This window comes from Misgurnus anguillicaudatus, chromosome 22, assembly GCF_027580225.2.
Source record: "Misgurnus anguillicaudatus chromosome 22, ASM2758022v2, whole genome shotgun sequence".
NCBI lineage: Eukaryota > Metazoa > Chordata > Actinopteri > Cypriniformes > Cobitidae > Misgurnus > Misgurnus anguillicaudatus.
Window position 1 is genome coordinate 511,536 of NC_073358.2, and position 144,179 is coordinate 655,714.

General features: G+C 38.7%; 5 protein-coding genes across 8 annotated transcripts; 1 reads left to right on the forward strand and 4 right to left on the reverse strand.

Annotated features, from left to right (window-relative positions):
• Positions 1–23,195: 23,195 nt before the first annotated feature.
• LOC129440765 (inactive phospholipid phosphatase 7) lies at positions 23,196–26,499 on the reverse strand. Its single transcript, XM_055200262.2, has 3 exons — positions 26,291–26,499; positions 24,961–25,458; positions 23,196–24,886 (listed from the first exon to the last, which is right to left on the reverse strand). Exons 2-3 carry the CDS (start codon positions 25,421–25,423, stop codon positions 24,498–24,500), a joined length of 852 nt encoding a protein of 283 aa, XP_055056237.2. The 5' UTR covers positions 25,424–25,458; positions 26,291–26,499; the 3' UTR covers positions 23,196–24,497.
• A 458-nt stretch (positions 26,500–26,957) lies between these two features.
• Positions 26,958–34,261, forward strand: fam78ab (family with sequence similarity 78 member Ab). The gene is made up of 2 exons (XM_055200263.2): positions 26,958–28,020; positions 32,002–34,261. The coding sequence occupies exons 1-2, from the start codon at positions 27,728–27,730 to the stop codon at positions 32,525–32,527; spliced, it is 819 nt and encodes a 272-aa protein (XP_055056238.1). The 5' UTR covers positions 26,958–27,727; the 3' UTR covers positions 32,528–34,261.
• A 3,311-nt stretch (positions 34,262–37,572) lies between these two features.
• Positions 37,573–65,286, reverse strand: nup214 (nucleoporin 214). Of its 3 annotated transcripts, XM_055200267.2 has the most exons (37): positions 65,092–65,285; positions 64,306–64,501; positions 64,079–64,230; positions 63,801–63,999; positions 63,577–63,647; positions 62,674–62,737; positions 62,491–62,594; positions 62,278–62,384; positions 62,121–62,187; positions 61,915–62,041; positions 61,464–61,622; positions 60,770–61,274; positions 60,268–60,395; positions 59,100–59,194; positions 58,666–58,746; positions 58,446–58,595; positions 57,919–58,077; positions 57,724–57,827; positions 57,470–57,652; positions 56,236–56,321; positions 54,919–55,002; positions 54,556–54,828; positions 53,957–54,118; positions 53,360–53,462; positions 50,553–50,619; positions 50,382–50,463; positions 48,652–48,742; positions 47,999–48,054; positions 46,323–47,900; positions 44,166–44,239; positions 43,493–43,652; positions 43,266–43,412; positions 42,093–42,267; positions 39,111–39,277; positions 38,470–38,503; positions 38,168–38,209; positions 37,573–37,797 (listed from the first exon to the last, which is right to left on the reverse strand). In XM_055200267.2, exons 1-36 carry the CDS (start codon positions 65,131–65,133, stop codon positions 38,200–38,202), a joined length of 6,042 nt encoding a protein of 2,013 aa, XP_055056242.2. In that variant the 5' UTR covers positions 65,134–65,285; the 3' UTR covers positions 37,573–37,797; positions 38,168–38,199. The 3 variants fall into 3 exon arrangements, with proteins under 3 accessions (XP_055056242.2, XP_055056241.2, XP_055056239.2); XM_055200266.2 differs by lacking the exon at positions 38,168–38,209 and having other exon boundaries at positions 42,093–42,264; positions 65,092–65,286; XM_055200264.2 differs by lacking the exon at positions 38,168–38,209.
• Positions 65,287–67,517: 2,231 nt separating this feature from the next.
• nacc2 (NACC family member 2) lies at positions 67,518–114,011 on the reverse strand. 2 transcript variants are annotated; one of them, XM_055200268.2, is made up of 6 exons: positions 113,851–114,011; positions 75,685–76,502; positions 75,362–75,538; positions 74,958–75,063; positions 74,720–74,817; positions 67,518–72,615 (listed from the first exon to the last, which is right to left on the reverse strand). In XM_055200268.2, exons 2-6 carry the CDS (start codon positions 76,466–76,468, stop codon positions 72,116–72,118), a joined length of 1,665 nt encoding a protein of 554 aa, XP_055056243.2. In that variant the 5' UTR covers positions 76,469–76,502; positions 113,851–114,011; the 3' UTR covers positions 67,518–72,115. The 2 variants fall into 2 exon arrangements, with proteins under 2 accessions (XP_055056243.2, XP_055056244.2); XM_055200269.2 differs by having other exon boundaries at positions 75,685–76,493; positions 113,851–114,004.
• A 2,933-nt stretch (positions 114,012–116,944) lies between these two features.
• Positions 116,945–119,529, reverse strand: tmem250 (transmembrane protein 250). Its single transcript, XM_055200270.2, has 2 exons — positions 119,374–119,529; positions 116,945–118,307 (listed from the first exon to the last, which is right to left on the reverse strand). Exon 2 carries the CDS (start codon positions 118,135–118,137, stop codon positions 117,718–117,720), a length of 420 nt encoding a protein of 139 aa, XP_055056245.1. The 5' UTR covers positions 118,138–118,307; positions 119,374–119,529; the 3' UTR covers positions 116,945–117,717.
• Between the last annotated feature and the right edge of the window lie 24,650 nt (positions 119,530–144,179).

Sequence of the window (144,179 nt, forward strand, 5' to 3'; positions counted from 1 at the left end):
CCTGAAGAAAATGTGAAGTGGTGCTTGCCGTGGCAAAATTCTGGGGGCAATGTATGATTATAATCCGAGTCACGAATCAAACGGTCCAACCCCTGTGTCTCTACGATGTTCTGATGTGGAGATATAAGGCTTTGTTTATTGAAGGTAGTATGATTACCATGAAGCTAGCATGATGTTAGCATAAATAACGTGAAGGTAGTATGATGTTAACATGATTAGCATGAAGCTAGCATAAAGCGAACATCATTAGCATGAAGCTAACATGATGTTAATATGATTAGCATGAAGTTAGCATGATGTTAGCATGATTATCAGGAAGTTGGCATGATGTTAGCATGATTAGCATGAAGCTAGCATGATGTTAACATGATTAGCATGAAGCTAACATGATTAGTATGAAGTAAGCATGAAGCTAGCATTAAGCTAGCATGATTAGCATGAAGCTAGCATGATTAGCATGATGTTAGCATGATTAGCATGAAGTTAGCATGAAGCTAGCATGAAGCTAGCATGATTAGCATGAAGCTAGCATGAAGCTAACATGATTAGCATGAAGCTAGCATGATTAGCATGAAGCTAGCATGATTAGCATGAAGCTAGCATGATTAGCATGAAGCTAGCATGATGTTAGCATGATTAGCATGAAGCTAGCATGAAGCTAGCATGAAGCTAACATGAAGCTAGCATGATTAGCATGAAGCTAGCATAAAGCTAACATGATTAGCATGAAGCTAGCATGATTAGCATGAAGCTAGCATGATTAGCATCAAGCTAGCATGATGTTAGCATGATGTTAGCATGATTAGCATGAAGCTAACATGATTAGCATGAAGCTAGCATGATTAGCATGAAGCTAGCATGATGTTAGCATGAAGCTAACATGATTAGCATGATGATAGCATGAAGCTAGCATGATGTTAGCATGATGTTAGCATGAAGTTAGCATGAAGTTAGCATGATGTTAGCATGATAAGCATGATGTTATCATGATTAGCATTATGTTAGCATGATTAGCATGAAGTTAGCCTGATGTTAGCATGATTAGCATGATGTTAGCATGATTAGCATGAAGTTAGCATGATGTTAGAATGATTAGCATAAAGATAGCATGATGTTAGCATGATTAGCATGAAGCTAGCATGATGTTAACATGATTAGCAAGAAGTTAACATGAAGTTAGCATGAAGCTAGCATGATTTAACGTGAAGTTAGCAAGGTTTATTATGAAATTAGCATTAAGCTAGCATGAAGCTAGTATGACTTAGCATTAAGCTAGCATGAAGCTAACATGACTCAAAGACCCAACCCCCATGTCTCTATGATGTTCGGATCCAGAGATATGAGGCTTTGTTTATTATGTTGCTAAGGTGCTCATATTTGGTTGTTAGGGGCGTGGCTTGGGAGTGGCCAACAATGTGGCCAGTTACTACACTCAGAGTCACAAGTAAAATGGTCCAACCCCCGTGTCTCTACGATGTTCTGATGCAGAGATATGGCTTTGTTTATTCGGTTGCTATGGTGCTCATATTTGGTTGCTAGGGGCGTGGCTTGGGCGTGGCCAATGATGGGGCCAGTTAGTACACTCCGAGTCACAAGTAAAACGGTCCAACCCCCGTGTCTCTACGATGTTCTGATGTCGAGATATAACTGTTTAAATGTTATGTTGCTAGGGTGCTCAAAAGTGGTTGCTAGGGGCGTGGCTTAATACCTCAATAAGGATCCTGAGAGACTGATTGGATGTCTGGGTAAAATGAGCCCACCCCCAAGGCTCTATGACACTGTGCTGCAAAGATATCCATCCTGGCATTTTATAATGGCAGTCTATGGGAGATGTTGCTAGGGTGCCCAAAATTGTTGCTAGGGGCGTGGCTTAATAGCTCTGGGATGATTCTGAGAGACTGATTGGATGCCCGAGTAAAATGAGCCCACCCACGTATCTCTACGACACTGTAAAGCAAAGATATCCCATCTGGAACGGTTTTATTCCCTTATATGGGCGTGTTTCCTGCCCCATTATAAGTCAATGGGGCACTTTTGGGCACCTCTTACACCCCAGGGGTACAACTTACACCCCATTGTGATCCATGTTCTTACAGAGCCTAACACCCTCTTCAAATGTTGTAACCCACATGTTTCTACAAAATTCTCGAGCGGAGCTATGACTCGTCAAAGTTGGGCGCAATGTTAAGTCAATGGGATTTTTCGGGTGGTTTTTCGCCCCCCTTTCGGAAATCCTGCACCCGATCGCTTATAAAAGTCATAGCACACCTCTCCTCAATAAACTGGTCAATTTGAGCCCTCATTCATGGGACTACGGCAAACCGTGCGGGACGAGTTAGGTGCCGAAAAAGTGTCCAGATATAAGAAGAATAATAATAACCGAAAGCAATAACAATAGTGATGCTTTGCATAAATGCAAGCACCACTAACTAGATAGGTACATTTCCTGAAGAAAATGTGAAGTGGTGCTTGCCGTGGCAAAATTCTGGGGGCAATGTATGATTATAATCCGAGTCACGAATCAAACGGTCCAACCCCTGTGTCTCTACGATGTTCTGATGTGGAGATATAAGGCTTTGTTTATTGAAGGTAGTATGATTACCATGAAGCTAGCATGATGTTAGCATAAATAACGTGAAGGTAGTATGATGTTAACATGATTAGCATGAAGCTAGCATAAAGCGAACATCATTAGCATGAAGCTAACATGATGTTAATATGATTAGCATGAAGTTAGCATGATGTTAGCATGATTATCAGGAAGTTGGCATGATGTTAGCATGATTAGCATGAAGCTAGCATGATGTTAACATGATTAGCATGAAGCTAACATGATTAGTATGAAGTAAGCATGAAGCTAGCATTAAGCTAGCATGATTAGCATGAAGCTAGCATGATTAGCATGATGTTAGCATGATTAGCATGAAGTTAGCATGAAGCTAGCATGAAGCTAGCATGATTAGCATGAAGCTAGCATGAAGCTAACATGATTAGCATGAAGCTAGCATGATTAGCATGAAGCTAGCATGATTAGCATGAAGCTAGCATGATTAGCATGAAGCTAGCATGATGTTAGCATGATTAGCATGAAGCTAGCATGAAGCTAGCATGAAGCTAACATGAAGCTAGCATGATTAGCATGAAGCTAGCATAAAGCTAACATGATTAGCATGAAGCTAGCATGATTAGCATGAAGCTAGCATGATTAGCATCAAGCTAGCATGATGTTAGCATGATGTTAGCATGATTAGCATGAAGCTAACATGATTAGCATGAAGCTAGCATGATTAGCATGAAGCTAGCATGATGTTAGCATGAAGCTAACATGATTAGCATGATGATAGCATGAAGCTAGCATGATGTTAGCATGATGTTAGCATGAAGTTAGCATGAAGTTAGCATGATGTTAGCATGATAAGCATGATGTTATCATGATTAGCATTATGTTAGCATGATTAGCATGAAGTTAGCCTGATGTTAGCATGATTAGCATGATGTTAGCATGATTAGCATGAAGTTAGCATGATGTTAGAATGATTAGCATAAAGATAGCATGATGTTAGCATGATTAGCATGAAGCTAGCATGATGTTAACATGATTAGCAAGAAGTTAACATGAAGTTAGCATGAAGCTAGCATGATTTAACGTGAAGTTAGCAAGGTTTATTATGAAATTAGCATTAAGCTAGCATGAAGCTAGTATGACTTAGCATTAAGCTAGCATGAAGCTAACATGACTCAAAGACCCAACCCCCATGTCTCTATGATGTTCGGATCCAGAGATATGACGCTTTGTTTATTATGTTGCTAAGGTGCTCATATTTGGTTGTTAGGGGTGTGGCTTGGGAGTGGCCAACAATGTGGCCAGTTACTACACTCTGAGTCACAAGTAAAATGGTCCAACCCCCGTGTCTCTACGATGTTCTGATGCAGAGATATAAGGCTTTGTTTATTCGGTTGCTAGGGTGCTCATATTTGGTTGCTAGGGGCGTGGCTTGGGCGTGGCCAATGATGTGGCCAGTTATTACACTCCGAGTCACAAGTAAAACGGTCCAACCCCCGTGTCTCTACGATGTTCTGATGTCGAGATATAACTGTTTAAATGTTATGTTGCTAGGGTGCTCAAAAGTGGTTGCTAGGGGCGTGGCTTAATACCTCAATAAGGATCCTGAGAGACTGATTGGATGTCTGGGTAAAATGAGCCCACCCCCAAGGCTCTATGACACTGTGCTGCAAAGATATCCATCCTGGCATTTTATAATGGCAGTCTATGGGAGATGTTGCTAGGGTGCCCAAAATTGTTGCTAGGGGCGTGGCTTAATAGCTCTGGGATGATTCTGAGAGACTGATTGGATGCCCGAGTAAAATGAGCCCACCCACGTATCTCTACGACACTGTAAAGCAAAGATATCCCATCTGGAACGGTTTTATTCCCTTATATGGGCGTGTTTCCTGCCCCATTATAAGTCAATGGGGCACTTTTGGGCACCTCTTACACCCCAGGGGTACAACTTACACCCCATTGTGATCCATGTTCTTACAGAGCCTAACACCCTCTTCAAATGTTGTAACCCACATGTTTCTACAAAATTCTCGAGCGGAGCTATGACTCGTCAAAGTTGGGCGCAATGTTAAGTCAATGGGATTTTTCGGGTGGTTTTTCGCCCCCCTTTCGGAAATCCTGCACCCGATCGCTTATAAAAGTCATAGCACACCTCTCCTCAATAAACTGGTCAATTTGAGCCCTCATTCATGGGACTACGGCAAACCGTGCGGGACGAGTTAGGTGCCGAAAAAGTGTCCAGATATAAGAAGAATAATAATAACCGAAAGCAATAACAATAGTGATGCTTTGCATAAATGCAAGCACCACTAATAATATCCCTGAGCAATACTAATAGTGATGCTTTGCATAAATGCAAGCACCACTAATTATAAATAACTAGATAGGTACATTTCCTGAAGAAAATGTGAAGTGGTGCTTGCCGTGGCAAATTTCTGGGGGCAATGTATGATTATACTCAGAGTCACGAGTCAAACGGTCCAACCCCCGTGTCTCTACGATGTTCTATTGTGGAGATATAAGGCTTTGTTTATTGAAGGTAGTATGATTACCATGAAGCTAGCATGATGTTAGCATAATTAACGTGAAGGTAGCATGATGTTAACATGATTAGCATGAAGCTAGCATAAAGCGAACATCATTAGCATGAAGCTAACATGATGTTAATATGATTAGCATGAAGTTAGCATGATGTTAGCATGATTATCAGGAAGTTGGCATGATGTTAGCATGATTAGCATGAAGTTAGCATGAAGTTAGCATGAAGTTAGCATGAAGTTAGCATGAAGTTAGCATGAAGTTAGCATGAAGTTAACATGAAGCTAGCATGAAGCTAGCATGAAGCTAGCATGAAGCTAACATGATTAGCATGAAGCTAACATGATAAGCATGAAGCTAGCATGATTAGCATGATGTTAGCATGATTAGCATTATGTTAGCATGAAGTTAGCATGAAGCTAGCATGAAGCTAACATGATTAGCATGAAGCTAGCATGATTAGCATGAAGCTAGCATGAAGCTAACATGATTAGCATGAAGCTAGCATGAAGCTAGCATGAAGCTAACATGATTAGCATTATGTTAGCATGAAGTTAGCATGAAGCTAGCATGAAGCTAACATGATTAGCATGAAGCTAGCATGATTAGCATGAAGCTAGCATGAAGCTAACATGATTAGCATGAAGCTAGCATGAAGCTAGCATGAAGCTATTATGACTTAGCATTAAGCTAGCATGAAGCTAACATGACCCAAAGACCCAACCCCCATGTCTCTATGATGTTCGGATCCAGAGATATAAGGCTTTGTTTATTCGGTTGCTAGGGTGCTCATATTTGGTTGCTAGGGGCGTGGCTTGGGAGTGGCCAATGATGTGGCCAGTTATTACACTCCGAGTCACAAGTAAAACGGTCCAACCCCCGTGTCTCTACGATGTTCTGATGTCGAGATATAACTGTTTAAATGTTATGTTGCTAGGGTGCTCAAAAGTGGTTGCTAGGGGCGTGGCTTAATACCTCAATAAGGATCCTGAGAGACTGATTGGATGTCTGGGTAAAATGAGCCCACCCCCAAGGCTCTATGACACTGTGCTGCAAAGATATCCATCCTGGCATTTTATAATGGCAGTCTATGGGAGATGTTGCTAGGGTGCCAAAAATTGTTGCTAGGGGCGTGGCTTAATAGCTCTGGGATGATTCTGAGAGACTGATTGGATGCCCGAGTAAAATGAGCCCACCCACTTATCTCTACGACACTGTAAAGCAAAGATATCCCATCTGGAACGGTTTTATTCCCTTATATGGGCGTGTTTCCTGCCCCATTATAAGTCAATGGGGCACTTTTGGGCACCTCTTACACCCCAGGGGTACAACTTACACCCCATTGTGATCCATGTTCTTACAGAGCCTAACACCCTCTTCAAATGTTGTAACCCACATGTTTCTACAAAATTCTCGAGTGGAGCTATGACTCGTCAAAGTTGGGCGCAATGTTAAGTCAATGGGATTTTTCGGGTGGTTTTTCGCCCCCCTTTCGGAAATCCTGCACCCGATCGCTTATAAAAGTCATAGCACACCTCTCCTCAATAAGCCGGTCGATTTGAGCCCTATTTCATGGGTCTACGACAAAGCGTGCGGGACGAGTTACGCGCCGAAAAAAGTGTCCAGAAAAAGAAGAATAATAACTAGATAGGTACATTTCCTGAAGAAAATGTGAAGTGGTGCTTGCCGTGGCAAATTTCTGGGGTCAGTATATGATTATACTTCCAGTCACGAGTAAAACGATCCAAACCCCGTGTCTCTACGATGTTCTGATGCGCAGATATAAGGCTTTGTTTATTCGGTTGCTAGGGTACTATATTTGGTTGCTAGGGAAAAATGTGACATCCAATAGTGATTACACTCCGGGTCACGAGTCAAACGGTCCAAACCCCATGTCTCTACGATGTTCTGATGCGGAGATATAAGGCTTTGTTTATTCGGTTGCTAGGGTAGTGTATTTGGTTGCTAGGGAGAAAATTGCCATCCAGTAGTGATTACACTCCGGGTCATGAGTCAAATGGTCAAACCCCCATGTCTCTACGATGTTCTGATGGGGAGATATAAGGCTTTGTTTATTTGGTTGCTAGGGTACTGTATTTGGTTGCTAGGGAAAAATTTGACATCCAATAGTGATTACACTCCGGGTCACGAGTCAAACGGTCCAAACCCCATGTCTCTACGATGTTCTGATGCGGAGATATAAGGCTTTGTTTATTCGGTTGCTAGGGTAGTGTATTTGGTTGCTAGGGAGAAAATTGCCATCCAGTAGTGATTACACTCCGGGTCATGAGTCAAATGGTCAAACCCCCATGTCTCTACGATGTTCTGATGGGGAGATATAAGGCTTTGTTTATTTGGTTGCTAGGGTACTGTATTTGGTTGCTAGGGAAAAATTTGACATCCAATAGTGATTACACTCCGGGTCATGAGTCAAACGGTCCAATCCCCATGTCTCTACGATGTTCTGATGCGGAGATATAAGGCTTTGTTTACTCCGTTGCTAGGGTACTGTATTTGGTTGCTAGGGAAAAAATTGGCATCCCATAATGATTACACTCTGAGTCACGAGTCAAACGGTCCAACCCCCATGTCTCTACGATGTTCTGAGGCGGAGATATAAGGCTTTGTTTACTCTGTTGCTAGGGTACTGTATTTGGTTGCTAGGGAAAACATTGGCATCCCATAATGATTACACTCCGAGTCACGAGTCAAACGGTCCAGCCCCTGTGTCTCTACGATGTTCTGATGCGGAGATATAAGGCTTTGTTTACTCTGTTGCTAGGGTACTGTATTTGGTTGCTAGGGAAAAAATCGGCATCCCATAATGATTACACGCTGAGTCAAGAATCAAACGGTCCAACCCCCGTGTCTCTACGATGTTCTGATGCGGAGATATAAGGCTTTGTTTACTCTGTTGCTAGGGTACTGTATTTGGTTGCTAGGGAAAAAATTGGCATCCCATAATGATTACACGCTGAGTCACGAATCAAACGGTCCAACCCCCGTGTCTCTACGATGTTCTGATGCGGAGATATAAGGCTTTGTTTACTCTGTTGCTAGGGTACTGTATTTGGTTGCTAGGGAAAAAATTGGCATCCCATAATGATTACACTCTGACTCACGAGTCAAACGGTCCAGCCCCCGTGTCTCTACGATGTTCTGATGCGGAGATATAAAGCTTTGTTTATTCTGTTGCTAGGGTACTGTATTTGGTTGCTAGGGAAAAAATTGGCATCCCATAATGATTACACTCCAAGTCACAAGTAAACCGGTACAATCCCCGTGTCTCTATGATGTTCTGATGCAGAGATATAACTGTTTGAATTTTATGTTGCTAGGGTGCTCAAAAGTGGTTGCTAGGGGCGTGGCTTAAAAGCTTTGGGACTATACTGATAGACTGATTGGATGTCTGAGTAAAATGAGCCCACCCCCTTGTCTCTACAACATTGTAAAGCAAAGATATCCCATCTGGAACTTTTTTATTCCCCTATATGGGCATGTTTCCTGCCCCATTATAAGTCAATAGGAAATTTGGGGTGCCTCTTACACCCCAGGGGTACAACTTACACCCCATTGTGATCCATGTTCTTACAGAGTCTACCACCCTCTTCAAATAATGTAACCCACATGTTTTTACAAAATCCTTGAGCGGAGGTATGACCCATCAAAGTTCGGCCCAATGTTAAGTCAATGGGATTTTTTCGGGTGGTTTTTCGCCCCCCTTTCGGAAATCCTGCACCCGATCCCTTATAAAAGTCATAGCACACCTCTCCTCAATAAACCGGTCAATTTGAGCCCTCATTCGTGTGTCTATGACAAACCGTGCGGGACGAGTTACGCGCCGAAAAAGTGTGCAGACATAAGAATAATAAGATATAACTAGATAGGTACATTTCCTGAAGAAAATGTGAGTGGTGCTTGCCGTGGCAAAATTCTGGGGACCATATATGATTATACTCCAAGCCAAAAGTAAAACGGTCCAACCCCCGTGTCTGTACGATGTTCTGATGTGGAGATATAAGGCTGTGTTTATCCGGTTGCTAGGGTACTGTATTTGGTTGCTAGGGAAAAATGTGGCATCCCATAATGATTACACTCTGAGTCACGAGTCATACGGTCCAACCCCCGTGTCTCTACGATGTTCTGATGCAGAGATATAAGGCTTTGTTTACTCTGTTGCTAGGGTACTGTATTTGGTTGCTGAGGAAAAATTTGACATCCCATAGTGATTACCCGCCGAGTCACGAGTCAAACGGTCCAACCCCCGTGTCTCTACGATGTTCTGATGCGGAGATATAAGGCTTTGTTTACTCTGTTGCTAGGGTACTGTATTTGGTTGCTAGGGAAAAAATTGGCATCCCATAATGATTACACTCCGAGTCACGAGTCATACGGTCCAACCTCCGTGTCTCTACGATGTTCTGATGCGGAGATATAAGGCTTTGTTTACTCTGTTGCTAGGGTACTGTATTTGGTTGCTAGGGGAAAAATTGGCATCCCATAGTGATTACACTCTGAGTCACGAGTCATACGGTCCAACCCCCGTGTCTCTACGATGTTCTGATGCGGAGATATAAGGCTTTGTTTACTCTGTTGCTAGGGTACTGTATTTGGTTGCTAGGGAAAAAATTGACATCCCATAATGATTACCCGCCGAGTCACGAGTCAAACGGTCCAACCCCCGTGTCTCTACGATGTTCTGATGCGGAGATATAAGGCTTTGTTTACTCTGTTGCTAGGGTACTGTATTTGGTTGCTAGGGAAAAAATTGGCATCCCATAATGATTACACTCAGAGTCACGAGTCAAACGGTCCAACCCCCGTATCTCTACGATGTTCTGATGCGGAGATATAAGGCTTTGTTTACTCTGTTGCTATGGTACTGTATTTGGTTGCTAGGGAAAAAAATTGGCATCCCATAATGATTACACTCCGAGTCACGAGTCAAACGGTCCAACTCCCGTGTCTCTACGATGTTCTGATGCGGAGATATAAGGCTTTGTTTACTCTGTTGCTAGGGTACTGTATTTGGTTGCTAGGGAAAAATTTGACATCCCATAGTGATTACCCTCCGAGTCACGAGTCAAACGGTCCAACCCCCGTGTCTCTACGATGTTCGGATGCGGAGATATAACTGTTTGAATTTTATGTTGCTAGGGTGTTCAAAAGTGGTTGCTAGGGGCGTGGCTTAATACCTATGTAAGGATTCTGAGAGACTGATTGGATGCCTGAGTAAAATGAGCCCACCCCCATGTCTCTATGACACTGTGGTGCAAAGATATCCATCTGGGCATTTTATAATGGCAGTCTATGGGAGATGTTGCTAGGGTGCCCAAAATTGTTGCTAGGGGTGTGGCTTAATAGCTCTGGGATGATCCTGAGGGACTGATTGGATGCCCGAGTGAAATGAGCCCACCCACTTATCTCTACGACACTGTAAAGCAAAGATATCCCATCTGGAACTGTTTTATTCCCTTATATGGGCATGTTTCCTGCCCCATTATAAGTCAATGGGAATTTTCGGGTGCCTCTTACACCCCAGGGGTACAACTTACACCCCATTGTGATATATGTTCTTACAGAGCCTACCACCCTCTTCAAATGTTGTAACCCACATGTTTCTACAAAATCCTTGAGCGGAGCTATGACTCATCAAAGTTGGGCGCAATGTTAAGTCAATGGGATTTTTTGGGTGGTTTTTCGCCCCCCTTTCGAAAATCTTGCACCCGATCGCTTATAAAAGTCATAGCAGACGTGTCCTCAATAAGCCGGTCGTTTTGAGCCCTGTTTCATTGGTCTACAACAAACCGTGCGGGACGAGTTACGCGCCGAAAAAGTGTCCAGATATAAGAATAAATAAATTATAATAAGTATGAGCAATAGTAATAGTGATGCCTTGCATAAATGCTAGCACCACTAATAATAACTAGATAGGTACATTTCCTGAAGAAAATGTGAGTGGTGCTTGCCGTGGCAAAATTCTGGGGACCATATATGATTATACTCCAAGCCAAAAGTAAAACGATCCAACCCCCGTGTCTCTACGATGTTCTGATGCGGAGATATAAGGCTGTGTTTTTCCGGTTGCTAGGGTACTGTATTTGGTTGCTAGGGAAAAAATTGCCATCCACTAGTGATTACCCTCCGAGTCACGAGTCAAACGGTCCAACCCCCATGTCTCTACGATGTTCTGATGCGGAGATATAAGGCTTTGTTTACTCTGTTGCTAGGGTACTGTATTTGGTTGCTAGGGAAAGAAATGGCATACACTAGTGATTACCCGCCGAGTCACGAGTCAAACGGTCCAACCCCCGTGTCTCTACAATGTTCTGATACGGAGATATAAGGCTTTGTTTACTCTGTTGCTAGGGTACTGCATTTGGCTGCTAGGGAAAAAATGGCATCCACTAGTGATTACCCTCCGAGTCACGAGTCAAACGGTCCAACCCCCGTGTCTCTACGATGTTCTGATGCGGAGATGTAAGGCTTTGTTTACTCTGTTGCTAGGGTACTGTATTTGGTTGCTAGGGGGAAAAATGGCATCCACAACTGACTACCCTCCGAGTCACGAGTCAAACGGTCCAACCCCCGTGTCTCTACGATGTTCTGATGCAGAGATATAAGGCTTTGTTTACTCTGTTGCTAGGGTACTGTATTTGGTTGCTAGGGAAAAAATTGGGATCCACTAGTTATTACCCTCCGAGTCACGAGTCAAACGGTCCAACCCCCGTGTCTCTACGATGTTCTGATGCGGAGATATAAGGCTTTGTTTACTCTGTTGCTAGGGTACTGTATTTGGTTGCTAGGGAAAAAATTGGCATCCATTAGTGATTACCCGCCGAGTCACAAGTCAAACGGTCCAATCCCCGTGTCTCTACGATGTTCTGATGCGAAGATATAAGGCTTTGTTTACTCTGTTGCTAGGGTACTGTATTTGGTTGCTAGGGAAAAAAATTGCATCCACTAGTGATTACCCGCCGAGTCACAAGTCAAACGGTCCAACCCCCGTGTCTTTACGATGTTCTGATGCGGATATATAAGGCTTTGTTTACTCTGTTGCTAGGGTACTGTATTTGGTTGCTAGGGGAAAAAATGGCATCCACTAGTGATTACCCTCCGAGTCACGAGTCAAACGGTCCAACCCCCGTGTCTCTATGATGTTCTGATGCGGAGATATAAGGCTTTGTTTACTCTGTTGCTAGGGTACTGCATTTGGTTGCTAGGGAAAAAAATGGCATCCACTAGTGATTACCCGCCGAGTCACAAGTCAAACGGTCCAACCCCCGTGTCTCTACGATGTTCTGATGCGGCGATATAAGGCTTTGTTTACTCTGTTGCTAGGGTACTGCATTTGGTTGCTAGGGAAAAAATTGGCATCCACTACTGATTACCCTCCAAGTCATGAGTCAAACGGTCCAACCCCCGTGTCTCTACGATGTTCTGATGCGGAGATATAAGGCTTAGTTTATTCGGTTGCTAGGGTGCTCAAATCTGGTTGCTAGGGGCGTGGCTTGGGAGTGGCCAATTATGTGCCCAATTGTTACACCCCTAGTCACAAGTAAACCGGTCCAACCCCCGTGTCTCTACGATGTTCTGATGCCGAGATATAACTATTTGAATTTTATGTTGCTAGGGTGCTCAAAAGTGGTTGCTAGGGGCGTGGCTTAGTAAGTCTTTAAGGATCCTGAGAGACTGATTGGATGCCTGAGTAAAATGAGCCCACCCCCATGTCTCTATGACACTGTGGTGCAAAGATATCCATCTGGGCATTTTATAATGGCAGTCTATGGGATAGGTTGCTAGGGTGCCCAAAATGGTTGCTAGGGTAACCTTACACCCCATTGTGGGGGACGTCCTGAAAAAGTCTAGCACCCTCTTCAAATGTTGTGACCCACATGGTTCTACGAAATCCTCGCTCGGACCTATGACCCGTCAAAGTTTTTCGCAATGTTAAGTCTATGGGATTTTCGCCCATTGACTTTGAAAGGGAAATTTCGGGTGACTCTTACACCCCAGGGGTACAACTTACACCCCAATGTGATGTATGTTCTTAAATAGCCTACCACCCTTTTTAAATTTAGTAACCCACATGTTTCTACAAAAATCTCGCTCGTACCTATGACCCGTCAAAGTTTTTGCAATGTTAAGTCTATGGGATTTTCCCCCATTGACTTTTCATTGGGGCACTTTTGGGCGCCTCTTACACCCCAGGGGTACAACTTACACCCCAATGTGATGTATGTTCTTACAGAGCCTACCACCCTCTTCAAATGTTGTAACCCACATGTTTCTACAAAATCCTCGAGCGGAGCTATGACTCGTCAAAGTTGGGCGCAATGTTAAGTCAATGGGATTTTTCGGGTGGTTTTTCGCCCCCCTTTCAGAAATCCTGCACCCGATCGCTTATAAAAGTCATAGCACACCTCTCCTCAATAAGCCGGTCGATTTGAGCCCTCTTTCATGGGTCTACGACAAACCGTGCGGGACGAGTTAGGTGCCGAAAAAACGTGCAGATGTAAGAATAAAATATAACTAGATAGGTACATTTCCTGAAGAAAATGTGAAGTGGTGCTTGCCGTGGCAAAAGTCTGGGTAACATATATGATTATACTCCAAGCCAAAAGTAAAACAATCCAACTCCCGTGTCTCTACGATGTTCTGATGCGGAGATATAAGGCTATGTTTATCCGGTTGCTAGGGTACTGTATTTGGTTGCTAGGGAAAAAATTGCCATCTACTAATGATTACCCTCCGAGTCACGAGTCAAACGGTCCAACCCCCGTGTCTGTACAATGTTCTGATGCGGAGATATAAGGCTTTTTTTACTCTGTTGCTAGGGTACTGTATTTGGTTGCTAGGGAAAAAATTGGTATCCCATAATGATTACACTCTGAGTCACGAGTCAAATGGTCCAACCCCCGTGTCTCTACGATGTTCTGATGCGGAGATATAAGGCTTTGTTTACTCTGTTGCTAGGGTACTGTATTTGGTTGCTAGGGAAAAAATTGGCATCCCATAATGATTACACTCCGAGTCACGAGTCAAACGGTCCAACCCCCGTGTCTCTACGATTTTCTGATGCGGAGATATAAGGCTTTGTTTACTCTGTTGCTAGGGTACTGTATTTGGTTGCTAGGGAAAAAATTGGCATCCCATAATGATTACACTCCGAGTCACGAATCAAACGGTCCAACCCCCGTGTCTCTACGATGTTCTGATGCGGAGATATAAGGCTTTGTTTACTTTGTTGCTAGGGTACTGTATTTGGTTGCTAGGGAAAAAAATGGCATCCCATAATGATTACACTCCGAGTCACGAGTCAAACGGTCCAACCCCCGTGTCTCTACGATGTTCGGATGCCGAGATATAACTGTTTGAATTTTATGTTGCTAGGGTGCTCAAAAGTGGTTGCTAGGGGCGTGGCTTATACCTATGTAAGTATCCTGAGAGACTGATTGGATGCCTGAGTAAAATGAGCCCACCCCCATGTCTCTATGACACTGTGGTGCAAAGATATCCATCTGGGCATTTTATAATGGCAGTCTATGGGAGATGTTGCTAGGGTGCCCAAAATTGTTGCTAGGGGCGTGGCTTAATAGCTCTGGGATGATCCTGAGAGACTGATTGGATGCCCGAGTAAAATGAGCCCACCCACTTATCTCTACGACACTGTAAAGCAAAGATATCCCATCTGGAACTGTTTTATTCCCTTATATGGGCATGTTTCCTGCCCCATTAAAAGTCAATGGGAATTTTCGGGTGCCTCTTACACCCCAGGGGTACAACTTACACCCCATTGTGATCTATGTTCTTACAGAGTCTACCACCCTCTTCAAATGTTGTAACCCACATGTTTCTACAAAATCCTCGAGTGGAGCTATGACCCGTCAAAGTTGGGCGCAATGTTAAGTCAATGGGATTTTTCGGGTGGTTTTTCGCCCCCCTTTCGAAAATCCTGCACCCGATCCCTTATAAAAGTCATAGCAGACGTGTCCTTAATAAGCCGGTCATTTTGAGCCCTGTTTCATTGGTCTACGACAAACCGTGTGGGACGAGTTACGCGCCGAAAAAGTGTCCAGATATAAGAATAAATAAAGATATAAATAATAAGTATGAGCAATAGTAATAGTGATGCCTTGCATAAATGCAAGCACCACTAATAACTAGATATTAAAGTTTGAAGACAAACTTTATGTTGGCTTGAAAAAGCGTAGCCTGAACATTTAAAACGTTTGACAGAAGTTTAGTATCTGGCTGTTAGTTTAAGTATGAAGGTAGCATGATTTAGCATGATGTTAACATAAAAAGCATGAAGCTAACATGATTAGCATGAAGCTAACATGATTAGCATGATGCTAGCATGATTAGCATGATGCTAGCATGATTAGCATGAAGCTGTCATGAAGCTAGCATGATTAGCATGAAGCTAGCATGAAGCTAGCATGATTAGCATGAAGCTAGCATGATAAGCATGAAGCTAGCATGAAGCTAGCATGATTAGCATGAAGTTAGCATGAAGCTAGCATGAAGCTAACATTATTAGCCTGAAGCTAGCATGTTTAACATTAAGCTAGCATGATGTTAGCATGATTAGCATGAAGCTAGCATGATTAGCATGAAGCTAGCATGATGCAAGCATGATTAACGTGAAGCTAGCATGAAGCTACCATGATTAGCATGAAGCTAGCATGATTAGCATGAAGTTAGCATGAAGCTAGCATGATTAGCATGAAGCTAGCATGAAGCTAACATGATTAGCATAAAGCTAGCATGTTTAGCATTAAGCTAGCATGATGCTAGCATGATTAGCATGAAGCTAGCATGAAGCTAGCATGATTAGCATGAAGTTAGCATGATGCAAGTATGATTAGCATGAAGCTAACATGATTAGCATGAAGCTAGCATGATTAGCATGAAGCTAGCATGAAGCTAACATGATTAGCATGGAGCTAACATGATTAGCATGAAGCTAGCATGAAGCTAGCATGATTAGCATGAAGCTAGCATGATGCTAGCATGATTAGCATGAAGCTAGCATGATGCTAGCATGATTAGCATGAAGCTAGCATGATTAGCATGAAGCTAGCATGAAGCTAACATGATTAGCATGAAGCTAGCATGATTAGCACGAAGCTAGCATGATGTTAGCATGATTAGCATGAAGCTAGCATGATGTTAGCATGATTAACATGAAGCTAGCATGAGGCTAGCATAATTAACATGAAGTAAGCATAAGGTTAGCATGATTAGCATGAAGCTAACATGATTTAATGTGAAGTTAGCATGATTAGCATGATGTTAGCATGATTAGCATGAAGCTAGCACTATTTAATGTGAAGCTAACAAGATTTAACATGAAGTTAGCATGATTTAGCATGAAGTTAGCAAGATTTATTATGAAATTAGCATAAAGCTAGCATGAAACTAGCATGAAGCTAATATGACTTAGCATGGAGCTAGCATGACGCTAACATGACCCAAAGACCCAACCCCCATGTCTCTATGATGTTCAGATCCAGAGATATAAGGCTTCGTTTATTATGTTGCTAGGGTGTTCATATTTGGTTGCTAGGGGCGTGGCTTAATACCTCAATAAGAATCCTAAGAGACTGATTGGATGCCTGAGTAAAATGAGCCAACCCCTATGTCTCTATGACACACTGGTGCAAAGATATCCATCAGGGCTTTTTATAATGGTAGTCTAAGGGAGATGTTGCTCGGGTACCCAAAAATGGTTGCTAGGGGAGTGGCTTAATAGCTCTGTGGTGATCCTAAGAGACTGATTGGTTGCCTGAGTAAAATGAGCCCACCCCCATGTCTCTACGACACTCTAAAGTGAAGATATTCCATCTGGGACGTTTTTATTCCCTTTTATGGGCATGTTTCCTGCCCCATTAGAAGTCAATGGGAAATTTTGGGGGCCTCTTACACCCCAGGGGTACAGCTTACACCCCATTGTGAGGTATGTTCTTACACAGCCTGTCAGCCTCCTTAAATGTGGTAAGCCACAAGTTTCTACAAGTTTCTCACTCGCAGCTATGACCCGTCAAAGTTTGTCTCCATGTTAAGTCAATGGAAATTTTGGGGTGTTCGAGCCCCCCGTTTAGGAATTCGGAAGGTCCTATCAGTTAGAAAAGATATAGCACACTAAGTCAGACCAGTCTGAAGGTCTGTGGAAAATTTGGTGCATGTAGCTTGAAAGCCCTAGGACGAGTTAGTGTCAGAAATTTTGGGGGGATAAGAAAGAATAATAATAACTAGATATTAAAGTTTGAAGACAAACTTTATGTTGGCTTGAAAAAGCGTAGCTTGAACGTTTAAAACGGTTTGACAGAAGTTTAGTTTAGTAGGCTATCTGGCTGTTAGTATGTTTAAGTATGAAGGTAGCATGATTTAGCATGATGCTAACATGATAAACATGAAGCTGGCATGATGCTAGCATGATAAGCATGAAGCTAGCATGATGCTAGCATGATTAGCATGAAGCCAGCATGATGCAAGCATGATCAGCACGAAGCTAGCACGATGCTCGCATGATTAGCATGAAGCTAGCATGATGCTAACATGATTAGCATGAGGCCAGCATGATGCTAGCATGATTAGCATGAAGCCAGCATGAAGCCAGCATGATTAGCATGAAGCTAGCATGATGCTAGCATGATTAGCATGAAGCTAGCATGATGTTAGCATGATTAGCATGAAGTTAGCATGATGCTAGCATGATTAGCATGAAGCTAGCATGATGCTAGCATGATTAGCATGAAGCTAGCATGATGCTAGCATGATTAGCATGAAGCTAGCATGATGCTAGCATGATTAGCATGAAGCTAGCATGATGCTAGCATGATTAGCATGAAGCTAGCATGATGCTAGCATGATTAGCATTAAGCTAGCATGATGTTAGCATGATTAACATTAAGCTAGCATCATGCTGCTAGCATGATTAGAATGAATCTAGCATGATGCTAGCATGATTAGCATGAAGCTAGCATGATTAGCATGATGCTAGCATGATTAGCATGAAGCTAGCATGAAGCTAACAGGATAAGCATGAAGCTAACATGAAGTTAGCATTATTAGCATGAAGCTAGCATGATGCTAGCATGATTAGCATGAAGCTAACATGAAGTTAGCATGATTAGCATGAAGCTAGCATGATGCTAGCATGATTAGCATGAAGCTAGTATGATGCTAGCATGATTAGCATGAAGCTAGCATGAAGCTAGCATGATTAGCATGAAGCAAACATGAGGTTAGCATGAAGCTAGCATGATTTAACGTGAAGTTAGCATGATTAGCATGATGCTAGCATGATTAGCATGAAGTAAACATGATGTTAGCATGAAGCTAACAAGATTTAACATGAAGTTAACAAGATATATTATGAAATTAGCATAAAGCTAGCATGAAACTAGCATGATGCTAGTATGACTTAGCATGAAGCTAGCAGGAAGCTAACATGACCCAAAGACCCAACCCCCATGTCTCTATGATGTTCAGATCCAAAGATATAAGGCTTTGTTTATTATGTTGCTAGGGTGCTCTTATTTGGTTGCTAGGGGCGTGGCTTAACACCTCAATAAGAATCCTATTAAGACTGATTGGATGCCTGAGTAAAATGAGCCCACCCCTATGTCTCTATGACACTCTGGTCTAAAGATATCCATCTGGGCTTTTTATAATGGTAGTCTATGGGAGATGTTGCTAGGGTACCCAAAATTGTTGCTAGGGGCGTGGCTTAATAGCTCTAGTGCAATCCTAAGAGACCTATTGGATGACTGAGTAAAATGAGCCCACCCCCATGTCTCTACGACACTCTAAAGTGAAGATATTCCATCTGGGACGCTTTTATTCCCTTATATGGGCATGTTTCCTGCCCCATTATAAGTCAATGGGAAATTTTGGGGGCCTCTTACACCCCAGGGGTACAGCTTACACCCCATTGTGATGTATGTTCTTACACAGCCTGTCAGCCTCCTTAAATGTGGTAAGCCACAAGTTTCTACAAGTTTCTCACTCGCAGCTATGACCCGTCAAAGTTTGTCTCCATGTTAAGTCAATGGAAATTTTGGGGTGTTCGAGCCCCCCGTTTAGGAATTCGGAAGGTCCTATCAGTTAGAAAAGATATAGCACACTAAGTCAGACCAGTCTGGAGGTCCGTGGAAAATTTGGTGCATGTAGCTTGAAAGCTCTAGGACGAGTTAGTGTTTAAAATTTAGTCTCAGAAGAAAGCGGAATAATAATAATAAGATATAAGTTTAATAGCAATAACAATATATTGGCTTTTTCAAAGCCAACATAATAATAAGTTTAAAAGCAATAACAGTATGTTGGCTTTTTCAAAGCCAACATAATTATTATAATAAGTATGAGCAATAATAATAGTGATGCCTTGCATAAATGCAAGCACCACTAATAATAATAATAATAATAATATCCCTGAGCAATAGTAATAGTGATGCTTTGCATAAATGCAAGCACCACTAATAATAAGTATGACGAATAGTAATAGTGATGCCTTGCATAAATGCAAGCACCACTAATAATAATAATAATAATAATATCCCTGAGGAATAGTAATAGTGATGCCTTGCATAAATGCAAGCACCACTAATAATATCCCTGAGCAATAATAATAGTGATGCTTTGCATAAATGCAAGCACCACTAATAATAAGTATGACGAATAGTAATAGTGATGCCTTGCATAAATGCAAGCACCACTAATAATAATAATAATAATAATATCCCTGAGGAATAGTAATAGTGATGCCTTGCATAAATGCAAGCACCACTAATAATATCCCTGAGCAATAATAATAGTGATGCTTTGCATAAATGCAAGCACCACTAATAATAAGTATGACGAATAGTAATAGTGATGCCTTGCATAAATGCAAGCACCACTAATAATAATAATAATAATAATATCCCTGAGGAATAGTAATAGTGATGCCTTGCATAAATGCAAGCACCACTAATAATAAGTATGACGAATAGTAATAGTGATGCCTTGCATAAATGCAAGCACCACTAATAATAATAATAATAATAATATCCCTGAGGAATAGTAATAGTGATGCCTTGCATAAATGCAAGCACCACTAATAATATCCCTGAGCAATAATAATAGTGATGCTTTGCATAAATGCAAGCACCACTAATAATAAGTATGACGAATAGTAATAGTGATGCCTTGCATAAATGCAAGCACCACTAATAATAAAAAGCCCAGTAACAACAGTACAGCGCATTTTCAATGCACTGTAATGATACAAAGTAGTGCTGTTGGTTAGTAGCCTTATTTTTTTTAAGGTTTAATTACACAGAATTCATGATAAATTTATGTATTTTGTAAAATGTCATAAAACTGGGGCCCCCCTGGAACCATCTCGCGGCCCCCCTGGGGGCCCCGGACCCCAGTTTGAGAACCACTGATCTAACACATTCATTTCCCTTCAGCAACTTATCAATTCAGTTCACATTTACAAACGTCTGCAGATTATGACACAAAGGTCAACCAATATAATGTATTTTGATGATAACTTCATAAGCAATTGAAAATGTAGCAAACAGCAGACAAACATAATCATCTGTATGATTGTATCAATTTGTCAAAGACAACAAGAATTTGCTTAAATGTTGACTTGATGATGTGGAGGAGGTTGAACAGTGTTTTGACAAATTTATATCTGATCTGAGAAATGCTCCAAAGCGACTGAGAAGATAAAAGACAAACTAAATATAAACAATTCTGAAATGTATGCTGCAAGAAAGGAGAAATAAACACAATATAAACACTTGGAAGTTAAACTTTAATAATGTTTGATAAACTTTTACAGCTTTTGCTTTAGTTTTTTTGCTCTAAATTGTTGTGGGGGCCTGTTTGTACCCTAAACCACCATATTAAAGGGGTCATATCATGAAAAATGTTCCATGTTTAAGTGCCATTGTTGGGTCCCCAGTGCTTCTATAAACCTAGAAAATGTGAAAAAGATCAACACAGTAACTGAGTTTTGGTAAAGCATTCTCTGCAAGCATGTAAAAAAGCTAATTGAAATTTGGCTCCACTTGTGATGTCAGAAGGGGATCTCATTATAATAATACCGCCCCTTATTCTGCACTATCCAACCACCAATTTAGTGCAGAGATTTGCTCATTTGCATTTAAAAGGGCACATTTTTGCTCACACCTACAAAAGTGACATTTTTAACAATGCTATAATAAATGATGTATATGATATTTGAAGCTAAAACTTTACATACGTACACTGTAAAACTATTCAGTAGAAATTACAGAGTTACTTGTTATTTACCGTAGATTTAAATGTATGTTATTTACGGCAAGAGTTTGTTCAAAGTTAAATAAATGTTAAATATTAACAAGTCTTTATCTTTACAGAATAAAACTATACAATAACAGCCTCATGCAAAGCATTCTGGGAACCAGAAATCATCATCAACCTTTTTCTGTTTTTTGCTTCAGGTTTTATTTCCCAGAATGCTTTGCTTGATGCTGTTAATTTTTTACTCTGTAAAGACAAATACTTGTAAATGTTTAATGTTCATTTAACTTTGAACAAAATGTTGCCAGTAAATAACATACATTTAAATCTACGGTAAAATGCCGGCAACCAGTTGCAATGACACTGTAATTTCTACAGATTTTTTTACAGTGCATGTTTAAGTGCTATAATTGGGTCCCCAGTGCTTCAATCAACCTAGAAAATGTTAAAAAGATCAACACAGTAACCATTCTCTGCAAGCATGTGGAAAAAAAACTCATTGAAATTTGGCTCCCCCTGTGATGTCAGAAGGGGATCCTGCCCCTTAATCTGCACTATCCAACCACCAATTTAGTGCAGAGATCAGCTCATTTGCATTTAAAATGGCACATTTTTTGCTCATACCTACAAAGTGACAATTTTAACATGCAATAATAAATTATCTAGGCTATATGATATTTTAGGCAAAAACTTCACATACATCTGTTTGTGTGTGTGTGTGTGTGTGTGTTCATTCGAGTTCAACACTAGAGGTCGCTCTTATCCACAGTAATCATTTCACTGTTTGTGCTGAGCCTTTAATCTGTGGCACATGTTATTTTTGTTCATAGCACTGGAAAATGTCTCTAACATGACCCGTGAAGACACTCCTGAAACCTCAGATTATTCCTGGCACAGTTTAAACTTTGGCTTTGTATTTTATTGTGGTTGTTTTCCTCACAGTAAGCAATGGAGTGTGTATCAGTTTCATCTGGACCGCTGTCTGTTTGGACTGAATGAGACTGTCACAAACATTCATTCCCTGTATGAGCACCTGACTGATTTTATTATCAGAGCCCAGCGTGTGTGAACCCTCTCTTCAGACCCATCACAAACAGCAGTTCATCACAGATCTGAGATCAGTAGGATTTCATTCTCAGCTCAGTGCTGTAAATGTCTTCATGATGTGTAATGGTCTTTGTAAGGCTTTGAGCAATGGTAAAGTAAATAGTACAACTGAGGACAGTTTAACAGAAGTATTTCTTGAAACACAATCTTTCATTTCTGCAAAAGTTGATCAGTTAGACCGAGAGTTTGCTCAATTCCTTTCTTAGCGGAAATCAGCAGACTTCCTTAATCAAGAGCAATGCAGGCTTGACCTTATTTTTTATTACTCATAGTCATCGTCATTCACAGTACCAAACCAAACCTAAACTACTCTGTCTAAATAAAGTGGTCAACAAACAACATGAACATCCAATTGTCTGCCACTTTAGAAAGTAGTTTCATTTAATATTGAAATTAAAAAAGTTGTGAAAGACTGTAACTAAGGGTTTGGTTTCTGGGATAACATCACTATTTTGGGAAGAAGACTTTGTAAGACGTACGATCTGTCTGGTTTCCACCCATGAAGCAGTGGTGTGAAGATTAAAGCAGTCAAGTTCTGTAGAAGCGTATGTCTTCTGCTGATAGTCTTTATCTCTATAGACACAAATATTACGAGTACAGTCTTGTGATGTGTGTACTGGCACAAGGCAATACATATCTATATACACACACATCTAAATAAAATTAATCCATACACACACACATTTGACATTTATACCACAGGTCTGTTGAATGCTTTATTTTGATTGGTTGAGAAATGTTTCACAGGTGTTGATTATCTTTCAGCAAACACACACAAGCTGTCAAATGTGAAAAAATAAGCACCAGAGCAATGTCTGTGGTATAAGAGGAATAATTGACTCAGTTTCTTTGAATTATTTGAAAATAATGCACACCCGCGGTGTAACTCAGCTTTTTGTTGAGCCACATTACCACCTTGGGTAGGCACTACTTTCACATAATTCAATGACCCATCCTCAATTATTCCTTAAGTAAAATATCATGCTTCAATTAAATGCATCATTACTTAAATCACAAAGGAAAAAAAAATCATGTTTCACATACAGAATAATATTTGAGAATATTCCAGAGGTACTTGTGCATCACATTAGTAAATTTAAGTTGTCATAAATACACAGTGACATTCAACCAGGTCAGTCTCATAGAATAAGTGTAAAATAAAAGGTCAAAGGTTATCATTCGTAGGGTGATGAACAGCGAATGGCTTTGAAAGATCTGTTGACTGTATTGGACACCGTGCATCCAGATTTTCATCTGAAAAACTTACATACAGTCATCAAAAGCTCCAGGTCAAGGGAACGTTCGCAGCATTTTATTTTACAACAAAATAAACAACATTTAGAAAACAAGATAAAGCTGCTGATAGCTTTACGTTATGTAGACAACAACACTTTCAAAACTGAAAGTTCAGCTGAATTAAAGAAGTAAAACTGGGACATAAAAGAAGAGAAACCTGAAGTGTGTGATGAAATGTCCAAATGGATCATACTGACGGTCACTGTGATATCTATAAACAAATCCCACAAATCTCTTTTTTGTTTCAAATAAAAGTTTGGAAAGTTGTGCAATTGTGGGTTTTGTATGAATTACTGTATGGATTTTTTACTGTAACATGCATAAAAAAGGCCCAAACATCTTTACTGAAGAAATATCAAATAAATTAGCTCCATCATATTCTTTAAAAGGTCATTAAACAGTTATTATAGTAGTGCTATCTGATTTACTAGCTACTGTATAAACACATTTCAACACTTCAGTATGCTGTGTACTGACTGAAGAATGTGCAGGGTAGAAATTCAACTGAAATTGCATTAAATCTTGTTGTTTTAAACTAAATTGTGCTGCAAGATTTTTTTAACTAAATTAAGTTCCCTGTTATAGGCAACTCTGTGATTTTTTCCCAGTTAATTCCCATTAAAAGTTCGCAGCCTTGAAAATTCCCAGATTTTTTCAACCCTAGACCTCAATGAATGTATCTACAGATGTGCATTTGACTTCTGCATTTTTAACGTGTGGAGCCCCAGTTGAACGTTCCCATTGAGATCAGAGTTTGACAGGCGCTGGATGACAGCCACACCGACTCCATGAGTCTAAAGTGAAGAAATCCCAGAGCGAAACCACACGCTATGTCCGTCAGGTGGTGTTGACCCAGCAGAACCCGGGACAGTCCCACCAGGAAGGCCCACAGAACCAGCAGGACACGCAGTGGGACGGCCAGCACCAGGTGAGACAGGAGAAACTTTGAGACCATGGCTGCTCTGCTGGCATGAGCCGCCGGAAATGAATACGAGTCCAGGACAACCCAGTCTAAAACACCTGGACTTATGTCCCACGGTCCTTTTCGTCTGACCAGTTTCTGCACTCCTGCCACAGTTAAGACGTCAAGAACCAGAGCTGGAAGTGAAGAACGTGAAACGAATGAGTTTTCACACACATTTGGCCCAATTCGCATGAGATGTTGAACTCACCTATCAGCAGATTGATCAGAAGCTCCTGGCCAGCCAGCGTATTACTCTGCATGAGACACACCAGTGTTCCACAGATCCACGTCATGCCGTGACCCGTCAGAGCCAGAAGAACGACCACAGATCGAACGCTGCCCCATGAAGACGAGCTGTGGACGCAAATGCCCAGACGTTTGGAGAGGCAAATGTCAATGGCCAAGAGCGAGTTTATAGCGATTCCTTTGAAAGAGGGGTTCAGGAGCATGCAGTCTTCATCTGGCAGCTTTGGCGCTTCTCTGCGTTCCCTCGTGTTCTCGGGCTCCGGCGGGTTCTCGGGCTGATGGTTCTGATGAGTCTTCCACTGGCTGGTCCTTCTCGATGGCCTGCCGTGACGCAGCGGCTGGTTCAGCGATAAGAATTCAGGTCGGCCCAGAACGCTGCCGCTTCGATCTTTTGATCTGGACAGGCTCGGGTTAAGAGGCATCATGTGGTTTGGTTGTTCCCAGCTGGCACACGACCAACCTTCAACGTTGAAATTTGGTTGAAATAATGTCAGTTGTTTGTTCAACGATGAAATGACGTTGAATCAACGGTTAATGCTAAAAGTGATATCAATGTTGATTCAATTTGCAAAATCAATGTATGTTTTAACGTTTTGTCATTGACGCAAAGACCTTATTTCACCCATGTTAAAAATGAGACGTTGCGACATCAACGTTGATTCAATTTGAAAAATTAAAAGGTAATTCATCATTGAATCAACGTTCAAATGATGGTTGGGTTCAGTATTGTCAGAACAGTTAATGGATTTATTAGATAAATTCACACATCAGTGGCTTGTCTTGAGTAAAAACAGATTCACAAGAGTACATATATAAACCTTATAAGTCAATCATATAATGGCCCAAACATCACTGACACACTACATGACAGTAAGTAACGTTTGCAGATATCATTAAAATATACATAATAATAATAAACTCATGCCGTAAACTGAATCTGACTGTCGCAAAATATGAATACCCCGGGGAACCCAAAATAAACCTGCATAATAAAACACATGGTTTTGGTATTCATAATCAGCAACTTTAAATCAGTAGTTTTACTAAGATTATGATTTGCTTATAATCTATTTATTTCATATAAATACATGAAAATCATATAGTTTATCAATTCTAATTCTGGCTTGATCAATCAAAGTTTGTTTGTACTGTGATTTACCTTAAAGCTGACTGGTTTAGTTCATGTCTTTAAAATTACGTAAAATTAACTCCACAAAATACAACCAAATCGTACAGTATATCATCATCTTCATTATTTCATAAATCAGACATAAAATATACCGAAGGCCCACCTCAATCCATTGGATTTTTTCAACCGTTTCACAATCGCTGCTGTCAGAAGATTTTCCAAATATTGAGTGAAATACAAACAGGCAAACAGAAACGTTTTTAAAAGCTTTTGTTTAAGAAAACACTTTCATTATATTTGCAGCTTGCGCTTTAGCGTTCTTGATGATGTGCTTCGGATTATTGTGAAGGCTTGGTTCATAAATATTAATTGCGTAAGGGGACGTTCGCCCAGTTGGCCTCAATGATTGGCTGAAAGGCAGACGTTGCTAGGCCGAATCAGGTGCCGTGATTGGACGCTTCAGGAAAGACTACGAGGAACGTCACAATATACAATGAATATTAATGAGCTCAGCCTTAACTTTAGTAGGATTCGTAATTTGGCAAAATGATCGCTCAAGGCGTTCTCCAAGGTGCTTAAACGAGCGTTTAATTTGTTTTGGAATATAATACTTTGAATATTGTGTTTTTAAAAACAACGGTCCCCCCCTAGCCCATTTTATTTTCTTTTTGAGTCACAAGTTCTGTCTTAGCGTTTGAATTCCTTTGCAAATACACACATACGCGGGCGCGCGCGCACACACACACACACACGCACACACGCACACACACACACACACACACACACACACACACACACACACACACACACACACACACACACACACACACACACACACACGCGGAAATGACATCAGGGCGCAGTTGAAGGCGAGCTGCCGCGCGTGCTGGTGCGCCGCTCAGAGCGCTGCGGGACGGAGGCTGAGCGCGGCACCGCAGTGAGGATGAGGATGGATTTTATCTGCTGAAGTGTCGCTATGATGAAGACAGACGCCGGAATGATGAACTCTTCATCGGAACATCCATGTTGATGAGCGCGCGTGTGTTTTATTCATGTTTGATGTGTGACTCAGTCAAGGTGATGAAGTTGACCTGGATGCTGCGGCGACTCAAAGTGACACTGAAACCTACCGGACAAACTTAAAGAAGACGCAAACCGATGAGCATTTAAAATATCATCTTATTCCTTCAGCGGATGGCGTTATTTTTATGCCAAGGCAAACAATCATTTTGTATAAATTAATTAGTAGAGGTTTAGCGCACAATATACAAGATCTATGCATGACAATGTCACTGTGAGCTGACAGAAGTAACCTTTCTAATTTAAATGTATTTAATATAAACTCAACTTTATTCCGCAATATGAAATGGCTCGCGTGATGTCAGAACATGAATGTGTGACGACACGAACACGCGCGTGTTATAAATGACGACAAGTTGACAAACAGCATTTTAATTTCTTTGCTTTTCTTTTATTGTTAAACTTGGTGTACGCTAAGTTGCAGTGTTCAGTGAGGGACAGTATCTAGTGTGTGTTATTTTGAGGGACAGTGTCTAGTGTGTGTTATTTTTAGGGTGAGTGTGTGTTATTTTGAGGGTTAATGTTCTGCTGCTCGCTGGTGTTGCTGGTGATGGGCTGCATCCAGAGTATCAGGTGTAAACCCAAGAGTTTTCGGGACAGTATCACGGTTCTGGAGGTGAACTCCTCCATCGACTCGAACCCCACCAGTATCGATGAGTCCTCGAGCGTGGTGCTGCGCTACCGGACGCCGCATTTCCGCGCGTCGGCTCGGGTCTTGGTGCCGCCGGTGGCCGGTAAAGAGAGCTGGACTGTCGGCTGGATTCAGGCGTGCAATCACATGGAGTTTTACAACAAATACGGAACCAAAGGAATGTAAGTGTAACTCTCTGCTGGACAATATTCACATTACACAAGACACATTTTATATGTCATAATGTATGAGATTTCTACAGGGTTATGGTCAGTTTTGGACAGTTTTTAAGTTTTAGACTAGGAAAGTTTGGTGTTTTCTACAGGTTTGGATAGATTTGTACAGTTTTGGAAATTTTTTAGACAGTTTAGGGTTGTTCGTTTTCATCTGTATTGCTTTAATATTGTACATCTCTGATGTTATAAGTAGATTTTGTTCTTATTTTGTTGATATATTTGGTGTTTTGTCCTCATATACAGCAGTTTAAAGGTTGAGACTCATATGAGGATTGACTTTCATGTCTGTGCTGTGGTTGTTGAACATGTAGTGATATGATATATAAACAGTTAGTCTACTAGCAGGTTTCAGTTGTCTTACTTCCTGTTGAAGAAACTAAACTTTGTCATACTTCCTGCGTGAATAAAGCGTTGGGTTGCAAAAATGTTCATGCTGCTAAATTGATGACTGACAGCTCACCACTTCCTTGTGCATTACAGCAGTCTTCACTTCTATAATATTCATTTATCAGGGGTCTCCAACCTTTTTATGAGCAAGGGCTACCACAATGGATAAAACAATCTGGAGGGCTACTTTTTGATATAGTCTACTTAAAACTTTTTTGTTTTACTTGTTTCTTTTTTATTTTTTGACTTGTTTATATGTTTTAGTATTGTTTAAAATTTTAACATACGTAAACCAAGCCAAGCTAATATAAAAAAATATGTAATGAATAAATATTACAGTTGAGACTATTAATAGAATGTGCTTTGGCGGGCACCTCACAGACTCTGTGCGGGCTACCTGGTGCCCGCGGGCACCACGTTGGTGACCCCTGGTCTATATACTACATTCTGTAATATATTACTGTAACAGACAATGTTATGTTGTAATAGCTGCAATTGGTAACACTGTGGCTGTGTCTGAAACTGCCTACTTCTATACTATATAGTAGGCGAAAAGCAGTAGGCGGACCAAGTAGTATCTCTGAATTCATGGTATTCCAAAAACAGTAAGGGAAAAGTACCCGGATGACATGTACTACTTCCATCAAGATCCTAAAGTGTTAGTTTGATAGACACTTGTCTTGCTATCCTGTGATCCCCAGGAGAGGAGTTAACCAATAATGAAGGAGGAGATTGCGTTCTTTTATTAAAAAATGTCCAAAAGTGGTAATGTGGCTCTATTGTAAAAACAAATAATAAACAGCTGTCCCTTGTGTTTAAATTGTGCTTGTTTAACGTAATTTCAGTAAATGACAAACTTGTTATGATGACGTATGTCACGTAATGCAGCGGTGTAAGATGAGAAGTGATCCTCCCCGCTTAACCTGGTTCTCTCACAGAGTTTTTCTCCTTTTTCACCTCTTGACTGCTGTCGCTGTGTTGGCTTTCTTACTAAGAGACTGCTGATATTAGCTTAACTTCCTTCAGTAAAGTATGTTAAAGGTGCTGTAGTAGAATATAAAACTGTATCTGAGTGTAGATGAATAATAAGAGTCTTGTACATGTTGATAACATATCATGATCCTCAAACACGATGGTTTCCTTCTTATGTAAACCTCATGCATGCAAAAGACCGACCGCTGGAAACAGACCAATCACAACATAACACTGATTGTGACATTACAGTCCAGATGAACACCCACAATATAAAATTAATTATAATGTTGTTACAATGCTAAAAACAATGTTGTGACTGCGGAGTTAGCATTATTTGCTATTTAATGCTATATCATGTTAGTTAATGCAATATGCTAGTTAATGCTATATGCTAGCGTTTAGTCTGAAGTTCTACTATTGACGTTACAATTACGATTTGCAGGTCCATACAGAAAAAAAACACAAACTTATCACTCAGAAACGTCCATTAACAATCTCCAAACAATTAATTATTCCTCAAAATCTGATACAGACTCAAACATAAGATCTGTTTACATACACAAAGAGCTACTGAAGGAGAAACAGCCAATCAGAGCAGAGCTCAACACATTATTATTCATGACCCTTTCAAATAAGGTAATAATAGACCATTTCATTCTAAAGGCAAATAATAGGGTTGTAAATGGACATGAAAAACTGACTCTGGATCATCTTTGCACTTCTATGTAGATATCAGATAACTACAATGCATTCTTTGGCACCTTCAATACTAGTATATATAGTTTGTAATGGAGTGCTATTTATTGCATTATTTAAAGGGGACAGAGAATGAAAAACCATTTTTACCTTGTCTTTGTTGAATAATGGTAGTCTACCCGCATTCACAAACATACAAAAAGTGCTAAACATGCTAAACATCTCAGTCTCATAGAAATTCCTCTTTTAGAAATGTCAGCCAGAAAACAGCCCAATCTGAAAAACTGATGCTTATGACATCACAGGCATCTAACTGCCCATCCACTTTAAAACAATTGGCTACATTTTTTGAGTGGCAGCAAAGTCAGCCAATCAGTAATGAGATTGCAAGTTAAGCCAGTAGAGGGAGCCAAATAGGTGCAAAACCACTTGTTTAAAATCCCCCACCCTAATAGAGCTATCTGAGAGAGGTTTTTAGGAAGCTTCTAAGGCATTACAGAACCAAACAAATTTTTTTTTGTCTATATATCACATCACAGAACAAGGATAAATACTCCGTTCAATCATTCTATGTCACCTTTAAATAAGACTACTCCATCCATCCAGACTATATTTAAAAATTGCTACGCTTCAGTTGTTTTTTGTTTTTCTGTGGTTTCTATTTTATATGAAGCTGGTTTGGTACGATGAACAATTGTTAAAAGCGATACTGAAATGTGTGTTATCTACAGACTGCAGGTGAGATATAAAACCACACTAAACCTGCAACTTAATCCTGCAAAATATGACATAAAAGCACAGAAATAATAGTTTACTGATGTTTAATGTGTTCTCATCACTCGTCATCTGACAGCTCGTTAGTTTTCACTTCCTTTATTATCATTACTTCCACTTTTTAACCAAGACAAATGTATTTTTACACTTGTGCAATTCCTGTTTGTCTTTTTAAGTCATTTATTGAAATATTAGTTAGACAGCCTCATAAAGCTATTAGTTTAATATTGATTGTTTAGCTCTGGTTTGAGTGATGTGTGAGGTTTCAGTGCTATGACTCTGTTGTGGTCTGATAAGCAGATATTCACACAAGCAGGAAGAAAAAAAAACATCTCTAATATGTTGTGAACGTCACTCCCAGTATCTCATGCTGTTATTTCGACTTTATTCTCTTTTTCTAGAATTCAAAGTCTGAATCATTTCCTGTTTTTCTGACAGTGATGTGAGCGTTTAACCGCATCATGTCACTTAATGCCGATCATTTCCGTTGATAGTAAAAATGAAGTTTTGTCTTTGGTGGTTTGAGAGCGTTTGGTTTACGAGTAAACATACTTGATGTTTGTGTCTCACACATTCACAGATGAATCTGATTTGAGAGTTGAGTTTTATGCAGAAGTGAAGGTGCCAAAGAATGCATTGTAATAATCATCTGTTAAATAATTGACTGTCCTGCAGCATCATGACCATTAACACAAGCGGTTACCCATGATGCTGACGTGTGAGTTCTGGGAGAAAGGTCAGGGTTTTCCTACTATCAGAAAATCGATAAATAAACACTCGCTGTTGGTCTACTGTGTCATGAAGGTCATTGTCAGGTTTTTGAGAGCTTGAAGGGACGGTATGGCCAGAAAGAGTCGTTCAGTAATAAAGCAGCGGTCAGATGATGGGCTTGTTGTTGTTATACGTGACCGAGCTTCATCTTTATAAAAGGCTGCTTTTCATTTTCCATCCGGAGGCCGTAAACAGATCGTCTGCGCTATGTTTAAACTCTGCTGTAGAGCATCTCTTGCCTTTGGCATCTGCCGTTCCCTTTTTATCTTCAGCTTATCACGTTCCGTCAGGATTGATTCTCATGCACTCTCACGTCTCCCGCAGGTCCAGCTGGGAACTCCCGGGTCTGCGAGACGGAACGATTCGAGCCATCAGCGACTCGGACGGCGTCAACTACCCGTGGTACGGCAACACGACGGAGACCTGCACGGTGGTGGGCCCTACCAAGAAGGACACCAAGTTCACCGTCAGCATGAACGATAACTTCTACCCCAGCGTGACGTGGGGCGTCCCCGTGAGCGACGGTAACGTGCCCATGCTGAGCAGCATCTGGAGGGACCAGAGCTTCACCACGTGGCTGGTGGCCATGAATCGGGCGTCCGGCGAGATCCTGGTGCTGCAGACGGTGCGCTGGCGCATGCGTTTGCACATCGAGGTCGATCCGGACAAACCGCTGGGCCGGAGGGCTAAGCTGCGTGAGCCCGTAGCCCAGGAGCAGCCGCAGATCCTGGGCAAGAACGAACCCATCCCGCCCGACGCTTTGGTCAAACCCAACGCCAACGACGCTCAGGTCCTGATGTGGCGTCCCAGGACGGGTGAGGCCGTGGTGGTCATCCCTCCCAAACACTGATCCACTTGATGACAGATCAAAACAAACCGCTCTACCTGCAAATCACTGTGCTAAATCGCATCTCTGCACAAAGAGAGATGTCGATGCTTTTTTTCTTCTTTAGCTTTTAAGAAAATTGCTTCTGAGCCACTTAGTGTTACTGGAATATACGTGCGCGCTTTTCAAAGCGAGTCATATTTATATTAAATAGGAAAATGTCACTTTCTGGACCTGTGAGACGTTTGATCCCCACTGCCTTAAGTTTACATTGCTTTCCACCGCAAACGTTTAGCCTTAAAGTGCGATGAAGTAAACCTCACACATCCGACCAATCGAGAGCTGAGATTTGTGTTCCAATCGTTTCTGATTCTCCTCAGCGTCTGACTGATGGTTTGTGACTGAATTGTTATTATGCATACAGTATTTTAAGCAAAAGCTTCATGTGTTTTAGTTGCGAAAAGATATTTGTTTGTCAAGCAGCCATTGATGGCCGTGTGATGTATTTTACAAGATTCAAACACTGAAAGAATATATTTTCTGTGTTTGATTTGTTTAATGTTTGTTGAAATGAATGCAATTATGAATGAATGATGTCATTATCTGTTTGACTTTCTCACACACCGAGTAAAACATCAGAAACACAACACTGAGTTTCCTCAAATATTTCAGTGATTTGTAGATTGATGTGGATGAATCTCATATTTCACACGGGACCTTTAGCATTGTGACATTTATATCATATAACAACATTCAACACAAGGGCACAATCCTAAATAATATTAAACTTGCGCAGAAGTTGCATTTTGTTGGTTTGTATGCAGATATGAGCAGTAAGACTGAACCCAGCAAGCAATTTTGCCTAAAACAAGTCTAATAAACATTTAACCATAACCAAGAATAGATGATGCATATTAGCACATGTAAAAGAAAATGAAAGCTTGAACATCTGTTGACTTTGCATACATGATGAAATCTCACATTTTTTTAGGTAGAAACAGCATGTAACCAAATTGAAGGTTATTTATTGTAGAAGTGGGTCACTCATGACTGGATTATATTGGGTCTATAGTTAGCCTCTCGGTTATTGCTTGCTGGGAAGTGTTGAATGTTGTGATGTGTAACACAATCTGCAGTCTATTTGTCATTAAACTTCAGATTCACATACAGCGTGCCAAATATATTGTAAAGACAACATGCACTGAGTCGAGCGAGAACATACAGCAGCACTGTTTAATGAGCTTTATTTATTACTTTAGTTCATATGCAATTCTGATGTCAAGTGTGCAGGAATATTTGTGTGAGAGACCACAGATATAATAACAGCTGACGTTTGTAGTATTCCTGTATTTGATCTTCAGTCCATCATCAAAACATCAATTCACTTGAAAATGTAAGAAATGATAAAGCACCTGAACTCCTGCTTGATAAAGTGCCAGTTTGACCATTTGGCCTAAAAGTATTTTACAGCCGTTTTCATGCTGCAGGCAACATGAAATATATGACCTTTTCTATATCAAAAGTTTTGATAAAACTATATAAAGATATATAATTATAAATTCAGCTCATAACATGAAACTTACAGTCAGTGTTTATGTGTGAAACTCTTTACATTCAGAAAAGGGGCTATTATAAATGATTATGATGTTTATTTTGCTTTCTTTAGTAGCTTCATCCTTGACAATAATACTTGAATTAGTGTATAACACTTTAAACTGTGAAATGATTTTTTCATGAAGAAATAAAACTGTGAAATTCTTCGAGTGTTCTGTTGTTGATTAAAGCCGAATATGTTTGTGTTTTTGAAATCTTTCATTTGTTCAATAATGTGGAGTGTTTGTTAAATCTCATTATAAACGGCCGGTGAGTTTGTGTGTAATGTTATGTGCATTTATTCACTTCACCGTCATCCATCATGTGTTCAGTTTCTGTGAATGTCTGGAAAAATCAGCAGAACAGTAAAGAGGACATTTCACCAGACTTTCAGATGTCAAATAAATATTTGCTGTCCCCAGTGTACATATGTGAAGTTATAGCTCAAAATACACCACAGATAATTTATTATAACATGTTAAAATTGACACTTTGTAGGTCTGAGCAAAAATGTGTTGTTTTTGTGTGTGTCCTTTAAAATGCAAATGAGCTGAAGAAATGCAAACACTGATCACCATAATGGTGGTTTGATGAAATTGAAACTCAATAATTTTTTCTCTCTCTGCACTTAATGTCAGTGCCATGAACGTGCAGATTAAGAGGCGGTATTATTATAATAAGATCCCCTTCTTACATCACAAGGGGAGCCAATTTTCAATGAGCTATTTTACCACATGCTTGCAGAGAACAGTTTACCAAAACTAAGTTACTGAGTTGATCTTTATCACATTTTCTGGGTTGATGGGGGCACTGTGGACCCAATTGGAGCAACTTAAACATAAAGTTAGATTTTTATGATATGACCGCTTTTAGACAAATCTTTCTGGAGAGTTTGATGTACTGCACCTGTTTTCTCCAACAAACTGAAGTGGATTTAAATGCATTTAATAATGGAGTTTTTTATCCCCGTGAGTCTGGATGAAGAAGAGGATTTAAATAAATCAGTCAAGAGAATCAAGCTCATGGATTAACAGCGTTCATCCATTCAGTGCCATAATGAAAAAATGAGCTGCTGCTTTCAGACAGAAAATTCAAACAATATTTATGTTGTTTAAATATGTCATCCAGTTTATATCTGAATCTCCACATCATCTTTGCCTGCAATAATCCTGGAGTTTTGCTGTGATAATGTGGTTTTCAGTGTTGGTATGTAGTTGTTTACTATATAAACAAGGTTTATAGTAAGCACTTCTTCGAGCGTCTTTCAAGTGTCCTTATGTGGAAAGAGAAAGATGATCTGATGTACATCACAGTAATTTACCGCAGTAACCGTCATGAACTTTAGTGTCAAAGGTCAATGAACTTCTCAGCACATTTCTGATGCTTAAGATAAACACAACATTATCAAGCATTAAAAATATAAGAAACAAGAATAAAAATCAAACTAAAGTCTGAATGTGATGCTGTGAAGCTATAGGCCGGTTTCCAGTTTGAGCATCAGTGGGCATTATATGTGTTGAAATGTCTGAGTGTGTTAGAGATATGTGAACATTCCTGTGACGTCTGATAAGAGCTCGAGTGATGGTGACGGGAAACAAGAGTCAGTCTGATATCACAGATACTCAATAGGGGTGAGCGGGACACAAACTAATGTGGGGTTAACGGCAACATGATTTTACATATATCTACAGAGCCGATCAATCTGTGCTTTTGGTGTTTTTCTCTTACTGTCAAAAGTTCTGTGAATTTGTGAAAAGTTTTGATGTGTTTTGGTTAAAATGTTGAACACAAAGTCTTCATCTTACGTTTTTTTTCCTGAGTTGTGTGTGTGTGTCACCAAATCCAACCTTATATTATTTAAAATGAAGTTGACACACAGTGTTATAATGAAGCCTCAGGTATACAATGATAATGAAATGAAAACAATATAAATACTATTCATCAAAATGAATGTTAAAGGAATATTCCATTTTCTTAAAAAAAAATCCAGATAATTTACTCACCACCACGTCATCCAAAATGCCGATGTCCCTCCTTGTTCAGTCCAGAAGAAACCACGTTTTTTGAGGAAAACACTGCAGGACTTTTCTAATTTTAATGGACTTTAATAGACACCAACATTTAATACTTAACTCAACACATAACAGTTTTTTTCAACGGAGTTTCAAAGGAATATAAACGATCCCAAATGAGGCATAAGGGTCTAATCTACCGAAATGATTGTCATTTTTGACAAGAAAAATAAAAAATATGCTCTTTTAAAGCACAACTTTTCGTCAAGGTCCGGTCCAGCGCGACCTAACGTAAATGCGTAGTGACGTAGGGAGGTCACGTGTTACATAAATAAAACGCACATTTGCGGACCATTTTAAACAATAAACTGACACAAAGACATTAATTAGTATCAGTTGACATACAACCACGTCGGAACGGTCCTCTTTCAACACACTTGTAAACACTGGGGTGGAGTTTCGCGTTCGTCCTCTGTGACCTCTTGACGTCATGACGTATTGCGGTGACGTAGTGGGGTCAGCTGGCGCATCACGACCGGATCTACACGACGAGAAGTTGTGGTTTAAAAGTGTATATTTGTTATTTATATTGTCAAAAATGACAATCGTTTCACTAGATAAGACCCTTATGCCTCGTTTGGGATTGTGTATAGACCTTTGAAACTCCTTTGAAAAAAACTGTTACATGTTGAGTTAAGTATTAAATGTTGGTGTCTATTAAAGTCCATTAAAATTAGAAAAATTCTGCAATGTTTTCTTCAAAAAACATAATTTCTTCTCGACTGAACAAAGAAAGACATCAACATTTTGGATGACATGGTGGTGAGTAAATTATCTGGATTTTTCTTTTAAGAAAATGGACTAATCCTTTAATACAATATCAGGGGAAATAACTCGCGTTTATAATTTTTTGTCCTTTCAATAAAATTTATTTCTATGCTTTGATGATTAGATGAAAAATAATGGATGGATGAATGTGTGGATATCTATCTATTATAGGCAGATATATAAACAATATCCACCTTTAGCATATAGACAGAATTTGATTGAATTATTTGTGTTTAAACTACATTTTCTATCAGGTGTAACAACAAACTCTCTGTTTATTACAATGAACCTCACCTATGGGGTAACGTTTGCACTCCTCTCACTTTCGGTGTAATTGTAAGATAACGATAGATCACACAAACAAACTTTAAGTGTTCATTTGTAACAGAGATGTGTGTGTTGATTGTGCAAAAAATTATTCATCTAATTTAAATATTTTTTAATGATAGAGACAAAAACAAAAAATCTCCCCCACTAAACAATCTGATCAGGTTTGGGAATTTAAGCACTTGGTTTATATTGAGTATAAAGCATATAAGTGTTCAGATGTTTGTGATCATACAGAATCAAAGCAGATCAATTAAACAGATGAACATAATCACATCAGCATTTCATTATAACACAACACAGGACAACTTTCTCATGACTGTCAACAGCGTTTGAGTTTATTTTCAATCTTGCAGATTAAAACAGAACAGAACAGAGTCGGAAAACATAAAAGATGTCAAAACCTCTGAGTAATATTTCAACAAAAACCTGGAAATACAAAATAAAATCAATCATTTTCAATGTCTCTCTGGGTAAAATGGCACTGGGAAAAATCATTAACTTCTCCAACTGTTGAACGTCTGAGCTGGAGACCTGCAAAACAGAAAACAATCAGAGCAAAGATATCAGTACAGACAACACATCCTGATGAAAATATCATTCACTTTCTGTATTAGTTTGTGTAGTAAGGGCATGCAGATCAGATCAGATGTCTGTAACTCAGAAAGACAAACATCCCAACATCAGGACATCAAAGAGAAATATTCTTTATTTATAAAACAACCCAGCAGAACAGAAGAGGAGAGCTAAGATAAGATGTCATCTGTTAACCATCAGAGAAATCATTCATGACTTATTCAAATCTTCTGCTTTGTTAAAGTCTAAGGGTTTAATAATGGCTGCTGTTTAACATTCATTGAGTTTTAGCAGAACTGGTCTCGGTTTTCCTGCCTATGAACCTCACCATTAGTCTGCCACTGCTTTCATTCAGCAACATCATGTGTTTCTGTGTGATAAATCAAAACTCAAATCAAAGGAGTTTAAGATCTTTACAAACATCTTCTTTCTTCTTCCTTTAACACGACATGAATGATTTAGGCTTCAGGTGCACATTAATGTTGCCGTTTAGTTTTCAAACTCACATTATTTCTATTTCACTTAACAACAATCCTTTTTGATTTATTTCTAAATGATAATACACCTGCTGTGCTCACTGCTATCAACTTCATATCAACACAACAGAGCAGGATGATTGATGTCACTTACTGGTTTGTGTTTGTGTTCCCGAAACCTCCAAAACCTGCCATCACAAATCAGAAAGAAAAGATTTGAGTCAAATGAATATTCATAAACTCATCTTAAAGTTTAGAGTGAACCCTGAAGATGCTGAATTCTGATTAGATAAAGTTAACAACAAATGATTGTTAACAACATGCATTATGTATTACTGCCTAGCATCCATTAACAGCCTAAAGTTAGCCTAAAAATCAACTTATAGCTGTGTCCCAATTTGAAGGACGTATTCTAAGAGCGATTGCATCATAACGGCACGACTAAAGGTCAGTAAGGCCGTCCCAGTTTGAAGGCTGCTTAAAACGCATCCTGATTCCTCTATGGAATGGTTCCTTCACAGCCTAAGGCAGGGGTGGGCATCGAGGGACACAGTCCTGCAGAGTCTAGCTTCAACCCTAATCGAACACACCCGAATGGCATTTCCAAACAGTCCTGAAGACTTCAATTAGATTTTTCAGCTGTGTTTGATTAGGGCTGGAGCCAAACTCTGCAGGGCCGTGACCCTCAGGACCAGGAATTGCCCACCTCTGGCCTAAGGCTATCCTGAGATTCATTGAACGGTGCGTATGAGACACAGTCACATATATATCATCTACTCTGTACTGTAATCTCACCTGCAGATGAGCCGAAAGCAGAGAATCCAGAGGCCGGAGGAGCACCAAACCCTGATGGTGCCTGCTGCTGCTGCTGTTGTTGCTGCTGCGCCAAACTCCCAAATGATGGAGCAGAACTCTGATTGGCTAGACTGCCGAATGAGGACGCACTAGGAGGAGAGGCGAACCTGCACAGAAAACAAACAAACAAACAAACAATGTGTGCATGAATATTAATGTTTCTATTAATACAAAAACAAAACAAAAGAGACGTCTACTGTATGACAGACTCAATGACACACAGTTTATTTTAGTGAGGTATGCAGACTGAGCACAGGTGTCTGTAGACACCCCTGAACACACACACGCGCATGCACAGCATTAACATTAAGAACAGGATTACATTACAGAAGACAACTGAATCCCTGTACCTAACACAAAAATAACCTGACCTACACACACACAAACCAACAATGCTTGCAAAATCACCAGCCTCTTAGGGAGGAAAAATATATTTGAATGCTTTTGCATTGTCTCAGAGATTTAGTTGGTAATTTTTGGTATTGAAATTACATTTCGTTTATTGTCACTTTCCATTCACGATCGCTCAAACTGTTCAGGGAACTCGTATTACTGATTTGTTATTGATGCTCTGGATCTGTTGGGCACACACGGTCCTTCAACGTTGTCTTGTCAGTCATTACTATCATCATGTATGCAGTGAAGTCTCCCACAGCAAGTTTAAATATGATATAGACTCCATAACAGTTACTCACAAACTACGTACAGTTACTCACAAACTACGTACAGAAACACACATTCATTTCACAAACTCACATACAGAAAGTTGCATTTTTGACCCGCACACGTTTTCTCTCTCGTCTTTACCGGACACACAAAACTCTCAGCATGTACTCTAATACAAAACTATTATTTATGTCTTGAAGTGAACAAAATCCATCAACAACAGACACTTTTTTCTGATCTAAAAACAATCCAATCTGTAAGTGGAAAAACATATAATCCAAACTGTGAGTTTTATGACCCATTGAAAGCAATATTAAAACAGTGAGTATATCCAGTGTGAAGAAGAGCAGGAAGAGTTGGCTTGCATGTATATCATGATATTTCCCACATCAAAAACAACAAGAAAAGCAGAGCAAAGACTGTGGTTAGTGGCCCTCTATAGGCTTTGTATTGTTAGCAAAATGTGTCTCATGGTGAAAACTAATTGAGGAATCCTGTGCTATACCCTCAATATCAAATGACATTTTATCATCTGTGACTTCAGTTCATATTTCAGAATCTGAAGTTTAGAGATATTTCAGTTCAGAGAAGCAAATATTTGTATTGATGATTGTAATTTAATTATTTTATCTCAATATTCTACATTAAAAGTAATGTATTTTTGTATGTGAATGGAGTGCGGTGGCAAGAATTTCCCCTCCGCGCTCACAGCATTACATAATCGCTCCACTCCAGCTCTACTCCGGGTTTCCCACTCCTCTCTCTCACTCCGTGTTGGCTCCTTGGAAAAAACGCTCCACTGTAAATGTTCATTTTTCTTTAAATATCACAAACATGTGTGCTGAAGATAAATTCAGTGAAAATAAATATGCAATACTAGGAGAAAAACATCAACATGTTTTATCAGAACAGTACTTAACATAAATCCAAGACAATATTTTCCACGAGTCCACTAATATGTCGGCCACTTAAAAAAATCAACTACTAGCTCCAGGCAAAATCATGCTGCTCTACTACACAACTACACATACTCTGTGTGTGTATACATGTGTGCGTGTTCATCACACACAACCCACCCCGTGAGATAATCTGTGTATAATCTAGAATCTCCAGCAGCACATCAAACTCTCACGTGATTTACAGCTCGATATGAAAATCAAAATAATCCGACATTTGATTTAATCTCACATCTGTCCACACATCACTCAAGATCTGATGAATAAAACACTGACTGCACTGATCTCAGTACAGCTGTGATCATCAACATGAGATTTGAGTAAATCATCAGATTAACTCAATCATAACATCATCACCTCTGGATTCTTTTAATGATGTATATCACATTTACAACATCAATGACACAATAGAAATGATGTCATGAGACACACAATCCCATAATTTAGTATGTTTGTCACAATCTCAACATTTATCCTTATTGATTACAGTTACTTTCACCAATATACATCTTATTAACATCTGATTTGCATATTTGCTATTTGATTACAATTGTTTATAGTGTTAGTATCACTCATTTACACAGACATGTGTTTTTAATAAATATGTTTTCTTTATGGATCTATGATATAATCATACTTATTATTATAAAATATTGTAAACTAATTATATATATATATATATATCTAATGGGGTGTAAACAAAGTGAATTGAACTATTTGCCCAAGTAAATTACACAAAGTCAATGCAAAGACATAAATAGACACAAACTTGTGCAGGGCGATACGAATGACGTGATTTGAGCAGCGTGATTGCCACAAACATGCACTATTTGCTATAAATGTGTGTTTTACACAAGTATTCAATTCAATATTCAACTCAAGATAAAATTTGCATTAAGTAACATAAAGCAAGAGATGTGATGCTTTGCGTTTGGTGTGTATGCAGGATAATGGTCAATACACACCAAACACAATACACATTTATCATCCTGGAGCCGTTTGGATTTATTTTGTGATGGATGGATTCACACTTTTTGGACTTGAAGGTCGTGGACCCCGTAACTTCACATTTGATTAACTGAAAGATCTAAAACATTTTCTAAAATAACTGCAAATGTCATTGTCTGAAAAATGATGGACATATGCATCTCGGACCACTTCGGGGTGAGTAAATCGTGGGTTTAATATCATTTTTGGCTGAATTATCCCTTTACGCTTCAGAAAACCAGTTGAGCAGTGTCTGTTAAAACCACAATAAATGATTTAATGATCCAGTGATAGATATCTTAAAGAAGCTCACCCGAACCCGCCCATATTCGCAGCTGCTGTGCCCTCTCCAAAGACTTTTCCTGAAGAGGTGGAGCCTAATGGACTGCTGAAAGAAGGGGCGGAGCCAAAACTGGACGGACCTCCAAATGCCGGTGAGCCGCCGAAGGTAGGAGGACTGCCGAACACGGGAGCACTTCCAAAACCTTCTGAGAAACACACCAGACGTGTGGGCAGGACCATCATGTGTGTTAAAGATCAGAAGAGAAAACACACAAGAGTGAAATTACAGCAGACTGATGACGTTAATAATTCATTGACTTCACGTAACTAAAGGACACTTTCAGAATAACTAACATCAACTCAGATGTTTCACAGCAGTAGATATGATGACAGGGAACAACGGCCATCATCATCATCTTCACTTTAATGTAAAAGGTATTCATACATTTCCACTTTATTTTCCTGACTTTCACTGACAAAAAAGCTGAATTTTCATGACCTATGTCCGAGATGCTGCGAGCCACTGATAATGAAGTGTACAATGGGAGTTTATACATTTTTTTTTGCTAAAATGTGTGAAATGAATAAAAAAAGGCCAATAAGCAGCCGTTTCAATTGTATTCTTGAAATCAATGGAGGCTTGGACCTGGAAACACCATTCCTTACGTTAAAACCTAACAAGCAGATTACATTTAGATACATGCTAACTACAATTTAAAATGACAAACAAAATCCCTGATATTCCATGACTTGGACAAAAAATATAAAATTCCCTGTCTTTCAATGTCTGGATTAGACCTTTAAAAGTTCCATGATATTCTAGCATATAGCCCATTATCTCACAATGTGTTTTTATACTACAGCCTTTAAAAATGGAAAAAAATTCAAGCATATAATGTAAATAATCAGGTAAAAAGAACCAATCATTAAAGAACGATGACTCTGTACAGTGTTTCTGGCTTGGCTTTTTATGCATGTTAGCCATTTAAACAATGATAAAACATATCAACAAGTAAAACAATAAAGATGAGAAGACTACATGAAAAAAGTAGCGCTCCTGATTGTTTTATCCACAGGGTTAGCGCTCGCTCAATAAAAGGTTGGAGAGCCCTGCTCTAATAGAGATAAAGCAAACACTGTCACTGTGTGCTGCGGTGACTTTACTTCAAGACTTTGTCTTCATCTGATCACCTAAATGTCTGACCTTGTTTTGTAGGTGTTGAGAATGAGCCAAAGCCCTGTTGGGCCACAGATCCGGCACCGGTACTGAACGCTCCACTGGGTTTCTGTTCACCAAATGAACTGCTGCTCACACCGAAACCTTTATTGCTCCCAAACAGACCGGCAGAACCTGAACGAGAGACATGACGTGAGATCTTCCTGAAGATCAGACACACATTCATCATTTATTACAGTTGTAGATTCACACACCTGTATTGACAGCCTGACCAAAGCCTCCAGTATTTGTTGACCCAAATGGGTTTTTGTTGGCGGCGTCTTCACTGGGTTTGCCACCGAGACCGCTGAAGAATCCAGAACCAGATGATGCGTTTCCTCCAGCTGAACCGAACAAACCTCCACCAGACTGAGTCTGATAGATCAAGAAACATTTATCACACTTGAAATCAACCAGTTTTCCCTGACTTTTCCTGACTAAAAAGCTACATTTCCATGACCTGTCTGGGATGGCGTGAGCCTGGATAATACAGTGTACACCGTGGGTTATAAAAATCCTGGGAGCCAATAAACAGCTGTTTAAATTGTAGTCGGGGGGGCTTGGACTCAGAAACTGTATTTCTTACGTCACAATTTAACAAGCAGATTATAATTTAATAAATAGAAACTACCATTTAAAGCAACTAACAAAAATCCACGAGATTCCATGATTTGGTCAAAAATATATCATATAAAATTCCCTGACTTTCAATGTCTGGAAAAGACCTTTTAAAATTCCATGACCCGTTGGAACACTGGTTAAAGTGAATTAAGAGAGATCTTCACTAGATTATTGATTTAAAATCATCTGATCAAACATCACTTCTACATCATATCAGTGATATAAAGTTTTAACAGACATGATGATCAATAAAAAAATAAAACATACCTGACCGAAAACACCAGAACCACTGGACTGCTGACCAAACACCGATGATGGAGCTGCTGTACTACTGCCAAACACTGAGAAAAAAAGAGAGAGAGACAAAGAAAGATAGTGTGAGAGAGAGAGAGAGAGAGAACTAAATAACACCTCATATAGTGTGTGTTTATTCATCAATTGCGAGCAGTTTTCTCTGTATGAAGAAACATCATCTAATAGGAGTTAACTTGACTTTAATCTTTTTTAGTTTTGGCGCATTAACAACTAATCGCAAATAATCGTTTGCAGAATAAAAGTTTGTTTGTGTGTGTACTGTGCATAATAATTATGTATTTATAAATATGTTATATAATATTATATATATTTATATATCATTCATATTATATATAAATACTTAATTTATAAACTTTTTCCCTTTAAATTATACATGTGTGTGTATTTATATATAAATAATTATTATACATGGTGTAAAAATGCAGCATTTTTGTCAAATCAACACATATTATATTATATGTGTTACTGTAACTTAACAAATTAAGTTAAACCATTTCAACTTGTTTTTCTAAGTTATGTCAACTCATCACAGGTCAACTTAAAATATTAGGTTGAATTAAACTAGAAACACAAAGTTGTTTAATGTTAGATTTTTAAACTACATATATGATGTAAACCAAAACTTTTATTCTGCAAAGGATTAGTTATGAATAGTTGTTATGCAGCCCTACATTAAAGTATATTATTGTACATAAACTGCAGTAGTAATATCTGTAATAAATGATATAAACCAGCTCTGAGCTCTGTGTTTTATATTTAAGATTGTAATGAAATCAGTGATCAGATGATAAATGTCATGAATTATTCATCATGACAGACAGAGATGAACCTGACCTTACATTCCTATCATTTCAATCCAGACATTCTTCAGTAATCGGTGTCCTTTAAATAAAGTCAACAAGTGTGAAGAGTTAAACTAGACTTCAGCTGTTTATAATGCTGTCCACTTAAAGGAACTACAAGAATTCACTGAGATGAGAAAAATCCTGACACACACCCACTGATACACATCAGAAAATAACACAACACCTGCTGACACACACACTCACATAACGCATTTACTTTAATACACATTACTCATCTCGTATAGATTACAAATAAACACAATCAAATAAAAACATTTGGGAATCTCTTCTGAGAAAATAATACTCTTTAGATGAATCTTGTACCCTTTAATATTAAACAAATACCACCCCATATCACCACATTTATATTTACTTCTTTGTTAGACACTTTAATACAAAGGTAAAGGTCACATATTGTGCCCATTTTTATCAGATGTAATCTAAAGCCCAATTTATAGTCATGCGTAAGCTCTACGTTATAGGTTATCTGTAGCCTGACGTGCACCTCGCAAAAATTTGAACAGCGCATCAGATCTACGCGAACCGCAAGCGCTGTGATTGGTCCACAAGAACCCCCTTTCACTTCACATAGATCTGATTAATACAATAATAATATCTTTAGCCACATTAGTGCTACAATGTGCTGATAAATAGGATTATTAATTTATCAAGTGACAGGTGAAAAGAAAGCACTGTCTTGAGCTATTCCTCAGATAAATACTCAAGACGTGAATGAGACAGAAGGAGAGGAAATAAACGTAAACGAGCCGGCATGTCCACAAACAGAAAATAGCCACACAAATAAAAAATCATCTGAAACATAACTATTATATGTAGTGTTTAGATCTGAGGTAGGTTAGCTATTATAAACATGACTGCACGTAGTTGTGCATACTCACAGATGTTATTATACATCAATCTATAGTCAAGCAATAAACGCTGTCAAATACAAATGCAGCTCAACCAATGACTGATACTACACCTTTTAGTGCTGGGTAAAGATTAATCGCGATGAAACGCATACATATAAAAGTGATTTTTAGCAAAATATACAAGTGTGTGCTGTGTGTAATTGTTATGTATATATAAACACACACACATACATTCATGTATGTATTGAACATGTATATATATATATTTACTTATATTTTTATATATTCTATATATACTTGTGTGTTTTATTTTATTTACATCCAGCTCTTTCATGTCAAAATGAACTATTCTGTAAACACTTATGAAAATAAATAATAAAGACTGAACTCACCTGATGGTTGTCCGAAGCCGAATCCAGTAGAGGACGCTGTAGTCGTGTTACTGCCGAACATAGAGCCCTGTCCGAAACCTGCGCTGGGCTGTCCGAACGCGGGAGTACTGGTCTGACCGAAGAGCCCTCCGCCTGTACTGGTGGCAGGATTGGTGGCCGCAGCTCCAAAAGAGAAGGAACTGTTGGGAGTAGATGATCCAAACAATCCTCCTCCACTGCCGGACGCCGGCGTAGCGGTCGCAGGTGAGGCCGGCTGCCCAAAACCAGAACCGGCACTGAACGACGACTGGTTAAAAGAGAAGCCGCTAGCAGAACCAGAAGTAGCGGGCTGGCCAAAACCAGCAGCGGGAGTCTGTCCGAACGCAGGCTTGCCAAAGCCAGAGGTGCTGGAACTGCCAAAGGCCGTGGATCCGAACGCTGAAGTGGGAGCGGAGGAAGGAGGCTGACCGAATACTGGGGTAGGAGCTACGCTCGAGGTGCTGGTCACCGATGAATTCTGAGGAGCAGATGGAGCCGACGTACTGACGGCTGGGGTGAGACTGATGGCTCCTAATGATGTTAGACCATCTGTGCCACCCGACGGTGGGGCAAAAATTGAGCCTGGTTTGTCTGAAGATGTGACTTGCGCTGGGGGTTCTGGAGGTGCAGGAGTAGTTGTGGGAACGGTGGTGACCTCAGGGGCAGGAGTAGAGATGGGTTCTGCAGGGGGTTTGGCAACAGGCGTCACCTCGACTGGTGGGGTAACAATAGGAGTAGATGTGGTCGTGACCTCAGGGGCAGGGGTGGAAGACACCGGGGGCTTGTCAGTAGGTGTAACAGTGGTATGGGTACTAGTAGGTTGGGAAGGAGTTGCCCCTTCATTGGCAGATGTGGTTGTTGGGCTACTGAAGTTTGGGGGATCAAGACTGGGTTCTGCTGGGGGTTCTTTATCTTCAGAAACAGCAGGAGGAGGTAACTCAGTTGATGAAGAAGAGTCGGGCTGTTGAGATTTTGCTGAAACATTGGTGGTCTCGGACAGAGGTGCTCGCAGAAGACTGCTGAAAGAGGTGGGCGCTGGAGGAAGAGACGATGTCGTCGGAACTGTTGTGAAAGTTGGTTTTGTTAAGAGAGTCGTTCCCTCTTGTGGTTTAAAGGAGAACGCAGGTAAGCCGAGCGCTTGTGATGTAGTCGTCTTAGGAACTTCCGCTGTGGCACCTGCTGAATTAAGTGAATCTCCACCGTCCGCTGGCTTAACCTGAGGAGAGCCAAACGTGAATCCTGTAGGTCCGTTACCGGGTGGTCCAAAGCTAAAACCAATGGTTGTTTTGGGGGCGTCCTTTACTTCTTCACCGTGACCCACTCGTAAACCAGAGAAACAGCCGAGGGTCTCTCCGGGACCGCCCTGGGATTTGGGAGCCTGTGAGAGTTTATTTGGCTCAGACGCACCTGGAGGCGGCGTGGAGGAACTTAAACTCTGTGCAGGAGATGCCAGTTTGGGAGCAAAGGAAAATGAGTCCTCGGATCCGGCTGGGCCGAATGACATCTTGGGTGCAGTAGTGCTGGTAAAGGAGAACTTGGCTGGAGAACCAGAACTCTTAGCTTTGGAGAAAAACAGAAATCCCTCAGAGTTAAAACTTAACCATACCTGAAACACTTCACATTACTTGTAAATAAGAGCAGACACATATATACAATACCTTGAGTGTTGTTGTTGTCCTGTGATTGAGAGGTACTCATAAAACTGAACCCAGATCTGTGAAAGAATCTTAAGTTTAATGTCTTTATCTTTTTCTGCTGTTAACATTAGAGAGTGATGCACAGGAAAAAATAAATAAATAAATAAATAATGACCCTAATCGGGCATACACACCAAACACGAGTTCAGCGATTTATGCGAGTAGATTACATACAAAGTCAATGCAAAGACGTGATCAGACGCATCCTCACGTGGGGCGATGCGTTTGACGCCAAAACACGCAGTATTTGCCCCAAACGCGTCTTTGCCCAAGTTGAAAATATTCAACTCAAGGGAAAAATTCGTATGACACAAAGTTAAATTCCTGCGAGTAACACGATGCCCCACGTTTGGTGTGTACATAGCATAACCCTAACACACATGTATATAAATATATATGTATTCATATATATGTATTTGGTCTAAAATGATTTTTAAAAAAAATGTAACTTTCAATTAGATGAAAGACAAAAATTAATTTTATAATGCAGTAAATTATAATAATCTAAAAAATTCTGATAAATGAACAGAAGAAAGTGTTTGTTTTTGTATAGATGACGAGGATTATGAATACTGATGTTATATTGATCAGAGGAGATGATATATAAGACTCACGCTGCAGAGAATGGGAAGTTTGAAGGAGTTTTTGTGTTTCTGTCAGTGACAGATGATGAAGTCACAACTGCGTCAGGTTTAGCTGCTCCACCTGTAAAAACAACAACAACAACAACAAGAGTTAAATAACAGCAGAAGAGTTAACGTAGTAAACATTACTTTATCTCTCACATTCATTTATAAATACAGACAATGATCTGAACTTACATCAGTCTAATAACACGTCACTTTATTAACACAATTAATCATCATGATTTGCAGACTTCTGAGGTTTAACAGCCAGAGAAAAAACAACAACAAACTGCTGAATATTTTAAAAACAAACAAATCCTAATTCACAAACTATTTATCCTAAATAATAGTTAAAATTAAAATGAGTAAGCAGTCGATCACACAGAGCTTGTTTTTAATCGTGAAGCAGACAGCACTGCATTTATTTCATTGATTTCAGAAAAGCGCAGTGCACTGCAGTTTTTTATGTTGCTAAGCAACCACTGAGGCTGCAGTCCTGTCAATCAAATATTAAAGCGTGTTAATATTATCAGAAACTTTAAAAAGAGGATGCTTGCTCTGATCTTGATGCAGGGTGAAGTGCACAAATACACATGAGACAACGAGTGACACTAGTCTCCGGTTATTCAAAGCAACAGAAGGCCCGCCTCTCCTCTCATTCGATTGGACAATGGAAAAAACATTGTTGCTTTTCCGCTCAGAGTGCTCCTGCAAAAATGTATGATGTGAAAGGTGGCCAAAACACGAGGCGTTCCCCATGCATAACGCTCACTGCCCAAAGAAAACCCTTTAAAAAAGGCGCCTGGCACCACCATAAACACTTTCTGAGTGATCCGCCCCTAAATCTCTACTAGTGGTGTTCAAATGAAGTATCCAGAGGGTTTACTGTCGATCTATTCAGACTCGTGTATGTGTATAACTGCTGTAAATTAATAACAGAGGAGTTTCTTCATTAAATCATGTGTGCACAGGACCTTCAGCTCAGTTAGCACGATGAACCGTGGCTCTAAAGTGTGTCTTTTTCTGATTTTGCAAAGTGCAGTGTTATTATTGTGACAAACTATTATGCTGCAAGATGTCACAAGCCATATTGTAAAACATCTGCGGTTGATTCATTGTATTGAATTTAAAGAAAGCACCACGTTTGATGTGTTGTGCATCCTGAGTGTCGACTCTGCCGAGTGATCTTTATTAATGTCGTGATAGCTGTAAGTAATGGCACAAAAGAAATATTTGTGATCTATAAAGGTTTGAATATTATTGCTTTTCACCCATTAGAAATCAAAACCAAACATTTTTAGGAATCAGAATCAAATTTGAAATCAAAATTGATAATTTTGAAACGATGTCCTACAGTAGTTTTAGTGGACACACCCCCCCCAGCGTTTGAGAACAGAGAATCCTGCCTGCTTTATAAGAGTTTAAAAACTTATTTTATTTATTGTGCATTTTTTTAATCATTCAAATTGGTCTGGGTGGTTAATACTGAGACGGAATTTACACAGAGTTAAAAAGTGCTTAAAAATCTATATTTATAAAAATGATGCATAACAAATTTTGTTTCATCAATTTTCTGTTATTCCTCCTGTGTTATATCAGCGACATTACTTTCTTTATATCAGTACTAGGCAATAAAAACACATGGGTAAACCAGTACTGTTTAGTTCAGAGAGACAACAGAGATTGACGTGAAAGATCAGAGTTCACTGAACACTCACCAAACACAAAACCTGCTGATGTGGTCTGAGGAGCTCCTGACAGAGACGCTGATGGGACCTTTAATCCTCCTTGAAATGAATTCTGCAAATGAAAACCAAACAGATTCATGAGAGGAGATCAATGAGAGCCTGATGTTCAACAGTACAGACAAAGAGAGATGCTCAACTTACTTTACTCGCCTCGACTGTAGCCAAAACCTGCTGGACCACCTGAGCCGCTGGTGCTGGAACAGATGAGCTGTGTGGAGACACACACACACACACACACACACACAGACACACAAAGACCGAGAGACAGACGTGTTAAGTATGTGTCATGAGTTAACGGGAACATACAGAAGCATCTATCTGTCTACATTCAGTATACCTCCTCACAATATATTATTAAAGGGACATTCCACTTTTTTTGAAAATATGCTCATTTTCCAGCTCTCCTAGAGTTAAACATTTGATGATTTTTACTGTTTTGGACTCCATTTAGCTGATCTCCGGGTCTGACGGTAACACTTTTAGCATAGCTTAGCATAATCCATTGAATCTGATTAGACCATTAGCATTGTGCTAAAAAATAACCAAAGAGTTTTGATATTTTTTTATTTAAAACTTGACTTCATCGTGTACTAAGACGTGTGATTTTCTAGTCAGATATGGCTAGGGACTATACTTTCATTCTGGCGTAATAATCAAGGACTTTGGAGCTGTAACATGCCTGTAAGATGCAGTAAGAGAAATGATATTACGCAGTCCCGAAAATAGTCCCCTTGGTAACTTTCAATAGCTGGGGACTATTTTCGGTCACTATGTAATATCATTGCTCTATATCAACTCTTTGGTCATTTTTTGAGCACAATGCTAATGGTCTAATCAGATTCAATGGATTATGCTAAGCTACGCTTAAAAAGTGGTACCGCCAGAATCGGAGATCAGCTGAATGAATTCCAAAACGGCACAAATCAAAAGTTTAACTCAAGGGGAGCTTGAAAAGGAGTCCCTTTAAAATGAATATATTTTCTTCTGATGAACACAAAAGAAGAATGATAAAGATATTTTAATAAATGATGATAAGCACACAGCTGATTGTAACCACTGACTTCCATAGTAGGAAAAACAAATATGATAGAATTCAATGGTCCCAATCAGCTGTGTGTTTACCATCATTTATCAAAACACTTCCAAAATATTTGTTTTCCTAGTATGAAAGTCAATGGTTACAATCATCTTTGTATTAGATTAAGCATTTAGGATGGTGCACCTCTCAGAAAACATACAAATAAAGATCAGTTTAGATGTTCAATGACTATTTAGAGCATTAAGATTGCTAGATGAGATCTTAAATGTTCTTATTTTTATGAAAACCTCAATTTAGACCAAAATCAACATTTATACTTTCTCTCGCCTGTAGCCCAAAATTATACAGAGCTCATTTAGACTCATTTGTCAGCACGGGTTACATTTATCAAAATATCTGCTTTTGTGTTCATCAGAAAACAGAAATTCATACCGGCCTGGAACAACACGAGGAAGAGAAAATGATGACAGATTTTTCATTATTTGTGTCAAATATTATTACTTGTGTTATTTGATTAGATCACAGTTGATGTTACACAGTGGTGTCTGGAGAAATGTGTAAGGTATACTCTTAATTTATGCCCCAATTTTTTTTTTAAAGTGGCCCAACTAAGGTTAAATGGCCTGTGTTATAAACAGTGACATGTCAAATCTTGCATATTTAGTTCACACCAAAAGCCCAGCATTGTCACTTAACTACTGCTTGACTTCTAATTTAGATGCGGGCATACCTCATGCCATCTAATAAAGATGTACCTATAATCCATATACCTGCGCCGTATATACCCTGCACTACACCACTGATGTTACACAAGAGAATAAAGGAAAGTTAAGTAAAGCGCATTGTATTGTGGGATAGAGTATAAAGCATTCAGGTATTTTATTATGCACAGAAAACAGCAGCAACATAAGAAAGAGTCTAGTAATATAACACAAGTGTATGTGTGACTGTTAATAATGTACGAGTCTGAGTTAAAGTTACAGGGAAACACTCTTCATTCATTCATAGACAACACACTGCTGATCACATCTACTGTAACACAACACTACACTACTGATGATGTCAGAAGTGCACACATATTGTCACGTGTTAATACACAGACACACAAATAACTGACGGTTAATAGATGCTTTCATAGAAGTTAGCCAAAGCAAGCTAGCTTTAAAATGATAAATAAGAGAAAGACGATCACGTCCTCATTCTTTCTCTCTCCCTGAGGCTACACCTCCTCTAAAATACATGAACACATTTAACTGGAGCTTCACAAGAGATGCAATGCTTTTAAATGACCTCATTCACGGCTGAGATAACACAACGCATTACAATAATCATGAAGATACTCACTAACTCAACATAACTGAATGAAATGACTGAATAAAGATTTAATGAACATAAAACTTACACAGAATCAACGAATGATATTCATCTGAGCAGTGCAACAAAAATCTACCTATAGCCTAACATTAATGTAAGTTATGACACAACAAAACATATCATAATACAACTATTGCTGACTAAAACAGATTAACTAGCGGTTTAATGCATTAAGATTATAAGTGAAGCTCTGGTTTATTATTACTAGTGCTGTGTGATCTCATGGACAGATGTTGGTCATGTGATCATTGTCACTTTAGGTACAAATCAAGCCAATGAACCGTGTGTGTGTTTGTGTGTGTTTGTGTGTGTGTGCGTTGACCTGATCTGATCTACAGAGACACGTGTACACATGTTTGTGATGTTCAGCGGTGAGACTGTACACGCGTGATGTCATTCTTCATGTGTGTGAGTAATAAACTCAGATGTTGTGAATCATGTTTCTCTGTCTCAGTATGTGAGTACAGTTCACACATCACAACAAATATACAAGATCTTGAATAAGCCAGACTTTAATACTGTGAACATCTCTTACCTGATGACAGTAGAGACGGGTACAGATGGACCTTCATCTCTCAGCTCCTGAACGTTCACCACCTGAGGAACGACCTTCAGAGTCGACTCGGTCAGAGGAGCTCCTAATACACAACAACAAAAATACACAACACTTACTAACAACACTACACTACACTACTAGTCACATAACACTTTCAATCCTGGATGATGATTGGGCAATCGATTTTCAGTCAGTACTAGGTCAAGGAAAGACATTTGATGTATTGTATATTGTACTGTTTTTTATGGGTTTAAATTAACTTTATACACAGACACAAATATCATTAAATATTTAATAAGTTATATTAGACTGACTGAAAAAAGGTTGTAATTAAGGTTTATTTTTATTGATCTTACATTTGAATTTCCAGATGCATTAAGCTTACATGCACAACACAAATGTTCCTAGCCAAAGGCCATTCAATCTCCAAATAAAAGCACAAAACATCTCTGTGTAAAGAGACATGATGAAGACTCTGTCGCCACCTTGAGTTCAGATGATAGACTACACTTCAGAAGACACAACATTCATACTGTATATGACATGACAAACTTCATATGAAGTGTGTATTAGTACCTGTTTTCAGACTGGTCAAGTGTCTGGTGAGAGCAGCTTTTCCTGCAGCCAGAGGGGCGGGGAGAGTAGTGGGTGTGGTCTTCTCTGTGGGCGGAGCTCCGTGTTTTACTGTTTTTGTGGCTAATGCTGTGCTGTCTGCACTGTCCTTATTTATTTTAGGACCTAAAACACATTCATGAAACATTAATCAATCAATCAATCAATTATCATCATTTGAGGAGCCAAAATAATATTTTCTATATCTCTGACTGCGTCACCTGACAAGGATTTGACTGGATAAAGTGTGATAAACTGTCTTACAACAGGGGTCTCCAATGTGGGGCCTGCGGGATTTTGTAATATTTACTTATTTTTTTATAGTAGATTGGCTTGGTTTACATCTGTTAACATTTTAAACAATACTAAAAAACATATCAACAACTAAATAAAATAAAATCAAAAACTTTTGAGCAGACTATATAAAAAAAGAGCCCTCCAGATTGTTTTATCCATTGAGGTAGCCCTTGCTCACAGAAAGGTTGGAGACCCCTGGTCTACAATATAAAATGTGTATCATGAAAGATTGACTTCAATACTCGGCATGTATTTGAGAGCCTCACCGGGGTTAATGATGGGCACTGGACCGGTCTGGAGCCGGCTGAACGCAGCAGACTGCATACCAAAGCCAGGCTGTACGGAGGGAGTTCGGACCACAGCGGGGTGCCGCGCGACTGAGGGAGCCATGATCGGGACGGGCCCCCGTTCCTCCTCTTCCTCTGCCACAGCCAGCGACTCTTCGGGCTCGAAGGGTTGAGACAGTGAAGAACTGGAGCTCACCTCATCCAACTCCTCCAAATACTGAGGGAACAGGAACGCCGAGCGAGACAGATTCGCTGAGACACAGAAATGAAGAGAGATCTTTATTTACTGTCACATATGAGAGACATGAAGACTTAAGGGAACACACAGATGAGATGATGTACCAGGAGCTGTGGAGCGCACCGGTGGCATCTGTCTCTTAGACAGGAAGTTCCTCAGCTGCGTCTGCTTCGCTGGAGTCATTTTAGCTGCACAAACATCAGACAGAACTTCTATTAATAACCTTAACCATCAGACTCACAGCTACTAGATAGATAACACAACTAGGGTTGCAAAGGGGTGGAAAGTTTCTGGTTAACTTCCATGGGAACTTAACTCTGTCCCTGCCAGCGTTTAAAAAAGTTGCCAGCCAGCACAAGCATTTTTAATGATTTTCACAAAAGTTGAATGCGTTCCAGAAAATGTTCTTCTTTAAATATATAAACATACAATATATCAAACAGACCCTCTGCTTTCAAAAAAAAAAAAAACACATTTAATTCTATCTTCATATGTTCTCTTTTGATAACCTCTTAAATATGGGTGGGTTTCTTCAAAAATACAAAATTTTGAGCAAAAAGCTGAGCTGATAGCATTTTTGTGAATGACTTTTGTTAGAGATCAGATTCAGAGTGATGATCAAAACATACACCGAGTTTGAACTGTTTGCTCTAAGGGATACTTCCAGGTGGAGAAAAGCGGAAATACAAACTGACAAAAAAATTTGTCATTGGCAGGGAAAGCTTTTCTCTTAATTGACAAGAGATAATCAGGGGAATTTTGGAAATATTCCAAATAGTAAAAAATGGGAATTTTATTTGGAAATGTATATAAACTATATCATTTTGTTTGGTCATAAGCAAACATGCATGCAAGATAATACAGATTTTGAAAACATCCTGATACTTACACGCATCAAGCCGTGGATATATTTGATTAAATAAATGCAGGCTAAGAGACTTTTTAAAAAATATTTAAAACAGTAATGTGTTCAAACTTTTTGGGTGGAACGCTAATTTTGTATGATAACAGAAAACTGTCAAGCAGAATGTAGATAAAAGAGCATCACAACTCGAGCTACATAATAGCCTCATAAATGTTCAATAAAACAGTGCTAGCTTACATTAAGATATCTGATTTACTGGCTTTAAAAAAAGATCTGTGCATGTTATGGATTAATCCAAGTACATGGAGGGGGTGTGGCCTTAATGGCCCTTCAGTAAGCAGTGTGTTGTGTGCATGTGACTGAAAAATGTGTAGGGCTTTAAACAAAATTATGCTGCAAAATTACATTTAGTTTCACTGTTATAGGCAACTCTGCATTTTTTTCAAATTCCAGTTTATTCCCATGAAAAGATTCAAGCACACATCATCACAAACGAACAGAAACCAGATCTTCACGTTTACAGATCAGACGCTGAGTGATTACTGAATGATCTTACATGGTGATTTAGCCGAGGTATTGGGTGTCATATCCAGACTGGCCTTCAGAAGAGCGTCTTTCAAACTTTCCAGCTCACTGTCCAAACTATAAAACAAAAACACATCTCAGTCACAACATAAAAACATCATCTGATTCTTCTGGTGTGATTCTCCAAACATCTAAACTTGATTATTCATCCATTTACAAGAAGACCTCACTGCAGGTCTCTCTTAAAGATGTATGAGACAGACCAAAACAATTTAAATAGGACAGTGCTTCCCAATTCTGGTCCTCGAGAACGTTTTAGATGTCTACTTATTTGAAACACCGGATTCAGGTCATTAGCCTACTTCTAAAATGGTTAACATGTCTCCCTAAATCAAGTGTTTTAAACAAGGAGACATCTAAAACATTCTGAAAGCGGGTACTCGAGGACCAAAATTGGGTAACACTGAACTAGGATATAATGAATGGACATCTTTATACAAGGTTCCCACACCTTAGTTAACTTCAAATTCAAGGACCTTTCAAGGTCTTTCCAGGTGCAATAACCTTAAATTCAAGGACTAAATGTGGACACATTTTCAAGGTCAAGATCAAGTTTACATCGTGTTACCTTTTAAGATACATTGTTACAATTCCCTTTCGAGGGAACTTGCGCTGCGTCACTGCAGTGACACTTTGGGAAGTGCGTCTGAATGTGTATATCAAATTCAACCAATGGTGAGGCTTAATGACAAAGACAGGGTGATGCATGAGCCAGGAAGTATATCACTATCTGAAATATTGCCAAAGACGGCATTACAGGGACGCAGGAAGTATGTCAAGAGAGACGCAGCGTCTCGTTCCCTTCTCAGGGAACAACAGTTACATACGTAACCAGAGACGTTTTTATGTGTCAAACACAACTATGCAAAAAAAGCATTTTGGTATGAATCAACATTCACATACAGAAGATATAAGCATTAAATGAACAGTTTAGCACGTGTGCTTTAAAAGTATAGAATTTTTATGGTATTATCCTACACTACACAGGGAATAATATGGATTTCTTTAATATGGAAACTTCTTGCATAAAATTGATTCAAGCATTTTTAATTACCTGTATCTATGTGTTTATTTTCAAAAACTTCCCAGGGCCTTGAATTTTTTCTCCCAGATTCACAAATTTTAAAGGATTTCAAGGACGTGTGGGAACCCCGTTTATAAATCATCAGAAAGTTTCCAGTGATGATTGTCTTTGAAGGTCTCACCTCTCTTCTGAAGGTGTGGATGAGGTCTGACTGGGGTAACTCCACACCGATGTCCGTCTGTAGAGTCTCAGTTTGTGCAGATCATTGATCAGCTGATCTAGACGATGTTTCTGTTGGTTGATGATGTCTAGATGGTTCACCAGAGCCGTAAACAGAGCTTCTCTCTCTGGTACGATCAGATGTCTGCAGGACAAACACATAGTGATGATCAATACGAGACAGAAAGGAGACCGAGATGAGAGAAAGATGTTCACCTCTGCTTCTTTCTCTTCTCCAAGTGTTTCTCCCACTCCAGGTCTAAAACATCATTCACGTCCTCCATGGCAAACTTCACATACTGATACAAGCGACGGATCTCCTGTGAACACACCAAACGTTCATCTCTCATTAATATGAAGAACGCTTTACTAAACACACAGACAGTGAGCTTTATCACAAACAGATCAAACCTTGAGCTGTTCCTCTCGTCGAGGGTCCAGTGGTTTCTTATAAAGCAGATGTAGATAATCTTTATCTCTGTTGAGTTCACTCTGAGCTTTGGCTTCTTCTGCTCCAGCAAACCCCTCCAGCAGACTGGTCTTCAACAGACTAATGTCTCCATGTACAGACTGAAGGTTAAACACACTCATTACTACACAACTACAATGACATCATTATGAGTTACAGTAATGATAGAGATAGGGTTGTGAACTTAGGAACACAATTATTATTAGATGAGACTAAATAAACTCATATACTGCAGTATTTATACGATAGCCCAATGAGCGTAGTAAAGGAAGAGTTTCTGCAGGTTTCACAAAGTCAAATTTTTAAGGCAGTGGGGGGGGGGGCATTGGTCGCACACTGGACAAGATGCACCGTGTCGCGTCTAGGACAACTCAAAAGTATTGTACACCAGAAGTGTAACAAAACCAAAGGATTTACCACGGTACGTCCACAAATCATGGTAGTTTATGGTAATGTGTGTAAAGTGTACCTCAGTGGTGTCTCTGATCTCCAGTGTGAAGGAGTTTAAGTTCTCAGATTCTCTCCTGAGCTCTTTCATCTCATCTGTACTGCCAACTTTAAAGTCTGAGCCTCTAGAGCGAGTCTTCAGCTCATCCAACTCTTTCTGAAAGTGTTCGATCTGCACAAACGACGCAAGAGTCAGACACTTCACAATCTTACAAACAAAGACTTATGTCAGCGCTTTGTACCTCCTCCAGGATTCCTGCCATGACCGGATCTGAATCTTTCTTCTGCTGTAGATGTTTCTCCAGAGCTTTCACAGATACGGACTGTGAGACAGAAGCACGCACACACACAATGTGTATATAAGAGTGGGCAGTATGATTAGAATTAATGAAGTTTATAATAACAATCAACTTGCCATTTAATCATAAAATTACAGATACTTTAAATAACTGTGTGGTTTTGTCATTTGGTAGTTAATGGCCACAAATCAAAAATAAAGATTATTCAGTAATATTAAGTAAATTAAACCTGTAGAGTAACCTATAGTCTTCTACACTGTCGTTTAATGTGGTATAATCAGAAACATTTTTACAGTCACGAGGAAAATACTACATATCACCCAGCACTACACATCTCATGTGCTCCGTGTCTTTCAGCCTGTATACAAGTGACACACCTGCGCAGACGCAGCACTGTATGCAGGAGGGGCGGCCGCAGGTGTTTTCTGGACAGCGGATGGAGGTGCTCTGCTGTGAGCGGCCTGTGACACAACTACAAACACAAGAACACACACATGACTATTTATACGGTCTCTGACTAAAGTGAATAAAAGTTGCAGCAAAGGTAAAGGAGGAGGTAGAGTGGTAAGAGAGAAGGTAGAGAAGTCAGGGTGGAGGTGAAAAGGTAAGGGAGGAGGTGAAGAGGAGAGGGAGGAGATCGAGTAGTGAGGGAGGAGGTAGAGGAGTGAGGTGAAGAGGAGAGAGAGGAGATCGAGTAGTAAGGGATGATGTAGAGAAGTGAGGTGAAGAGGAGAGGGAGGAGATCGAGTAGTAAGGGAGGATGTAGAGGAGTGAGGTGAAGAGGAGAGGGAGGAGATTGAGAGTAGTAAGGGAGGATGTAGAGGAGTGAGGTGAAGAGTAGAGGGAGGAGATCGAGTAGTAAGGGAGGAGGTAGAGGAGTGAGGTGAAGTGGAGAGGGAGGAGTTTGAGGAGATCGAGTAGTAAGGGAGGAGGTAGAGGAGTGAGGTGAAGAGGAGAGGGAGGAGATTGAGTAGTGAGGGAGGAGGTAGAGGAGTGAGTTGAAGAGGAGAAGGAGGAGATCGAGTAGTAAGGGAGGATGTAGAGGAGTGAGGTGAAGAGGTAAGGGAGAAGGTGAAGAGGAGAGGGAGAAGGTAGAGAAGTGAAAGGGAGGAGGTGAAGAGATAGGGTAACAGGTTGAGTGGTGAGGAAGGAGGAAGAGGAGTGGGGAGGAGGTAGAGAGGTGAGGTGAAGAGGTGAGGGATGAGGTGAAGGGGTGAGGGAGGAGGTAGAGGAGTGAGGGGTGAGGTGAAGAGGAGAGGGAAGAGGTGAAGAGGAGAGGGAAAAGGTTGAGTGGCAAGGGAGGAGGTAGAAGAGTGAGGGGGGAGGTGAAGAGGAGAGGGAGGAGGTTGACTGGTCTGAAAGGCGGTAGTGTTGTGGGGAGGCGGTAGAGGGGTGAAAGGGATGGGGTGAAGAGATGAGGGAGGGAGTTGAGTGGTGAGGGAGGAGGCAGAGAAGTGAGGGTGAGGTGAAAGAGGAGGTCAAGTGGCGAGGGAGGAGGTAGAAAGGAGAGGAGGTAGAGGAGTGAGGGAGGATGTGAGGAAGGACCTGCAGGAGCTCTGCTGATGTTGACCACTGATGCTGTCTGACTGTTGGAGTCTGATGCAGGTGGTTTAGGGGTGGAGGTCAGAGAAAATGGCTGCCCTGTCGATGCTGGAGTCTCCACTGCCAAAAACCTGTAAACAACACACAGACACACTATTAAACAACCCACTTTGTGTCATATTTTAAGCTTAGCATATTCCTCCCTCTAGATCACATTCATACTGAAGGTTGCATCTGCATAAAAACAGTCATAATTTAGTTTCGCCTCGAGCTTCACACAGAAACCACCTGTTGTTGATCTGCTTACATCACTAACATACACGTCTGTCAGTCTGTAAATATGTTTTATTGTCATAAGTTCCTGTAGAACTCAGACTGAAGGTCTTTATCTCTCTTTGTCATGATTAAGTGTATGTATAAGGTCTGCATTTTCATTTGTTCCTCAAAACATCACAGGAGTGAAGAATGACTGACAGACACATGGATGACCTGTGATCGATCTTACCTGTCAGTGAGGTTCGTTCTGACCACCGGTGTGCTGGGCTCAGCTGGTGTTTTGGGAGCACTGATGATGGGAGAAGCTGTGGGGATACGCTGTGGAGTGGATGCCTGAGCACTGCTGACCTCCTTCAGAGAGCTTAAAGAGAAGGCAGGTGCTGCAGGAGCATCAGAGGAGGACTTGGGAGCGCTGAAGGAGAAATTTGATGGGGAGAAGACAGAGGGGGCGGCGGAGCCCAGACCAGGACGAGAGAAGGAAAAACCGGTGGAGGGCGGCGCTGCAGTGGAGCTAAAAGCCAGGGGCGGGGCTGTGGTGCCTGGGGGCGGGGCTACAGTGGAGCCAAAAGACAGAGGTGGGGCTGTGGCGCCTGAAGGCGGAGCTAGGGAGGAGTGATAAGCTGGGGGCGGGGCTGAGAAGGATAAGGTTGCAGAGGGCGGGTTTGTGCTGGAGGATACTGGGAAAGATGGGAATGCGGAGGTGGCTGCAGACACAGCAGGAGTGGAGAGAGACTCTGAAACAACGAAAACATGCAGCGAATGACTTTCTGTAACAACATCAATAAACAAAGCTGGCAAGTTAAGACTAGCTAACTAGCAATGAGTCTACATTTTGAACTGACATCTTGAAAGTTTTTAAAAGTAGCTTACAATAATTTAGAGAAGTGGCAAATGTTAGACAGAGGATTGTACTGGTGTCTTACTGGAGGATGGCGCTCTTTCTCCGTCCACAGGCAGCGGGTTGGCGGTCACAGTCAGAGGTTTGACGCCCGGGTTCAGGTTGAGTAAAGAGAAAGGACACAAAACTCCATCTGTAGACAGTAACATCAGTGTAGGGACTGGAGGAATCTTCTTCTCATCAGCTGAAAATAACACACACATTATTTAACACAAAACAGACACTTCTGGTTCTCACAGAGACTTTATCTTCCAGTATTGAAAAAAACAATACATTTTTTTTTTTTGTTTATTATGTGAAGATTTTCTCACAAAAGATTGGAGAGCCCTTGTCTAAATGGTCACACTAACTGCATAAATATAAACATGCACATGCTTCTTGTTCTTCAAGGTAAACATATATGACAAGAACAAACACATGCAGTGATAAAATCACAATTTACAAACATCCAATCACAGTTCTCCAGTGAATCTTACACAGGTGTATCTCCTCCTGACTGGTGTAATCTATGGCCACACCCACAGGAAGTGTGTCATCACTGTTCTCTGTGACGGGCAGCTCGGCTCTGCTGGCGTCCTCCAGTAACCACAGTTCCCAGTTCACCTGTACACAGACACACACATGATGTCATATCTTAACAATCACGCTATGTGTGCAAACGTGTGTGTCTGTGTGTTGTTACCTTGTCCTGTTGTTTGGCGATGATGCTGACCTCAATAGAAGCAGCTGATGCAGCAAACACGAGATCCCTAAACAGAGAGAAACCAGAATCACATCAGTTCATCACACGCACACGCACACACACACACATAGACAGACAGTGAGTGTAGATGAGTTACCAGTCCTCGATGTGACACAGGTAGTAATGGTGTTGTCTCTCAGTACAGGATCCATACACCAGGTCATTAAAGTTCATGTAGAGCTCCTTTCTCTTATCGTCTTTTTTCTGACACACACACACACACACACACACACAGCATTAGACTGTCAGTATTATGTTGCAGTATATGACAGCTCTTCAGTAATGTGTTTGATGTATAAGAGGAACTCACTGGAAGCGACACCATCACCAGATCAGGTGGAGTCTCCAGAGAGCCGTCAGCTGCAGCGTACACCACAGCAAAACTGTATGTGCTCAACCACAACACGTCCAACACTGAAGAGCACAAACACACAAGAGTGAATTAACACAGAACGCTCTGCTCTACATCAGGAATGAAGGTGATCTCGGATACCTTTAGCAGGACTCTCATGATTATAGAAGTTGGGACAGGGAATCACTTTCTTGGCCTGTAAGGTCTGTCACACAATACCACAGTGTTAAACATGAGATAACACACACTGATAATGATTACATACACAAACTTTGTCAATCAGTACTGTTTATATGAACATTCTATATAATCCCAACCAAACGTCTGCGCAAGCACACAGTCAGGGTTGCCAGATATGCGTATCAAAACCACCCCAATGACTATTCACAACCCAAATACCAATAACTAATGAACTAAATATTTTCATCTTTAATCCGCAGAAAAATAACTACTTGTGGATACAGTTTAAACAGTAGCCCAAAAATGAAACCCAAAAAAGCAGAGGACTTGGCAACACAGCATCTCTCATCGAGTTCATGCTTTATCTCTGAATAAATGTACAAAGTCAAAGTTGAGTTGGAGAAAGCTGTTCTTAGGAAGTTTTCGGACATAGGCAAAGAAAACATACTTTTCTAAAGGCACGACCCAATTTTATTTCTTTATGTAATGTAATGAAAGACATGAACGCAGCAGAATGTACAGCGCGTGACCCCAGTACCTTAAAAATGTGTGTTGCCTTTGCATTGCTATTGCATGTTGCTGTGATGAGAATCATGTGATACATAAATAAGCGGTAAATATAATATGTCAACTTAAGCACAAATCTTCTGCGCATGAGGTATTTTTGCAAACGATTGAGAAAATACTATGATTCATACATGTGTGCTTTTCTACTGATAATCAGATCAGACTACACCACCCTTTTCAATACGATCGAAATATGTCAATCGTATTGATTAAGGTGTTTACAGTCTGATTGAGCCCTCAATACGATTACAAACCGATTATTTGGGTGGGTGTAACAACAATCATCTGCAGACTCACAGGTGTGAACTGAACTACTGTAGCATTTTGTTTTCCAGCAGACACCTGCTTTCCTTTAGGACTCCAGCAAACTGCACAATGAGAAAAAGAATGAAGTCAAAGAGAGCTCATATTTAAAACCTTTAAGTCTAATAAACAACATAAACACTAAAGGGGCTCTTAAATAGTGAATTCAACTTTCAAACGTCATTAAATGTGAACCAGCAGTCCAGCGGGTTACTGACCGCAGGTGACGCCCACAGACGCAGGCAGCTGAGCGGTCACATTCACAGAGTCCTGAACATCTAACACCATCATACAGCCATCAGACAGACACAGAGCCAGACAGCTCGCATCCACCGGACTCCACTTCAGATCCTGAAGCACCACATTTGACCCGACTGACGGACTGAAGGAGGTGAAGGGATGTTTCTCCTGTCGGGACTGTGGAGGAACACAAACCAAAGCATTTATGATTTTTATATAAAACTAAAACAAGTTGTAATGTAAAAAAGTCAATTACCACGTTGAAGAAGGTGCGGATGTCATAGAAATCTAGCGTGAGTTTGGTGGAGTCTTGTGTGCCGCACACAGACAGCGTGAGCTCATCGCTACTCAAAGCCAGATGATGCACGGACACACGTAGAGACACCGTGACAGCGTTTACATCTTCCACTGATGAGACACAACATCATTACATCACTGCAGCATCATCATCATATCAATGGTCTATACTTCATCATCTCTCACCGATCTCATTAGGGTTTCCTTCCACGTGCCCAACCGCTAGGATGTCTCTGGTCCGGTAGACTTTGAGCATTCGGTCTTGGCCAGCAAACGTCAGACCGTATTTATTAGAGACAGTGAGAAGATTGGAGCGTTCTTTAGGTAAATCATCAGGTGAATCAAACACACGAATCTTCTTCAGATGACGAAACTGAAAATCCTGAAGAGCAAAGAACATCAGATGATGAAAACACATCAGACTTTAATTCAATCTGACAGATTACTATCATTTTCATTTCTAATCAAACAAATGCTGTAATGATCAGAACATTCATGATGATAAAGTCACACTTTAATATTTCACACAGATCACACTCAGTTATACAATCTTTATAATACAACATTACTTGATCTTCTGCAGAAAACTCAATGTGTTTAATGATAGTTGTAGAAGTTCATGAATAAGGATAATGTTGTTTCTGTCTGAGGTCAAATTAATAAATAAATCATAACATAGACAATATTTGAGAATCATAATTCAATTAATTCATCCATGTTTTATACCCCATATATGAAATACACAAATTCTTCATGAGATTTATAAAGATAATGTTATAAATGTCCATCAAATGCAGTGATATTTCTAAAGCTGTCGTGACTGTTACGTAATTCAATAATAACACAATTTAAATTTAACACAGACACACACATGAATTAACAAACACTAGTCCTCCGCAGTGTTAGTTAAATAACAACAATAATAATGTTAATAGTACAGTTGATGTTGACATTAGTTGGATGTTGACTGACCTTCATTTCTCTCTCAGGAACGGAATCCTGATCGTCCGCCATTTTCACACAACACTACTGACTCGATATCAACTCAAAATAGAGAATAATCACGATTTAAAGAGTTTATTTGGTTAATCACAAACTGGCTTCATGTTAGCAAGAACCCGCGCTGAACTTCTGCGGTGTCGCAGCGGAAACACGTCATCATCGTTTGACCCTGCGCCCTCTACAGGACAAAGACAGCACCTGTTTTCATAACACGATAAGATCAACACAACTTATGTCTAGTTACTAATTATTAATTTTTTGTATATTTTTGTACATACGTATATTTTTTGCTATTCTGTTTGTACACAGTACAACTGAAAGTAAATGACACTGACTTGACAAACTTTGATTGTTTACATACTTGATATCACCATAAAGCAATCTGATCTGCAGGATTTAGGAAAGTTATAAAAGTAAAACCGCATACATTGTACATGTGCTGAAACACGTATGATAGCCTATGTACCTTCATGTGAATTTCATGTAAAGTCCCACGTGATCACATGTGAAATTCATGTGTTTATTCTATCAACCCGTTTCATGTTGTCTCGTGACATCTGTGTGACGTCATGTAAATGTATGAACTCTTTATATGTATGAGGTTTTCTTTTACAGTGACAGGGTTCACTTAAAGAGTTAAATATGAATACAATATAATTATACTATTGATAGTAAATGTAAACATAATATTTGAGATCAATAGTCCTAATAATGTTCATATTAAAACAATCTCTGTATTATAATGTAAATCTATTAAAGTTATATCACTGGTAAAAATAGCATTTTTTACTATTAAACTGCATTATACACTTTTTAAAAAGGAACATTCTTTTCTGTATTTTTCTAATTAAAGTACATGTAAATATATAAGTAAATGTTACAGATCCTCTAAAACAGACCAATAGAAAATCACATTTATCTTAAAGGTGCCAAAGAATGCATTGTAATAATCTGTTAAATTCTTTTCTGATATCTACATAGAAGGTTTGTGGCTTTATTAACTGCAAAAATTATCTAGAGACAGTTTTACATGTTCATTTACAACCCTAGGATTTGCCTCAGAATGAAATGGTCTATTATTACCATATTTGAAAGGCTCATGAATAATAAAGTTGAGCTCTGCTCTGATTGGCTGTTTCTCCTTCAGTAGCTCTGTGTGTATGTAAACAGATTTTATGTTTGAGTCTGTATCAGATTTTGAGGAATAATCAATTGTTTGGAGATTGTTAAAGGAGCATTTCACCCGTAGAAACATTAATCTTTATTTAAAGTGTGTCATATTTGTAGTCGAAATGTACCATACATATAGAAATTGGTGCCTATTTGACAGAGAAAAGGGGTGTTTGTAGTCTCACTCCCTCAACAAAGATATTGTACTTCCTTCTTTCAATGATGCAAAATGATGATTTTTACATCATTGAAAGAAGGAGGTGCAACACTGAAATCTGTATTTCTCCTGTCTCAGCAGCAACTGAGAAAATTATGCATGACCATTCAAAAACATGACTGGGGTTCTAACTTTACAAAGCTTTATGCAAATGCGTGAAGTGTCCCTTTAATGAACGTTTCTGAGTGGTAAGTTTCTGTTTTCAGTATGTACCTGCAAAACGTAACTCAAATGTCAATAATGGAACTAAACACTAGCATATAGCATTAACTAGCATATAACGCTAACTCAGCAGTCACAACTTTGTTTTTTATCATTGTAACAACATTGTACTTAATTTAATGTTGTGTGCATACCTCTGTACTGTAACGTCACAGTTGATGTTTTCCAGCGATCCTTTGCATGCACGAGGTTAACATAAGAAGGAGGAAACAATTGTGTTTGAGGATCATAATATGTCCTTACCATGAACACAACTCCCACTGTTCATCTATGCCGCAAAGTTTTACATTATACAGCAGCTTTAATGGCAAAGTTCACCCAAAAATGTAAGTCTTCATTTACTAAACCTGTATGAGTTTCTTTACTCGGTTGAACACAAAACAGATATTCTGATAAATGATGGTAAGCACACAGTCGTTGGTACCCATTGACTTCCATATGATTTGTTTCTCCTACTATGGAAGTCAATGGGTACCAACAACTGTGTGTTTAAAAAATAATGAAAACAAACTTGCATCTTTGCACACTACATACTCAATGCTGCTACAAATTCCTTTCCAGGCTGTTAAACACTTACACATTCATATATATAACGTTTATTATTAACTCACATATTCTTTAACGTCTTATATGTCTCTATTATATTCTGTTTCTGTATTGCAGTGTGGAACGAGGCACTAAGAAAAATCATTTCACTACATTAATACATCACATGTTTGTGAGAAATAAATAAAGAACCTTGAATGTTAAACTGTTACTGTTTATAATAATACACTAGAAGAACTGATCATGTGAAATTTTGAATTTTATTAAAAAGCAGACATTTCAAAAGAAATCAGCTTTACACACAAACACAATGTCAGTGCAAGAACTGAAATAAACCCAGAATGAGAAAAATTTGATTTCTAACAATGACATTGATGAGATTTGATTTCAATCATAGAGAAGCATATAAAGAGTTCAGTTATGTGTGTTGTGTTATAAAAAAGCAGACCAAAGCTTGAATAAAATATCAGTCACGTGTTAGAGTCGTGGCCTCCACATGAATTCAGTCAGATATTAATGATAAAACAATAAAACACTTTATAGCTCAGGCGACAGAGAGAAAGCCAAGCTGCAATACGGCGAGCGTTTGAAAACATGCCTTACGTCTGATTGTCTGTGCTGAGCTCGTGGCTTTAAAGACTCTTAATAAAGCAACCTGCACACAAACTGTGAGGCCTTTAAAGTGCTGCTATTATATACAAGAAACATCACATGAACGTAGTGCACACGAGTTCATCTTCCCTACAGGAGTTGTTCATTGAATCGCACGTGTTATAGAGAAGTCAGCATGCAGTTACAGGCGTGTGCAGAATAATCTCAATCATGGTTTGGTTGCACAGCATCTGAAGAATATGAAATTACACTACAATGTCAAGCTTTAATAGATATATTGTGCTGGATGTCTCATAAACCTCAGCCAGATCACATTTTACTGCAAAAAATAAAAAAAGAAAGAAGACCAATACATTTTTTTCTTGTATTGTCAATTCTAATACTGTAAATTTAATTATTTTAATGGAGCAAATAGGCTTAATTTTTCTAAATTATAATTGTTTAGGAATTTGCAGTAAAATATGACCTTTGACCTTCTTCATGAGGTTCAGCCTATGAACATGTAGTCGTTGTGATTTCTTGACAAGACATTCAATGATCATTAGTGTGATCAGTAATGGAAATGATGAGTTATTAATACGTCAGGTTGACAGAGGTTTGCATTTGATATTTAGATACAGAATTTGGTTTTCTTAAAGATACATAAACAGACCCCAGATCAGCCAGGGCCTGACAAAAAACATATTCGTCTCTCTCTCTCTCTCTCTCTTTTACAGACGCAATATTTCACCATTGTGCAAAAGCAATGTTCTGTTATTTGCATAACACAAGGCCTTAACATCTATAATAAACACATCAATCTACTGTACAAGTTAACAGGTTAGATATTTCTGCTGTAATAAACAGCTTTGGACTCGACAGGTCTCTGAGATCCTCAGTATATCTACAGTATAGTGCAACATTCAGTAAGAATTCAGTTTCAAACATAAAGAAAACAGAGGATTCTGGGTAATGATGCCAGTTAAAACTGATCTGGGTGTTACTGACTGATTATTTATAACAGTCTACTTTATTACTATTGCTCGAAATAAATGTTAAATAAAACAACATGAATCATACAAAGACTTCTTTAAATGGGACATTTCACCAGACTTTAAAATGTCAAATAAATCTTTGGTGTCCCCAGAATACATGTGTGAAGTTTTACCTCAAAATACCTCACATTTAATTTATTATAGCATGATAAAATTGACACTTTGTAGGTGTGAGCAAAAAAGTGCTGTTTATGGGTGTGTCCTTTAAAATGCAAATAAGTTGCTGAAAATGCAAACACTGATCACCATTATGGTGGTTTGTGGAAATTGAAACTCATTTGTGCTGTCAATTATTTTCTCTCTCTGCATTAAATGTCAGTGCCGTGGTTGGATAATGCAGATTAAGGGGCGGTATTATTATAATAAGATCCCCTTCTGACATCACAAGGGGAGCCACATTTCAATGAGCTATTTTTTCACATGCGTGCAGAGAATGCTTTACCAAAACGAAGTTACTGGGTTGATCTTTTTCACATTTTCTAGGTTGATAGAAGCACTGGGGACCCAATTATAGCACTTAAACATAGAAAAAGTCAGATTTTCATGATATGTCCCCTTTAAACTTTTTGTTCTCATCATGATGTTTACAAAAAACAAACAGTTGAACTAAAACAGAAAGCAAACTGCATAAAACATTTTGCATAATTTCTTACACCGTCTGCACAAATGATCCATAATCAAGTTTTTCTCATAATCTGTAGTGATTACAGTAATCCACTCTTCACAATAAGGCACAATACATTTTCAACCTCAAATACGAATAATCGTATTTGACATGAATCTATTCTCTTCTGTAATATTTCCCATCACTGTATTTGGCTGAAAACACATTTGAGATGAACTTCTGATTGGGTTTTAGGGTTTAATATAAAAACAGACAGTCGTGTATATTACTGGGGATTTCTGAAGGGACATATTAGGTCCTTAAAAATTCTTTTTGAAGCCGAAAACATTCATTTTTGTGTCGTCTAGTGTTGTTTTGTAGTTGTTTTATCATGTTAAGTTTTGTCAAGAATTGAAGTGTTAAAGTAAATATTCATAACACTGACAAACTTGTCCTAGTGCAACACAATAACCTCCATTTGATCAAATCCAACTCTAATAATAATAATATCACAAACACATGACATAAAGGGAACAATAGTGCAAATAAATATCATTCATATCATATCATCAATGAAATGTAACTTCTGTAAAACACTGTTAGACTTTGACCCAATCTTTCTGAAGATTTGGACTCTGTATTACTACAGTAAACCTGACATTTACTCATTTAATATCAACAAATTCATTCTCATATATTATTTTTGTTATTTTGTCATTTGTCATCACCTAATGTTCAATATTATCACTGTGAAATATAAGTCATAGTGTTTGTTGTATAGATGATTATTATTGATGTTTTCTCTTTTAGTACATAAGAAACTCAAAGTCACGGTAAAAACTCTTGAAACATGTTTTTGTGAGATTCATGTGAAGTTACACTGTAGTTTAAAGGTGGTGTGTGTAAATTTTAGCGACATCTAGTGGTGAGATTGTGAAATGCAACATACAGCTCACCCCTCAATTTCAAAACGCATACGGTAGCTGCCACAGGACAAACACATTGTCATCTGAGTCAATGTAGGGACTAAACACGCTCTGTAGAGCAGTTTGTATTTTCAGGGCTACTGTAGAAACGACAACTTCCAGTAAGGGGACCCGAGGTGTATGAAGATAAAAACGGCTAAGGTAATAAAAAAATACAGTTCATTATGTAAGGTCTTTATACACCGCTGATAATATAGTTTCTGTCAAGAGATCCTTCTAAAAGTTACACACTGCACCTTTAATGGTATGGTAGGACACTTATTTAAAGGAACAGTATGTAAGAAATTTATATCAATGAATCATAAAATGGCCCTGATATGTCACATTAAGAAATCATTTTCATTTCAAATACTTATATCACTGACAACAGTGGTCTGGCCAGGATATTGTCATTTAAAAAGTGGATTTGCAGCCCTCAACTGATGTTTATGTTGTCATGTTGTGTATTGGCAACCAGTTGTGTGATTGCAGTACCAGTTTTAGCCACAAGTTTTGTGATTGTAATACCAGTTTTGGCCACAATCCTACATACTGTTCCTTTAAAGCTTTAAGAGAGCAGATCAATATAACAATGGGAAATTTACACATTTGTGTAAGTGAAGAAACAGAAATCACAGAGTAAAGTATGTGAAAAAAACATCTCGTGTTGTACGTATGTAACCATTTTTCCTTGAGAAGGGAACGAGACGCTGCGTCTCCCTTGCCATACTTCCTGCATCCCTTTTACGCTGTCTACGGCAATATTTGAGATAGAGATGGCATTTTTCAGGTAGCCTTTTATATTTCCTGGCTCCCACGCAAAGCTCCCCCCCCCCGCCTAGAGGCGTTCCCAAAGTGTCACTATGGCGACGCAGTGCGAGTTCCCTCCAAAGGGATCAACATAACTCAACATTACTCAGTGATGCTGTTTGTCATCATCATCAGAATCAACCAATCAGAAAGAGGAAACGCCTCAGATGCTACAGTACATACTAAAAGCATCACAATGAGCATCTGTCTCAACACAGCCAATCACAGTTATTTATTATCACGAACAGTAGAAGGTTTGCATTTTATTTGGCAGAGGAAGGATGTGGATTTTATTACAGCTATATGTTTGTGTATTTTTACCTGCAGGCGGTTAAAGTGAGCGAGCGCTCGCTCAGTCCAGCAGTTACAGTTTCAGCATGAGAGGGATTGGTGAAATATCACACAGTCTGATCTGATGTCATACACGTGTTGATGTCATACATCTGTCTTTACCATGAAAAGCACAATTGTTTGAATAGGACATGCCACTTGGACCTGGACATGTTTTCATCAGATTCGTTCTGGTGCTATATTTGTGCCAAAGTGATATCGAGAACAGAACAGAAACATGAAGAGTTTCATCATGAAGGTCACCCGCTGTGCCGTCTCATCACAAGACTTCTGTTCTTCAGATCATTTCTCCATTATTTCTGTTGTTTAGTTGAAACATTAGTTTGACAGGTAATAGCACATGCATTAGTGCATTATTCTCTTAAGCGATGTTTGTTTGTCTCTCCAAATACACTGATCATTTCCCAGAATTCCCTTCAGTAAGTATTCACATGGCAGATATTTACCGAGAGAAACCGGCCACTCACTGCCCGTTTATTCTCAAACCCTCCACAAACTCCTCCTCCTGCTGGTGCCCCACAGGGGGTGTGGTCACACAGACTCCGCCCTCGACTCTGGGCAGGTCAAGAGGTGCTCCTAAAGTCCCCTCTGTGCCGTTGATCTCCTCCTCGTCCTCCTCCGGCTCATCTTTGGTCTGAGGACTCATCAGGGTCTCCTCAGCAGCGTCCAGCAGCGAGTGAGTTCTCATTTGATCTTTGCGCTCGGCGTAGATCCGCTGCTCCAGAGTCAGCGCTGACGGCAGCAGGTTCTTAAAGTCAGACTCATAGGGCACCTGAACGCCGATGGGCAAAGCCACACCCGCCGGCACAGATGAGCCATGATACACTTCCATCCCATCAGGCAGCATGGACTTGATCTTGGGAAGCCAGCGTTTCCGTACACGCCGAGCGTTCGTACACATGTCGGCTGCGATGACGTTCATCTCGCTCTCCTTAAAGTTGGGTGCAAAGTTCTGACAGTAAACTGAACACAAAAATAAAACAGAATGTTTGAGAAGAGAGACAACAGAGAGATTGAATGATGTCATCACCCTGATGTGCATTTTTAAAGGTGCCAAAGAATGCATTGTAATAATCTGTTAAATTGTTCTCTGATATCTACACAGAATGTTTGTGGCTTTATTAAGTGCAAAAATGATTCAGAGTCAGTTTTACATCTCCATTTACAACACTTATAATGAAATGGTCTATTATTACCTTATTTAAAAGGGTCATGAATAATAATGTTGAGCTCTGCTCTGATTGGCTGTTTCTCCTTCAGTAGCTCTGTGTGTATGTAAACAGATCTTATGTTTGAGTCTGTATCAGATTTTGAGTAATAATCAATAGTTTGGAGATTGTTAATGGACGTTTCTGAGTGATAAGCTTGTGTTTTTTTCAGTATGGACCTGCAAAACGTAACTGTAACGTCAACTTCAGCCTAAACGCTAGCATATAGCATTAACTAGCATATAGCATTAACTAGCACATAGCGCTTACTCAGCAGTCACAAATTTGTACTTAGCATTGTAACAACATTGTAATTATTTTAATGTGTAATTTAATGTCGATAAAGGGGCCGTGTAGCACCATGAATCTAAAAACAGAACACAATATTTTTCTGTGATTGTACGCACACCAGCGGTGCCTGACACGCCACTCACATAGTTTAACATTAAATAACATCATATTTTCCCAAATCATTAGCGATTAATATTGGCTGCTAACGCATATTTTGCATTTTGAAATAGACGCTATCTGACTAAGCTCGCGCTAGTCAATGTGCATGTCAGGTGTTCAATACATCCTAGACCTGCTTTTTGTCCGGTCTGCGACCCCCTTAAGGTCACAGTTTGTTTTCCAGCTAAGGGTGTCACAATTTTGATTTTAAATCAAAATCGATTGAAATTAAGTCACACCCTCGAACTTCGAATTAAAAAATGGGATCGTCGATGCTGCCACGCCCCCATGTCATGTCCACTCGGCTTGCCAAGCGGGGAAAAAAATCTCTCAGAGATTTATATTTTAAACATGAGGGATGTATTGCAACAACTCCAATATCATAAACAGGATTACTACCTAGTGATCTGACTTCGGACAGAACGCAGCTCTCTGCACGTGCGCAAGAGTAAGAGAGCCGCCAAGATGCAGCAGGTTATATTTTAAACAAAAGGAATAGTTTGCCTCAGCTCGCATGAAACGCATAAAAATGAACAAATACGTAAGGAATACTACTTTATTTGATGTTTAGGACAGAATCAGATGCGAGAGCGCGTGCACGTGAGACAGAGAGAAGCGCTTATGACTCGCTGGATTATTTCAGATGTTAGGAGTCCACGACGTGTGCATTAAGTCCATATGCGTGCAAGAAGGAATCCTACAAGCTTTCTTGCGTAAAGTAAATCCCACAATCCCCCATGCGAGGAAAAGCACACAATGTGCATGTTAATGTGACACTATAATAATAATAAATAATAAATGCATAGCATTTTTATCTTTCAAAAAAAAGAAAGTAAAAATCAAGAATCGAATCGAACCGCGACCTTAGAATCGAAAAATGTAATCGAATTGAGGATTTGGAGAATCGTGACACCCCTATTTCAAGCGGTCTTTTGCATGCATGGGGTTTACATAAAAAGGAGGAAACAATCATGATATCTATGCCTACATAAATACAGTTTTACATTCAATGGCACCTTTAATGGTCACTAAACACAAATCACTGATAACAAGAGCAGCGTGGCTGATATATAATGAAATAACAAGAAGAAATGACTGAATGATACAATATTCATTCAGTATTAATAGTGATTTAGCAGCCAAGTCATTTAACTAAAAATTAACACATAGAATAAAAAAGTATTATGAAAATAATTCAGTGATCAAAAATGTTGAACAAATCAAAACAATTATTTTACACAATATTTATCAGAACTGCATTAAAAGATATCTGCACTATCCTCTACTGGCAAATACAGCATTGCTCAAATAATAAAAGTACAATTATAAAACTAAAACATTCAAGCCTGTTACCTTTTTACATGAAAATCCCTCACATGTTAAATATGAACATATGAATAATAACATACGTTTGACAGCATTGAGGACTCGACTGTCCAGAGGTTTCCTGCTGGGGTCACTGGTTGAAGATCGAATCCCCGTCCCACAACTGTTTGCTAATGTGTTTCTGTAGATGAGAAAAAACACAGAGGAATAATCTGACCTCAGTCAAGACTTACACGAGGAATTACAGGCAATACCAAACAACATATACAGCAGAATAAATCAAAAGATTATTTGGTGTGTGTTTCACCTGATGACACAAACCTGTCGAAAAATGTTGCGAGGAGTCGCCTGAGGAGAACTTTGTGTTTGATTCCAGCACACAGATGACAATTCATCAACTGTCCTCTTGTCATGAGCACACCAGTACCTAACACACACAAAACACGTCACAGTCTTCAATACTTATATATAACCAGGAATAAACGCGAATTCAAAGATGTTTGCAAGTAGATTACATACAAAGTCAATGTAAAGACGAGAACAGACTTGTGCGGGGCGATGCGAATGACACTAATTGGGCGGCGTGATTGCCGCCATAACATGTGCTATTCACCTCAAACGCCTCATACAAGTAAAAAAAAAATGTGAGTAATCTAGAGCGAGTAACGCCATGCTTCAGGTTTGGTGTGTATGTATAGCATTTAAGTTCGGTTAACTTCACTAACCTCCCACCAGTTCTAGTTTCTCTCCGGGGTCGCCTTCTGTGTAGAGTTTAGGATGACATCTGTAGCCGATCTGACTGATGAGACTGGCGGGAAGAGCCACCAGATCCCGACGAATCAGAACACAGGAACGGTTCTCCAGCTGCAGCGGCATCATACCCATGTCTGATTTCTCTGTACCTGCAGATAAAAAGATTCAGCAGAACCTCAGCAGAACTTAAAAAATCCATGATGTGTGTGAACACAACCACCCTACAGTGAAAACAATCCAACCTCTGTTTTTTGAAATCCCAAAAAGCCGTCTCATTAGACACAAGTGTATTTACCGCTGTATGAGTTATTGGAGCGGGCACACATCTGACTGTAGGTCTCCTCTGTATCAAACGACTCTTCCTCAAAGTCATCATCTTCATTCTGGTACGACGTCGGACTGTCAGTGGTCGGAAGGCTGGACGCTCCCGGACTGGAACGCTCTCCGGGATACGCCGGTGTAAATACGCCCGTCGCTCCAGAGTAAAACACCGGACCGCCCCGTGCCGAGCGGCCACCGTCGCCGTTGATGGATCTTTTAGACCCGAGGAGATTCTGCTGCGGCTCCGAACCCTCCAGCTTGATTCTGCGAGACAGCGCTGGAGACCAGCCCAACGGCCCCAGCACGGACGCGGGGTTGTTCCCGGGACTCTGGGGTTCCGAGCCCGGATCGTCCATGGCAGCCGTGGCCGAGTCGCAGTGGGGCGAGTTGGCTTTAAACATGAGGTCCATGCCCCGCTCTACAATGTGCTGAATCTGAAGATAACCGGCGGTGTACATGATCACCAGCTGCTCGCTGGCCGCCATGGTCAGTTTGCCCGTGTAGCAAAAAGTGAGAATCTGCTGGAAACAGGCGGGCGTGACGGACGAGGGGAGCTCGAACTGGACTTTGGTGCTGCCGTTAAACAGGTCACGAAAATACAGACTGCTGGCCGCCAGCACGGCCCGGTGGGCTTTGAAGGTCTGACCCTTCACCAGGATGGAGACGTCGCAGTACTGCCCGTTCAAACGCTGCTCGTTCAGCGAGCCCAACACCGTACTGCCGAAGTTTGGGATCTCCATGTGTAGCATCTGGGACATGACGGCCCACTTTCAGAAACACAAGCTGGATCATCTGCACAGAAAGAGAGAGAGAGAGGCAAAGAGAGCATCACTTTATGTTCTTAAAGGGGACATTTCACAAGACTTTTTCAGATGTGAAATAAATCACAAAGTTCATATGTGAACTTTTAGTTCAAGATATCTCACAGATACTTTATTATAACATGTTAAAGCTAGGGGTGCATTTCACCGAACTTCATTGAGAAGCATAGCAAGCATCATCGGCCGATATATCGGTGCACCCCTAGTTAAAGCACTTGAGCATAAATGTGCGGTTTTTGGGTGTGTCCTTTAAAATGCAAATGAGCTGATGAAATGCAAACACTGATCACCATAATGGTGGTTTATAAACTCAATTGTGCTGTCATACTGAAGAATATCATCACTGAATAGTCACAGATCTGACCTGACAAAAGAGTGATGTCTGATCCTTCACCTCCTTCCAAACCTAACCGTTACTCTTTTATGCTTCTAATTTAAGTTTAAGTATTAGCTTGCATTAGTTAACATTGACCAGCTGGTGATCAACGGTTATTGAGTTCTGGAGAGCAGCCGTTGAGAAACTCTTATCAGCTAAACAACAGACGAGAAACTGATCAACACATCTGAACACAACATGTTCATCAGACACAAACACTCTTCTTCATAATACACAACAACATCACACATTCACTTGAGCGGATGAGAAATACACAAACCCTGTCACACACACACAAAAGTTTCTTTCACTCCTGAGACATACGGCAACACATTTACAAGAATACAGCAGAAACTAAAAGAGAGAGAGAGTTGTGGCCTAATGGAGAGTCGGGCTTGTAACCCAAAGGTCTCCGGTTCGAGTCTCAGTGATAGCTGTCCACTGCTCCGGGTGTGTGTGTTCATAAGGTAATTCGATGGGTTAAATACAGTGGTCACATTTTGAGGGTTGCAAGGGGGGTCCGGTACATTTCTGGAAACTTTCCATGGGAACTTAATCTGAGGAATTTAGGAAATATTCCAAATTTGGAAACTTAACGGAAATTTATGGAAATTATCTGGAAATTTACATAAACTATATATATATATATATATCATATACAAACATAAATAAACATTTAGTTTGGTCATAAGTAGACATGAATGCAAATTTGGAAGAAACCTGATACTTAAGGGGGTCGCACACGTCGCGTCTAGGACAACTCGTAGGTATCGTAAACATTAAATAGCGCGAGCTTCGTCAAATAGCGTCTACTTCAAAATGCAAAATATACGTTAGCAACCAATATTAATCGTAAATGATTTGGGACAAATCTGATGTTATTTAATGTTAAACTATGTGAGTGGCGCGACAGGGATTTGAGCAACTTCCTGAGTCAAAGCTGGGCGGTGCGGACAGGCGGCACCTGGCGGCGTCGGTGTGGAAACAGGTATAAACGGAGGTCGGAGCCAGCTGCAAATGGGTGGGTTAGCAGCAAGTGGGTGGAGCTTTAGCCGCAAGTGGGCTGTACAAACTTCCAGAGGATTCACCACCGTCCCATTTGAAGTGTAAACTCCTCCTACTTGCACATTTCTGAAATCCCTCCTACTTGAGGCATAAGCTCCTCCCACTTGCGGCATAAGGTCCTCCCACCTGCAGTCTCCGGGCTGCAGCGATATATACTTGTCGGTGTGCGTATACTCATAGAAAACAATGTGTTTCATTTTTTTTTTAGAACGGCACTGAGCTGCGTGTCCGGTGTGCGATCCACTTTTGATGTTGATATTGGAAGTGTAGTCCAGCTTCAGTCTTAATCTCTGACAAAGCTAAACTTGTACATTCATACAACTCTATGGCCGCATTCATGTTTGAAGTGACTCGGTGCTAATTTTCCCCTCATGTGGCACAGATCAGATATGACCCATGGACGTGTAAGCGCATAGATTCTGATATTCTGTGATCAGTTTCAGGCTTCATGTGGAAATAAATCAGGTACATGCACTTGCATGCGGACAGATTGGATATTCTCATGTCAAAACATGAAAATGCGTCATTGAAAATGTGATGCTGGCAAATGACGTCAATTCAGGTGGACACAACACATGATCACATGACTGCACATCACAATGTTTTACTTATTTAAGTTTTGCAAAGTATTTAGTGTAAAGGCTGATATATGAGATACGAGTCTCTTTTAAAAGATGATGTAAGAGGGTCGTCAAAAAATCAGCTATAGTCAACAAATCAGAATTGGGCATCAAGATCTGTGTAAATCCAGCCTATAACACGGAGACATCAGACTTCAGGCCTCATACACAAAATACGTCTGCTATAAGATTTAAAGGCAAAATGAACAGACAGACGGTCAGAGATCAGCTCACAGAGCCAAACACACAAATCTCAAACATGCATTTGCTTAGAGGATACAGAGCTTATTTTAATAGTTTTTGCATTGCAACATTTTCATGACAATTAACCTCATTTAACCCCCACGATCTCATTACTGTAAAATAATGAGACTTTAATGGGTTAATGTGCTTCATTTACAGGAAAATAATGTCATAATATAAACTAAAACTGGCATCATTTTCATTTTTTAAAATATAATATCCTATGATTATATTTCATTTGTTCTGGGGTGATTTAAGGACATGTTCTTGACAGGTTTTGTGTGTTCAGTGAATGCAAATCAAAGTACACAGAAGCGACAAGAGTTTTTACCATATAGAGAGGAAAAACAAAAGTCAGTCTGCCATAAACATTTGCATTTATTTACACAGATGTGAGTGACACTGAGAACACTTTAATGTCAATCAAAACATGCTTCAGACATCCCAACACACTGACTAATGCTCAATAAATACATTTATGTTTATATCAATACAGAATGCACACATAAAGATGAATGAAGCACACACTAAATCACTTCACTGTTTTATCAATTCCACGAAGTGCTCATGAACACCCTTGAGTTTCGGGAATGTGATATCACAGATCCGATCACATGCACGTCAGCCACGAACCGCTGCAGCATTAGCGCAGATCTGTGCCAGCCGAACACGTGCACGCTCCTTCTGCCAGTTAATGCACAGAGCTGCAATGCAGTGCCCGCTCACACACACGCACACACACAAACACACACACACACACACACACACGCACACACACACACATGTACTGCAATAATAATGCAGAGACGTGTGCATGCTTAATAAAGTCTTTTGTGATAAACATGAACAACATCTCTCTGTGACCATGATGCATTACAGCAACTCTTAAACTCTGTGATGTTAAATCCTCATCAAGAATAATATGAATACATACAGTAGAGTATATATATATGTCCTCGCTGATGTTATATATCTGCATCATAAATATTCAAGCACTGCAGTTGGTCTCTCATGTGTAAATGCAGACAGATCCACACATTCACTCCCTGGCAACAGATCTGCCAATCAGATCCTCTGTCTGAAGAGCATTCTGGGATGTACAGAATAATAATAATATAAGATGAGAGCTTCAGTAAACCTGAATCAGAGATTGAACTGATGCTGCACTTTATAAACAGATGTGCGTGTGAGAGTTTAATACACGTTCACGTGTCTTCTGTCGTCTTATTCCCTTGTCTGGTGTTTCTACTGAGCTGATCAGTATTTTGTACATATATTATTGTCCGTCTGTAATTGTCATTTGTCTTTAATAACTGCCTGTCCTAGTTTTCTCCCACAGCACACAACAGTAGAAATGTATCGTATATGCAAACGCAATGAATTTGCTTGCACATTTCTCTCAGTCAAATGATTCCCAGCTGTCTGAACTCCGGCTGTAAGCACTAAAGATCTGTCGTCTTACTGATGGTCACTGTGTTTCTTAATATAGATGAAGAGCTGTTGGGGTGATGAACACAGAAATATCATGATGTCCTCATATGACCTGAGATTTATTATAACACTCATCACGTATGATCCCTGCATCATAGATATACTTTACAGACTTGAATCTAATCTGGAATTCTGCTTTCGCTTTCAACATGAAGTCTTTAAATAATGGATTGAGTTTCAGAAGTTTGCTCTAGAGATCTGTTATATTTAGTCAAGGTATCGTCTCACATCTTTCTATTGTTAACATGCAGCTATCACACTTAGAGATCAAATTAAAGGAGTGCATCTTATTTAATATCATATAATGCTCTCTAAAGTTAACTTACTTACAGTATAGTCACATGAGATTACTATAAAACTCTTTATCATTTTGAACTCCATCTTTGAAAGACACTTTTGTGATTTGATAAGACTTGTAATAGTTGTTCACATTAAAACACTGCTGTGATGTAGGGGAGAGAGAGAGAGTGGGGCACAACCTAACGCTTTTTAGCTTTGGCTCTATAATATTTAAGTTAGATGAATCATTTTATTACAGAAACAACACACACATCTCTGCTACAAAGTTTGTTTGTGTGATCTACAGTTATCGTACAATTACACCGAAAGTGAGAGGAGTGTAAATGTTACCCTATAGGTGGGGTTCAGAGGGCTTGTTGTTACACCTGATAGAAAATTGAGTTTAAACACAAATAATTCAATCAAATTCTGTCTATATACTAAAGGTGGATATTGTTTATATATCTGACTATAATAGATAGATATCCACATATTCATCCATCCATCATCCTTCATCTAACCATCCATCTATTATGCAGCAATAAATAGAAATAAATGTAAGAAAAGAATCATAATAGTAAGAGAAAAAGACCAAAAGCACAGATTGATCAGCCCTGTAGAAATATGTAAAGTAGCCGTGTTACAATTAACCCCGCGTTAGTTTGTGCCCCGCTCACCCCTACTCTGAAAACAACTGGGTCAATTTGGTTAAAACATTTTTAACTACTCAATACTACATGAGATGAAGGCTTTTGGTAGTTTGGTTTTATTAAAAACAGTTTTTGGACTATTAAGATTTCAGTTGTGAAATTGACAGGGTGTTTTTATAATACAGTGACGTCTTATATGTCAAAAGATGAAAGATTTCTCAATTCATAGTTTCTCAATAGCAGTTCATAGAGTGAGTCAAATAATAACTAACTACAGTAGTCTGTAAAACTTGTAGTAAGCTGTCAAATTAAATTAAAACTAGTTTCTGATTTAAACCCCTTAGCATTCCCGAAAAAGGAAAAAAACGCCTAAAAGGACCCAAATTGTACCCGCTTTGTTGATTGTTTCTTCAAATGATTTGCATTATTGGAATCAAAAGCTTTTTTAAAAATATGTTACAAGTTTAGGTTTTTGTTTTTGAGTTGTTGTATTTAAAGAAGTTTTCTGTCAAATAATGCAGTGTCCCTCCCACGATACACTGGAACTTTAAAGGGTTAAAATATATTAGCATTGAAGTCACATCAGTTTCTCATCACTTATATAAGTCTGAAACGACATGATGATAAAATCCTTTAAAGAAAGATTAAATCTGATGGTCTAGAGAGGACACAAGACATGTTTGACCTGAAATATAAACAACACACAAGAGTAACAAAAAACAACAACATCTGTACAACACTAAACACCAAAGTCTCATCTGTGTGCGCGTGTGTGTGTGTGCTTGAGATTAGTTTTCACAATTCAATGGAGAAGATAAAGTTCATTTCTTCTCTAAAAACTCTCCCAAGCAGCAGTGAGTTCACATGACTGGAGAGGAACGTGGCAACCCCCTGATTCATTCTGCATGATTTTAAACAAAAACATCAAAACATATTAGGGGCCAGATTTACTAAACAGGCTAAATCAGCGTGAGAGCACAAATCCAAAAACACACAGATGGGAGTGGTTATATATCTGTAAGGTTATTTACTAAAAAAGCACAAATGAAATAACACAGATGCAACAGCTCGTTTGCTCTTTTGTTGATTTGATTGTAAGTGTTGCTCCTGCTAAATGATTAAATGAAATAATCAGCAATACTCTCTCCAACATGCAGGTATACGACAAACCTGACTTCATTTAAATACTAAATCTATTTCAAATCAAAAACATGCTATAAAAGAAAGGTTTCTATATTGTAGATAAAGATCTTTACTTGACTTAATTAGCTTATCTATGTTTTTGTGCTAACTAGTGTGATTGTTGAAGCTGACCTATGTGTTAGCAGTGCATGAAAAACGCTATGGCCACTTGGCAGGCAAATTAACAAAAATCATTTGACCAAACATAGTGTTTTGTATTTGTCTTTACTGATGCTGTACTTATTAATATGATGAAAGTAACGTGTGCTGTGTTAATGCTGTCCACTTGTGTAAACATATAGGGCTGGTTTCCTGGACAGGGATTTTCTTAAGCCAGGACTAAGGCCTTAGTTTAATTAGGAAATCAGGGCTCAACGCAAAAAAAAAAATTTATACTGGCCCGGTCGGGCCAGTGGTTCAGGATTTCACTTGCCCTGCCAAAATTTTCACTGGCCCCAATAAAAATCTGTCAATGTCAAATATAATTGAATACATATACAACAGACATGTTCCAATGAAAAAAGGCTCCCAACTTTTCTGCTTTACCTGTAAACTGACAGCAAACTGTGCAAAATATATACTCAAGTAAATGTCTGCTTCCAAGATGTTAAAATATAGCTGTAGACAGCGATACGGGGCCAAGCAACAATGGTCCTGCAACACGCAACGAAGCTGAAAGGACATGCAATTGAAGAATGCAATGTAGCAGATATGTATGGGAACTATCAGCACACAGGACTCAGATGAGAATGAACATAATGAAAAAATAAAAATTAGTCCAATGCTGACCTAGAAAACAATTGAACCACCAAAGCATCATACATGTTACACATGAGACTTAAACCAAAAGAGCACAAATGAAATAAAACCTGTAAAACTAATAAAGTAAAATACAAATCATGAATTAAAGCTTTTGACTCTAAAGTAAGAGACTTCAATTGCTGCCCTAGCCAGGATTTGAACCCATGATCTCCAGGTTTCACACCTGTCATTCATCTGGTTGAGCTACAGGGGAGACCACATACATACAGACAGCTGCTTAAGCTAGATTGCTGTAGTGACAATGTGTATGTTCAAGTTTGGAGAGATTTTTATCAAAGAACAGAATATTTTTTTAAATCCCCTGTAGGTAGTCAAACCTGTTCGAACATTTGACTCTACATGACATAAATTTGTCAACCATTTTAATTGTTGCCCTACGCTGGATTTGAACCCGCAACCTCTGGATTTCATGCCCATCACGCATTTGGTTGAGCTACTGGGAAGGCATAGATTACCCCATCAAATATTCTCCATAGAAGTTTAGTTGATTAAATGGTTTAAAAGTTATTCCTGTTGACAAATGAATTACTTTTGAACAAAGATAAATATCAAAATTCTGTTTGGTCATTTCTATGTGGCTCGGTCCAAAGATAATCTGAGCCAAATTGTGTAACAATTAAACAAACACTGCAAAAGTAGTAGCAAAAAAACTGAATACTCTACTTTTCAAAATGGCCGCTACTGCATTTTTGAACTGGTGATGATGCTTGGCCACCAAATTGCAGGCCGTGCAGAACATGGAAAACAGACTGGTTGAGAATAATAGGTGAGAATAAACTCAAAACAAATATTAATAGAAAAACATAACACATGCATCAGATGGGATTCAAACCCTTAACCTCTGAGTTTTGATGCATGCGATTTAATAGACTGAGCTACACAGGCAGTGTAGCTAGCCAAGGTTTTCAGAGCTGCAAGCATTCAAATGGAGGAAAGAAGGTGCAGACATGACATTGCAGAGCAGAAATAACAAAATTACAATTTATATGAGAATCAGATAGTTTAAGTGAGAAGAGTTAAAGTTTAAGTCAAGAAAAACATGTTGTATAGGAATGCACAACATGTTACAATACAGTCATAATAATTTAATATGACGAAGAGACAATGTCACAGGGACAGTCAACTTTGGACAGGTATTTCTCGGGAATGGCAGAGAATATCAAAAATGTGTTTGGTCATTTCTGTGTGGATTGCTTCAAAGTTTATGTGAGCAGAGCCTGGCATAAAAAAGACTTAATTTGCAAAAGTAGTAGCGAAAAAACGACTGCACATATGCTATGAAATAAGATATGAACAGAATGTTGAAAACTGACAAATGAGATATCGTTGCAATCGACATAAACCAGTGAATAAAAATTCACAAAGAAAATGAATATCAGACAAAGTTTTCAGAAGTTATGGGCTGTTTTATATAGTTTATGAACCCTAGGTGGCGCTGTCTTCAGATTTTCCAGGTACCTTCAGGACATCATACCGATGCTTCCTACCGATTTTTGTGCCGATACATTATATAGAATAATAGTTATCCCAATTTAAAACCAAATTCAAAATAGTGGACAGGCGGTTTGGTCATTTCCGGCATAATATATATCGACAGATTGGTCATGAGCCAAGGAATCCATAGACACTAAGATCATAATTTTCTATCAAACATTTCAAGAGTTATGGGCAAAAATAGCCATTTTTCATATCTCATGACCCATAGGTGGTGCTGTCCTCAAATTTGGCATGGTACCCCAGTTCATGGTCCTTATGAAGGGTACCAAGTTTCATTTCAATTGATCAAAGAATGACCGAGATAATGACTCAGAACGAATTTTGGGTCGACATCGATAAATGTATGCAGTTATTACTTTTGAACAAAGATAAAAATCAAAATTCTGTTCGGTCATTTCTCTGCGGCTCGGTCCAAAGATTCTCTGTGCCAAATTGCGTAACAATGCAATGAACGCTGCAAAAGTAGTAGCGAAAAAGCAAAATACTGTACTTTTCAAAATGGCCGCTACTGTAATGGGTGGAGTCTTAATGTAAGGTGGTCATTGTAAAGAGCGTGAGGAGAGGAATCAGATGTAATAGGTAGAGTTTTTGTTGATCAAATGATTCTACAGTTATAACCATTTGAATATTGAATTTTTGAAGTGTTGGTGGCGCTATAGAGTTAATGCTAGAGACCCCATAGTTGGTCACATGACTATTTAGGACCACCACTACAAGTGTGCCAAATTTGTTTCATTTTCCTATGTACGGTTCATAGGGCTGCCATAGACTCCCATTGGGGAAGAAGAAATATAATAATAATAATAATAATAAATATAGCTGCAAGCAGCAATTGCGGGGCCAAGCACCTTCAGCGCAATGAGCACCCAAAGCACAGCAAAAACCACACGACGCAGCAAATGTGCAAAGCGCAGAAAGCGCGCAATACAGAGGCCGAACCCGAAGCAAAGCAAATGCAGAGCAGAACCACTGCAGTGCGGAGCAACAACAGTAAAGATGGCAAAAATATAACGTGTGGAAAACCAGACAGGTTGAGAAGAACGTGTTAAAGAGAACACAAAAGGAAATCTCAATAAGTGAAAGTAAGAGCTGGGATTCGAACCCATGACCTCAGGTTCCCAAAGCACAGCAGTTACCGTATGCGCCACTGAGTAAACGATTATTCCACTGAGTTGGTGTGTCCAATCTATAGAATAGAGATTTAGAGCTGTAAACATTGATATCCAGCAATTACCAAAAGTGTAGAAATGACAACAGAGAGCACAAATAACTGAAATACAATATACAGTATGAAAATCACAAAACTTAAGTGAGAAAAAAAGTTAAGACAAAATATCACTACACATGGGATTCAAACCCTTGTCCTCAGAATCTCATGGCATTTGATTAACCAGATGCGCAACTCAGTTAACACAGCTCAAGGGGCAGCAAAAAAACAGCTTAGGTGCTGCAAGGATTGACATATGCCAATCAACACAGATGTAGAACTGAGAGTGCAGAGCATAACTAACAGAAATACAATGTATATGAGAATCAAAAAGCTCAAGTGAGATTGAAGACAAGAAGATCATTCTGTATAGTAATGCTATACAATGTAATATACAGTCACATTCATTTACTATGACAAATAGACAACGTCACAGGCACGGTCAACTTTGGAGTGGTATTTCTAAGAAAGAGAACAGAATGTCAAAAATCTGTTCAGTCATTTCTGTGCGGATTGCTCCAAACATTATACGAGCAGTACCTGGCATAAAATAAACAAAATTTGTAAAAAGAGTAGTGAAAAAATTATCTACCATATGCTTTACAATAACACATAAACAGAATGTTGGAAAATGACAAACGAGGTATCGTTGCAATCGGCATAAACCAGTGAATACAATTTCACAAAGAAATTAATATCAGACAAAGTATTCAGAAGTTATAAGCAGTTCCATAAGAACTGTTATAGTTTATAATCCCTAGGTGGCGCTGTACTCTGACTTCCCAGGTAACTTCAGGACATCATGTCGAAACTCCTTACTAATTTTTGCGCGGATATATCCAACAGTTTAAAAAATAAAACAAATTATGTGAATTTTCAAAATGGCGGACAGGCGGTTCGGTCAAACCCGGCATAATACACATCGACAGATGCGGCATGAGGTAAGCAATCCATAGACTTTAAGATCATAATTTTGTGACAAACAGTTCAGAAGTTATTGGCAAAAATAGCCTATTTTCAAATATCATGACCCATAGGTGGCGCTGTCACCAAATTTGGCATGAACCCCAAGTTCATGGTCCACATGAAGTGTACCAAATTTCATTTCAATTGATCAAAGCATGACCGAGCTACAGCTTCAGAACCATTTTTGCGTCAACCTCGTTAAGTTTGCGCATTTATTACTTTTGAACAAAGATAAATATCAAAAATCTGTTCGGTCATTTCTGTGCGGCTCACTCCAAAGTTCACCTGTGCCAAATTTCATAACAATTGAACCAAATTTGAAGGAGGAGTAGCGAATAAACGTAATACTGTACATTTCAAAATGGCCACTACTGTAATGGGTGGAGTTTTACTGTAAGGTATTAAAAACAACAAGCATGAGGAGAGCAATCACGTGTACTAAGTAGAATGTTCATAGATCAAGCGGATCAGCAGTTATAACCATTTGAACATTGACTTTTTGCACTGCTGGTGGCGCTATAGAGTTAGTGCTAGAGACCCCATTTTTGGTCACATGACTTTTTAAGACCACCACTACAACTGTGCCAAATTTCATCATTTTCCTACGTACGGTTCATAGGGCTGCCATAGACTCCCATTGGGGAAGAAGATGAAGAAATATAGCTGCAAGCAGCAATTGCGGGGTCAAGCACCTTCAGCGCAATGAGGACCCAAAGCACAGCAAAATTCACACGACGCAGCAAATGCGCAAAGCACAGAAAGCACGCAATACAGAGCCCGAACATGAAGCAACGCAAATGCAGAGCAGAACCACTGCAGTGCGGAGCAACAACAGAAAAGATGGCAAAAATATAACACGTGTGGAAAACCAGACAGGTCAAGAAGAATGTGTTAAAGGGAACACAAAAGGAAATCTCAATAAGTGAAAGTAAGAGCTGGGATTCGAACCCATGACCTCAGGTTCCCAAAGCACAGCACTAACCGCATGCGCCACTGAGTAAACAATTAAACCACTGAGTTGGTGTGTCCAAGGTATAGAATACAGCTTTACAGCTATAAACATTGATATCCAGCAATTACCAAAAGTGTAGAAATGACAACAGAGAGCACATATAACTGAAATACAATGTATAGTATGAGAATCACAAAACAAAATACCACTGCACATGGGATTCGAACCCATGACCTCAGAATCTCATGGCATGTGATTAACCAGATGCGCAACTCAGTAAACACATCTCAAGGGGCAGCAAAAAAACAGCTTAGGTGCTTCAAGGATTGACATGTGCCAATCAACACAGATGCAGAACTGACAGTGCAGAGCAGAACTATCAGAAATACAATGTATATGAGAATCAAAAAGCTCAAATGAGATTGAAGACAAGAACATCATTCTGTATAGTAATTCTATACAATGTAATATACAGTCACATTAATTTACTATGACAAAAAGACCATGTCACAGGCACGGTCAACTTTGGAGTGGTATTTCTAAGAAAGAGAACAGAATATCAAAATCTGTTCAGTCATTTCTGTGCGGATTGCTCCAAACATTATACGAGCAGTACCTGCCATAAAATAAACAAAATTTGTAAAAGGAGTAGCGAAAAAATCATCTACCATATGCTTTACAATAACCCATGAACAGAATGTTGGAAAATGACAAACGAGGTATCATTGCAATCGGCATAAACCAGTGAATACAATTTCACAAAGAAATTAATATCAGACAAAGTATTCAGAAGTTATAAGCAGTTCCATAAGAACTGTTATAGTTTATAACCCCTAGGTGGCACTGTACTCTGACTTCCCAGGTACCTTCAGGACATCATGTCGAAGCTCCTTACTAATTTTTGCGCGAATATGTCCAATAGTTCAAAAAATATAACAAATTATGTGAAATTTCAAAATGGCGGACAGGCGGTTCGGTCAAACCCGGCATAATACACATCGACAGATGCGGCATGAGGTAGGCAATCCATAGACATCAAGATCATAATTTTCTGACAAACAGTTCAGAAGTTATGGGCAAAAATAGCCTATTTTCATATCTCATGACCCATAGGTGGCGCTGTCACCAAATTTGGCTTGAACCCCAAGTTCATGGTCCACATGAAGTGTACCAAATTTCATTTCAATTGATCAAAGAATGACCTGGCTATAGCTTCAGAACCATTTTTGCGTCAACCTCGTTAAGTTTGCGCATTTATTACTTTTGAACAAAGATAAATATCAAAATTCTGTTGGGTCATTTCTGTGCGGCTCACTCCAAAGTTCACCTGTGCCAAATTTCATAACAATTGAACCAAATTTGAAGGAGGAGTAGCGAATAAACAAAATACTGTACATTTCAAAATGGCCACTACTGAAATGGGTGGAGTTTTACTGTAAGGTATTAAAAACAACAAGCATGAGGAGAACAATCACGTGTACTAAGTAGAATTTTCATAGATCAAGCGGATCAGCGGTTATAACCATTTGAACATTGAATTTTTGCACTGCTGGTGGCGCTATAGAGCTAGGACTAGAGACCCCATTTTTTGTCACATGACTTTTTAAGACCACCACTACAACTGTGCCAAATTTCATCATTTTCCTACGTACGGTTCATAGGGCTGCCATAGACTCCCATTGGGGAAGAAGATGAAGAATAATAATACTGACAGTTCCAATAGGTGCCTCAGCACCTTCGGTGCTTGGACCCTAATAATACTAACAATTCCAATAGGTGTCACAGCACCTTCGGTGCTTGACCCCTAATTAAAAGTTCTAAGAACGTTCTCTGAAAGTTCCCAATGTTCCCAAAAACATTCTGCCAACGTTAAAAGTGACTAGTTTTTTTTAAAGTTCTAAGAACGTTTCTGTGTTGTCTGAACATTAGAGGAATGTTACATTTTACCATTTTTAAACGTTATGACAATGTCATGTTTTAATGTTCACACAATGTTTAAAACAACAACTGTTTATTATTGACTTGTTTGACTGTTATGTAAATGATATAGAAACATTTTATTATTTAATAAAACATTATTTCTGAATGTTCAGTAAATATATTGCTGTAGAAAACTCAATTCAGTAACTAGGTTTAGATGTTGATGTTTTGTTTAATTTAAAGTCACACTTATTGTGATTAGTGTTTGTTTTAGTTGGACACTTGACACTTGACTTTTTGCTTGCTAGTTTTTTTCCTGGTTGTGTTAACTTTGTGTAAAAGCACCACATTTGTTATGAAAAGTTAATAGTGTAATTCTGTGGTGCTTGGTACATAATGGTGGAGATCATCACCTAATTAATTTACTAATCAAAAGTTTATTTTTTGTCAAAAATGTAAATGAGATCCAGCACTTTCACAGCAGTTTGTCATTAAGGAGTTTTAGAAACTTTTGACAAAAAATATCTGCTGGATAATTGGGATGCACAAACATCAAGAATCAGAGTGTGAGTCTCAACCATGGTGACAATTAAATAAAAAACTTCATGCTGCAATGCATGCTGGGTATTAACAAATTACAAATCTCATTCAGGACTCCCAGCATGCACTGCAGCATGGATAAATAAGGATTTTTTTTTACAATTTTGTTTGTCGCCGTGGTTGGGATTCATGGTCTGGTTCTTGATGTTTGTGCATCCCAATTTTGCAGTGGATATTTTTTGTGCAGGGTTTCTGGAACTCCTTGGTGACGGACTGCTGTGAAAGAGCTGGATCTATATACATTGTTGGCAGAAAATAAACTTTTGATCTGTGAATTGATTGGGTGAGGATCTTTAAATTATGCCAACTACCACAGAAATACACTATTAACTTTGCATGTTCATAACAAATGTGGTGCATTGGCACAAAGTTAACACAACCAGGGAAAAAATTAGCAAGCAACAAGTCAAGTGTCAAGAGTCCAACTAAAACAAACACTAATCACAATAAGGGTGACTTAAAATGAAACAAAACATCAACATCTAAACCTGAAGTGAATTGTGTTTTCTACAGCAGTGTATTTGCTGAACATTCAGAAATAATGTTTTATAAGATAATGAGGTGCAGTGTTTCTCTATCATTTACATAACAGTCAAACAAGTCAATATAATAAACAATTGTTGTTTTAAACATTGTGTGAACATTAGAACATGACATTGTCATAACGTTTAAAAATGGTAAAATGTAACATTCCTCTAACGTTCAGACAACACAGAAACGTTTTTAGAACTTAAAAAAAACTAGTCACTTTTAACGTTGGCAGAATGTTTTTGGGAACATTGGGAACTTTCAGAGAACGTTCTTAGAACTTTTAATTTCTAGCTGGGTCGCTGCGTGCACCCTCACCGCTGAAAGGGTTTGGGGGCTTTGAAATCGGACCCAAGAAACGCAAGCAAGGTCCAACCCCAAAGTACATGTAACCCCTACCTCCTATATTATCTAAAATTAGAATTAAACTAGTATAACACGGGAGGGGTTCCTGGGTACTCTTTAGGTTCCCTCAACAGTTAGTGTAAATTATTTGAAATTACTGTAGACAAGAAACAATGAAGAAATTGTATCAAATATAAATGTATTGAAAAAACACTTAAGATAAACAAAATATAAGATATTCAATTGTTTCTTTTTTTGTTTTTAAACAGGATATATATTCACCAATAAAATAAAATGTATGAAAGTAAAATACAAGTTTTGTAAACCTTATTTACATTTAGGCTTTAAAGTATTTTCTTAAATCAAGATTTTCTGTATTACCTTTACAATATCCAATAAGACAGTTTAATCCAATTATCTGTTATTTTTAACCAATAACTGTCTTAATATATATGAATGATTTAAACACTTACACTTTTAAACACAAATACAATCATAAGAAAAGGGCCCAATCACACACACACTCGTACACAGTTTGTAATAACCCCAACGTTGCAGGCCTGTGTTCGATGCTTGAGTACGGTGTGGCCGAGAAAACAAAACTTAACTGGCCGCTTCACTTATAAAGCAAACAGAAAAAACTAAATAATCAATGCACGTGCGGGTATTGTACTCACACACAGCGATGAGGCAATGGTGGAGATGAAATAACCGTGCTGGATGTGTAAAATAATGACTGGCAAATCCACAGGGTGGTCACAAATCTGGTCGGAGGTAGTTAGAAACTCGTAGCTTAAAGAAACTCACGCAGCAGATGGGATGATGAGATATTGGTCCTATTGATCAGAAAGATTATCCTGATCAGGCCTTCTTCACTGAGAAAAGCGGTCCGTTTTTCCTATGTAGGACGCAATAATTACTAAAACATCTAATAAATTGCATCTAATATACAGGGTTAAAGCTTACATACAATATGTTACAACCACACATGCATAAATAAGCTAACAGGCTAATCGCGATTAGCATAGCCTTCATCATTACATACTGTATTGATTTAACACAGCAATCTCATTCTCAACACTTCAAAAACTCTATTTAATACCTTTTTACTTGGTACATCAAGTTCCAAACGTAGCACAACGGTAAGTTGTCCCAAAAGTCTGGCATATTTTATATGAGCTCCCGTTCACTGTCCCGAGGGTCTCTCGCTCATCAACCTTGCAAAAACTGCGCACTTCCAATAAGCCCCGCCCCTTTACACAGACTTTCAATGACTGCCAGGTAAATAACCAATCAAAAGGGGTCAAAGCAAAGCATTAACAAACTTGAGTGCACATAACACATCCAAAACAAAGCACATTTCAACCAAACATTATTTCTCTTAACCCTTTACCTTCTGTAACATTTTAAATCATAAAATGGACTTTTGCACAAATTAACTCAATTATTTAGTCTGGGCTACACCCTCCCCCTTCTAAAGGTCATGATGTCCCCATCTGACTACTGCTTTATGCTAGAATTCTAAATGTATTACTAGAAGGGATGTGAACTTTCAAAACAAAATAAAACAAAATATCTTAAAGGCCATGTTTAGAGTTAACCTAACATTGAGGTGTTGCCAGAATAATCACTGAATTGAATCATTATTCCTCTATGAATGATAGTGAATGGCCTATTTGAAGGTCTGCCAGGTTCATCATAACTCAGACGAATGACTGGTCTCACTTGTCTTTTGGAAGGACGTGAACTTAAAGCTTCATCATCTCCCAGAGATATATCAGAAGTAGGGACGTCTCCCCCTTCTAAATCTGTGTCCACCACAGTATCAGGGATTTGATCTGGAACTTCAACCTCAGGATCCTCCATGGGACTTGTTTTTTCCAACTCATCATTGGTCTGAGTATTAAGATGTTCCTCTCCTTCAATGATCACTTCATCATCATTTACAATGCTCTCAGAGGGATTTGACATGTCTTTTATTTGTTTCACGAGTTCTTCTCTACTGAACTGATGTGGAGGGGCAAGATATTCATCCTCAGACTCTGAACTTTCTGTGTGCATTTGACTTTGCTGAAATTCAGGCTTATCAGGTTTCTTTTGTCTAAGATTTTCTGTAGCTTGAGCTCTTGTGACTGGTCGCTCATATAATCTTTCATTCTCAAGGGAGTCAGACATTCTAACCAAATACCCAATTGGCAACAGGAGATTTCGATGTACTGTTTTTACTATACCGACACCTCTCTCAGGCTTTACACGATATACGGGTAAGTTGGGCAGTTTTTCAAGAATTTTGTAAGGTACAGGTTTCCATCGATCTTGGAGTTTGTGTCGTCCAGTAAGTCCAACATTCCGTAGAAGTACTCTGTCACCTTCTTCCAAAGGTTGGTTGCGGACCCTATGATCATACCGGGCTTTGTTTTTAAGATGACTCTTGTTTGCTGCATCTGAAGCCAGTTGGTATGCTTTTCTCAATTGTTCTCTCATTTTAGAGATGTATTGCTGGTAATGGACCTCATTTTCACCATCAGAGGATGTACTGAAGCAAACATCTACTGGCAACCGAGCCTCTCTACCAAACATTAAATAGTAAGGTGAGTATCCAGTAGCGTCATTTTTCGTGCAGTTATATGCATGCACTAAATGACAAATGTATTGACTCCATTTCTGTTTCTTTGCAGAGTCAAGAGTTCCAAGCATTGATAAGAGAGTACGATTAAAGCGTTCAGGTTGGGGATCTCCCTGGGGATGATAGGGAGTTGTTCTTGACTTTCTTATCCCCAACATGGACAGAAGCTCTTTGATCAATTTACTCTCGAAATCAGTTCCCTGGTCCGAGTGTATTCTGGCTGGTAAGCCATAATGTACAAAGTATCTTTCACACAATACCTTGGCTACAGTAAGGGCTTTTTGGTCTTTTGTTGGGAACGCTTGGGCGTACCGCGCGAAATGATCAGTTATGACAAGTATGTTAGAGATCCCTCTAGAATCTGATTCTAATGACAGGAAGTCTATGCATACAAGGTCTAAGGGGCCATCACTTGTGATTTGGTGAAGTGGAGCTGCCTTTTGAGGTAATGACTTCCTAGAAATACATCGTCCACAATGTTTGATGTAGGTTTCAATTTCTGAATTCATTTTGGGCCAAAAGAACCTGTCCTTAATTAGTTCAGTAGTTCTCTCCACGCCAAGATGCCCTGATTCATCATGAAGAGACCTTAACACCAGACGTCTGTATTTCTCAGGTAACACTAATTGCTTGATCTCCTTACCAGAGGGTCTCTGGGTTACTCTGTGAAGTAATCCATTTAGTATCACCAATTTTGCACTTTCACGTTGAAGGAGTGATATTGCAGGACTATCTCCTTTATTTGAAGTCATCACTCTGCCAGTCTCAATTCCCTTTTTCACAACACTAATGACATGATCATTTTCTTGATCCTGTCTCAACTGTTGGGGTGTCAAAGGTTTTAAGGAACTCTGCTCTACACAAGTAGGAAATGCGTACGCATCTGGAATAATAGCAGCAGAAGCTCCTAGTTGATCTACTAGTCTAGTGGGCATGTCCGTCAACTCTGACAAAGAGGCTTGAGAGCAAATTGCTTTAATGCCCGTCAATGGAATCTCTTCCCACTCGTTCGAGGAGTCTGTAGAACAATTTCGAGACAGAAGATCAGCGTCAATGTTGTGTTTTCCAGGTCGGTATTGAATGTTGAAATTATAGGTGGCAAGGGCTGCAAGCAAACGATGTCCTGTGGCATTAAGCTTGGCCGTCGTAAGCACATAGGTCAAAGGATTATTATCCGTTCTGATTGTGAATCTGGCTCCATACAAATAGTCGTGGAACTTATCCACTATGGCCCATTTTAAAGCCAAGAATTCCAACTGATGGACCGGATAACGCTGTTCAGATGCACTGAGTTTACGACTAGCAAAACCCACAGGTCTCAGACCCTCTGGGTACTCCTGATTTAACACAGCCCCCAAACCATTCATGCTTGCATCTACATGGAGTATATATGGTTTTGTGGGGTCTGCAAAAGCAAGAACTGGGGCATTTGTAAGACAGTTTAGAATTTTGTTAAAGGCCTCTGTGCAGCTCTGATCCCACCTTTCTCCAAAAGGTTCCTTCTCTTTAAAGTAGCCATCAGACCCTTTGTTGGCCTGTTTCCTTTTACTTTGAGTAGGAAGATAACCTTTAGTAAGCTCAGTTAAAGGTCGTACTATTGAGGAATAATTGGCAATGAATCTGCGATAATATCCACAAAATCCAAGAAAGGATCTTAATGCTTTAAGATCAGTGGGCTGTTTCCACTGTTTCACTACTTCCACTTTCTTAGGATCTGTGGCTATGCCCGCTTCTGACACAATGTGCCCAACGTACGTTACTTTGGGTTGGCAGAACTGACATTTATCGATGGATATCTTCAAACCAACCTCCTCTAGCCTATCCAGCACCTTTAAAAGGCGTTCTTCATGTTCTTCCAAGGTTTTCCCGAATACGATGATGTCATCCAGATAGACCACGACTTGAAGAAGATTCATATCCCCCACAGTTTTCTCCATAAGACGTTGAAATGTCGCAGGGGCCCCAGTAATTCCCTGTGGCATTCGTTGGAATTGGAAAAATCCAAGGGGACATATGAAAGCTGTCTTTTCCTTGTCTTCTTCAGCCATTTCTATCTGGTAGTATCCGCTTCGAAGGTCAAGGACAGAAAACCATTTGCTTCCTGATAAGCAGTCCAACGCATCGTCTATGCGTGGCATGGTGTACTGGTCAGGTATTGTGCGGTTGTTAAGAGTGCGATAATCAACACACATTCTGACACTGCCATTTTTCTTCCTTGCGATGACAATAGGAGAGGCATATGGACTGCGTGACTCTTTGATTATACCAGCTGCTAGTAATTCTTGGAGATGCCGACGGACATCATCGATGTCAGCTGGTGCCAAGCGGCGTGATCGCTCTCTGAATGGACGAGGGTCACTGAGTCGGATATGGTGTTCTACTCCCTTAGCTAAACCTACATCCCACTCATTAAGAGAGAAAACATTGCGCTTCTCAGCAAGCTTTTGACTCAGTCTTTTCTTCTAGCTTTCTGACATGGGTGACTCACCAAAGCTAAAGAGACTGGGATCTAGAGCATCAGGTTTAGTATCAGAATGCTGGACAACAGTCACAATATCAGTTGCATAGATATGTGCAAGAACGGTGCCCTCAGGAAGTGAGACGGGTTTTAAGGTGTCATTTTGCAACAGAACAGGAAGCTCATTTACATCCATCTGTGAGGCAGGTACCACAAACGACGGTAACAATACTCCAGCTGGAAGAGTAAGAGAAGTAGGTGTTTCAACTAACAAAATTTCTCTGGAGAGTGAACGTTGTTGCTCTACTTTACAGGAAACTAAGCATTCCTTTCTGGGATCAATATTTAATGAACCTGGACCCAACCATTTCACTTGTCCTATGGATTCATCTGTCCATTTGATCATTTCAGCCTTTTGTTTCTGCTGTTGGGCCTGTAAGATCAGTGGCTGTATCCGAAGGGACGACACTGAGGCATCACTTGGTTGTGTGGTACAAAGGTCAGCTAGGCGTTTGAACAGATTGGCATTGGTTCCAATTATAATCGGAACGTGGTTAGAGCTACGAGGCTCTGGACATACCAAGGCAAGAACAGACAGAGATCCAGAAACACCCAATTTCTCTGAGAATTCAAGGTCAACTACGATGTATCCTTTGTATGGATAGCTTGCTTCACTCAAACCCCATATCGCAAGACCAGTAACAGGTTGAATGGGAACATTTGACAGGTATTTTGAGTGCCAACTTTCAAATATTATTGTGACCTGTGAGCCAGTATCCAATAAGGCTTTGCAAGAATGGCCGCATACTTTAACATCTATAGTAGACGAAGGGCCCACCAACCCTTTTGGAATATGCAAATTTGGTTTCTCTGGTTCAACAGTGCTTGTTCTTACATTGCAGTGTTCTGTAACATTACTCTGAGGTGATACTTTTCTTGCTTCTTTAGCTCTCCGCAAAGCTTGTAGTAATTTCTGAATTACTTTGTTAGAATTCTCAGGAGATGTGCATTTAGTGGCAATATGCCCATCTTCGCCGCATCGGTAGCAGAAAAAAGTATCAGTCTCTTGAGAAGATGAACGTCTTACTGTTTTGGAGGAAGTACTTGAAACTTCTTTAGATGTTGTCTGAGACACTTCTCGTGTATTAGGTTGTTTTACCAACACAGCATTTAGCTGAATCTTTAAATCTTGAACCTGTTTCCGTAAAGCCTCCACTTCACTGTTTGGTTCTGCTTTGGATGATTTCTTTGCCACTCTAGCACTATTAACTAAAGCAGTGGGTGAAGAGAGCTCTGCAGAAGTTAAATGAGCCACCATTAACTTCACCTCCTTTAATTCGGCCTGTAGTCTGGATATTTCAGATGGTTCATCGCCTGTGGTGGTATCCACTTGCACTGTTTTGACATGTGATCGTCGTGCTGATAATTTATGCCTTGCTGCTTCGTGTTCCTCCTCTTCTCTAATTTCCCCCAAAAGCTGCAAAAAATTGGGAGGACTACTTTTCCTTTCTCTTAATCTCAGCTGCAGCAGCATTAAATCAGACTCTGTTGCACCACGAATAAGCTGTTCTACTCTAGCTCTATCCGTTAATTCACGCTCTAGACCTCCTTTCTGTACAAGTTTAATTAGCGATTTCTCTATTCTTCTGATAAAAGCAGATAACAGCTCACCTGGCTTTTGTCTCAGTAACCTAAATGCAAAATACAGGTCTTCACCAGACTCGGACGTACCGAATGCACTTTCCAATGCCTCAATGTATTCCATAGGACTTGCACTTGAGTTGGTAAGTCTCACGGCTTGAATGATATCTAGCGCGGGGCCTTTTAAACTCTCAACAATTCTCCTCTTCTTTTCTTTGACAGGACAGTCACATTCCTCTACCATTAGTCTTGCTTGTTCACTCCAACTCTCTAGATTTTCTTCTCCAGCAGGAGTAGGGCTTACTCCCGAAAAAGTTCTAAGGCGGCGGTAAACACTGCTTTCCGAGGTAGATTTGGTTGTTTTTTCTAAGAGATCCCCTACAGCTCTAATTATAGACTCAGGGCTATTACCTGAACCCAAGTTAGGAGATAAGAGAGCTTGAGCATCTTCCATTGTCTTACCCTCATCTCTTAATAATCTAGACAATTTCTCTGCGAAACTCTCTGTACCATGGCTCTCATCACCTGCAGTTGTTATGATCCACGTATCCCCTCCACCCAAGGGCATAACATCAGGAGGGAGGGTGGCTGCATCTATTGTTTCACGGCATTCACATAACACAGCCATGTAGTTTTGATCAGATTTGAACATTTTTCCTCTCACTCGCACTCGGCCGAGTGATTTGATCTGCTGCAGAGTTTCTTCAATGAATGCTACCTCTGCTTCTTCTGGCACTCTGGTTAACAGAATAGCCTTGGCGGAATCAATTCCTTCTCCTCTGCACCAATTACGAAGCTCAAGGACAAGGGTGGAACTTGCTTTGCCAGCCATAGCTATTTTATGTGCTTCAATGTATTCTTTAACTGGGTAAACTATTGTAATTTAGGGAAATTGGATCCCAGCGGTGCCTCCATTTTATGTAACCCCTACCTCCTATATTATCTAAAATTAGAATTAAACTAGTATAACACGGGAGGGGTTCCTGGGTACTCTTTAGGTTCCCTCAACAGTTAGTGTAAATTATTTGAAATTACTGTAGACAAGAAACAATGAAGAAATTGTATCAAATATAAATGTATTGAAAAAAACACTTAAGATAAACAAAATATAGGATATTCAATTGTTTCTTTTTTTTGTTTTTAAACAGGATATATATTCACCAATAAAATAAAATGTATGAAAGTAAAATACAAGTTTTGTAAACCTTATTTACATTTAGGCTTTAAAGTATTTTCTTAAATCAAGATTTTCTGTATTACCTTTACAATATCCAATAAGACAGTTTAATCCAATTATCTGTTATTTTTAACCAATAACTGTCTTAATATATATGAATGATTTAAACACTTACACTTTTAAACACAAATACAATCATAAGAATATAGCTGCAAGCAGCAACACGGGGTCAAGCACCTTCGGCGCAATGCACACAAAGCACAGCAAGCACACAAAGCACAGCAAGCTCACAATGCACAGCAAGCACAAAAAGCACAGCAAGCACACAAAGCACAGCAAGCACACAAATCACAGCAGGCACACAAAGCACAGCAAGCTCACAAAGCACAGCAAGCTCACAAAGCACAACCAGCACACAAAGCACAGCAAACTCCCAAAGCACAGCAAGCACACAAAGCACAGCAAGCACACAAAGCACAGCAAGAACCACCACAATGCAGAGCAACAACAGCAGACATGGAAAAATAGAACACATGTGAACTACAGACAGGTTGAGAAGAATTGATGAGGAAGAACAAAACGTCATGACTCAGGTGGGATTCGAACCCAGGAACTCAGAATCTCAATGGATCTGGTTAACTAGATGCGCCACTCAGTTGACACAGTTCATGAGGCAGCAGACAAGAGATTAGAGAGCTGAAAGGATTAACATATGTCAATCACCACAGATGCAGGAAAGACACAGCAGAAGCACCACAATGCAGAGCAACAACAGCAAACATGGAAAATAGAACACATGTGAACTACAGACAGGTTGAGAAGAATTGATGAGGAAGAACAAAACATCATGACTCAGGTGGGATTCGAACCCAAGAACTCAGAATCTCTATGCGGTTGCCTTACTCGCCACGCCACTCAGTTGACACAGTTCAAAGGACAGCAGAAAAGAGATTACAGAGATGCAGGATTGATATATGCCAATTACCAAAGATGTAGAAATGACACCACAGAGCAGAAATAACAGAAATACAATGTTTATAAGAATCAAAAAGGTCAAGTGAGATTGAAGACAAGAAAAACATTCTGTAGAGCAACGCTATAAAATGTAATATACAGTAATTAACTATGACAAATAGACAACATCACAGGCACAATCAACTTTACAGAGGAATTTCTCAAAAAACTGCCTAGGTGCCAGAAAAATCTGTTCAGTCATTCCTGTGCGGATTGCTCCAAACATTATACCAGCAGAACCTGGCATAAAATAAACAAAATTTGTAAAAGGAGTAGCGAAAAGATCATTTACCATATGCCTTACAATAACACATGAATAGAATGTTGGAAAATGACAAATGAGGTATCGTTGCAATCGGCATAAACCAGTGAATTTAATTTCACAAAGAAAATTAATATCAGACAAAGTATTCAGAAGTTATAAGCAGTTCCATAAGAACTGTTATAGTTTATAACCCCTAGGTGGCGCTGTACTCTGACTTCCCAGGTACCTTCAGGACATCATGTCGAAGCTCCTTACTAATTTTTGTGCGGATATGTCTAATAGTTAAAAAAATATAACAAATTATGTGAAATTTCAAAATGGCGGACAGGCGGTTCGGTCAAACCCGGCATAATACACATCGACAGATGCGGCATGATGTAAGCAATCCATAGACTTTAAGATCATAATTTTCTGACAAACAGTTCAGAAGTTATGGGCAAAAATAGCCTATTTTCATATCTCATGACCTATAGGTGGCGCTGTCACCAAATTTGGCATGAACCCCAAGTTCATGGTCCACATTAAGTGTACCAAAATTCATTTTAATTGATCAAAGAATGACCGAGGTACAGCTTCAGAACCATTTTTGCGTCAACCTCGTTAAGTTTGCGCATTTATTACTTTTGAAAAAAGTTAAATATCAAAATTCTGTTCGGTCATTTCTGTGCGGCTCACTACAAAGATCACCTGTGACAAATTTCATAACAATTGCCCCAAATTTGAAGGAGGAGTAGCGAAAAAACTAAATACTGTACATTTCAAAATGGCTGCTACTGTAATGGGTGGAGTCTTACTGTAAGGTATTAAAAACAATAAGCATGAGGAGAGCAATCACGTGTACTAAGTAGAATTTTCATAGATCAAACGGATCTGCAGTTATAACCATTTGAACATTGAATTTTTGCACTGCTGGTGGCGCTATAGAGTTACCACTAGAGACCCCATTTTTGACCACCTGACTATTTATGACCTCCACTACAACTGTGCCAAATTTCATCATTTTCCTACATACGGTTCATAGGGCTGCCATAGACACCAATGGCTAAGAAGAAGAAAAAAGTACAATTCCAATAGGTGTCTCAGCACCTTCGGTGCTTGACCCCTAATAATAATACTGACAGTTCCAATAGGTGCCTCAGCACCTTCGGTGCTTGGCCCCTAATAATAAATATAGCTGCAAGCAGCGATACGGGGTCAAGCACCTTCAGCGCAATGAGCACCCAAACACAGCAAAATCCACACGACGCAGCAAATGCGCAAAGCGCAGAAAGCGCGCAATACAGAGCCCGAACCCGAAGCAAAGCAAATGCAGAGCAGAATCACTGCAGTGCGGAGCAACAACAGTAAAGATGGCAAAAATATAATATCAGACAAAATATTCAGAAGTTATAAGCAGTTCCATGAGAACTGTTATAGTTTATAACCCCTAGGTGGCGCTGTACTCTGACTTCCCAGGTACCTTCAGGACATCATGTCGAAGCTCCTTACTAATTTTTGCGCGGATATGTCCAATAGTTAAAAAAATATAACAAATTATGTGAAATTTCAAAATGGCGGACAGACGGTTCGGTCAAACCCGGCATAATACACATCGACAGATGCGGCATGAGGTAAGCAATCCATAGACATCAAGATCATAATTTTCTGACAAACAGATCAGAAGTTATGGGCAAAAATAGCCTATTTTATTATCTCATGACCCATAGGTGGCGCTGTCACCAAATTTGGCATGGACCCCAAGTTCATGGTACACATAAAGTGTACCAAATTTCATTTCAATTGATCAAAGAATGACTGAGCTACAGCTTCAGAACCATTTTTACGTCAACCTCGTTAAGTTTGCACATTTATTACTTTTGAACAAAGATAAAAATCAAAATTCTGTTCGGTCATTTCTATGCGGCTCACTACAAAGATCATCTGTGCCAAATCTCATAAGAATTGAACCACATTTGAAGGAGGAGTAGCGAATAAACGGAATACTGTACATTTCAAAATGGCTGCTATTGTAATGGGTGGAGTTTTACTGTAAGGTATTAAAAACAACAAGCATGAGGAGAGCAATCACGTGTACTAAGTAGAATTTTCATAGATCAAGCGGATCAGCAGTTATAACCATTTGAACATTGAATTTTTGAGCTGATGGTGGCGCTATAGAGTTAATGCTAGAAACCCCATTTTTGGTCACTTGACTTTTCAGGACCACCTCTACAACTGTGCCAAATTTCATCATTTTCCTATGTACGATTCATAGGGCTGCCATAGACACCAATGGCTAAGAAGAGGAAGCAGAATAATAATAATAATAATACTAACAATTCCAATAGGTGTCACAGCACCTTCGGTGCTTGACCCCTAATAAGAAAACCATCAAACGCAATAGTGGCCTGCCGCCCTGCGGGCTTGGCCCCTAATAATACACATTGATGAAAATATATTTTAGTGACTTGAGGATGAAGCACTGGCCCGATCGGGCAACTGACAAGCCTTTTTACTGGCCCGAACGTCTCTCACACTTGCCCCGGGCAACCGGGCAGTCCTTTATGTTGAGCCCTGGAAATATAACTAGTTTTAACAAACATGCCTTACCAAAAACATTACTTGTTGTGTGCATTTTGAGGCAAAACAAAGGCCATTGATGTATTTTAAGATATGTCAGTGCAAGTTGTTTTCAGTTTGGACAGCTCTTACATGTATTTTAGTCTAGGACTAGTCTAATCCCTGTCTGGAAACCGCCCCATAGTCCCGGTATCACAGGAGGACATGCTTTTTTATGAGTTCAAACCGTTAAAGGATAACACCACTGTTTTTCAATATTTTACTATATTCTTACCTCAACTTAGATGAATGAATACAGGAATGATATCTTTTTTCAATGCGTGCACTTTTAATCTTTGTACAGCGTGTCGTGAATGTGTTAGCAGCATTTAGCCTAACCCCATTCATTCCTGGTGGCTCCAAACAGGGATAAATTGAAAAGCCACCAAACACTTCCATGTTTTCCCTATTTAAAGACTGTTACATGAGTAGTTACATTAGTAAGTATGGTGGCACAAAATAAAACGCATTGAACAAAGAGAGGTATGTATTAATTCATCTAGGTTGAGGTAAGAATATAGTAAAATATTGACAAACATGTGGTGTTTTCCTTTAAAAACATGCATGTGCGAGTGTTGGTGCATGTTTCTAATTAAGTCTGCATTCCTGGATGGCACTTAAGTCTGGAGGCCCCGTGACAAACTGTCGCAGGTCAGAAAGGTACACGCGCTGGTGCCGTCGAATCAAACGCGCAGGCGGTAAACTCCTGGTTTTGCAATTAATTTTGCATTGCACTGGAGATAAAGCCGGTTGTAAACAACGCATTTCACGTTGAAATAACCCGGTCAAACATCCACCGCTGTCACTTACCAGATTGTAAACATCTCATGGCATGTTCCAATAATCGGCCAAATGGAAAACATTTGTGTTCACGATTAATCTAACGGTCAAACAAAAGGAAAACCACAACCTGGTCCATCGGCCACCAGGTTATAAACATTTCATCCATGTTGAAATAACCCCAGTAATCACCCAGGCACTACTACAACGAGTGAACACATCTCTCAGAAATGCAGCTTTAAGGACTGCGCTCTCTTTTTTCAGCCACGTTTAAACACTTAATGTACACGGCCCTTGAAACATAGGGCTGACTTTAAACGCGGCTGAAAACGCTAGCCAGACGCCGACTGTAGGCGCTTGCCAGCTTTTTTCAGCCGAGTGCTTTGGTTGCTGTGATACTTCTGCTTCGTTTATCAGTCGTTGAACGATACGCTGGTGATATTTGTCCCGCCCCTTCTGCACTGTGATTGGCCGGCAGAGTGAAAAGTGACATTGACGAGCTGAACGTTTCACCCAAAGTTAAAAAATGTTCAACTCTCGCGCAGACAAAATCCGCCAGGTGATGGTGTTTTTTGGAAACAATTGAAAACATTTGCCAGCATAAACACCTTGGTGTGCAGTGTGCACGCCCCCTTATGATGTCTTCATTCAGACAGCAACGCTCTTTTCAAATACATACAGTACAGCAGGTCAGAGGTCATCAAAGATCATTTACTGTAATCATGATAAATCTGCTAATAGAGAAGAAGCACAGAAACACAATGATCTTCTGTCATGAGTCTGAACACTGAGGTCAGACATCTAACATCTTCTAACTAACCCTAAACTCTCCACAGTGTTAATCGGTAGACACTCAATGAAGCACTGAATGTAAAAATGAAGCAGTGATGATGTTTAACTAAACCTGACACTCAAAGTGAGTCAATGATGAAGAATGTTTGGGTAAAACACTAAAGTTAAACTGTTGAGTAAAGCGTGAGTCAGTGACTACTAGATAAAAACACCATCATATTACTGACTGATCTGTGATACAGCAGGAGATATTTCACCAGTATGAAATCTGCAGCAGGTCCATTTAAATTAAAACTATCTGACCGACATAACCCACAAGATTTAACACAACTCAACCACGAAATGTATCAGCTGCATTATCATAATGTCACAAATGTATTTTACTCAAGATGTGTCATTTTAATGTCACTGTGACAGAAACAAACCTCATTGTTTAATGTGTGTGATTCACTGAAACATCTGCACAGTAAAGACAAAAATATAACCTAAAATCACGTAATAAATATAAAAACAGAGTAAGAATTACACACACATCTACTGTATACTGAACTAAACATGATAGTTTTTAAGATCTAACTCTTATCTGATTAAAAGCACATTATTGGTGATTATTATCATGTTATTAAGTGTGTTTGCATGCACAGTCTTTAGCTGATTATGCTTAATAAACTGATAATGTAAATGCATAAAACACTTTTCTTTTATCAAGGAACGCAATCGATCGGCACAGGTCGTTTTTTGCTCATTACCCTGATTTCTCGTTGCATGTAAACACCTTCATTGGCTTTCTTGTAGTTTTGTTCATATGCGCATGTATTTGAAGCATGTAAAAAGATAAACGTCACATGTGGAAGTAAGCACAAGGAACACATCATGGGAGTCGATGTGAGGTCGTTCCTTTAGTACCTTGAGCGGGTTCATTATAGAGATCATACAGAGAGAGAGAGAGAGAGAGAGAGAGAGAGAGAGAGAGAGAGAGAGAGAGTACTGCTACACACTCATCATATAAATACTAAAAAACATTCAATCAAAATATTTCACCAGTTTGATTCTGATTGGTCAGTAGCTGTGGTTTATTAATGATAAAGCACATTTATGACCGCTACTTAATGACTCTGTATGACTGCACAGCACCCTAAACAATTTTAGTATTAGTATTTAATTAGTACACAGAAGAGATATGTAACTACAGAAGAGTCAAGTTTTAAATAGGAAGAATATCGAAACTCTTTGGTTATTTTTTAGTGCAATGCTAATGGTCTAATCAGATTCAATGGATTATGCTAAGCTATGCTAAAAGTGCTACCGCCAGACCAGAAGATCAGCTGAATGGATTCCAAAACGGTAACAATCAAATGTTTAACTCTAGTGGAGCAGGAAAATCAGCCCATTTTCAAAAAAAGTGGAATGTCCCTTTAAAGTGATGTTTTTTGGGCTTTTGTGCATTTATTTAGACAGTATAGCGAGATCAGCAAAGGACCTCAGAGAAAACAATCAATCTCAGGTTGCCATGAGCACACTGGTCCTATATGTCGGCACACACTAACGGGGCTATACGTATTTATTTACTTTAATCGTTTAAACGTTTTATAAATGCAATAAAGTTCTCAAGGTTGTGCTGTAACATGAAACTCGTGTATAAATGGGTTTTCTTGACTTCTGACAACGCCTTTATCCGTGTCTTATTCACAATACAGCACAGCCTGAAGTACCTTATTGATTCTGTAGGAATAGCAGATAATAAATACAATATATCAAAAAAAATAATTGCCATTAGAAGATATACTGAATGTAGGAATATGTGACATAAATAATATTAATGATAATATAAGAAGAAGAGCTCACAGCTGTGATTAATCACGAATAAACCACACATACTGACCAATCAGCATCAAGCACCAGAACTTCTTGTTTATAGAGTCACTATACAAAGACAAGCATAACAATTTAAGATTCTTGTGCTGTTATGCTGGACTTTTACTGCTCTGGGGTATGAATGTTAGATGGTTTAAAAACAAATATAAGTAAAAACAGAGCCCACAACCAAGACGACTGAATAATAATCTGATCTGGCACAACATGAGATACACACCAAAGTTTATTCGCTAGAAATCCAGTGACGTTGACTTGAGTAAACAGCACTAAAAGGTCTTTTCACTGTTTAGATTGTTTGAAATGTTCACATATCAACAGTGACGAGTGAATGAAATAAACAAATGACCAAGATAATAAAAGCATTGTTAGTTGTGCATGTTGAGACGACTTTACTAGCACAGCGTATGCGTGTTTTAACATGTATGTGTACAGCTGCAAATCTTTCTGAACACACAACACACGGCCCATAAAGAGGAAAATCATCGCAGCTCTGAAGTGTTTACAGTCCCTGTACATTAAACAAACACACACACACTGGCGTGACATCCATACCATGTGATCATGCCAGGCGTGATGCCAAAGGCCGGCCATGTCACTTACCAGAAATCTCACAAAGAGAAACAGGGGGAGGGGAAGATGAGAGAAACCCTTAACAAATCCAAAGTTCTGCATTAAATGACACACATTCATTGTCTTACTGTCATACACACAGGCTGATATTTTAATACATTTTATAACAGTGTGTTTAATGTTCACCTTATATCAGCAGCACAATCACATCTCAACTGTTTTCTGTGAACACTACATGAAGAGATAAGAAAACGTTTACACAACAGCACTAAAACAAGCTCATTTCTTTCTTAAGTCAATATACAGTATAATTAAAGAGCCCATATGATGCTAAATCCACTTTTACAGCTGTTTGGACGTAAATGTGTATTGGCAACCCAACAATGACAAAATCCACCGATACCTCCTTTATTAATCCCCATTAAACCATTAGACACGCCTTTTTGATTTTCTTGTTAATGTGATGTCACTCTGATAAAGCCCCGCCCACAGCCTGACTGACAGTCCTGCATTACCATAGTTTCTTAGTGAGTTGTATAGTGAGATATTGTCTCAGACTGTTTTCACAGGAATCAGATTTTAACTGAAACGCTTACTAGTTGCATTTCCTTTACCCTTCAAACTGCGCAAAATAAAAAAAAGGCCAATGGAAACACGTAAATTTCACAAAAATTCCTATATATCGCTGTATATGTCTCACGTAAGACCTCTGGTCTTGCACACGTGACCTCACATTGTTTCCTCATTACATCTCGCATGCGTTTGTTTATGAGATACAGTTTGCGGACCAGAATAAAGTTGTTTACGATTTTTCCTAAACTGAAAAAAAAATGATTCATCCAATTTACTAAATTTTTTAAGGTAAGTGGTCGCAATCAATTTATGTAAGCTACATTTAAACAAAAAAATTAGAAAAACAATCAAAACAAAAAACTTTTGTTTAAATGTAGTGTAAATAAATTGATTGCAACCACTTACCTTAAAAAATTAAGTAAATTTTAGACTCATTTTTTTTGTGTATGGTAAAGTCGTGCCGTGTGAAACCCCCTGTCGCTAATCCATCATGCAGTGTCAACACAGCAGCGACTGAACGCTACCTCAAATAGTCACGCAGTGTGAAAAGATCTGTGACATGACTACTTTGAAAATCGTGCAGTCTGAACTCGCCATTATTGCAAGAGGAAAAAATAAGTTACAGTCACACTTCATCGGAAACTACGTCATTTCACAAAAGTTTTTCGTCAACATTTAGAAAATAACGCTAAAGTTTTGCGCAAATCTGTAATGGAAACGCAGCTACTGTCTCTTTTGGTAAGCGTGTGAGGAGCTGTATCTCATTTGCATTTAAAGGTAGACACGTAAACAGCGTGTTTTTTGTTTACACCCAAATAGAGTCATTTTGGTCACGCTATAATAAATGATCTGTGGGGTATTTCGAGCTGAAACTTTACAGACACACATGAGACTTATATTACATGTCATAAAAATGGGCACAATATGTTCCCCTTTAAATCTGACTCAATAGAGTTTGATCTGATATTTAATATCACAGGAGCAACACTGACAGGTGCATATAGTTACAAGCCAAATCACAGTAAACAACATGTGCTGAACCTAAATACCACAAACTTTCCATACGTTCTTTCATTCTATCTTTTATCCTTTTTCTTTCTTTCATTCTTTTATTGTTTCTTTTATTTATTCTTTCTTCAGGGTTCCCACAACTTAGTTAACTTCAAATTCAAGGACCTTTCAAGGACTTTCCAGGTGCAATACCCTCAAATTCAAGGACTAAATGTGGGGACACATTTTAAGTGAGAGCAAGGTTACATCGTGTTACCTTTTAAGATACATTGTTACAGTTCCCTTTGGAGGGAACTCGCGCTGCGTCACTGCATTGACACTTTGGGGACGCCTCCAGGGGTAAGAGCGTCTGAATGTGTATATCAAATTCAACCAATGATGAGGCTTAATGACAAAGACAGGGTGACGTGGGAGTCAGGAAGTATATCACTATCTGAAATATTGCCAAAGACGGCGTTACAGGGACGCAGCGTCTCGTTCCCTTCTCAGAGAACAACAGTTACATACGTAACCCCAGACGTTTTCATGTGTCAAACACAACTATGCAAAAAAGTAGGGATGCACGATATATCGGCCGATAACTGCTTATTTTTAATATTATCGGTTATAGGTCTGATAGCAAAATTAGGCCGATAAATGAAAGCCGATAAATTATGGATTATTTTGGTTTGTTGAACCACTTAACTTGCTCATTGCTGGCCATGTGGAGTTTTGATTGGTGCTTTCTGTGACATAGCACGAAGATGACACGTGTTGCGGGCTTAAGAAGAGTATGCTAGTCTAGCGCAAAGACAAGATATCCGCGGTCTGGGAGTTTTTCATTGTGAAAATAATATGAATATTTATCGGCCCCCAAATTTAAAGAGTTATCGGTATCGGCCAAAATTTCCATATCGGTGCATCCCTACAAAAAAGCATTTTGGTATGAATCAACATTCACATACAGAAGATATAAGCATTTAAAGTGAACGGTTTAACACGTGTGCTTAAAAAGTCTAGAATTTTTATGATATTATATGTATACACATATTATATATGTAGTGTAACAGGAAATAATATGGATTTTTTCCAATAAAAAAAAAGTAGATTCAAGCACTTTCAATGACCTGCATCTATGTATGTATATTTTCAAAAACTTCCCAGAACCTTGAATTTTCCCCCTCAAATTCACAACCTTTCAAGGATTTTAAGGACCCGTGGGAACCCTGTTTCTTTTATTCTATCTGTCATACATTCATTAATTCTTTCTTTTGTTCACTGTTTCTTTCTTTCTTTCATTCATTCTTTCTTTTATTCTATCTCTCATTCATTCATTCATTCATTCATTCATTTTTCTGTCTTTTGTTTATTGTTTTTTTCTTTCTTTCTTTCATTCTATCTTTTTGTCTTTCAGTAATTTATTCTTTCTTTCTTTCTTTCTTTCTTTCTTTCTTCCTTTCATTCATTTTTTCTTCCTTTCTTTCATTCATTGTTTCTTTCTTTTGTTCACGTTTTTTCTTCTTTCTTTCAGCTGTGATCTTTAACCCTATAATGTTCAAGAAACATTTTCACTATAAGGGGTTTGCTAGAAGCATGGATTATTTCTGGGATTATAATCTGTGGCTTATCATGACGAAAGTTTACCAATTCAAACAAAACTGAAACATTTGATCTCATTAACAATCACAAATCTGGCTTAATCTCAGATACGTGTGCTGCTTCTGTAACCTTTAGTAAAGATGCTGTTGACTCAAAATGACATCCAAAATGAAAGCTGAGACAACATGCGTTCAAATTTCTCTATATTTGTATTTTATTATGTCATATTAACTCCATAATTAACATAATATCATGAGGAGTAACCATTTACATGTGCTTAAGTCACATCCACCACATGCAGGACTTTACATCACGTATCTTTATGGGATCTTTATGCACACACAGATTCCGGAAAATCATCGAATATACCAAAAATCAAACGATCCCGGACGCATTTTGTGTAATGTCTGTGTGAAAAGGACTATAACTACACTGCTGTTTGATCAGACCAAACAACCAATGCAGGAAAGCATGCAACTGCTAAATATCATCCAATACATCAGCTGATAATATCTATTAGAAAGATACACATTATTATCACACACTGATACAGTACAGTAAAGATTGATCTTAGTCCGATTAAAGGAGTGAGGCCCGAGTCAGGGTTGAGTTCAGTCATCATACAGTATAAAGCTCCTCTCTCTTCAGTCTCATGTGGAATGTTTGATAGAGCGAAGGCCTCAGGAAGGCAAATCAGGACACGGTGCAAAAATACAGCTGTTCAGCGTCATCAGAGACACGGCAGCGTGCCAAAGCAAAGACATGTATCACGGACATGAGCTCTGTATGTACTGTGAGAGAGAATGCACGCATTAAATTAACCCTTCAAATACAACTACATGTGTGAAATACTAGACAGCTGTGATAAACTACTGCGGCAACTAACCGGTCAAAGCTCATAGGATAGTCAAATAAAAACATCTGTCAACTTTCAACAATCAAAAGATTGTGTCTGCTCAAACTGTATTTTACCATAAATTCACCTGTTAGTTACCAGCCAGTATAGTTATAGACAAATACAAAAGTGATGTCCACACGCTCAAACACACCATAAACAAAGACATCTAGTCAGAAAAGAGAAACAAACCCTAAAGCAAAAGCTGTAAATATCCACACAGCCTGGTTTTAGTTGGGTAAACTGGTGTGGCAGGCTGGATTTAGAGGGGTTTGGGACTTTTTAGCTGGTCTTAGCTGGTGAAGCTGGAAGCTTGGCTAAGCTGGTTGGCTGGTTTAAACTGGTCCTCCCAGCCTGGCAAAGCTCCTGTTGGGTCAGTTGGTTTTAGCGTGCTCTCCCAGCCTGACCAGCTTAAAAAGTGGTACTACAAATTAACCACAAGCATTGACTTCTCAACCAATGTATCACATGATCGTTTCAACCAAATAAATTTCACATGAAAATGTTTGAAAGGCAGGTTTGACATGTGACCACGTGTGTTTTTTATAACATGTGTAATTCAAGTAAGTTTTCTGTAAGGCACAGCTGTAACACACACTCTCACTAGAGATCAGGCGGTTAAAAATAGACATCACTTTTACATGGAAACTAAACCAGACAACCAGACCAATTCCAAACATACAGAATAAACTTCTTTTGAGTTCATCTAAGTGTTAGTAATGATAAATAACTGTTCATCTTCTGCATAACATTTAAACTGGGAGAAGAATCGGACTTTGAGAAACGATCAGTTTGTTGAATTCATATTTGTGTAGATGTGTGCAGTAACAGCTGGTGTAGATTTGACAGCCGAGGACGGCCTGTGTGTTTCTGCACAACTCCATATATAAACAACAGTAGTGAAGAAACAAACCTCAAACCTTCAGGCACACCGAGAAAAAGACTAGAAAATGAAGCAGGCACATGTGGCATAGCTGCAGTGCTATAAACAAATACATAGAAGAGTGAAGGGTCTGTTTCAATCAAATACAGAAGAAACACGCAACAGACATATCAATGAAATCTGCACATGTTAGCTTCATAGGAAAAGATGCACGCTGCACAGTCACATGTCTTGGAAACCAAACAGCAGGACGCAAAAGTCAACGCACACACAAACACACCAAAGAATGCATTCATACAGTATGTTAAATTGTTCTCTGATATTTACACAGAAGGTTTGTGGCTTTATTAAATGATCCAGAGTCAGTTTTTCATGTCCATTTACAACCCAAGGATTTGTCTTTAGAATATTATTACTTTATTTGAAAGGGTCATGAATAATAATGTTGAGCTCTGCTCTGATTGGCTGTTTCTCCTTCAGTAGCTCTGTGTGTGTGTGTAAACAGATCTTATGTTTGAGTCTGTATCAGATTTTGAGGAATAATTAATTGTTTGTAGATTGTTAATGAACGTTTCTGAGTGATAAGTTTGTGTTTTTTTTCTGTATGGACCTGCAAATCGTAACTAACGTCAATAGTAGAACTTTAGGCTAAATGCTAGCATATAGCATTAACTAGCATATAGCGCTAACTAGCATATAGCATTAACTAGCATATATCGCTAACCAGCATATAGCATTAACTAGCATATATCGCTAACTAGCATATAGTGCTAACTCAGCAGCCACAACTTTGTTTTTATCATTGTAACAACATTGTAATTAATTTAATACATCTCGACTGTAACGTCACAGTTGGTGTTGAGATCTTTTGCATGCACGAGGTTTACATAATAATGAGGAAACAATCATGTTTAAGGCTCATGATATGTCATTACTATGTAACACAACTCTGTTTATCTATGCTTACATAAATACAGTTTTATATTCTACTGCACCTTTAAATAAATAAGGCAATCATATAAATGTAAGGGACTTTCACAGGCTGCAGCCTTTCTATTGAGAAACAGCTAATGTGGCAAATAAACTCTCTCTCATCTGACCAAACTTCCTTTCTTCACTTCAGCCATCACATGAATAAAACCCAACAGATCAAACTATTCAATGATAAGCAGACAGATCAGTATCTGCAATTAGGAGTAAAAATGACATCCGGTGTCATTGAACAAATCAAACTGCTCAAAATTCATCTCGATTTAGACAAAAAAATTACAAATGTTGACAATAAACATAGTTGCTATTACAGTATAATAGTACAGATTAAGTAGTTGAACAAGCTAATCAGTTATTGGGACACTTAAGATTCTTTTAATGAACAAATCAAACCAAATAAAAAAAGAATGAATTAATCATTTAGCATTATCTTACTGTACATCCACAGTACTTCAAAGAATACCATAGTATTAATATAGTAAAAACCGTGCTGGTTGTTTCTTATACTTTTGTGTGTACACGATGCTTTGTCCAAGCTAATCTTACTAATAAATCTCATATCGTATTCATGATCATTATACAATATATGTTACAGACAAGCACACGTGCACGCGCAGAATAAACTGACATTCCTTCACTGTCCAGCACTACGGTATTATCGGGAATAAGTTACGTATCATTATAACATATAACCAATTAAACCACGAGTTTCATCTGCATCAGTGCGAACGCGCAGGACTTTTACTAATGTAAATATTGTTTAGTAGGAAATCAAGTCTGGCCCATATGCGTCACACGTACAGTCCCGCCATAAAGACTGAACTATAAAGGGATTGATGAGGATATTTACCCGCTGTCTGTCTCCTCCATATACAGCCCGACCGCGAGATGAAGCGCTTACAGTTGATCTCTACTGTAGATACTGTAAAGTTTCCACCACCAAACCCTCCTCACATCGACTCTCTCTCTCTCTCTCTCTCTCTCTCTCTCTCTCTCTCTCTCTCTCTCTCTCTCTCTCTCTCAGTTCAGGAAGTGATTTCGCCTTCAGTGTGACATCATTCTCAAACGCTCTCATGAGTTTTTAAAGACACAGTCAGGCCGTCCCGTACTCATCTAACTTTATCATACATCAGAACGAGCTGGTTTAACATTCATTAGCATCATTACTAGTAGCTTCTATTGACTTTGATAATACATTGCAACTTTTAAATGCATGGAAGAAGGTAGCGGGACATAAAGTTAATAGTTCTTCAACACCATAGTCTCAGAATTACACAACCATACGGCTAAAAAAATAATTTCTTTTGGGCAATTTTTTTTAAATATATGGTAAATACATTTTGTAGAAAGTAAAGCTTAATTAAATTATTATTGAATTTGAAAATATATTTAGTTTTAACCTTTATATATTAACATTAATAATTTTTTTACATAAAATGTAGCCTAAAAGTATGTATAAAATATAAAATTATAAAAAAGTATATGTTTGCATTTGAAAATATATTTAATTTTAATCTTTTTAAACCTTTTTTTTACAGGTTTGTAACATACAAGGTTTTTCTTCCAATGTGACATGAATATAAATGCTTTAAAATATATTTATTTTAAAAATGTATTTTAAAATATGCAATAAAAAAAAATTGTAAACCTTTTATTCTTTATTATTTTTTTCTTTATTTATTCTTTACACCATTCCAGCATCTATGGCCCAGGTGAAAAATAATTCTATTAAAAATATACTTTTAAAAGTGTACTATATTTTCTACATGTTGTACTATTTTCGTCAAATCCAAGTATAGTTAAGTGTATTCAATTATGCATTAACTTCAACTTAACATCTATTTGACTACACTTCAAGTGTCCAAATAAATAAATAAATAAAAATTAACCACATTTACAGTAAAATGGCAATACAATTAAAAAGACATTGCAGCACAAATTATAGTTGTGTTTAAGTACATTTTGTGCATACACTAAAAGTATACTTTTAAAAAGTACATATTAAATACTCTTTAAATAAAGCACAACAAGCAGAAGCATACTTGTTATATACTTCATGTACTTCAATCATATTTCTAATACACTAAAGTACTTTTTTACCTGGGTACAGTAGTTATGGTGAGAATCAGTTAATTCATACACAAGTTTTATTCAGACAAGTTAATCCAGACACAGGTTGGGGAAGGGAAAATTTGGCATCTCCAATTTGCCTAACTTGCATGTTTTTGGCCTGTGTGAGGAAACCAGAGTAAAACCCACACTGACAAAAGGAGAACATGCAAACTCCACACAGAAAGGCCACCTGAGCTGGGCCTTTAACTGGAGATCTTCTTGCTGTGAGGCAACAGTGCTACCCACTGAGCCACAACATAAACAAATATTATGTATATTTTTGGGCCATTTTTTGTATATTTTGGAAAATATATAAAATAATATTTGAAAATATATATTTTTTGCCGGGCACCTTCATGCCATCCCTGATCTATGCGGCTTTCTTTAGGTAAACAAAAACAATTTTGTAAATAAAAATGTTAGTCACTTTGTATAGTATAGGTTTCAAAGTGTTGCATCTACAAAAAGCACATACGGCCTACTAAGAAAGACCAGCTAAAACCAAACCAGTTGGCTGGTTTAACTGGGTAAGCTGGTGCAGCAGATGGTTTTAGAGGGTTTTAACGAGGACACTAAAACCAGCCTGCTACACCAGATAAAACCAGGCTGGGCTTTTCAGTAGGGAAGAAGGCATCATAGATGTTTACTAAAGCAAAATGCAAAGTGTGTGTGAGAAAAACATGAATATTTTCTGTTTATTTAGCTAAACTGACACCAGAACAACCCAAGTGCTAAATTCAAATAACACATTGGTAACTTCAAATTTTACTGGCTCAAGTGTCTCCTGTATCACATCAGGAGACACTCAAGAACCAATGAGATTTAACACAGCCTTCATGTGCTGTATGATTAATTGTAAATACAAGTTGGATTTACAATTTATTGGTTTACAAGTTTGATAGAAGTATCCGAGTTATGCAGTCATAAACTTTAAACATGGTGAAGAGATGACTGAATTTTGCAGCTGCAAAACAGTTACATTGTGTGCCTCCTTGTCTTGTTATTAAAGGAGTCATAGTGTGAAAATCTGACTTTTTTCACATTTAAGTGCTATAATTGGGTATCCAGTGCTTCCAACAACCTAGAGAATAACTTAGTTTTGGTAAACAGGCATGTGAAAAAAATAGCTCATTGAAATTTGTCCCCCCTTGTGATGTCAGAAGGGGATCTTATTATAATAATACCACCCCTTAATCTGATCCAATCACAGCATTGCCATTTAGTGTAGAGAGAGAAAATAATTGACAGCACAATTGAGTTTTAACAAACCACCATAATGGTGATCAGTGTTTGCATTTCATCAGCTCATTTGCATATTTAAAGGACACACCCAAACGGCACCTACAAAGTGACAATTTTAACATGTTATAATAAATTACCTGTGGGGTACTTTGACCTAAAACTTTACATGTGTACTCTGGGAAAACAAAAGATTGATTTCACATCTTAAAACAGTCTCATAAGATGACCAATTTAAAGTCTTGCATATTTACACATCCAGCATAAGTAGCCACCATTAATGAACATTGTTTTAACAACACCACTACTTAATCCCCCATTTAGTATGTTTATATTAACAAGGTAATTTATATTTAGCCTTTATTTGCAGATATGATAGGTGGGTGTCATTGCACTGACAGGCGAGTCAGCCGATTACAATTTGTAGAAAAAGAAAATTTGATATGGTTAAACTATTAAAAATATCTGCTGATATAAGACATTACTAAACAATGCAATATTTCAGTGCTTCACCCCTCTGCAACAAATACTGACACTATTCTGTAGCACACGTGAAAATAACAAAAGAATCCTAAATAATAATCACAGACATGTAATATTTACAGTATTTTTATTCATAGTGTTATGATGCTGTTCCTGAGAGACTATTGATCAGTGCTATGCCACACACACAACCATCTAAACACACACCAGCAGAAATACATCTACACATCTCTCTAAGAGACGGCACATTAGACACACGGGACGGTCCGATCATTCAGTCACTGTACATGATGAATCAGTTTATCAGGTCAATGTCTACAGCGGGTGGACTTTTACAATGACGTCTGTGTGGTGTCCGTTTAGTTTCAGAACAAAAGGCCGTGCTTGGCCAAGTGTGAGGCGTATGATGTCTTGATCCTCAAACAATAGCAGATTGTACTAACTCACTCCAGTTTCATGCCAGGCTGGAGCCACTAACACCACACCAATACAACACAGAGCCATCAGACTGTGGTTGGCACCATACAAATAATCTGGTCCGATAGCCACGAGTAAGCCGAAACAGACCATTAGCCAAGGATTTCTGTCATCTCAAACCCAAAGCATATGAATGAGTTTTTTCTTTAATCACATGCAAAAACGTACGATAACATGTTTTTTTTTTTGACAATAAAAGGTAAATTATATTTCTAATGAGCAGCATTAATACAACAAATATACTTCTGAAAACATATCACATGCATGCACACAAAGGGGTGAAACCATGGACATGTTGAGTGTCACACCACACATACGCTTCATATGTCACAATCTAGTTTCATTGTCAAACAGCAGATCAAGGACGGTTTACTAATAAGACCGAAGAAGTCATTCATTCCAAACTTTACATATCTACAAACACCATGAAACACCATCCCAGCCCTCCGATCAGAAACATGGTGATGTGCATGCTGTAGATGAAGAGATCATTGAGGATGCCGAAGTCAAGCCGACGGTGACCCAACAGCAGGAGAATAACAGACAGCTTGTACTGCAGTCGGAGAAAAATTCGTACGCTGACGTACTGCAGACAGAAGAGGGCGGAGAGCGCCACCCACAGGAGGGAGGTGAAAAGGCTGCAGCTGAAATAAAGAAGAAATCTGACGAAACTATACATCCATCGGGACTTCAGGTAGAGGTCAAAGTTGTTGTACTTGGTGCGTACGAGCTGGGCGGTGCGAGCCGGCCCGCAGGCCGAGTGCATGCAGGTGGTGTGAGGGCCATGGAAGGAACGAACCCTCCGTGGAATGGGGATGACGGGCATCGGTGGGTTTGACGGACCGCCGGGTTCAGGAAGGTCCGGTGGCAGGACTCTTCCGGTAACTGCAGGACTGCATGTTGCATTACACAGTGTGTTCTTAACTAACAAGCAGGCAGATGTAAATGTGATGTTCCCATGACCGGTGACTGATAAACCTCCACGACGGTGAAGCTCTGGGAAAAACATCATCAAGAATAAAGAATAATCAACGTTGGGGTGGAATACACAAAGTGCATTTCAAATTTTGCTTGATACTTTAAATATACATTTCATTGAAAAGTGATACAAAAAGAATACTAGCATAGTTAATATAATCTTTATGAAAATCGTCAATCGGACTGCGTAGGTACACATCATATGTTTGCTTTTAATTTCAGCTCATGCCCTACTAAAAAATCCAGATGGTGAGCTGGTTTTATCTGGTCTACCAGCTTGGTTTTAGCAGGTTTTGCTGATGTAGCAACTGGTCTGGCTGTGTTTTGGTCACTTTTTAAGCTGGTCTAGTTGGAAAACCAGCTGACACACCAGCTTGACTATCTTTGGCAAGCCGCGAGGATCATCTTTAACCAGCTATTGGCACCTTAAACCAGCTACCAGCTTATGCTGGATTTTTCAGTAGGGGGCAACTGAATGACTGAAATGAATTATTAAATTAAATCAATATGAAGTTATGATAACAATAAGAACAGATACAGGTCTAGAGGTCTCATAGCCATATAAATATTAAATATGACAGAAATAATATTATGAAATAAAATCACATTTCAGACAGCAGATTAATAAATGTGGAATGCACCAGACACACATTCTTTGTCATTTACACTTTAAACATATACATGATAAATGCAAATAAGTGTTAATAAGAGTATCTGACTATTAAATAAATAAATGATTATACATAATTATTTTATAAAAAGAATGTATAACGTTAATATATTATTGCTATATTCATAAATGACCCTATTTATACAGGTACACCAAAAGTCCACAATAATAAATAACAAACACAGTATTATTACCATAACAGATTATGAATATGTTAGTAGCACTGTATGTTTAGATTTTAAACGTAAGTAAATTATATTTTAACCTCAATTATGCAGAAATCTTTGTGTTGTATGAGGCCTCGTGTAAAACACTAGCAAAAAACACGGAGCGCACAATCACTCACCTCTCATCGCGAACCTAAATATAATACATGATATAAACATGATTTATGATTAAATATGTTAAACTCACATGTTTTAACAGCGCATCCATCTGTCGAGCACCGCTGCTTCTGCTGCGTATAGCGCGGAACACGACCTGTCGTAAAACACAAGGCCTGGTTGCCATGACAACAACAGCCGAGCCACCTACAGGCAGCTCGCTGTACGCCTCTCTGACGTCAGAGCTCGATGATACTGTAACATTAATCTGTTAAAACTTTTGTTGACTAGTATATTCTTGAGTAAAAGTAAAAGTTCCTTTCCTCAGCAATGGATCTATACTCTTAATGCACTGAACTGAGATCAGTCTGAGAGATTTGTACTTTAGTCTGTATGTGTGCTGCTGAGTTCTATTTTCATAGCTGTGATCATCACACAGATTTATGAGTCGGCTGTAAGACTGCATGCTGCTTATTTGTCAAGCAGCCAGATGTGTAAAGAGCATCAGAGCTCACTGGAGATAAATCATAAAACATGCTGCTTTAAAAAGAGTTTATTATGATCGTTAATGGGGCGCACGATCACTTTCTGCAAGATTTAAAGACATATTATGCAAAATCTGAAAAACAAACCTTATAATACTTAATCAAACATGCATAAAGCCGTCAGCGGGGCTAAATAAATTCTCCCATTTAGCTTGCTTTAAGATTGTGATTGCTTTTACTAATTTAATCAACAGTGTAATAATTTCAGCAGCAGTCAGATTTGATGGTGGATATAGAGGAGATTTGGGGATGATTTAGGTGAGTACAGTACCTCTCTCTCTCTCTTTCATAATCTCTTTTTAGACTCTGCAGATTTTTGAAACTCAGAGGTCTAAAGGCCGTAATATAAAACTTCAGTTTCCAGCAGTTTGCTCTTTATTGTAGGGTCTATACAAAGAGGATTCAATGATAAACAAATAAAAGTCTCACAGTGCTTCTCAACCTTCTGACATTTAATAAAACACATTCATTTATCAGCAAGTTCTGTGTAATTAAACATAGAGTAATAAGACTATTAACCAACAACAGCACTACATTGTACCATTTAGTATGTTTTGGTTAAAGAGCACCTATTATCCGTTTCACGATTTTACATTTGCTTTGGTGTGTAAGTGTGTATTAGTAACATGTTAACGATATGCAAAAGGTAAAAACCCCAAAGTAAACGATAACGCGAGTTATTGTTTCCAATGTAAATCTCTTTTCTTGGACTACAACAAACACACAGATTACTTCCTGGGATTGTTGACGTGAACACGACGGTAATTATCATAATCCCGCCCGCTTCTGACTCACAGCCTGTAAGTAGTCGATGTTTTTATATTTAAAGAATTTACTACCGACTATACCATGATTCAAAGACGGGTTTTGAAAAATAAATGTTAATCGATCAGTTTGGTCATCTGCATTTTCTGGATCAGATTCGGCTCAGTAAAGATGATATTTACTCCTTGCATTGCACTGTATTGCATTGCAACCAAATCTTTCAAACATGGTAAGGAGCGTCACATTTCCGGCTGATGTCAGAGGTATTTAGGCCAATCGCAACTAGACCTGTTTGAGTCGTGACTCACTCGGATCTTTCACCCGAATCTTTAAATTAACTCATGAGTTGCGAGTCTCTAGTGTCATTAACCCGGATCAGTTGAGTCCTACTACAATTCAATGTAAAACCATAAACAGCGCCACCACACACACAAACCTCTTTCAACATTATTGATGAGACTTCGCTCGCACTACAGATCCACTCGTAAACGGCTGATCTAATCACAACATACAGATTAGTTGGCCAATCAGAGGACACAGCGCTTCAGAATGATGAGCTTTGTACAAAATCAATGCGCTTCAGGAAGGCAGGGCATAGAGGTGCAACAATAATGTTTTAGCAACTTAACAGGTGCTCTTTAAATCAAATTTTAAGTATTATGTCATACATTTTCTTTTGAGGGGGCACAAAGAGATGCACCATACACAAGGGGGGGGGACACCGAAAAAGTGTCAGAACCACTGGTTTACCACAGACGCACGCACGCACGCATGCACGCACGCACACACACACACACACACACACACACACACACACACACACACACACACACACACACACACACACACACACACACACACACAAACAAAAAATGGTCAACAACATATAGTTTCTTTTGTGTGTTTTGTGTGTTTTGTGTGTGATTTTCTTTGTAGTTTTTCATGTATAAAAGGATAAAATGTGTTAAAAATGAATATATCAGAACTGATGAAAAAATGAGAACATAATGATCTGCTGAAGTGCTGTACTTATAAATACTGTCACATTGAGTTTCAGCAGGATGATTGTTCTACTTGTTTCCACTAGAGGGAGGTATCTTCATACTACAATCTGCTAAAACACAGTTCTTGAAACTACTGCCAATTTTCTCAAAACCTTAAACACTAAACCTAATCTTTAGACTAGATTCACAGAATCTCTGGCAAAATCCAAATCCAGCTATAAAACGAAAGAAAACTCTAAATGAAAATTAACCATGGTTTTACTATAGTAAAAAAACATGGTAACCACAACCATAACCATGATTACTACCACAATAAAACCATGATTCATTTTCATAATGGACAGTACTCCACAAATGTGCAACTGCAAAACCAAAATCAATGAAAAATTCATTCTGTCTCAGCGTCTCAAGAGTCTTCATGCTGCTCTGAGCACCACATTCACATCACAGACAAACAAAACAGAGAAGAAACCCTCTTCACATCAGGACAACTGCTTTTCCTCTGCTCCTGCTCTTCCTCATCTGCTACCTCTTCCTCATAGTCTTCCTCCTCATCCATCACCTCTTCCTCATAGTCTTCCTCCTCATTCATCACCTCTTCTTCATAGTCTTCCTCCTCATCCATCACCTCTTCTTCATAGTCTTCCTCCTCATTCATCACCTCTTTCTCATAGTCTTCCTCCTCATCCATCACCTCTTCCTCATAGTCTTCCTCCTCATCTGTCACCTCTTCCTCATAGTCTTCCCCCTTATCCGCCACCTCTTCCTCATAGTCTTCCTCCTCATCCATCACCTCTTCCTCATAGTCTTCCTCCTCGTCTGCCACCTTTTCCTCATAGTCTTCCTCCTCGCCCGTCACCTCTTCCTCATAGTCTTCCTCCTCGTCCGGCACCTCTTCCTCATAGTCTTCCTCCTCATCCGCCACCTCATCCTCATAGTCTTCCTCCTCATCTGCCACCTCTTCTTCATAGTCTTCCTCCTCATCCATCACCTCTTCTTCATAGTCTTCCTCCTCATCTATCAACTCTTCCTCCTAGTCTTCCTCCTCTTCTGCCACCTCTTCTTCATAGTCTTCCTCCTCATCCATCACCTCATCCTCATAGTCTTCCTCCTCATCCATCACCTCTTCCTCATAGTCTTCCTCCTCTTCTTACACCTCTTCTTCATAGTCTTCCTCCTCTTCCGCCACCTCTTCCTCATAGTCTTCCTCCTCCTCCGTCACCTCTTCCTCATAGTCTTCCTCCTTGTCCGTCACCTCTTCCTCATAGTCTTCCTCCTCATCCATCACATCTTCTTCATAGTCTTCCTCCTCATCCATCACCTCTTCCTCATAGTCTTCCTCCTCATCCATCATTAGATGTGGGGTTTAATTTAATGTTTAAGGAACTCAGAAAAGATCTCTGAATATCTTCATTATCTGAAAGATCTGCTCATCTGATTATCTTGCTATTTAAAATACACCTTTAGTTCCCTTTTAACTGCACTGAGATATTTAAACCTAATAAAGGCAGAGTGAGTTTTTTGTGAGTTACATTAAATGTGAACAATAAAAATAAACAGAACATTAATAATTAAACATTTGTTTCTGAATAAAGCACGAGCAGATCACAGAGCTATACTGAAGGTTCTGGAAAGTCCTTAAATCATGATTCACATTCACATTTAGTCTGGTGTAACATCTTTACATTTCCACCCAACATCCAAGATTAAAGCAGTTAAATGTCAAAATCCTCTTACCAGCCCCAAATACACTGAAGCTTGATCAATTAATTCATTAACTAAGTAGAGGTCAGGAGCAACAGATGTGGAGAGATGAATGAAATCAATTACCAGAGAACAAGAGAAGAACTTTAATTAAAAAAAGTTTCATTAAAGAACTTCACAGTTTCAGAAGCGTTATTAATCTGAAAACATTATATAGAAATAAACAAAAACAGGACGATTCATTTCATCTTTACATGCATGAACGAACACACAATGCAGAACATATTAAACACATAGAGGTGGTTTCCTGGACATGGATTAGTTTAAAACAGGAGTAGGTCTTAGTTTACTTAGGAAATATAAACATGCATTACTAAAAACATAACTTGTGTGCATTTTGGGGCTAAAGAAAGGGCACTGAAGTATTTTAAGATATGTTCATTGCAAGATGTTTTTAGTTTTGACAGCAAGATTGGTTAGTGTGTTAATCTGTAACATAAGGGTTTGTTTTGGATTAAAATCTGCATAAGGAGGCTTTAGCAGATAAGTCTTTTCAGTCTCTAAACTTCACACAACATCACAGCGTCACTGCCAAACCTCACAGTTCACATGCAGAATAGATTCAGTGTGTGTCTGTATCACAACATAACACACATTTACACATTCATCTTTCATTGGTCGGGCAAACAAACGTCATTGGTCACCTTAAAAATGTGTTAATTTAATTTACTTTATGGAGCCATTCAGCCAAAACCTACATTGTGAAGTACTTTTATTCCTCACAAGAGATAAAACATCTACACAACAAACAACAACAAATAACCACAAATGTGTATGTGTTGAGTTTCAGTGCATATGAAGATCTCTGCATAAATATCCATGAAGTGAAGATTTAGTGAAGACTAAAGAGAAGAGGACACACATGTGACTGTGGTATAGAGATGTGTTTGCTCACATCAGCACAATCTGATGACATTACTGAACAGAGATCAGTGGTTTCTTCACAGATGAAGAGTTTGTCTCTGTGATATTAATACAGCCCATCAGAAAAACACACATGACAAATCTAAAGAAGACCAGATCAAGCAAACATCAGCATTACTCATAGACAGCACAAGACTTTACCTGAACTATCACAGTAATCTCATGTGTCTCGTCTTCAGACTCAGACTTTTAATGTCAACGTTTCTCCTCAGAGAAAGAAAGCTTGCTGCTGTACATCTCTTTATTATTTTATAGCTCTTACTGCATGTCAACTATTGTCTGTGTGAATCTGCGTGTGTGTGTGTGTGTGTGTGTGTGTGTGTGTGTGTATCTGTGTGAAATCTGTAGATCAGCAGAACTCTGTATTCAGCAAAACTAGCAGTCTCCATCTTCAGGCTTTACTTCATCAGATTCTTATATTTACATTCACATACAGAAATGTCACACACATGAAGTTTTAAAGACTTTTTTGTGAAAGAGGCGCTGAAATGAATGTGATTTCATAAGTTATTCATGTTTTAACAACAACATGATCTCACAAAGTTACATGGTATAGTGACGGAATATTTTGCTCATTTGTTTGAGTCATTGTCACGGATCATTTTTCCATGTCTGTACCACAGACTTTCTTTTCCGTGTCAGTTCCACGTATTGGTTACTCATTTGTTTTTCCAATTTTTTTACCATTTTCACGTGGGCTTGGGGTTAGATTTGGGTTTTGGGTTAAGATGTCACTTTAACTATTGGTTTATACTATTTTTCTTCCAGAATTTTAAACAGTTGTCATCTGACGTTAGGGTTAGAGTTGGGTTTGGGTTAGGATGTCATTTTATGTTACATAAAGTTGTTCTAACCCCAAACCCATGCGAAAATGGTAAGAAAATCTGAAAAACTATTGTGTAACCAATACGTGTAACTGACATGGAAAAGAAAGAACGGACACAAACAAATGCAGAGATCCGTGACAATGACCCGGATAAATGAGCAAAATATTCCGAAACTATAACACGGAAATAACAACTTTTCATTTGTTGTACGATCTGTCTGTGTTAATCCAGTGGTGGCTCATAACTTCTTTATCGGGGAGGCACAAATGTGAAACTCGTCAAAACATCATCATGTTTGTGGATCGTCATGTCAAAATACGTGCCTGTTACAGACGCTTCATAAGGGTTTATGATAAAAGAGACGCTGACGTTTGTCAGATTCTCGTCTAATTTCATGTGTAATCAGAGTTTAGTTTTAAGTTAGTGTCTTGCGTGTCTTTTATCATGAACCCTTTTGATGCATATGCAGAAGTCACGTATTTTGACACGACACACGATGCACATACATTCCCATGATGCACTGAACTCATACAGTATTTAGACATGATGAGCCACAGAGTAAAATTGTTTTGATGTTTTTCTCATAGGAAGTACAGTAACTTTACAGTAAGTGGTTATGGAGTGGATTTTTTGGGGATGTTGCTACCAGTCAACCCCTAAGATCAACGATGTTCTGCGTCCCTCCATCAATGTACTGTAAGTCAATAGGATTTTTTTCCTAAATACTGTGAAAATGTTTTATGGAGTGGTGCTGGTTAATTTAGTAATGAACTGTGCACTGTTTGATTCTGCAGGGTTTAGTTCAGTTTAACAGATACAGGTCAGATCTAATGAGCGCTGTGAGCCGGGTTAGAACCTCACCGTTGTGGCTTTGCCCCCGTGTCACCATTAGCCTTATTGGCCGCAGGGGTCAACAAGGGTCAATTGGCGCGTCGATTCTCCGACCCACCCTATCGGCATGAGACCGGGGTCGAGCTGGAGTTATGTGCATTCGACTGCATTCCTACTGGAAAATCTATCATTTCACTTCTGTTGATTTACAGACGCTGAGCCTGTGGGACTTTTACATAAACACCATGCGAGTCTGAAACACATGCAGATTTATGTGAGTATTCATTCACAGTATTTGGATATGGAGAATATCAATACCTTTACGGGAACAATGAATAGATTTTATTCTGAAAGCCTCGAGAGTCTATAAAAACATTTTACAAGTCCAGTTTTTAATGCAGTAGGCTACACATAAAACTATTTTGTACCAGCATTGCGCTCAATAATTATAGCACGAGACGAGTCATAAAATGTGAGCTATATTCCAGAGAAAATCATAATAATGTTGAGTTAAAATGAGAGTTGGTCAGCTGATAGAAAGTGCTGTAGTAGTCATTCATTAATGTTAATGTCAAGAACCTAAATGTGTGGTGAACCACAACTTGGCCTAAATAAACTGAGATAAAAGCATCAGTTTCCTCCGAGCTGGTTCTCGGTGACTTAATCCATCACAAAGCCACGGGATCCATCTTTATCAGGACCCATTAAAGTTACAGCGGGTACAAACGGATCCCAGCTTGCTTACCACTCTTCCTTTAACCTGTCCAAAACACATCTCCAATGTCACCGTGAAAGAAATACCTGTGTGATTCCTGAACTCAAGGGTCAGGGGTTAAGGAGTGCAAGCCTGTGACCTCACCTATTACATCAACAGCTCTCACCGCCGGTCATTGGTTAAGATGATGCTGGTTACAAGAGCTCAGCATTAACTTACACCTGCAGGAATAACAAATAAACTTCACACATGTAACCCACATGAAATCATTTCAGACATTTAATCCACAGCTCCTTATAAACAAGAGCTAAAGCATCATTCATTAGCTTTATTGTAGCATTAAAATGCGTTTAAATCTCTCACACGTGAAACTTTTTAACTAAAGAAGTATTTTCTGTCAACGGTAAACTAGCGTTTCATTTACAGTAAAGTGTGTATGTTGTGTAGTTTTATGGCTGTGGTGCATTATGTCTGAGGCCGGCCGGCGGTGAAGGGCTTTAAGCGTTTGATTGATGGTCTTCTACTGAAATATTTCACCGCTCCTGGCAGCAGATTACAGACGGCAATTTGTGTTTATGGGATTCCCGAAATTCACTTAATACCTGGCCTCCTATTAAAGGGTCAAGCGGGGAGGAGAGAGATCGTGACGTCACTTCTTCTTTCTGTTCTTAATTCAAACAAGAAAGCGAGCATGAATCAATACTGATTCAGAATCAGTGTAAGAGTCTTTAGTTATATAGCACTGATGTTTAAAGACTCTCTGTGTCTCTGTTAAAACCGCTTACCATAGTTTAGATGGTTAACCCTTATGTTGTTCATTGCCACAAAAAATGACTTTCTTACTTAATATTTCTGTCTTGTTTTCAGTACTAATATCTAATGATTCTTAAATCAAAATATATTTTCTTTATGAGCAAAATGATCTAAGAAAATAAGTCTAGTTTTAACACACAAAAAATAAAATTTAAGTGAATGTGTGCATAAAACAAGCAAAAAAGATCTGCCAATGGGATAAGAAAATCTTGAAATAAGTTGACTTTTTTTCTTAAACACTTCAAGATTTTTCAAATAATACCAATAATAAGTCATTTTTTGCAGTGATCACAATTACTGTTTTTGACTTATGTTCTTAAATCTTTTCTCTCATTTAAAACAGTACAATATGATTTTTAGTATCTGTAAAATCCATTAAGTTAAAACACTGATTGCCTTAAATCAACAAGTAAAGTAAAATAAAAATAGTATGTTGTACTAAAAAAAGCTTATCACACACTTACACAAGAGTTTATTTAAGTAAAAACTCCAGAGAGTACTTTCATTATTTACTTTTGATTTAGTAAACACCAATTTGTTGATTCAACTTGAATCAAGTTATAGTTGCTTGAAAGATTTAAGTTATGTCAACATAAAGTGTTGAGTTTATTGTGCATTTAGGTTTATATCCTGGCCATATTATGAAAATCATACTTTTTCCATGTTTAAATGCTATAATTGGGTCCCCAGTGCTTCTATCAACCTAGATAATATGAAAAAGATCAACCCAGTAACTTCCACCTTTGCAAGCATGTGAAAATAGCTCATTAAAAGTTTGTCTCCCCTTGATATGTCAGAAGGGGATCTTATTTTAATAATCCCACGCCTTAATCTGCACTATCCAATCACAACACTGCCATTTAGTGCAGAGAGAGAGAAAATAATTGACAGCACAATTGAGTTTCAATTTCAACAAATCACCATTATGGTGATCAATGTTTGCATTACATCAGCTCATTTGCATTTTAAAGGACACACCCATAAACAGCACATTTTTTTCCACACCTACAAAGTGTAAATTTTAACATCCTATAATAAATTACCTATGGGGTATTTTGAGCTAAAACTTCACATATGTGCTCTGGGGACACCAAAGATTTATTTGACATCTTAAGAAAGTGAAATGTCCCCTTTAAAAATTTAAAGCGGACATTTTTTGTGTTCCCATTTTTCAAACTATAGTTAGTGTGTAATGTTGTTGTTAGAGCATAAATAATGTCTGCAAAGTAATAAAGCTCAAAGTTCAATGCCAAGTTATATATTTTCAGAATTTGTTTTTCAAGGACTACAGCGAACATCTGGTTTGGACTACAGCCCTCTACTTTCTGGATATATGATGTCAATATAAGAACGTCAGCCCGTTTTTAGGACACAGTGGTATAGAGAGAAGTAAACTGTGTGAAAAATACAGCATTTTTTTACATGTGAAACATGAACACATGTTATATTGCACACCGTAAACACAATCAAAGCTTCAGAAACACAGGAAAAATGGGACTCTTAAATGTTGTATGGCAAAAGTTACTGAATAAGTAAGGAATAATTGACGACGGGCCTTTGAATTATTAGAAAATAATGCACACCCAAGGTGGTAATACGGCACAATGTGAAGCACTGCATTATTTTCAAATAATTCAATGGCCCGAAGTCAATTATTCCTCTTATACCACAGTTACCACAGACATTGCTCTGATAGTTATTTAAGTTATACCACGGGTCTGTTGAATGCTGTATTCTGATTGGCTGAGAAATGTTCCGTGGGTATGCATTAATTTCTGATAACCGCACACCTAACTTGTCAAATGTCTTAAAAATAGGCACCAGAGCAATGTTTGTGGTAACCGTGGTATAAGAGGAATAATTGACTCCGGTCCTTCGAATTATATTGGGATAATCACCTTAAGAAACTCAACAATGGTGACAAACAAATAAAAAAGCTTCATGCCGCAATGCATGCTGGGTATCAGTACTTGACAGCCCATTAGCAAGGAAACACCTTCATAAGTGATCTAAAATCTTTAATCAAGCAGTTCTTCATTAGATTTACAGAAGATCTAAATTAAATACACGCACGCACGCACACACACACAGAGAGCGTTTCTGTTCATCTGTCAATGCATGTTCTCGTGTGTCAGGCTGAGCGTCTCTGGTTTGAGATTACATTGATGTGTCTATTATTAATAGTGTCGCACCATTATCTCCTATGAGCTCCTCTTACATTCAGTCCATCCCATGAAGCCTGAACGTTTGTGTTGGAGTCCTGGAGTACGGACAGGTGTGCTATAAAATATTTAGTGTTGTATAGAAGCAGGTTGTGAGGTGTTAAAGGTCAAAGAGCACAAATACATCCACATCTGTTTTATATCAAATTCACAGAAAATACAAATAAATACCACAAATCTAAGCTGACACAATAGTTCTTTAATGCTCGATTAAATCTACATTACTGTCAAATTTACTATATCTAACAAAACAGCATTATTGGGTTTTTAAGTTAAAACATCAATATGCATTCACTTTATCTTTGTGTTTCTCTTTAAGAAATGTGTTGTTTAGGATAAGAGTGTGAGATGTGTTGTCTTCTTGTTATCTTAGTGTTGGTTAACTAGCAGGTAGTTTTGTTCTAGTCAGGTAATGACAAAGTGTGAGTTTGCTGCTCGTGAATTATCCAGGCCACAGGCAGATGGGACTCTGGTGAAATGAGAGAGTGACACCTGACCCAACACTGACCTGTAGATCAGCTGACCCAGGTGTGGTCGTGGAGCTCCTCGCTCGACCTTTAACCCCACCGTCTCCATCTGTGAACAGAGCCGAGGTTAAACACGCTCTTCCACCTGCTGTCTTCTGTTTCTGCCTTTACAGATGCTGTTGTGTTACTGAGGTTTACAGTACATTACTGTAACGACACAAAGTGATGCTGTCTTCCGAAAATATCGACCCCATATAGGCCGTTTGTGCAAGCAGCTTATTGAGTGCCAAATGGATGACGTATATTTGTAGGCCGACACTGGTTCCCTCACAAACAAAACCCTTTCATTTTCACCATAGACTTTTGGATTATCACAAAAATAAGCTCTCCAACAAGGTAATCTTCACAGATGAACACAATTTATTTGTATGTGTTTTATTAAACGCATTTAGACTTTAAAATTTATAAAAGTTGTATTCATCGACTTTTTAGTGAGAGACCCAGCAGTGTCCCGCTAACTTACAGGGTTGGCCAACAAATATACATCAACCTCTACTGACATACAGTTACGTTTTAGAGACAAGCGCCCTCTATTGGCCAGCAACAACCCGTCTTTTTATGTTTTCATTAGGTGTCAGATTAGAAGCATTTCATTTTCTGCATTTTTAAAATAGTTTCATAAACATTTTTGGTTTTAAAAGATGTTTTAAGCATCTAACCCCACCGCTTCTCGAAACCCAAACACTTCTAGTGAAGCAGTCGGTCGAGAGCCAATAGCTTTTCACGTTCCAAGCTGACGTAATGATGCAATCTGTCACGAGTCACATGTGAGCCAATGATACTTCACAATCAAAGATGACGTATCGCTTCTTCTGGAGACAGTTTTTGAACGAGTGTACACCGCAGATCTGAGATTTACAGCTTTTGTGTCTTTTCCTCATATAAATCAATTGTTTGACCTCACTACACTTGAAATACTTGTTTAAAAAAAATGCAGTCAGTTTGTATACTGTGTTTTATATCATAAAATAAATAAATGAGTTACGTTATTTGCTCAAAATGTCTAGTGTAATGTGTAATGTTTAATTCTGCAGGATTAAATAGAAAATCATACCTCAATGTATTAAACCTCACATCATGACATGATTTTAAAAATAAAATTACATTAAAAACACACAGGCTAGCAAATACACAAAACTCAGCACAGAACTTCTCCCCGTGACAATCATCAGTCTGTAATCATCAGTGATTGGCTCTTTCTACTGGAGGGCGGGGCTTCTTTCACTATAGTGGCCGTGCTGAGCTTGATGTGTTAATATTGTTATAATATTCAGTTTTAGCACGTGTATTTCTGCTGGATAGATATATTGCTGGTGGAGTAGCTGCTTCTGTTCATATTAAAATACAACAACTATATTTATTTGTGTGAACTAAACACTGCACATTAACACAGTATGTGAGTTATAGCTGCTGTTTGAATCAGATTGAAGTGTGAATGATAAGACTTGAGCTGTCAGTAAACCGCAGTAAGTCAGATCTCACTCATGTTATTCATCTAGAGGAGAACACAAACCTGAAAACTAGCGTGTTTAAGATTCACATGGAAAACACACACACACACACATGCGCACATACATACACACACACACTTACACACACCGCATGACCATAAGCACCTCAGCGTGATGAATGCATGGCCAGCTATTGATCGCCATGTTTGATGGATGACGCTCCTGCAATGACTGATGGGCTGTTGGCGAAGCTGCCAATAAGGGCTCAGTGAAGGGCGGGGTCTTGGACGACAGCATAATGCGAGAAGACCGGCCCTCAGAAGATCTCGCCCCGCCTTAACCTCCGGTGCGGCTCAGTACAGCGACAGGCCGTAGGTGAGGAGGTGTAGGTGGTGCGAGGGGGAGGAAGGTAAAGATGATGGATGACAGGGCAGGAGGGGAACGCCGAGTCTGCCTCTAAATTGATATCCAGGCAAATGTTTTTGTCTGCTGTGAAAAATGGTGCAGCAGAGACTCTCATCACTACAGCGGCTCACGGACGCCCCCCTTCTCCTTCTTCTTCTGTCTCTCATCTTCTTTTAGCCCCCACAAGCGCTGAATCAAAGGAAAGCAATTCCCTTCTGCAATCTCATCCACCCTCTAATGCTCCAGCCGGATGAGAGATCCCAACACTTTCCTCAAAACCATTTCTCACCTGATAAATTTCACCGTATCCACGACAACAGGTTACGGCTGTGGCCTTCTCCATCGCGTGTCAAATGTGTGCGTTCAGAGAGAAACATTGGCCAGAACGTGACATCAATCGTGAGCAGAGACCTGCAACGTTCGATTTGTAATTGTAAGCAAAACTGAGTAAAGAGGAACCCAGTTTGCCCTCTTTTGCTAAAACCCATTTCATCTAGAAAAAAATACACAAACAAAAAACAACTAATGCTTTCAATGAGTTACATAATGTCCCACACAGTAATCAATCGAAAAATTACTCATTCTCATGAAAATTTACACTATTCTTCATTTTTTAGCAGAACAAAATTCATATTTCTGCAACATCTTATTAATTTTAATTCAATAATTTCAACAGGTTTGAGTAATAGTTAGTTTACATTTTTTACAACTCTTTGCACACATTTTTAAACTTTACACATAAATCCAAGAATTGCACATGGAAAATGCCTCACATCTCTTGAAAAATGAAGCACTGCACACAAACACATCTCAAAAAACCTTTGTCTTACATTGCATACACCTGTAAATTTCTGTAGTAATTACAGTATTACTGGGTATTACTGGCAACTAACTGCCAGTAACTTACTGTAGATTTTACATTTATGTTATTTACTGGCAACAGTTTGTTCAAAGATAAATGAACATGAAACTTTTTCAGCCGTTATCTTCTACAGTAAGTTACTGGCAACCAGCTGCATAATTACAGCCAATTGTTTTACTGTGATTGTTGGATGTGTCATATACACACAGTTATTCAAAACCTAAAGCTCATTTCTATGCACATTTCTGAGAGATGTTGAGAAAATGCAGATTAAAGCAAGATTGAATTTGTAGAATATATAGATCAGTATATAAACTGATAATAGCCTGATTTGGTCTGCACTGCAAAAAATGATTTTCAAGAAAAAACAAATCTTAGTATTTTTATCTTGTTTTCAGTAAAAATATCTAACAATTCTTAAATTAAGATGCTTTTTTTGATGAGCAAAATGACCCAAGAAAATAAGTCTAGTTTTTAGACCACAAAAAATATCACATTTAAGTGATTTTGTGCATTAAACAAGCAAACAAATCTGCTGATGGGGTAAGCAAAAAAATCTTGAACATTTTTCTTAAACACTAAATTCAAGAAAAATTTGCTTACCCCATTGGCAGATTTTTTTGCTTTCTTTTATGCACAAAATCACTTAAATTTGATATTTTTGGTCTAAAAACTATTTTCTTGAAGAAAGTGTTGTATGCACACAGCAACAAATTTATGTTAAAGGTTCTTGACTCTGTCACCGTTCCTTTCAAATGGGAATCTGTATGTTTCATTCTTCATTCTCAGTTGATTTTTCTGGAGGACACAATGTATTTGTGGCATCATTACAGTAAGGATATGATTGTGTTTTCTGCCAAATCTATTGGATAAGACCAAATTCACGCTAGTCGTCTCTTGTTCTTCAGTGTCAGTGCGAGCTGTAGTTCAGTTTACTGTAAGTGAAAGTTGTGAATGATTTGAAAGAAACAAGCATTCATGCAGTGTTAATGTAAAGAGCCCAATATACAGTCACTGGCACTGCTTCAAATATAAACTTAATGAAATTATACGACTAAATTACATAAGAAACATGAACCAAATGATGCCATCCAGGACTTTTATCCTCTGCTTTTAATTTAAGATTCAGTATTAGATTCAATCCAGGAGGATTTATGGAGTTTGGTCAGTGTGTTTGGAAGGGCAACGACTCTTATAATTATTGTGTTGATTTGCTGTGCCGGCCCGCCGGGGCCGATTAGATTCATAAATCACACGTAAATGAGTTTCTGCAAAATCACTGTTTTTAAAGCTCTCTTGAATATCAGATTCACTTAAACTACATTAAAACGCATCATTCATTCACAAATAATGTAATATAATATAATGAAAGACTTCTATTCTTCAACAGGAGTATAAGTTAGGTCCTAAACTCCATCACATTGATTTTTGTTTTGGTGAACGGCCCCGGCGGAGCTGATAGATGGTGGCCGATTGATTTGAATTTAATTAACAATTTGAAGGAGCCCTATAGAAACTCTCTTATTTTTCTGCTTCTCCAGACTCCTGCACAAGGCCTGGCAGCGCACTGACTCATGGGTAATTTATGATGTGATCAATAAGTCCCGGCCTAACATCCATAGTGTGAAACAAGGAGGCTGGAGCGCTGTCAGAGTCCACGAGGAGAACAGTATATGTGTGAGAACAGTCCAGACATGAAGAGAGAAAGATGAAGTAGAAAACCAGGATGAATGAAGACTGATGTAAAACATACAACAGATGAGAAAATGAACAAGACAAGGTCATATTCAGAAAACTCTCTTGACTAATATTATGACTGATGATGTTTTCTGAGTCTGATTATGAGATTGCATGTAAAAAAAAAAGAGAGTCTGAAGTCATACAATGTTTGCACAAACACAATCTCACTAAACTAATAACACACCATTGTTTTATTAAACACCATTTAATGGCTAAAAACTAGACAGTGAAACTTTAAATACAGTAACAGCAGGAACCATTTTCAAAATCCTAGCCATCACTTACAACACCCTAGCAACCACTTTTTATGACCCTAGCAACCACTAATAACACTGTAGCAACCACACACAAATTTTTAGCAACCATCCATAACACTTCTGCAAGCCCTCATATGACCCTAGCAAGCATCCATAACACCCTAACAACCACACACAATTCTCTAGTACTCATTCACAACACCCGAGCAACCATTTTAAATGAAATACATCTGATGAGACTTACAACAATAGCATGTATTTTATATATTTCATGATGATCCTGTTTTCTTTATGTTTTTTCTACACTGCAAAAAATTGTTCATTCAATTTACTCAATTTTTTTAAGGTAAGTGGTTGCAATCAATTTATTTAAGCTACATTTAAATAAAAGTTTTTTGTTTTGTTTTGCCTTTCTATTTTTTTTGTTTAAATGTAGCTTAAATAAATTGATTGCAACCACTTACCTTAAAAAAATTGAGTAAATTGAATGAATCATTTTTTTTCAGTGTATATTATTTCTCTACTCTCTCATCATTGGTTGAATTTTCGTGTGCTTTACTGCCAAAACTCTAAAGTTTTATTGCCAAAGCATTTTCAACTGGGTGACATACAGTTAGAGAGTTGGTGTTGTGATGTTTAACATTGCTTTAAGAGCCCAAGGTGAAGCCAAACTATGAGATCAGATTGAGTGACCTGTATATCAGTGCTTCTTGACCTCTTTACAGATTCACATGTGTGCTTCTTCAGCTCTGCATTTACTGCCGGATCATAAAAATGTTTTATAACACGATGTGTGTGTAATGCGGCACATTAAGGCGACTCTTGTTGTTTCAATGCAAGGTCATTTTAGCCCTGCAGATCCTTACTGAGCTATTTTTGCCTTTAATCTACTTAAAAATTAAATGAAGAGTCTGTTTGAATCGAAGGGACAATAAAGTTTTATTCATTCATAATAATGCAGTAATAACTTTATAACACAAATAGTCCGAGAGGTTTGTATGAATAACACCTGAATCATGTGGCAGATTGAGGAGAGATTTGCAGAGAGAGTCTCATTGCAGTTGATAAAAACTGATTAAATAATATCACAGATGAACCAGAACTATAGAGAGAGAATCATAACTCTTACAAACACTTATATATATATCACATCATGTCTTCTGCACACAAAAACTGATCTATGACTACATGATACAAAGTGCCTGAATCTCTTTAACAGATCACCTTCTTCAACAACATTTGATTATTTTTAGCTTCATAATTCTAACTCATCTTGATATTTTATTATAACTCCCGAAGCTTCCTCGTAATCCGGCTCCGCTTCTGGCACAGCTCGACATTAATAAAAGAAATGAATAATCCACTGAAATCCAACAGGAACTTGTTGTGTGACCGTAAGAAGAGGTCAAAGACCAACAGCATAACACTGACCTTTGACCTCTCCAATCTGCTGAGTTCACAAACAACAAAGAGAATCTGACACTGAACATTAGCCAATGAGACGCTTCCATCAGAATTGATATAATTATATACCATCATACAACAAATGATAGTTTTATAAAGCTTGTGATAACATTATTCATTTCTCAGATTTTTTTTACATAAAGAATGACAGTTTTTCTGAATTGCTTAAAGACTAAAAACCCTAAACAATGAACTACATTCATAGTGGTCTACACTCTAAACACAAACTTCTCACTAAAACACACATTTCACACGGCAATGTTGTGTTTCCATTTTTTTTAAATGCAGTGTCTAATGAATGCTCTCTAGTGTTTTACATTATAGACTTATGTGTGTGTTTATGATTTGAAGGTTTAGTTTAATATAGTTTGAAGGAATTGTTCGATTTTTAAGAGTCAGGGATTCTGTGAATTTAGTTTGACAATTTGGATTTGTGTTTAAGGTTTTGAGAAATTGAGTGATGACTTTGACAAATGTGTTTTAGCAATTCAGAAAAACAGCAAATAAATAAATAAATAAATAAATAAATGTTTTTATATTAAATGCTATTTGATAATTAAATGATTTGTTTAATGAAATTATTCTGTGTGAGATTAATTTGATGGACACGATTTCTAAATAGTTTTTGAATGTTTTATTTTATAATTATAGAGTATTTTTCTATCAGCCAAAAGTGTTTGTTTTTGTTTGGTAAAACAGATGTAATGTGCATAATGTATTGAATGAATGAATTAAGCATGTTTTTAACTATGCCTTCCATCTTTATATTGTATAGGTTTACATTCAGAGACATTATTATTTGTTGAATAGTATTTGATGACTTGTATACAGTAGATAGAAGTGCTGCTGATATTGTCAATAAAAGAATCTGTTTTAGTTTAATAATGTGATTGAATTACAGTCAGCAGGTCAACTATCTTCTGTTTCTCAATTTGTGTTTTTTTCATATGATATATATATATTTTTCAGACAGTCTGAGAGTTTCTTCAATGTTTTATGGATCTGCGAGCATCTGCCCATTAAACCAAACATTTATGTGTCTCATTTTAATATACAGCTTTCTTTCTTTAGTTTCACAGCCCATAAGCTCATTTCTTTAATACAGCACTACATGTAAATGCTTATGCACACATGGTCCAATATGAATTTTATGTAAAACGTTCCCATAACTCTATAAAGGACACGATGCCACATACAAGTCCTAGTGATTTCATTACATAAAGAGGTTGTGTATGTGTTGGGGAGGAGGCGTCTTATTAGCTCCGTGTCTTTGAAGGAGACGTCTAGATGAGCGCACGCGGGACATTAAATAAACAAAATGGCTCTTACAAACATTAGTATAATCCAGATTAACATGCACTGCTTATGAGATTGAACCATCTACAAAATTATAATAACTTAGCCAACCAATCCACAAAGGTTAATGTTAACTTTTCATCTGATCTCCAATCAGCCTTAATAACGCCACACATACCGTGTCTGAAACCGGTCCCTATCTACTATCTAGTGCACTATATTGTGTTTCAGACACTGTTGTTTCTATCTGAATGTTGTGTGCAGTGCTGGGATCAGTTTTTACTCTATTAGTAAATGAGTTTTGAATTGTGTGGTTGTGTTGTGTTGTGTTGTTTGATGTGATTCAGTGAACATGAGACTCAAGTGTCTGAACCTTTGAACTGACACATCAAAACACACAGAGATTCAATATCATCTGCTTCCCTAAAGCTGTCCTGAATTACAAAGACCCATCATTGATTCATTTATTTAGTTAGTTGTGTGGTTGAATTTGAACGTTGAGCTCTTTGTGTCTTCAAGAGTAAAACACTATTAACTGAAGATCAACAAGCACATTTATTTCTCTTCTTTGAACCTCTCTCTCATTGGTTCATTCTCATGATGGTTAAAATAATAAAAAAAGTGATAAAATCATATATCTTCAAATAATATATCTGTGTAAAGTTAAATCGTATCATAAACTGTTCATATTAATATAAGGCTGCTTTGAAACAATTACCAATTGTGAAAAGCGCTATATAAATAAAATTGAATTGAAATTGCATTGAATATGTGAATGTTAATCTTTACATTTATTTTTTAAAGTGTTGTTTTTTTTAATAGAAATATATCTTCTCTTTATTATGAAAGTATAATAACTCTAATCTACATTTAATTATCTAAATTCTCATTTATACAAATACACATTTGTTCATACAGCTCATTTTGTTTTAATAAATACACTTAACCTAAACCCTGAAACATTTCCTCCATTATGCAAGTGTTTAGTTTAATGCATGATTTCTCTCATTCAACAAAGACATTTGGAGTCAAATCAATTTATTTGAGCTTATTTAAGTTTTTGGATTTGAGCATTTAACACATCATGCATTGCAGCATACACACATAAACTGCTACTGTTTACACTACTGCAGTTGTATTTTGTTATAAATGATGTTTATTATTTTTGTGGTGAAGTTAAGAGCTCATCATGAGATTTAATTATTGTCATCATTATTGAGATTTGTGTGAGAGGTCTCTGTGTGAAGTTGAAACCTTTGCTTTACTTGATGTACTGTATCTTCACTTTGCAAGGTGTCCTCTTTTGAGAGGCAAGGATTGCAGGGTTCTCTTATAGCATTACAAGTTTTATAAAAATAAGATGTGTGAAATAAAGTTTCTCATATTGTTAAAGGTGCAGTGTGTCAATTTGAGCAGCATCTAGTGGTGAGGTAGCGAATGGCTCAGTCCACTGCTCACCTCTCACTTTTGAAACGCATAGAGAAGCTACAGTAGCCGCCACCGGAAAAACATGTTATCGTCGGAAACAATTCGTTAAGTGCCTTTGTAGAAACATGGCGGCACAAAATGGTGACTTCCACGTAAGGGGACCCTCGGTGTATGTAGATAAAAACGTCTCATTCTAAGGTAATAAAAACATAACGGTGCATTATAAAAAGGTCTTTATACACCACTGATTATATAGTTATGTATTATATTATTATGTATTATGTAAGCATTTTTTGTCAAGAGACCTTCTAAAGGTTACACACTGCACCTTTAACTGACCATTTGTTTGAACAGGAAATGTTTAGTTAATCTAATATATTGCTGGAACGAGACGTTTTAAGTTCACTGAAGTAGATTTAACTTAAAATTAATTAAAATTTTGAGTGCAGCATGCGAGTTCTTTTTTAAGTGAAATCAGCTCTTCTAATATTTGATAATTACATCAAATGTGACACAGTAAATAATTATGCACAGACACACTATAGCAAACATTAGAGATCAGTCACAACACACACACACACACACACACACACACACACACACACACACACACACACACACACACACACACACACACACACACACACACACACACACACACACACACACACACACACACACACACACACACACACACGCATATAGTTGCACACAATTCTACTAATGTGGAGACTGCCCATCTGTAATGTGGAAATCATGTTGCGTGCTATTGATCGGCCAAGAGCTGTGGAGTGTGTGTGTGTGTGTGTGTGTTCAGTGTGTGTGTGTTCAGTGTGTTTGTGTGTGTGTGTGTGTGTGTAAGCCACTTCAGTCTATTGAATTGAGATTGTATTGCCATCTAAAGGTCAAAGATCGGCTCGTGTCTATTTGATCAATATCACAGCTCACAAGCAACCTGTGTGTGTTCATCCACTATAAACACACAAACACAAACACACACACACACACACACACACACACACACACACACACACACACACACACACACACACACACACACACACACACACACACACAGCACAGATTAGAGACATTCTCTGGATGCTGATTGGTCAACAGATGTAATGAATCTACAGTTATTATGTGAATGATACGTTTACCAGCTTCACTACACAATATCATCTACAAACATCAACAAGTTTTAATCTCAGCCATGACAAACTCTTACAGAATAAGATTCCAGTTGTACTCTTCTCTTGTATTATTTTAATGCAGTTATATTCTCTGTGAAATCATTTCTATAAAGGGTGAGTTGTGTGCTGTTCTTCTGGTCGTCCTTCATGTACCCTTGTGTTCCTGCTCATTTCCATATGGAATGCAAACAAATTCTCCTCTGTAGCCCCGCCTCCTCTTTCTTTCTCTCTCTCACTCGCTCGCTCCACACACACTTCCATGGATCATCAACACTCGTTCTTCTCTTCCTGTGAGATAGAGGAGAGGATTTTCCCGCCTGCTGAGTGAAACACAACGGGATGAGGTTTCAATGAACAGCAAGGTCAGAGACGAGCAATCTATTCCATCCACTCACTTATTAGGGATATAAATAATTTGGATCAGAAGTGAACTCTGAACCCTGAACTGTTACCCTTGAGAAATTTATCTCTATCTGTCACGGCTTCAGTCTTCTGTCCGTGCGTTTCATACTTCCATTAGGACAATGAGATGGATTCAACCACTCTGCATATGCATCTCAGTCCACATACAGTACAGTGAGAAAACCTCTCTCTCCCTCTCTCTCCCTCTCTCTCTCTCTCTCTCTCTCTCTCTCTCTCTCTCTCTCTCTCTCTCTCTCTCTCTCTCTCTCTCTCTCTCTCTCTCTCTCTCTCTCTCTCTCTCTCTCTCTCTCTCTCTCTCTCTTTCTCTCTCTCTCCCTCTCTCTCTCTCTCTCTCTCTATCTCTCTATCTTGAACATTTTATGGCCTTTGAGAAAAACACAGAGCACAGAAAGAAAACCAATGATGAATCTGCGTATAGTAGTAGCAGGATAAAAAATACACAATGTCGTCTCTGTCTGTAGCCGTCTGTCCAGAAAAAAAATCATAGACAGTGTGATGAGATTGATGTTCTATTATTAATCTTTAATAAATACATCTTGACCTGAGGATTAGTGTGTGCCCCCCATCATTTCCTAGATAAGACCATCTTACTGACATGAATTATGAAAAAACAATGATATTATAAACAAATATTCTGACCTAGATTGATTCAGAATCTGTGTCCTGCACTGGAGAGGATTTAAACCACAGCGAGAGTTTGAGATAAATGACTACCGTATTAAACAAGTAAACATGCAAAAATAAAACTCCAGTATATTAAATGTTTTGTATTTTACTAGAACTCAAGGTCCAGATTTTAACCAACAGCAAAACATTCATAGACAGTTAAAGATGGCTTTACACATGCATGCAGTTTTGAATCAACACTGAAACACAAGCACAGCTGTGTGTATATATATATATATATATCCACTGGTTACCACAGACATTGCTCTGGTGGTTATTAAAGCAATAAGCCCCAAGAAGCAGTGGGGTTACCAGTGCATTTTATAACAGCTAAGGGGTGTTATTAGGCACAACGCTTAGCTGTTATAAAATGCACTGTAACCCCACTGCTTCGCAGGGGTTATTGCTTTTATAAAACGGTTACTTCATATACATAACGTTAGCAGGATTTTATAAAATAAAACACAAATAAGTTGTAATTATATTAGTACAAATATTACTCTTCCGCCAAACAAAGTAGTGCAACTGTTGAAGTGATGATATAAATAAATATGAAGCATTGGTTAACTCTTTCCCCGTCAGCGTTTTTTTTTAAGTTGCCACCCAGTTTTAGTTTAATGCCTTACAGAAAAATTATCTTCTTTAAATAAACATAAAATATCAAATGAAAGAAGAGACCATCCACTTTAAACAACAACAACAAAACTTCATTTGTTATCACCTCTCAAATTTTTTAAAAGATAATTCCATTTATTTGAAGAACTTTTGTAAGAGATCAGATTCAGAGCCTGTTACACGCTGTTTTTAGTGTTGAGTGAATGCGTCAGTGTTTAAGTTGGGTAAGAGCTACACAGTGGACAGCGGAAATATGAATTTGAGTTAGAAACTGCTCAGGGAGCGTTTTCTCTTTATTGACGAGATGACTCAACAATATTTATTGACATGTATCTGGATATCGCCATAATTGTGCAATTGTACACAAATTAAAAATATGATTAAAGACTGTGGTGTTTATTTTCATAATTCAGTACGCAGCAACAGTGGCACAGTGATATTTATGTAATGCGGTCTGAACCGTGGGGTTACCGGGTTATTTTATCACGGCTTGGCGTTTCAACCATTCAGAATGAAGAACCAGAACTGCCCGTTTTATAATTAAAGATATACCACAGGTCTGTTGAATGCTTTATTCTTGCAGAGAAAAGTTCCACAGGTGTTTTTTTATTCTTACTCAAATGTCTTAAAATAACCACCAGAGCAATGTTTGTGGTAACCGTGGTATAAGAGGAATAATTGACGAGAGGCCGTTGAATTATTCGAAAATAATGCACACCACAGTGTAACTCTGCTTCGCGTCGTGCTACATTTCCACCTTTGGTGTGCATTATTTTCTAAATAATTCAACGGCCTCTCGTCAATTATTCCTTTGGCAGGTCAGAAAAATAATCAACACCCGTGGAACATTTCTCAATCAATCAGAATAAAGCATTCAACAGACCCATGGATAAATAAATAAATAAATAAATAAATAAATAAATAAATTCATCATCAATAATTGATCAATAAATAAATGAATAATTATGAGACTAAACTCTTAGGACACATCTTCTCGTCCAATCAGATCACAGGACAAGCATTAATGGAGACATAATTAATTCTTAACATTAACATTTGCATTAGCTGTACATTTTAGGTGCTGATAACATCATGGTGTCATAAATGAAGTATCTATACAGTATTTTACTGCATATGTACAAAAATGAAACCTGTAGAGAAGAGTTGTTATTTATGTGAATCACCAGAATGCTAAAGGTAAGTGCAGGTGTTCTGGTGTTATTATCACTCTTCTCATCTAGCATGATAATGATGACCTGCTGTCTGTTAGCGTGTAATGAAAACTCTCGACCAACATCTGATTGATTTCTTGTCAACTCCAGCACAACACAAGCAGGAATTAAACTGACACCAGACGAATATTAAAACAAAGCACACAACAACAACAGCACAAAGTCATCTAAGAGAATGAACGTTTGCTTGTTTTAAGTCCACGCCTGCATACAATATTAGACATTAAAGATGCAAAAGCAGTAATATACTTGTATTCTTGTATGCATCACTTGTACAGTATTCTTGCTTATTAGAAATGTCTAAATGTAGTAGTAATACTGATGTTTGACATACAGTTCTTCTAGAATTACAACGTCTAAATCTCTTTAAAAAAAGAAGAAGAAACTTTTCAAGCATTTTATTCATTATCACATCGTTCATATTGAACTGATGCATTTAACCGTTCTGACAACGCTCCGTGAACTCTCGTCCAGCTCATGAGAGACGCACGTGGGTGGAAGAGATCGGACCGCCGCCTCATAACACACACTGTGATTTATCATCACATCAAAACAGCAAAATCAATCAGCACCAGCCGCACGCGTACACTTCAAAACACTACAGCTGTGTTGTGCTAAAAAATGACCCCTCCATATACAGACGCACAACTAAAGATTGATATTCTAATGGCATGTGTGTGTGTTTGTGTGTGTGCGTGGGCTGTGACAATGTGGGTATTTCACACAGACATACACACACCGAGTCATTTGGCACTGTTGAGCAATGGGTTCTTCACGACATGCAGTAATTGAAAAGTGTGCCGTCTGTGAGGACCATCTGTGTACTGTGAGGGTCTGTGGCGGGCAGACGGCGGCCCCTGGGAGCTTTTAACACCTCATAGACCTAAAGGGACCCCGGGGAACCGCAGAAGAGTCTAATGAGATAGCT

Excerpts from the sequence above, each read along its gene's own strand:
- LOC129440765 (XM_055200262.2), bottom strand. The coding sequence starts at position 25,423 with ATGATGCCTCTTAACCCGAGCCTGTCCAGATCAAAAGATCGAAGCGGC. Across the intron at positions 24,887-24,960 it reads TCTGATCAATCTGCTGATAG|CTCTGGTTCTTGACGTCTTA; the intron begins GTGAGTTCAACA and ends CTTCACTTCCAG.
- fam78ab (XM_055200263.2), top strand. The coding sequence starts at position 27,728 with ATGTTCTGCTGCTCGCTGGTGTTGCTGGTGATGGGCTGCATCCAGAGT. Across the intron at positions 28,021-32,001 it reads AAATACGGAACCAAAGGAAT|GTCCAGCTGGGAACTCCCGG; the intron begins GTAAGTGTAACT and ends CGTCTCCCGCAG.
- nup214 (XM_055200264.2), bottom strand. The coding sequence starts at position 65,133 with ATGGCGGACGATCAGGATTCCGTTCCTGAGAGAGAAATGAAG. Across the intron at positions 62,595-62,673 it reads TCATGAGAGTCCTGCTAAAG|TGTTGGACGTGTTGTGGTTG; the intron begins GTATCCGAGATC and ends TGTGCTCTTCAG. Across the intron at positions 43,653-44,165 it reads GTTCTGGTGTTTTCGGTCAG|ACTCAGTCTGGTGGAGGTTT; the intron begins GTATGTTTTATT and ends TTGATCTATCAG.
- nacc2 (XM_055200268.2), bottom strand. The coding sequence starts at position 76,468 with ATGTCCCAGATGCTACACATGGAGATCCCAAACTTCGGCAGTACGGTG. Across the intron at positions 75,539-75,684 it reads CTCCAATAACTCATACAGCG|GTACAGAGAAATCAGACATG; the intron begins GTAAATACACTT and ends TTTTATCTGCAG. Across the intron at positions 72,616-74,719 it reads AGTCCTCAATGCTGTCAAAC|TTTACTGTCAGAACTTTGCA; the intron begins GTATGTTATTAT and ends TTTTGTGTTCAG.
- tmem250 (XM_055200270.2), bottom strand. The coding sequence starts at position 118,137 with ATGCCCGTCATCCCCATTCCACGGAGGGTTCGTTCCTTCCATGGCCCT.